The sequence below is a fragment of the Dreissena polymorpha genome, chromosome 2, assembly GCF_020536995.1.
Source record: "Dreissena polymorpha isolate Duluth1 chromosome 2, UMN_Dpol_1.0, whole genome shotgun sequence".
In the NCBI taxonomy this organism is placed as follows: domain Eukaryota; kingdom Metazoa; phylum Mollusca; class Bivalvia; order Myida; family Dreissenidae; genus Dreissena; species Dreissena polymorpha.
In genome coordinates this window covers 117,405,524-117,549,702 of record NC_068356.1, presented here as the reverse complement: position 1 = coordinate 117,549,702, position 144,179 = coordinate 117,405,524, and the positions used below count along the sequence as shown (strand labels likewise).

Below are 144,179 nucleotides of genomic sequence, written 5' to 3'. Positions count from 1 at the left end.
TTTTCTATTATTTGACATAGTGACCTAGTTTTTGACCCCAGGTGACCCAAATACAATCCCAACCCAGATTTCATCAAGATAAACATTCTGATCAAATTATATAAAGATTGGATGAAAACTGTTACCTCTATTGTCTACACAAGGTTTTTCTATTATTTGACCTTGTGACCTAGTTTTTGACCCCAGATGACCCAAATACAATCCCAACCCAGATTTCATCAAGATAAACATTCTGACCTAATTTCATAAAGATTGGATGAAAACTGAAACCTCTATTGTCTATACAATGTTTTTCTATTATTTGACCTAGTGACCTAGTTTTTGACCTAGTGACCTAGTTTTTGACCCCAGATGACCCAAATTCAATCCCAATCCAGATTTCATCAAGATAAACATTCTGACCTAATTTCATAAAGATTGGATGAAAACTGTGACCTCTACTGTCTACACAATCAAATTGTAAACGGTTTTTCTATTATTTGACCTAGTGACATAGTTTTTGATCTCAGATGACCCAAATACAATCCCAACCCAGATTTCATCAAGATAAACATAAAACTGCGACCTCTATTGTCTACACAAGGTTTTTCTATTATTTGACCTAGTTTTTGACTTAGTGACCTAGTTTTTGACCCCCAGATGACCCAAATACAATCCCAAATTTAGATTTTATCAAGATAAACATTCTGACCAAATTTCATAAAGATTGGATGAAAACTGTATCCTCTACAGTCTACACAATGTTTTTCTAATATTTGACCTAGTTTTTGACCTAGTGACCTAGTTTTTGACACCAGATGATCCAAATACAATCCCAACCCAGATTTCATCAAGATAAACATTCTGACCAAATTTCATAAAGATTGGATGAAAACTGTGACCTCTACTGTCTACACAAGGTTTTTCTATTATTTGACCTAGTTTTTGACCTAGTGACCTAGTTTTTGACCGCAGATTACCCAAATACAATCCCAACCCATATTTTATCAAGATAAACATTCTGACCAAACTTCATAACGATTGGATGAAAACTGCGACCTCTATTGTCAACACAAGGTTTTTCTATTATTTGACCTATTATGTGACTTAGGTTTTTGACCTAGTGACCTAGTTTTTGACCCCAGATGACCCAAATACAATCCCAACCCAGATTGTATCAAGATAAACATTCTGACCAAATTTCATAAAGATTGGATGAAAACTGTGACCTCTACTGTCCACACAAACAAATTGTTAACGGACACACGCACGCAAGCACACACGCAAATGCGGACGCCGGACATCACACGGTCACATAAGCTCAACATGTCACTTCGTGACAGGTGAGCTAAAAACACATTATTTCCATTAACTTCGCATTGTTTTTATTTTAACGTTTTGAAAACAAGTTATACAGGGTACAGGATTAACGCGGTTTACACACGGGCTGGACAGAATGTAAACACACCGTAAACACAGGCTTCTAAAATAAAGTAATTCTGACGCATTTCATATTGTCATAAGCAGCATAAAAAAAATATTTTATACACTCGTTGAAATGATTAAGAAAAAAATGTTTTAAAAAGAAATTTGAAGAAAAGCACCACATCCAGGTGTGTTTACATCCATTAAAGTTCAATTGTAAACCCCACAAAGTAACGTGATCCTGCACTCTGTATACAGATATCTAAATAACGATTTTTCTGAAAACAGATATATCAAACTCTAATGTGCATATAGCGTGAAGACCTTGACAGTTTTAAAGAGACTTGTTTACGGATTTTTTTTACAATTTAAACTACGTAATTAAATGCTTTGAATTGATAAAACTGAAAGTCGAAAATTTAAAGCTCCGGTAAAACACAAGAATCGCATTTATAAAATAATTTTAGAAATTTAACCACAGCTGATCTTGAACCACTGACCTTCGAATGAAAAAGCTGTGGCCTGAACAAATCGGCCATCTGAGATTGTGTATTGCTCTATTATATACCATTAACAAGGTCTATATAAAGTAAACACGTTTACAATCTAGTAGTTTTCGTGTACCGCAATCGTTAGGAACGGTATTTTGTAGTGCGCGATATGAACAAGAAAATTTAAATATTCATAGTTATTGCATATTTTGTATGCATTTTATCGCCTTCCGCTTTTACTAAGGTTTAATCTTTTTGAGGACATTAATGTGTAAGTTCAATTCATACTTTTAGATATGTTTAAAAAATAAATCCAGCGCAAATGGGTTATTTCATTACCGTTTCCGCAGATTTTCGTTAAGAATTGGATATGCAATTTCATAGACAATAAAACAACGTTGTTAAATTTCAACTGTACACATTTGCATGGTAATATATTTAAAAAAAAATTAAAATGTATATTGCAAAAAATAGTTTGTATTCATATGTACATGTTTTGTGACGAAAGCAAGGCCAAGTATAAAACACGTTAAGCCACTATTGCTTTACATTCACTGTTCCAAGGCGTTGAATCCAGGCTTTTTTATTTTCGTTTCGATGGCTTTGGTCTGTTTTTAGTAGCCTATGGACTGACCCCGATTGCGTCTGCATATGGTGGTAACGACTTGTTATTTCAGGACACTACGACTGTGCCATTACTTAATGGGTATAAAATACCCATCGACATTGACACGTATATAAGCAAATATATTCACTACCAACATTAAATATGGGAATTTAAATTCAATCCGTTATATTGGACGTTTACTCATATATATTCCCTTAGAACTACATTAATAAGCCATTACGACCCATGTTTTCAATAAGATACAAGCTATTTGTTCCGATAATATTTTAACGCGTAACAGTTAACTGGTGTAAAACACTCCCATTTTGTTTTGACAGCTGATCTATTTCCATTCCTTTAATCTCACCTGTTTTTTTTTGTTTTTGACGGATACGATTGGATTCAAACTCACGACATTATTCAAACATTTATAATCAAGTAACTTGTATCAGAATGCGAAATGTTGTTAATGATACATTGAGTTCGTTAGGTCCGAAAACTCTCCAGTCCCGAAACCAATTGCATTTCATTAATTTCTTTTCAAAAAGGCCTACCATTATAAACCAAGAATATGATCAATCATAAACAATAACAGTTATGTTTCCCCACAGCAAACAGGAAGTAAACAGGCAACTTTAAACACTCGTAATAATTGAAACAACGTTATGATTTTATAAAATCGGTAACATTAGGCGTACGCGTTAAGTAATCTTTGATAAAATCGCGATTATTTTTTTTACAATTGTCCATGGAAAGTGATTGTTATACTGAATTATATGATACTTATCAGAGAATCAGAAAGCAACTAGACGTGTACATTTTCAGTTCAACTGTGGATTTAAACGCTAAAAAGACACACTGCTACAAATGTCAGTTCGAAAACAAACATGAAATAAAAAAGGGGTGTCCCAAACATATATGTAACTGTTGAACTTTATAAACGGTTCATCGTTATCGTCAATGTATTTAATAACGTAATTTCAAGTACGGAGGTGAAATAAAATGCCCACAAAGCTTTGACATTTTTTAAGATTTTTTTTTATCAGATGTGTTATTAGTTGGGTCAATCGAAAAAGTCAATATCGGTCACACATCAAATATGTTTGCAGTTAATATTCTCGGAATAAAACAAAAATGGTATTAATAAAATAAACAATATTCATTGTAATTGTGTACGACTAGTCTAAACAGACCCACTTGTTTGAGTCATTTGATTGCATACTCGGCTGCACATAACAAGAGATAATCGTTCTCCTATCACATGACTTCAATATGACTCGACCGTTGCACTCAATCAGTGAATTCAATAGTGGTAGAATGCATGATATCTATCGTCATGTATTCGTAAAGGATTTTATGGTGCGCAGGTATGTATCCATATTTTTTTAAATAATACTTATTTGAAAAAAATATGTATTAACTTTTCACATACATTCAAAAGGAAATATTACATGTGGGTGCAATCATTTTCTCTTAAAATGTTAAGTTTATAATTATAACAATGTTCATTATTGTTTAAAATATTTTATTTATATACACCGTCCGATTGTTTAAGTTTTCTAAAACCTTCTTTAAAATATCAATCAAGGTTATTGTTTTTTCTAACGAGGCTTTGTTTTCTGGCAAAAAAACAAACAAACATTTTTTTCTATTGAATAGCTTGCATGGACACTCCTTGCGTGCTCAGCGTTCCGATATTTGCACAAACAAAAAGTCATTTTCAAATAGCATATATATTTATTATTTTGCGCTGTTAATTAAAGCTCTACATTCAACAGTTTCGCGCCATAACGAAACGTAAATATAAAAAAAAAGATCCAGGGTTTTGTATGCTGGATTTAATTCAGAATTAATTAACTGCCATACAAATTGTATGGGGTGTATTGATGAAATTTGGTAACGTCCTCGTAAACAGTTTACCTGCTACGAATTGCCGGTATTGCACGCCTCTGCATGTGTGCTCTGTTTACTATCCATACCTTGTAAAGGCCTGTAAATCAAGCATTACGGTACGTGCACAAACACAAAACATGTCTCGAAAACCGAAACTTTGTTTACATGCCATTGAATAATAAATTAGATTTTACCTTTCGATAAACACCCATTACGAATCCTCATCCTAACGTGCGGCCTTTCCCGGATCTCTCAGCTTTCTACAAATCATATGACACGATATAGATATATTGTTTTTTTCTTTTAACAATTTAGGGATATAATAGCTGTATTTAAATACGGATTTTGACTGTGGATGCATATAGACTAAACCATATGCGATTGCAATCATGTTTATATGTCTAATATGATATGTGTTTGTGCCATACTTAAAAATTGACCAATTGCTGAACATAATGTTGTGTTTTTATTGTAAATTAAGGCGGACTTGTTGCATCCTTTGACGTACTTACGATTTGCAAATAAAACTGGAAGAACAATGTGCCGTTGAAATATGATGAAATATTTGTGCGGTAAATACAACATATGTATTCAGATGTATTAGGCTGCTCGCTCTCCTTAATCCATTTATGCCTAGCGCCTAAAACAAAGACCTTGGCAAAGAGCGTAGACCCAGATGAGACGCCGCATGATGTGGCGTCTCATTAGGGTCTGCGCTGTTTGCTTAAAGGAATTTTTGTAAGAAATATTATAAATATAGAAATAAATATAATCGACATCCCTAATTTTGGAAATAAATTAATCCAATTTAGAAGGATGAGAGAGTCCACTATGCATAAATGGGTTAATCTGGCTTATAGTGTTGCCCCTACTTGAAACGTATTTTGGAAATGTTTTGAGGAACCAGGTTTTATTTTCTTCTAGTGATATAATTATTAATGTTCGTGATTAACAAATAAAATTAAAACTACATACAGACCTTTAATTATATTATACGAAGCGATGTTTATGCTTTCCAAACATGTACTTTGAATTATTAGCCGTTGCATTACAATGCAATATTTTGGCGATGTTTTCACACTGTTTATGTGTTTGCGGGCGTTAAATTAAATTAAATAATGTACTTGGATCAAGGATGTGTACTTCTTAACTATCTCATCGAGTAAAAAGTATAAAGTTTTAAATCGTAGCGCTAAACACGGCGAAGTTTTTCTGTTTACCACGCTTAATCGATATAAGATATATGTTTTAGAGTTAAAACGTTAAATGCAATTCACAATGCATAGCCATACAATGCTTGCGAATTAACTTTCATGTTTGGCAGTAAGCTGCTCCTTATTGGCAAGTGTCCAAATCTTACATGCTTCGGAACAGGTAAACAGAACCTATTCAGATACAGGTTACTCCCGTAGTCGTTAAACTGTAGAATTGTAATTCAATCACATTTTATAAATGGACAAAAACTCGCTGGCGTATTATTAATGACATGCCTTTTAATTTAGAAACGTACTTCTAGCCTTTGTTCACATTATCAGAAATGAGCTGGCGCATACAAGGGAAACATTATACTCAAGGAGAAAATAGTACTTGGCTTTAAAATTAAACGTAAACAAAATCCAAACTTTGATTATTAGAAGGTCATTTGTAAACGCAATTCAACCGCACCTATAATGCAAAATATATCTGTTTAAACAGCTTGCATTAGTTGACAATACATTAATAACACATTAGGAGAGAGCAAAACGTCCTATTCTACCTCGAAAGGTACACAAACATGTGTTTTTAATAAATATCAAAGTCGTCTGTGTTTAACGGTAATGTTAAAACAGGAGTATTACTGGGATGGTGCCTACATACATGTAGATTGTATGTGTGGGTTTAAGTAGAGTATTAATTGTAGTTCACAATGAAACAAAAATATTAACGGTTTCTCAGTGGCGCACAATTGTTTTGTTTTAAGCTTCATTTGTACTCGAGACAATGTGTAATTTCCTAATAATGGGTAGATTTGGGAAGATTTGGGTAGATTTGGGTAATTCGTGTCGCCCAGTGTTATCAAGTCTCTCATGGGCGAAGCCATTGTTGTATAAAGTGATCCATTCACATCGAATATATCCTTCGAATTCCATCCATTGTTGTCATTAGCGACGATTTAGTGAATAAAAATTCATATATCATAAATGACAGCTTCTAAATAGCGAAACAAGCCAATTTATGCAGTAAGAAAGTTTTGACTCGAGACTCTCATGGGGGCGGCCATTGTTGAATGTTGAAACACGAACGACAACTCTGCTAGGAGAATGTTATCAATGAAAATCAACGAGGTCGAGGTATTTCGATTAGAAAAATCGAGTTATCTCAATCGGACTGGCTCGGTCTTTTACATAGGTCGCCAATGTGAAGAATTTTTTGATGGTTATGATACCTTAGACGATGCTGTTACAGCATCGTCAAAAATAAAGCAAAAATTTAATATTAGTTCATATTGGAATGTAAAATTTAAGTTAACAACTGAAACTGGAGTTCCAGTGTTTGCTACATGTATATTCAATTACTACTTCAATTTTAATCGGTGACCAGAATGGAAGGCTCACAATGATAAAGAATAGTTTATGGTTGTCGGTTTGAGAAAACTGGTAATCGAAAACAAAATGCATTTTTATTTCATTCAATTATATCTCAGCACATATTATAATGTAAAATACAGTTGTCAATATAATCATTCATGCCAATGTGCATGAACATATAATGTATTTAATACATGGATGCACAATTTTCAAAGCAATAATCCACATCAACACTTGCTTATAACATGGAGCAGATTTTTCACAATATACGTAACAGACAAATTCTACTGTCTGATAAGAGCAACATCATAAGTCGTGCTTCTCTTCGTTTAAAACCCTTTACTTTAGACTTTGCACGTTTTGTAACCGAGTCTTTGAAAGAATATATTGCAACCTACATGGATTGTTTTGAATTCTGCATCTTAACGCATATGTCTGAGAATATTCATGTTGCGTTATTTTCAAAGCAAAGTCAATTGATATAAGTTTCAGTGAGTCTTGAAATGCTTTGTCCAGCCTGTTTTATTATCTGATACCTTCACTATTCTTATGTTTTATTCAAAAACGTTTTCTGTGATTTAAGCGAACTTCAATATCGATTGGCCCAGCTAGAATATGTACTAAGATATCAAGGTCACACGAGGTTGCAAATTGCGTTGCAAACCGGTTTCGTTTCCTGTTTAAATTTGTTACGCTTGTTATAAAACAAATTGAAATACATTGAAAACCAGTTCGGGTTTAAATGGCGGACGTTTTCTTCAAACATTACGAGATTTAAGCATTTCGCAATTCAGATGTATCACATGTTAAATATTCTTGCAAATGGTAAACAATATCTATGTATCCCTTAAAGTTCTTTACGTTTAGCATAATCTGACTGTTTTATGAATATTTCAATTGTATGTACACACGTACAATCGATATTCATGTATTTTGAGAGAAGAATTCACCATAACGCCTATATTCTTATTTTAAATACATTACAAATACAAATGTCGTTCAAGTCAAACCTTGCGTACCAGTATAGTTGGTTGTAACTGACTGTCAACTTGTATAGTTTGCTTTTATTATGCAACGAGACAAACGAACGGAGATTACTATGTTCAAATATTCGTGTATACATCAAAAATCTAAGTGGCGTAAATAAACATGATTTGGCAAAATGCCCCTCACGTACGGACCCTTAAACGCTGTAGAATACCACCCACACTTGTGAATCAGATACATTGGGGTTAAGGGTTTGGGTCCGCAAAATAAGGCTTTCTGAAGGGCGAATTTAAGCTCGAGCAATTCGATTTAATGACTAGATAACAAGGATGCTGTGACTTCAAATCATGGTTTAAATAAATATAGTTAACACTATCATTTATTGACAACCTAATCTGGATGATGTTACTTCAATCTGTAACGTAATGAATATAATAATTAACTTTCATAAAATTATTAACAGATCTATTATCGCGCGGCCATAATCATAAACAGAGAATAATCGAATTTTAGAAATTAGTAATACAATTTATATCATAACAGTAATAACTGTATTGGTATAATAATTAAATGTTTGAAAATTATCAATACATTTTTATAACGGCCACGATTATATAAATAGAGATATCAAAATTTAGAAAATTATTTATAAATCTTTTATCATAACGGCCATAACTATAAATAGATGAATCAAATTTAAGAAAATTATTTATAAATCTTTTATAATAACGGCAATAATTATATGAAGAAAATAATCGAATTTAGAAAATTGTAAATATAATTTTAATCATAACAGACACCATTGTTTAAATAAAACAATTTTAGAAAATCGTTAATATAGATCTTTTATCATAAGGACATAATTATATAAAGTGAATAATCAAACGAGAGAACGTACTTAGAGCATTTCCTTCCACGTGATTAAATCAGTAAATTAGCGAATCAGCTAATCAACAATCAGAACGTGCAAGAGGGAACAATATTGAGTTTGCATAGACCCACTCCTTTGTTTTAATGCATATTTCGGCTTACAGACCAAGTGATATGCTCTCTTCTATTACATGGCTTCAAGATACCTCGACATTCGAAAGCGCTCATTGAATGCAAAAGTGGGAGAAGGCAGGGTTAATGCCGTCGTGTATTCGTAAAGGAATCGATGATTCGCATGTATGTATCATTTTTTAAATCATAATCCTATGAAACAATGTGTTAAATTGTGTGAATACTTCTGTAGCATTTCGTGTTTACTGGAAGGCGTATACACTTTAATCTATAATCTGAGTAGTATTGCTATGAACAATAACAAATAAAGCAAACCTTTCATATTAGTAGATCTGATAATGTTTAAGAACTCAAACTGGAGTTTCAGTGATTGCTACATGCATATTCAATCACTTCTGTATTTGTATCGGTTGCCTTTAAGTTTATGCTTGTAGGTTTGAGAAAACTGGAAATCGAATAAAAATGTGCATATTTTATTTCGTTTAATTATATCATTAATTAAGTACATATTTTAGAAAATACAGTTGTAAATATAACATGGAGCACATTTTTCACAATATACGTAAAACAATATACGTAAACAAAGTCTGCTGTCTACTTAAAGCAACATCATAAAACTTGCTTCATTAAGTGTAAAATTAAGGTTTTACCTTTGCATGTTTTGTCAGCGAGTCATTTACAAAATATATCGCAACCTACAATGATTTTTTGTAATGCTTCACATTAACGCATATGCCAGAGTATATTCATGTTGCATCATTTTCAAAGCTAAGTCACTTGATATTAAGTGTCCATTAGTCTTGAAATGCTTTGTTCATCCTGTCTTATTAGATGATAAATTCACCATTATTATGTTTTATTCAACAACGTTATCTCTGATTGAAACGAACTGAATATCGATTGGCCCAGCTCAAATTTACCAATCGATAACATGGTCGCGCGATGTTGCATATTGTGTTGTAAACCGGTTTCGTTTCCTGTTTAAATTTATAACACTTGTTATAAAACAAATAGAAGAACACTGAAAGCCAGTTCGGGTTTATATGGCAGACGTTTTCTTCGTACATTATTTGATTTAAGCATTTTTCATATCAAATGTGCTTAGCCACATGTTAAATATTTTTGAAAAAGGCAAACACTATCCTCTAAATTTCTTTACGTTTGACATAATCATACTTTTCAATGAATATTTTAATTGTATGTACACACTAACAATCGGTATTCATGCATTCAGAGAGAAGAAATCGCGATATCGCCTATATTCTAATGCTGATAACTTTACGAATAAAAACGTCATTCAAGTCAAACCTTGCATACCAGTATACTTGGTTGTTACTGACTGTCAACTGGTATCACCCCCTGTACGTCGATAATCCAAACTGAGTTGGATAATTCAAACTGAAGAAAAAAAACCTTTACTTTAGACTTTGCACGTTTTGTAACCGAGTCTTTTAAAGAATATATTGCAACCTACATGGATTGTTTTGAATTCTGCATCTTAACGCATATGTCTGAGAATATTCATGTTGCGTTATTTTCAAAGCAAAGTCAATTGATATAAGTTTCAGTGAGTCTTGAAATGCTTTGTCCAGCCTGTTTTATTATCTGATACCTTCACTATTCTTATGTTTTATTCAAAAACGTTTTCTGTGATTTAAGCGAACTTCAATATCGATTGGCCCAGCTAGAATATGTACTAAGATATCAAGGTCACACGAGGTTGCAAATTGCGTTGCAAACCGGTTTCGTTTCCTGTTTAAATTTGTTACGCTTGTTATAAAACAAATTGAAATACATTGAAAACCAGTTCGGGTTTAAATGGCGGACGTTTTCTTCAAACATTACGAGATTTAAGCATTTCGCAATTCAGATGTATCACATGTTAAATATTCTTGCAAATGGTCTTATTAGATGATAAATTCACCATTCTTATGTTTTATTCAACAACGTTATCTCTGATTGAAACGAACTGAATATCGATTGGCCCAGCTCAAATTTACCAATCGATAACATGGTCGCGCGATGTTGCATATTGTGTTGTAAACCGGTTTCGTTTCCTGTTTAAATTTATAACACTTGTTATAAAACAAATAGAAGAACACTGAAAGCCAGTTCGGGTTTATATGGCAGACGTTTTCTTCGTACATTATGTGATTTAAGCATTTTTCATATCAAATGTGCTTAGCCACATGTTAAATATTTTTGAAAAAGGCAAACACTATCCTCTAAATTTCTTTACGTTTGACATAATCATACTTTTCAATGAATATTTTAATTGTATGTACACACTAACAATCGGTATTCATGCATTCAGAGAGAAGAAATCGCGATATCGCCTATATTCTAATGCTGATAACTTTACGAATAAAAACGTCATTCAAGTCAAACCTTGCATACCAGTATACTTGGTTGTTACTGACTGTCAACTGGTATCACCCCCTGTACGTCGATAATCCAAACGGAGTTGGATAATTCAAACTGAAGAAAAAAAATGTCGGCCGAAACTGAAACTGAAAGGTAGGTGAATATTTTATCATTTCTGCTAATTTAGTAACTATAAGGACGTAATTGTTCTACACATGTGACAATGAATGTCTGACACACACATGCGTTTTGAGTTTTGCAATGATTGAATAGTTTTCTAGTAAAAAACAATAAATTTGTCTTCGGAAAATGCTAATTTTCATGAAATGCGACCTATGTGTTGAATTACATTTGTATTTACACGTTAATTGACAAAAGAGCGAACGAAACTGTAACAGAGATATGCCAAATTATATCACGAATGTCCTTTAAAATTGTACTTTTAACGCTTAGTGTTTCTGTGTTAAAATCATGTGTTTGCAGGACGGGTATAAAAGTCTATGGATAAATCCAAACTGATATGAAAATTTCTGTGGATAATAACCAAACTCAAAATGGATAATGAACAAACTGCGATGTATTGAACATGTTTTCCAAAGACAACTTGGATATTATTCTTTGAAAACAACTATTTATCACCAAAAACTCACACGATGTGTATAATGGAATATAAAAAATACTTTCAACGAACATCAACATTCATTTATTTGTTATTAGTGAAATCAATTTCGTAGGAACTTGCATATATATATACAATTGAGATTCGATGCAAAATAAGCATGCGAAATTTGCATTTCCCGTTCACAGAGATGGCATAACACGTGTTCCATTTCATTTTGGATAGCATGAAAAGCATAGAAATTTAAAAATGTCCCTACTCATTATTTAATCACTTGATTTAAAGGGATTCGAGTCGAAGCTGCAGGTTAAAGTGGCACTTTCCCCGCTGATTCATGTATTTGTCACCACATAAGAGGTTTCGAATATTATTTGAGGCATAACTGACCTGATTCATTATACATTATATCAGAAAGATTGCATCGAATGGTACACAAATATTTAAGGGGCATATCGACGGCTGAAAAGAAAACAAAATCATTTTTTATGAAGATTGTTTAACAATGTGCTAAAATGCTTTTGTTGTCAGCAATTAAATAAATTTCGAATTATTTTACAAGAGTGTTCATTTTACATAGATCTTTACATAAAGACATCTTGCAGTTTGGTCATTATTCATCGACTTCCTAATGTTAGTTTGGAATTATCCATACACTAGTTAGGTCATTATCCAATTTGTATGTTCTTGTCTCAAACAAATACGAATATATTGCGTTTTCGGGTATTTACGCCAATCAAATTTTTGACATACATATATGAAAGGTTAATACATAAGTTCAAGCATTAAAACATTTAAAACATTCGATTATAATTGTTTTTGGGCTAAAACTTTCAACAATTTCATTTACTTTTTCCAGATTTTCAAACATATTTATTTTATTTTGACGTAATTGTTTTTATTTGTTATGGGTTTTTTAGCGCATTGTATCCGGCACTTAACATTTTATCAAAGAGAAACGTTTATTATGTCACAGAATTCCTTAAATAAACGTGTTCTTACAAATAAATGACTGAAGTCTTTATTTCTGTCGCAATTTTTTTTCTTCAGTTTGAATTATCCTACTCAGTTTGGATTATCGACGTACAGGGGGTGGGTATGGTTTGCTTTTATTATTCAACGAGACAAACGAACGGAGATAACTATGTTCAAATAATCGTTAGTAAACTCGAAATCAAAGTTGCGTAAATAAACATGAATTTTCAAAATGTACAACACTTATGAACTATTAAAATTATTTAGAATAACAATCTCACTAGTGAATCAGATACATTGGGGTTAGGGGTTTGGCTCTCCAAAATTCGGCTATATAGGGACGAATTTAAAGCTCGAGCAATTCCCCATAAGTTGAGAAGAAATAATGTTTTGTGTTATCTTGTATGGTTTTGGATCCAATCTTTCATTGAACGCCTGACTGACTGTTGTGACCATAACTCCATATTTAATTTGAGCCATAGTTTGCATCGAATAAAACTATAATTTAATACTCATACGCGTATTTACGTAATCTATCAAATAAAGACGTCATTCGCTTTGGATATGTTCTTCTGGTGTCACACATTTGATCACAATGTTGAAACTTACGAGTTTGAAGGTTTCGGGTCGAAAGTCCCGGAATGTGATCATATCATCATGTGTATTCTCTATCGAGTGGTTTTCTCTGCTGGTACTTTGGGAAAAGCCTCTCAGTCGTTTTTTTTATCTCTGTCGCATACTATTTTTTTCTTCGGGAAAAAAGCATCATTCTGTGAGTGAATATTATTCTATTCTTCAAGTATTCATTCTTGGTTCTCAAGTCGTTACATCACATTCATCATTGCAATTGACTCGTATGTATCAGCTGATATCTGATTCAATATGACTGTTCTGTTCCCGTCGGAAGTTAGTTCTCTTTCTAACTTCATTTCATACTTATCATCTTTGATTGTATTACGATGTTGTTTTTTTGTCATGCCGCTATCAAAGTATACACGAGTTAGAATCCTTATCTTGTCACTTTTGAGTGCTCTACATAATTTATGATTCTGTTTGCTATTCTCCGCTTCTAGCAGGAGAAACATATAATTAAATCGAAAAAACAATTATACTATTTTCTTTGCGATTCCCTGTTCTTCTTCACTTGTTTCATAACGAAATGAAATAATTGTTCCATTGTGTGTTCCGAATATATCGGTGTTACATATTCAAAAAACACATGTGGTTCTTCGAATGAAGCTTTGCTCAAAGGAACAGGTACCGTTTTTGAAAAGGGTGTAAGCATAATCATTCTAATCGCTAGCATTGTTTTTGGTAGCCATAATAGAATGTTGTAACGCATCTTGCTTTTCTTGCCGGTGAATCAGTTTTGTCTAATACCTTGCTGGTTTCAACTTAAATTTCACACGTATTACCTGTCTCGTTTTCCTATCGGGTATTTTCTGTATCAGCATTTTTTTGCGGGGGGGGGGGGGGGGCGCAGATAGTCGGTTGTAACAATATATCCCTCTCCTATTAGAAAAAATCAAACTCCTCTTCTGATTGAACAAATCCAAATCCTCTTCTGTTTGCCCTTGCTATTTTAAGTTCTTGATCTAACGGATTAAACCTTTTATCTTCTTAAGTATTAGAAGTCGACGTTTTTGTGGAATTTTGCAGACTATAGCGTGTGCAAACATTAGTCTTCCTATAACTTTATAGGTGTAACTTTAACATATCAAACAGGTCAAAAAGCCAAGCATTAATAAGTGAAAGTCATAACGTTTTAATAATGGCTGCAGTGGTTAGAGCAGTAAATAAACAACGTTCAAATTAAATAAAAATGTAAGGGTTATATCCCTTCCTATAATCAATTATTTTTCTTTGCTCTGTTACCTCATCATGACGTATTTATATCTAGAAAATGACGTAATCTGCCTCCGAAATCGTGTTATAAACAGTCATGGTGGGTAAAAGGAAAGAACTAAACCCTGTCACGAAAACGGCTGTTGTTTGATAGTTTCAATCAGGCCTTCGACAAACAGAAAATTCCCGAAGATTAGGCATACCACGGACTACAATAGCTTGGATTATTAATAGATTTCGCGCACGGAAAAGTGTTGAAAACTTACCGAGAAAAGGAGCCCCGGCAAAAATAAATGAACGTGAAAGTCGGGCATTATTACGGATCGTTAAGCAAAATAGGAAAAGAACTTTATCGGACATAACTGGACACTGGCGTGTTGTTGAAAAACGGATTCGTATTCGAGAAATCAACCGGAAGAATCGCGTCAACTGGTGCAGAACAAACAGAAGGAGAACTGTAGGCCATTACTGGAAAAGGGTGATCTTTATTGACGAGTGCATAGTTGATATCAGGACCGACAATAAGGTTTTCATTTGGAGAAAGGTAGACGAAGATTGGCTACTGTGTTGCCTCGGAACTCCCCCAACCCCTTAGTTCAGTGTGATGATATGGGGTTGCATTACATACGAAGGTGTCGGTACTGTAACTGTTCTAAACGGTAACATTAATGCTGAAAAGTATATTTCCATCCTAGAAGATGTCGGTACTGTAACTGTTCTAAACGGTAACATTAATGCTGAAAAGTATATTTCCATCCTAGAAGATAATCTCTTGCCCGTTGTAGCTCTCCATTTCCCGGATGGAAGGTACATATTCCAGGACGACAACGCCCCGATACATAGAGCCAGGGTTGTAAGCCAGTACAGTATGTTAGGTGATGTAAGTCCTTTCCCACGAAAAGTGTGTTTTTTATTTAAGATTGAAATTTCTTTTATTAGTAAGTGCTACAATCAGATATATAAAGTCGTTCATAATCTCCCTGGTTTTGTATAAATATACCCACATTCCTTTACGTTTGGTAGCTCCTTAATTACGGAATAAAAACATATTGATTTTCGGTATGTTTACTTTCTAAGCTCAGATGTAACAATAATCATCAATAAGATCAATATAAATTGAAGGTCTTCCGGCGTTTTACCTTTTACAACCATATCGTCAGCACACAGAAGAAGAATCAAACACATGTCTTGTATATTGATTCCCACATTATGTCTAGGTAATCAAACATTTCAAGACTACGAAAAGTGAAACAGTTTTGGCGATGTAACCTCCCACCGTCTCAGCCCGGCTGCTATATAAAAATTTCAGAGTATATGTTGCAATGTAAAACAACAATATTTGACTTATTGGTACATACTGCGTATAAAACACAGAGGCGTCAAATTTCAGGATTATTCCTGAAATCAGGATTTTGGCCCTTAAAGACCAATTTTGATTTTGATATAAATCAGATGATTTTTTTCTGGAATTTTAAGATTATTGTCACAAAATGTCATCTTAAACACAAATTACTTTACTTTGACATATTGTTTACAAAGTTATATACAATAGTAAACAAAGGTACATGAATTATTAACCCTTTTTTGCTCTGGCCCCAAAACGATAGGCCTATTTTCAGGATTTTAGATTTTGGCCAATTGACACCCCTGTAAACATTACATTTGCGTTCCAAATTGGACTTGTATTACTTAAATGATAATTCATTTATATATGCAGAATCAATGCAACGTTTAATATCTACAAAGAAATAATACAAAACCCTTTCATATTCCCATATTTTAAATAATTGAATGAAGAACGAAAACTGCATTTGTAGTTGACCTGTCTTTTCTAAACCTTAACTGCGCGTCGGAGATAATATCGTTGTATTCGCACCCTGCTGATATTCGTTATTTGCTGGTTTAGAAAACATGTGAACACTTTTGCTAAGGGACTAAATATGCTATGCCTCTATAATAACTAGTATCAGAATTATCACCCTTGTTTAACCCTCCCTTGGCCTGTATATACAATTATGATTAAAGCGTTATACTAAAACCAGCTTAAATAGCGCACGCTTCAATACACTACTAGTTTATCAGTTAATCTACGCCATGCAATCTACATTGCTTTAAAAGGGCGTTATATTTATTTACTTAATATTATAGTTTGTTCTGATATCAAGGATCCTTGATGCTTTATCTTAATGATCGAAGTCATGGTCAGAATTAAATTCGTCTGCATTTTATACTCTATTAATAGATTTGCAAAATTACAAATGATTGCCTTATATTCCAAAAACAAAAGGTTCACAAAACAGTTAAAATTACACTTTGTCAACCGAAGTGGATAACATTAAGGGGTGTTTCTGCAGTTTTGCTGATTTTTTTCCACCAAATAGATTTTGTTCCAAAATGTATATTCAAGTACTATATACAAATACTTTATGAAAAATGAAATAAAAATTAGGATCACCGGCCTTGTTTTGATTTTATTCACCATTTTATAACATGTACTTTTTCATTTAAACTGGAAAATCTCAAATTGCCTCAAACCAATGAATAGCCTATGAAATAGACAACATATAGATATTATATAAGCTGAGATCCATAAAATACCATTTAATTAAACAACACAATGCCAAAAAAATGGAGAACACAAGTTAAATTTAAAAAAATATATATTTATTTTTATTTTTATGTCACCCCAAAAAACATCAATTTTTTACTATTTTTAACACCAAAATGTAATTGAGTTGTGATAATAGCATGATCGGTGTTGCTATAAATATATTCTCGGTTAAATAAATTGCCGCAACACCCCTTAAAAAGCGTGTGCCGCAATTTCGATTGGTGCTTTTCAATACGCAGATCACTAAAAATAGCATGAACAGTCAGCTACTAAGGTATAAACTCTAAATGATAAGATTTTAGATTTGATCTTTGATAGCTTAGGAAAGAGGTTCTGATTCCGGTGACTGCAAATATTTGAAATACACGTTTTCTTTATAAAATGAATAAAAACAACAGTATTGTTTCAACAGATACATTAACTTTGTTAGCATATTTTAAAGGTGAACGTGTCCCTTAAGAGTCTAAATATAATTGTTATAACTTGTTTCTGCCTTTCAAGAGTGTTTCCGCCACGTTTTACTCTTAATCAATTGCATTTGGCGGAAGCGGGAAATTCTTCATCCTCGCTATGTTTTATTTGTAGACAATAACGTTTAAAGTGTTATGTGATAAATGCATCGTAAGTTTTATTAAAGAGCATTTTAACGGTGCTTTGAAAACATGAAGCACAAGACATATTCGTGTGCTAGCAGACCAAATATACTTTCTTATACATCACTAATTATTCCATGCCTAAGCGGAGGGATATTGTTTTGGCGTTGTCCGTCCGTCCATCCGTCTTTCCATCCGTCCGTCCGGAGTCATATCTTGGAAGTGCTTTGGCGGATTACATTGAAACTTGGTATAAGTATATATATATGGATAAGAGGATAATGAACGCCAAATGGCATTGTACACTATCTGTTAATAACAGAGTAATGGCCCTTTGTATCATGAAAAAAATGCTTTTTAATATAAGCTTAGAGCTTTATCTCAATTAACACATGAGTCAGAGCCATGAAACTTGCCATAGTTGTTCTCAATCATCTAGGGATGCTTCACATTCAACACCCATAATCCTAGGGGCTTAGGTCAAGGTTACACATTGAGGTCAACGGGCGTTGTCCATCCGTCCAGAAAACGTTTGTGTCCAGAAGCGTATTGGCGGAGTATATCAATCCAACGAATTTGCTTGTTTGAAAATTATTCCATCCAGGTAATCATTTTTCCCTTTTTTAAATGCCATAAGGAAAAATGACTGAACAGCTAATCATATTGCAGAATGGAAATACACCTAAGTGTCTCAAACAAAGAAATTCCGCCACTGGGGAGATCTACTTTGCAAAACGAGTCGACCGAATTCTATTTAATTTAATTACAGAGGCATCTGAACAATAAAACGAAAACAAATACATAATTAAACAAGAAGCCCGTAATGGCCCATAAGCGATCACCTTAGTTCAAGGGCTCGAATTGATCAAGAAATGACCTTGTGACATAGATTTGAACCTATCTGACCCATATTTAAACATGGTCTTCATTTTGTCAACATTTACCAAGTTTTAGCAAGACTGAGTCATATATGTTGTCTCCAGAGTGGTAACAAGTTGTTTGCATTTCATTGACCAGGTAACCTTGATTATTCAAGCACATAAACCAGATTCAATCTTTAATATCCAGATAAATGTTCTGACTAAGTTACACGAAGCGTGTGTCATAAATGTTGCCTATACAATGGTAAGAATTTAGAAAAAGACCTGGTGACCTTGCTCTTGACGCATGTGAACCAGATTTAAACTTGGCCTCGATATTGTCAATATAAACAGTGTGACCAAGTTTCATAAGGCGAGTCATAAGTATGAACCCTCGATTTGCAATATTATTATCTAATATTTAACCTGGTGACTTACCGTTAGGTCGTAAACGGCATGGATTCGAATTCCGCCTAGAAATTGTCCAGAAACATATTAAAAATTTTGTTTCATCAAGATTGAGTCATAAATGTGTTTTCGGGGGTTGTAACAAGGGTTTGGAAGACTGAACGCAACAGAGACATATTTAAACTCATACAAGACAATGTCAAGATAAACATTCTCAGCAAGTTTCACCAAACTTGAGACATATAATAGGCATCTAGAGAGTTACCAATATTTTTTATAAGATTTAACTGGCGACTTATTTTTTCGGCGGATGTTATCCAGATTCAAACACGGCCGAAATATTTTCATTCGTACTAAGATTTTATCCAGATAGGATTCAAATGTAGCCTCTAGAGTGATGAGAGATAGAGCCTGACGACGCTGTTTTCAATATTTGTGAAGACAGATTACGTGATATGTGCGTTGATACAGCCTGTATCGTCTGACGCAAATTTAATTACACAGACATCCATACGTTGTATTGCTCTGTAATCTGCTTTCGGCTGTATTGCTTGTCGAGCAGTGTTATGGAGCGCTCATAGGAAATTCATGTTTTCTGAACTGAGGATTTTCTGAACTGATTATTTGTATTATTTTCCTGATGCGAAACGCACCTTTGAGTTGAGCATATAATTGTTTGTTATTGTTCAAAGTGCATCTCGAACATTGGAATGGTTTTCGGTGAGTCACGTTTAAATCGCATTTCATTATTTAGATAAGGACTGTGTATTTTAGAGCAGAAATCGGTTGCTATTAAGTAAAGACAGCATCTATTTTGAAGCAATTGCATACACTTAAGGTTCGACATTATAAATATGTTTATGTTAAAATGTAAGATGTCTAGTACATGTTTGAAGTATTGACGTAAGATTAAGAATTTGTAACTTTATATTGCTTCTGGTTCATCTGGAAATTACATTGCAATAATGTACATCGAGATATCCAGTTATTCGGCATAAAGAAAAATGTCGAAGAACCATTCATCTTTTTATAAGATTCTGATTGACAACCGAATTAATTGAGAAAAAACAATTGTAAGTTTAACGTGCAATATTGGAAACATGTGTAATGTATATCTGAAGCAGTGTTCCTGATGAATGTTTGCATTTTGTGTTTGAAGTTGTAAAAATTATATCAATTATCAAAACATAGCGATATGAGTTGGTCTAGTAGTTAAACTCGAACTCTTGAAAATTCATTTAAAAGCAGGAACATTTTAAGTTAGAATTTTGAAAAATTGAAGGCACGCAGTGATCAATCCATAAGCTGTACATTAAGATTGAAACGTCTTATAACTTACTAAATAAATACGTTTTCTAGATTTTGATTTTTACTAGGGTTAATACAAAGTATTATTGTTCTTACAATTTGCACATGAAGACCTTATATATTTTAAATTCTATGTACTTGATACATTGCTGTAATTAAGTTTAATTATCTTCATTACAGTTTGACGGACGGAATTAGACATCTTTAATAACATATATACTATCGCTAGATATCACTATACAATTCCATTATGTTATATACATGTTTGTTTAGATGCAATGACACGTATAACTACAATATACTTTGTATAATCATAATTTGTATAATCATAAACTATTAACTTTGTTAACATTGTATGCCTGCTGTGTCCACTTGGGATTTTGACCATCTGTATGTATGGTTTAATTAAGCAAAATGTATTATATTGAACGTTGATCGCACTCTCTTATAACTATACTATCATCCGGAAGCGTGTGCGGTAATGAACACCCTTATTTTATGTTCACATTGTATTGCTCAAGTAATTATGCGTATTTATGCCTTTTGTATAAGACATTTGCTTTATGTAACATGTGTGCTCTTCCGTGGTTGTATATTTTGGTGTTTATCAATTTATTTCAAAATAATTAATCTATTAAATTAATACAATTTAATATGTATGTTCCTTTCGTGAATGTTCGCATCGAATTATACTTTAAAAAGACCTCGGAAGTTTTAGAAATACGCAACTTTGCCGCGAAGTCTATACATGTACTTATTTAGACTGAAAAAGACCTACAATACCATACATAATATCGAGGAATGTATAACAAGAAATATCTTTAAAAAAGATATACGGCGTTGATTGTGGTCGATGTTTATGAACGATCAAAAGTTATCTCTATGAGATAAAAAGTAGCGGATGCCTTTTTTCTGCGCAGTTCTTAGCTACAATATAAGCAAATCAATTACGGGGTGTTGCGCCAGATTTCGTGGCTTATTTTGCTTTATGTGATATTATTACTCAGATATCTATATTTACAGAATAGAAAAACACAAGAAACATGAAAATAAACGAGTGCATATAGGTCAGCCGGCAATACTCGAATCTTATTTAATTGCATAATTATAGTATAGTGAATTATTGTGCTCATGCTTAATAAACTGGTCTAAATGGATAAATATTTCTAATTAATTTTATCAAAATTGGTCCTTATCATGCAAATGTTGAAACCATATTAAAAATCGATGATTGACATACCACAATAATATCGCCGAATATATTTATTTAGTATCTTTCTGATCAAAACAGACTTCAAGTGCACAAAGTTTACGAGACGGCGTTTATATAAAGATTTCTGCAACTGACCGCAAACTGAACTTGATACCTTGCGGATTGGAATGCAATGCATTACAGTCACTACGTTATTGTCAGAGAGACCGGTGTAACACAATGATCGCAACCCCTTCTGCGAACTCCGGTGATGAACTGTATAGAACTCTGACTTTCACAAATGGCCGCGAATTGACCCGAAACCTCGCGGGTTGAAATGCAATTCAAGTAAGAACTAAATATGACAACATAGCCTTTGGTATAAACGCTTTTGCGCTGGTAATTCTCTGAAAATAAAAGGTGAACGCACAAACTGTATTTATGTCGAAAATTGATTGTAAAACTGTTCTATCTATTGAGCCTTTTCATTAGAGATAAAATTGTTTCATGCAGTAAAACAGTGTTACAAAGACGCGGATATGTTTCCAATGTTCTGGTGTTATACTCAAATCAGCCAATGGAATAAATGAAGTGTATTCATTCGTACCTAGCCGCGGGAAATTTTATTTGAGTATTATTGGACACTTACAAAGGTCAAGTCGGGGTGAAAAGCTGGCTTAATACAGCTTACGCCGAAAAAGAAACGAATAAATTAAAAAGCAGCTAAATAGCCGCGTGTCATTTGTTAATCTTTCAATGTAACTATTGATCGATACCATGGTGAGTGTTGATTAAATGGTTGCATAATTATTGATCACTAATAAGGCAATAGTGAGGTGTACGGAAGCGATTGTGTTCTTTAAAATACGTTGTTTTTTGTTAACATTGACATTTAGCTTTGTCACAACCCGTTGTACAATAAACTTGTTTTGCAATAAATTTATTGCAAAACGAGTTGCAGTGTCTAATTGCAATTTGATTTTTGTACAACAAGCCGTTTTGCAATAAACCACAATGACATAAAAAACGTTATGTGTGCATGAACTTGGTTTTATGTATTGTTCATAAAATGCGAGATTGAAAAAGTAAAAGTATAACCTTATAAAATCTCAGACTTCCATACTATCATCTAGTAGGACCATATTAAAACAATGGATTAAAATGATTATATTTCAAAATAAAATGACACAATTAAGAATTTATATATTTAAAAAAATATGTACATATAAAAAAGACCATACATTCATTTGAGAAATGATATTATTCAACTTTAATTTGTGTCAGATTACTTATTTGTTTTAAGAGAACAAGTTAATTTCATAGGATATTAACATTAAAAAATAAATCAAAGATTTTATAAATTAGGTTTATTATTTTATCTCTTAATGTTGTATGTTCATATATGAATAAAAAACATAGGGTCAAACTTAGAAGGAGAAGAAATAATTGTTGGAAGTGTAGATTGGAGTATTTTAGAGCCAGTCGGGGAGGGAAGAAATTACTTAGGTGATGGCGGATGTAATTAGAGAATGTATTTGTATCTGGTTTCGAGAGGTGAACGGTAGTCTACAATAGTGTAAAATTGACGTTTTCAGCCAGTAAATAATGGAAATTATACATATTATCCAATTATTAAGACAATGCAAGGATTCTGGCACCTGCAGAAGGTGTAGGAGTGCCAATATGTAACAATTAATCATTAAGTAATTTTAATATTATATTGGTTAAAAAATATATTTAATTTGGACTAGGATTGCCCAATTTAATATTTTTGTCCATGGTAGTATGTTAAGAATGTGTCAGGGGGTAGGTTCTTTTTATGTAAATTATTTGCACCATTTCAGCACCAAATTAAATATTAAGTATAATGAGGGTCTTTAAATTTTGCAGTGACTAGCATCCATCCTATCACACGAAACATTATAAGAATGAGTATACCATATTATGGTATCAGTCTGGATATATATATAAGCGCAAGTGAATTCGTAATGTATTTGGCCTTGTATTGTACACCCCAGTAATACGTGGTTCATGAGGATGAACGAGAGATGGATGTCAAAGGGGAAGGGTTGGTGTGTAAAGCAGTCAACTGTACCCTTGGCCATGGGGTTACTGTACTTCCATGTAATCAAAAATTTCAATAAGTTTATTTATGCAAGCACTGAGAAGTGCATATGGAGGTAAAACCTCATACTATTTAAAAATATCTTGCAATAATGGAACTCGGCCAATACTATTTAACATGTTGTATAAAATCCTTTTCATGCGCTCTACACGTGACATTTCCGATACTTTATTGTACTGAAAAATGATTAGATATTAACGACGCAAAAGACTGAACGGTTTATTGAAAAATAAATTAAACACTATTCTGAGAATAATTTTAAACAAAAATATCTGCATCGTCTTGTCATTCAGAAGCGCTTATTCTTTTACTATAACTCCATAACCAAGGGCAATTTAATTGGGACATAATAAACAGGGTCAATTACTATTATATCATAACAATAGACTAGCCGATTAGCATTAGCATGGCCCTCCTCCTGTGACTCTCCCTCAGCGCGATTTATTTCGGACGAATATTACAACACATCGTTACATGACAGACGCAAAAAAAAAATTCCAAATCAGAAATGCACGAATTTACATGTCGACGAAATTGTCATTTAAAAAATAATAATATAAATATATTTAACCGTGATAAGGTGCATACATGCATGCAAGTGGAAAGAGCAAATCTCAGTGTTAACAGAAAGTCGACAATTTATGCAATTTATTAAAGCAATGTATGACGGTACGTCAATTTCAGTTACTCTAATTGCTTGAAGTACATGAGAAAAATGTGAGAAGTACACTCCTCGGTTGCTATTATTACTTCCAATACTGTTTTCGTGAAATAAAAAAAATATAAGCAAATCGACATATTGTAGACAAAACGTATAAAGTAAACGTTATTCGAGGACGTAACTGTTCTTAAGTTACCCATACAGCCGTAAAGATGTTTTGATAAACTATTTTCGGAAGTACCGCATAATAATAAGTCCTTAAAAATATGTGAAAAGGTTGACAGAAGAAAAGTATATCATACGATAGAATAGGTCATTATTGAATGGTTTGTTGATACTAGTAATTAAATTTTCGATTGTTGTATATGCGCTTTGTGCTTTGGCCTCTTTGCCAACAAAATTCTTGTTAATATTCTACCATCATATTCGGCCATGAACATTTAACAAAGAACGTCGTACACACAACAAATGACATATACATAAGTGTTTACCCAGTTTAATACTGGCACGTGGTAATAAACACAGTAATAATCTGTGTTCACTTTTTTTGAAACTGGGTATTCTTAATGTTAGAATAATTCTATTTGTAATTTATCATTGAAATATGTAGAAACAAATTGAAACCCCATCTTCATTAGCGAATAAGAACGCAAATTAGCATCATACGAGTTTTAATCATAGACAACACATTAGTAAACAGTTTAAGAAATCGCAAAATTTACTGTATATTGCATTAAGAGTTTAAACCGATTCAGGGGCGGCCTTATCTTGATTATTCATATTTCATGTACATTTTAAGACGAATTCACTTGTAGCATCGAAATTAAATTATTCGACCGATATAAAATATTGAATCTACCAGTTATTTATAAATGGCCGAATGTAAAGCCTGATTTGCGCAATGGTAACTTCCTGATGTATGATGTTTTACACACATTGCTTTCAAATTCTTGCAGGTTAAATGTTCTCTATCATCCTAAATGTAATGTGCTCGTTGATATGGATTATTTATTATTCGCCATATTGATGTATACTTACAGTTTTTAATAAAACTTTGTTACAAAAAAGTGATCACCAATAGGCTCGTCTTCTGCATTGTAAGACATTCAATTGCAGTAAGATATAAACAATTTTGGTAGTTACAAATCGACAATAAGCATTAGATAAAATGATCCGTTTGGTATCTTTTTCAAATAGTAATAAAGTCTGAAAATTTGATGTAACGTTATAGTATACTAAGATTATTTTCTTTTGTTTCAGATCAAATGATTGGTCACTGTGTCCGATTCAAAACAAAGATGTGATTTTACACGGCAGTTTAAATTTTCTTGTGAAATGAATGGAAAGGACAAAATACATCATCAAAAGCCAAACTTTTAGTGTCAGTAATTATTTAAATTTACACTAGTAAACATCTGTCATCCACATGCCAATATGGACGGAAAACCAAGAGCTTCCATGACTTTTAAAGGTCGATTGACAGTCCGATTGATGTTGTTCAGTTTTATGACGCTGGTTGTCATAGTTTTGGTTAACTTGTTAGAATCATCCATTCGTATTACTACTTCTAAAGCCGTTTCATTAAAAATGAAGTCAGGCTTCAGCCATATGCTAGATTTGTACTTAACAAACTCAACGATATTTAAAACAAACATTCTTTTTGGATCATCAGATGTCGCCTACAGTAAGTCTAGTTTCGACGAGAAGCAAATAACTCGTTCAAACCCGGAAACAAGTATGGCCTCCAGCAATCTACAACACCTACCTCTGAGTGTTACCGCTTACAGAAAAGATACCTTTGCTGATCTGAATTTAACACGAACAGAAACAAGCACAAAGGAGATTATAACAATAGAATCTAGAATGAAAAATGTACACCGTGGAAGAAACGAGATGCCGCATAATAAAAATGAGCGCCAGAGAGAGTGCGATAATTGTTTTAAACATGATTTTGAATATTATATTCAGAACGACCACATCTGCGACACATCGTCAATGCACGAAAACATTGACCTTCTGATACTTGTTACTACTGTGCACAAGAATGGCTTCGTTCGGGAGGCATTACGGACCACGTGGTTGTCATGCACGAAAAACAATACTGCAAATGTGAGGCACGTTTTCCTTCTAGGAAAAACATTTGACAATAGGTTACAGGAATCTGTAATGAGAGAAAATGATATACATCACGATATCGTTCAGGAGATGTTTATCGACACTTACCAAAATCTTACCTACAAAACAATAATGGGTTTTAAGTGGGCCTCTACCAAATGTTCTAACGCACATTTTGTTATGAAAACAGACGATGACATGTGGGTAAATGTACCTGCGTTAGTGAAGTTGTTGTCGGGAACCGACCTCGAAAACTATTTACAAACTGGTCTGACCGGCAATTGTAGAGCAAAAGAATCACCCATCAGGAATAAAAATTTCAAATGGTACGCGTCTTTACTTTCGTATCCTGACGTGTCTTATCCACCTTTTTGTTCAGGGACTGGATACTTGACCAGCATTAAGGTTGCATCCGAAATTTACCATGTTTCTCCGAACGTGCCTTTCTTCCATCTAGAAGACATCTATGTTGCTTTGTGCGCGCGGCGACTCGGGTTATCGGTAAAAAAAACTGTAGGTTTCTACGCAGGACGCAGACTGAATGTATGTGATTACAAAAAGGACGACGTCTTAACAATACATCACGTAACGCCTTCGAAGTTAACTGAGATATGGAATACGCTTTGCAGTCTCAAATGAGCGAGGAAGTTACAACCATAATGATAAACAAATACTAAATAATTGGGTCATTTGATAACCATGTGCTTGCCTAACTTAATTTAGTCACTCTAGTTTATGTTTGTGTTATTAACAAAACTGTAGTCAGTGATAAGTTAGTTGGACAAAGGCTGAACCAATATCTATTCCTATTATGAGTTAGCTCTGTTAGTTGATTTAAACAGAAATTCGTCATTGTTTGTGATTGATATAGCAATATTTTAATATTTTTCATGTATATTAAATAAGTTTAGCTAAATATACTTTTTAGACTTTATATCACCTGTCTTAAACCATAACATGTAGGTGCTGAGTATTATAAATAATTGTTAATCATTTTGTTGCGAAATACGGTAATTGCATTAATTTAGTATCACCTTTATTGTAATATGTCACATTTTACTATGCGCTAATGTTTTTAGTTGTATTGAAGGTTAATTTTTGTATGATTTGTTAAAAGATGTTATAAAATATAAATTATTTTGAATGACATTTAATCAAAATTCAGACCATTTGCTTGGTGGATAGTGTTAACAATTTATAATTCACTAGATTGTTTTGATAACTAATTTTAAGTTTAAAAATACAACTAAGTATATACATAAATAAATTCTTTATTTTTCTCACGTTCTACATCACGTTAGGACGTTTATACCCTTTGTATTAGGTACAGAATTGCAAACAGCTATAGTTTAAACAGAGCGTGGTAAATATGTTATGGTAACGTGATTATTTTGTATATTTTCCATTCTTGTCAGGCGTGGTTTTTATTTAAACATGAACGCGAGTTTGCGATGAAAGGCTTTATGCATCCAACATAGTTTTGCATGTATTCCATTGGAATAGTCACCCAAACGCGTATTAATAATTCAAGTTTTCCAGTGAGCGTGTATGACAATGTTAGGTTGGCGATTTTATGTTGAAATCATGACTCACCAGCATTAACCATTATGCGTTAGTATTGTTTCAAATATCGTAACGATGAATTTATAAGTTTCCATATTGAACTCGGGTAAAACAGATTACAAAAAACCTCTGTCTTCATACGGTTACCGAGTCATTAAATTCAGGAAGCTAATTTACGAACACTACGGAGTAAGAATATTCAATACAATTCGAGTTTGTATTGATTATAATGGACGTTATCCGGATTCCCACAAGAAAAAAACAAATATGGAGGTACAAACAACGCTGTCCAACATAATCAACCAATCAAAGTTGCGTTCAATTAATAACGGACGATGCGGTGTGTGATTTTGATTTTTTTTTAATTATGTCCGCTTTGTTTGTACCCACATATGAGCGACTTCTTTTCCAAAGTCTAGTCCATTCCAGAGTAAGTGTATCTCTCACGAGTATCAAACCAATGTTGCTGAGCAATAAGATTGTGCTGCGGGGGAGTATATTGTGCTTTAATTGTATTTTAAAATATATTAATATACTTTATGCTATGACACTTTTTACTGTTTTGTTGCGCATATTTTTTACGCCGTACGAAGTATACGCAATGTTAAAAATTCATGACAAGCATTATATAACGATGAGGTATATGATAAACGGACATATATGATTACATATTAGTAACCAAGGTTAACAATATACGTTTTAAAAGCAGGAATGTGTTTTATTCGATGTAAATACTTACGTGGCCTGAGCTTATGACATAAGACCCTAATCATTCTGAGACTTATGTTTAGAATATAGAATATTCGTTAAATTGTATTTTTCAAGACTTGATATAATTTTGAGTCAAGCTTGGCATTAACCTTATCTATCTATATAATTCGTCATGTTGAGCATTTTCTAAATGACATAATTATCAGTGGTAGCCTGTATACATGTATATTCAAACGCTTGTTGTATTTGTCTTGGTTCTATCTGTATTATTTTTGTTAAGTCTTAGCATGGGTTAGTGAATACGGGCCGGGACTACTTTAAATATAAACAAATAAATATAGATATATATACTGTTTTTCTTCTTAGCCATCGATTTAACAAATGACTTTTGTTCAACGCACGATATTCCGTCGTTAAATTGAAATGCAACATGTTATGGATCTGAAAGGTACGGTCAAAGTAAACCATTATCTTAAAGATGAGAACATTTAGACATTAATCTCTCACTAGCCGATGTTTCACACGATCATCTCGATTACACATGCAATTATGTAGAGTTAATGCAGCTACTATGCCGTTATATATTCACGATGTGGTACAATGATATTCAGGTAAAAAGTCAGACCTTACTTTGAGTAATGATGACTCATTATGATAAGTAAATTGGAATTTCATTAACCTAAAATGTGTTATAAACGTCGTTTAAATGACATCCATATTCCGCGTATCATAAACTGGCTGGTAAACGTTTGATCGCCAGCATCCCCTTTTATGAGAACTATTTTCTGGTTCATATATAATAGTGTTGACCGAAAATCTTATTAAAGTGAGTTTGATGGTGTTTGTTCACAGGCACTTAACTTGTAGCATACAACAGTCGTTTTTTTTAAATAAATCTTCTGATTTCCTTGCACGATCTTTCACTCTTCGGGATGTTGTGAGCGAATTGTACAACTACACCATGTTGTTTGTAATATTAATTGAAAACTTTCTTACGTATAATAAATCTTTCAAAATACGGACAGGATGTGATGACGTTGATATCGACTGCAATGTGTATATAAACATGTGTTTATTTCGTTTCTATGCACATATCTGAAAGCGACAAAAGTACGTTGTTTTTTCGTATTTTATTGGTCACACGTTGCGAAAATGTAACACATGCATACTAAGTTAGGCTTAAAGTTGCTAAACCGTAAATGCTTTAATAATAAGACATTTGCGCATACACCAGAAACAAAACAAACACTGAATAAATATGATGTAATCGTGTTCATAAAATATACAAAATCAATGTTCAGTTCGTCAATAAATGTTGATTCATGGTTGTTTATTGGTCAATACGCAGCGATTTGGAGTTCTGATATTTCAAGTTATAATAATACTTATATTTTGTTAAAATGTAATTTTGCGTATAATTGAATTTTGTGTATGTTTTGGCTTTTATAATAGTAACGCTTGATGTAATTGCTTCGAAAGAATTAGACCTAACATCGAATAATTAAAAGTTGTTGTCAAAATTATGTAACCTGTTTAACAGAACACATAGCGTGTCTATATGGTTTTCTATTCGACCACATCCAAGACGATAATTAACACCACAGATGTTGCAGTGTTTCTACGCAGGTATTTAAATCATTCTGCACCGCGCAAATTCGATAATAACGTATTTGAATATTAAGAAAGAAGAAGTACATTCTGAATGTAAAATTTATGAACATACGATGAAAGCCACCTTTAACTGAATTATGTGAATACATAATGTCGTGATTTACGGAGCTATTAAATTGAACAATCAAGTGATAACATGTCAAAGTGTTGACCGTATTACTGTTGAAACAACTATTTTATTCATATTTAAGTTTATATAAAGCGGTCTCTTGTTTCTATTTCACATTGAGTTTGACACCTATTTTTTACTACACGCATATTCCAGATTGTATGCATATATTTACCAATTGACGATGATATACTAATGATATCGTCAAGCATAATGATATACACTGATAAACATATACACTGCATACATTTATATTATTGGATAGTGGGACTTTTACAACTGTACCGTTCTGCTATAACTACTTCGTATAATATTACTACTATTACATTTTTTCCAGCGCTCTCGAAGTGTCACCGAAACAAAATTGTGTTGATAAAAACATTTAACGAAGAGACCTTTTTGTAATTGAACCATTTAACAAATATTAAAATATCTATTCTTCAATGTAATAAATAATTTGAAGTCGATATGCCTTTATGATCTTTGGTACATTTGCAAGATTCCTAATAATGTTTACATCAGGTCTTTCTTCTTAATAGATAACATGAGGTACGCGATTGTTTTAGCGGTATTCCTTTGCCTTGCTATGTCCGGTATGTTAAACACTCAACTTGATGTATTCATAAAAGTGGGACTGATTCGTAAAGTCGTTTTACATTTCATAGCATATTTCAGTCTCATCTATTTACATCCCAATAAAAGTATCAATGTCAATAAATTGTATTACCACTCAAATTGAATTATATTGAGGTTTTGATTAAAGAGCGTTTTACTATTTTGCATAAATGCATTTTCAGAAAATATTAAAATAATACATTATTACTTTATTTTACCCTATACATATTTGTTAACTGAATTACATAGTGCATGTCATTCATATCATACTTATTAATATTGCAAATAAATGTCTTTAAAACTTAAAAATAAATAATTTTAGCCCCTTTCCGAAGGCCGAGGCCCCTTTCCGCTACAAGCCCATTCCGTGGTGCTCGCCCCTTTCCGTTACTCGTATCGTACGGCATTCAAAACTATTGTAAAATTAAATCATTTCTTTGTGGATTTGAATGAAATCTAAAATATAAACATAAAGTAAGGTTTCGTTTATGAAAATACCAATAAATGTCTAACCCTTTAAAACTTTAAAAATAAATAATTTAAGCCCCTTTCCGAAGGCTGAGGCCCCTTTCCGGTACGAGCCTTTTCCGTAGTGCTCTCCTGTCTGTTACTCGTATCGTACGGCATTGAAAACTATAGTAAAGTTAAATCATTTCTTGATGGATTTGAATGAAATTTAAAATATAAACACAATATAAGGTGCTGTTTATGAAAATACCAATAAATGTTTTAGAGTGCTTTAGAAAATACAAAAAGAAGGGGCGGTTCTATGATACGCGCACAGCTTAGTTACAGTAATAAGGCTTTGATAAACTTAATCTTCTCTCCAAGGAGTCACATGCGTAACAATCTTTACTATTTTCTCCTTTCCAACGAACGCGCCTCTTCCAATACGATCGTTCACAACGGCATTTGCCGCCGCAGTAGCACCGCTCGAATGTAGACAACTTCACTCAGACGAGAGGCAGTACAGTCTTAAACGCGTGTAAGTCAGTGGCTTATCTTTATTAATAAGTTTTCTGCAACGTTTTTTTTTATTGATTGCCAGAAATAAATAGCATTCGTCATCAACGGACAATTTTGCAGCAGTAAGACAACGTTGCAAAATAACTTTTGGACAGGCAACCGCTGTGCCTTTAGTATTAACTACATTATTGTATTCGGTATCTGTATTTGTCAGATTTTTTTTTCTTTTCTGATCTGTATGCGAATATGATCATCTAAATGTTCTATGGCATCGCATTTTGAAATTAATTTACTCTTCAAAACGTTACCACCAGCGTAATAGTGATCATACAGAAATCTCTAATAACATAAACATCTGAACTTCCTACGTATCTTTCACTCAACTTGATTAACGATAATGTTGCCAAGAGCTTGAACCGATTTGATACTGTACACGGTTGCGCTTATAACAGAATGAGAAGTGTGACTGTCCATTAAATCTGTATGATACAAAGCAACGTGAATCGGCGAAGCAGGAAACGCAGACCCACTACGAGAGGTGTTAAACTGACTCCACGTATTAAAATAGTTAAAATATTTAATGTTTGAGCTATCACTTTTTTACTGTACGATAAATTTCGACATCTTAGACGTCAGGTGTCCAAAGCTGTCTCCATCCAAACCACTTTCGCATATTTTGTCGTTGATTCCTGTCTCCAAATATTTACCTGAACACGCAAACATACCACTTAATAAACGAATCCCACTACAATAAAAACGAAAGATTTAGGTTTAGTAAGAATACCTGACATAAAAATAGCGTACGCCTAATGTATTTTGTTTGTGTTTCTTTTTATGCAAATAACAATCAAAATCAATTAATTTAAGGACATCAATGTCAAGTCAAATGCGTGTGCTAAATTTAAAAGACACGTCAAATAAAAACAATACAACATGCAAAAAACAACAACTTATGTTTAAGGTTTTCTACAACTAATAATAAAATTAAAAGACAACCGGTTCTTTATTTTGCTTTTCGTTATTCTGGTTGTGAGCAATACCTTATTAAGGTTTTAATGACATAAACGTCTGATTTTAACATCCAACCAATTTTAACATTTTTTTTACAGACAGCGGTATATGAAACTCAAATCATGTACACAATAACTCATTATTATAACATTACATTATATTAATTCACGTTATGATTGACCGATAACAACAACAGAATTACTAGTATTTTTTAGAATAAAAAATCAATTTCATGTTTGTATATGTTTCATGCGTTATACGAATTTACAGTCGTAACCATGCATCAATTTGCCAATCACACGCGTCGGATCATTTCTTAGGCGCTTGGAAACGCTCGTTATTCGGATTCAGCTGGTTACCATGGTTATCAAGGTCAGCTTTGGTCACTCTGTCCATGTACCCTGTCTGATGCCACCTGAAAATAATAAATTAAAGTGGATTTTCATTTAGTTGCAATATAATATCCACATTATCCCTATACATTTTATTACCTTTATGTCCAATCACGATACATGAATATACAAGCATGACACGCATGATGAGAAACAAGAATATTATTTTTTTTAAATTCGTTCAAACGCTAACAATATAAATAATACAGTAATTATAAAACGCCAAAATATTGAAATGATAGTAATACTTGCTACCGATACCTTGTGTTCTATGAATTAAAAATACCACAATCAACTAAAAAGCAACAGCAGCAGCAACAACGACAAGCCATTTATTTAACACGGTATTAACTTACTCGAAGCACGGATTGTTCTGGTTACACTAGGCGCTCTTATCTTCCATTTTCCTACGAGTCTCCATATCCGCCCTTTGTTTTCCCATAAGACACGCTTCATCTATAAAATATACTAACAAACATGTAAGATATTTAATTGAACTATAAAAGCTAACATGGTACACAATAACAGAAAAAGGAAAAAGATCATCATCAATACAAACATATATTATGTAAAATTTTACAGTCGTCCGTCAAATGATTTGTATAATCGATGTATATAATATAATATTGCATTTCTTTAAATTAAATACAAAACAGAATTACACAAAAAATAATACATTGTCAACAGTTTAATTTGTTCGAATTAGAGAAACATTCGCAATGCACGTAACTCAAAATGATATAAAAAAATTAATATATCCTTTTTATACGCGCACATAAACATAAACCTGTTTAATGGAATGATATCAGTTTAAGATTGCCTTCAAATATGAGTGAACCGTAAATGTAAAGCTTTCTTTATTGTATAACCTTGACTGGGCTAGATTTTCAGAAAATGATAGTCATGAGCATGTTTCGTTGCTTCGTCGCCATGTCTGTACTTCAATGTACAGGGTCGTCGTTTTCGGAAAAGAACACGCAATCAACTCCATATCTCGTACATACAAAACAAAAAATCATTTATATAATTTACGTACGCTGGTTATGTAAGGCTAAATGAGTACAGGCAAAAAAAAATCGCACACTGTTAATATGAATGTGGTTGTCCATTGAATGAACATGTTATGTTGTCTGTGTGTATATATTCGTATACAAATAAATGTATTTATGTGCAGAAATTCACATTTCATCAATATATATACGGAATATTACGCTATTCAATTGTTCCATGTGTTTGTATCAGTCGATAGGCTTATGTGATGACGTATCTCACGAGAGGCGGAGCTTCGAGTGTGATACGAAATAACGCAAGCCACGAGACTCATACAAACACTTGTAACAATTGACTTGCGTAATATTCCTTTATTATATACAACTTTGAATCATTTAAGTTAAAGAATGAGTTAAAGTGTTCATAATTAACCAAGACTGCTCTTATAATTTTCTGTATTCAAAGTGACGTCATTAAAAGGCGTCCGGCAATTATGGTGATACGGAAATGAAAAACTAACGAGTAGCATAATACGGAAATTATTTCTGTGCAGTTGTATTGGAACATAAAGCAGGTATATGATAAGGTAATTTATTAGTCGTCAATGAACCATACACAATACTTGCATCCACATACCTATTGATAGTCGAAAGTCGTTTAAAAGGACTCAATCAGGCTCGAACAAGTGTACTTCGGATTAAAATGCCTTTTTCAAAACACTCGGCCATCGGTACCAATATTTGCATTTATTCATATAATACTTAATAAAAATGATCCACGTTTTAAAAAAAACACCGAATCATTTCGACTTGAAATTGTATAACGTTCATATGACAAATGTTCATTAAAGGCCCGGTCACACAGCGAATTACGGCTTTATCACGTACATTTTTTTTTTGAAAATCTGGTGGACGTAGTCTTAAGTGGTAATTGCTTGTCAATGTTGGCTTGGCTGTGCTTTGAACATGGTGTGTATTTGGTTTGGCCGTCGGCGGCTGCTCAACTGCTTAAACAATGCCTAAGCACGGCTAACCACTACCAGCCGCGTTTCGCTTAGAAATAGGTTCGCGCGAGTTTAAACGCGGGCAAAAAAAGAAGCAAGTTACCACGGCTAGCCGCGGCCTTATCGCGGCTGGTGCACCGCTTATCACGTGTTGAGCACGGTCGTTAAACGGGTACTCCACTGCCATAGCACTGTCCAATCACGGCTCGGCCTCGTCGGAAGCGCAGATTGACACGTATAAAATCGGCCGCGCACGGCTGGTCCTCGCGAATGTCGATCTACTACAGTCCAAGTTCGTTCGCTGTTCTCAACTAAAAAATGCCCAGAAAGAAGGGTTCCCCTGCAAAGAAGAATTCAACTAAGTATACGAAGATCAAGGCCAATGCCCCACATGAGAATGATTCTCTTCAAGCCTTACAGGCAACGGTTCATGTTCAGGCCGAGGTCCATGCTTCTCTAGCTAAGGCTACCAGTGCAGACCCCTGCCCTTGGGCTGATACTTACCATGTTGATCCTGGAGAAGCGGAGACTTCTGTTGATGGTCAGTACATTTTTGCAATTTTGTTAATTTCAAATTTACATTTTGAATTTCTATTAAGAAATAACAATTAGAAGCCCGCGATGTCATTGTTCTGCAGACCCTCCTTGAACTCATTTTATAGTAGATGTGGGCATCAGAGTAGGATCCCGTGCCGCTTACGTCCATCCACAGGAACGTGAAGTCAGAAGACACGACTGCTCGGAGTATAACACTGGAGCAGCCTTTATAATTGAGGTAATCGGATCCAGTGTTGGCAAGAGCTTTACACGCAATATTGCTCCCATCTATAGCCCCGATTACATGCAGAAAATTCCACTGGTCCTCGGTGTCAAGCGGCGAGAGCATCTCATGAGCATACTCGTGGTCGATGGCCTCGCAGACTTTACGCACAACCAAACTGATGTTGTTGTGGGGGGAGACCCTCCAGGCATATAGAATCTCGTGGTACTTCGAGCAAATTGAATATGGTACACATTTGTCATATTTCAATATGTTTGAATTTAATATTATTGGAATAAAACACTCAAAATGGGAAGCAGATTATCGGAATATTATTTGTGTATGTTTTAACTCTTACATTTATGAATATGCTTTATGTATTATACATAATATGGCCGTAGCGGTAGTGTAACAATGAAATAACAGAAGAATCTGAAAATTTATTTTAGTTAACAGTTAATACAGAACCGACGGTTTCATCATTTATAAGCAGGCATGATTTCTTTAGTTAATGGACACTTGTATTTGTTTCTCTATAAACCAACCGGGTATTTCAAATAAATACAATAATTCGGAAATAAACATGTTGCATTTTTTTTACTTTGCACTGCTTGTAAAAACGATCACAAGTTTATCTTTCAACGTATTTAAATACTGAGCTATATTGCAAGGACAGGCAATGTGAAACGGGCTGCAGACCATAATGGGATCTCTTACCCATACGTCACGGAATTGACCGTAGATTACGCAATCTCTTGCACGACGGTTACATTACATTCACCTCTGTGTTGGGCTCAGAACGGACTATTGTTATGAAAGCGTCTCAGTCATGTCATGATCATACCAAGCGTTCATCATTGAGGTTACAGTATACTAAACAATCTCTTGCACGACGGTTACATTGCATTCACTGCATTAAAGAAAACCATCTCATACCATGATATCTTATATCAGTCTAAATTCATTATTATAAAATTGATATGGTATCCTGATGTTAAGAAACCAACATACATACACACGTCGAAGCAATTCCTAACGTCACTCTATAAACATTATGTTCAATTGTTGACATTTGTAAAGTGCGTGAAATGATTCCATCTGCGTAAATGGGCAATAAAATAGTTCCAAAGAGTTGCATTAAAACTCGCAAGTTTTTGCACGGTTTATCGTACATTTAATAGTCATATTTCTTAATTTAATGCATGCGATCGTAAATATCCATTCAATTATACATTGAATGCGTTTGTTCGGTTTTAGCTATTTTATAGACAAAATGGCGTGCTGAGCCTTTCGCAGAGTTGTATGTGAGAGCAAGGAACGACAACTCTGCGTGGAGATTGTAGATTACAGATTTCAGGCAGAAGCGGACTTGCGGTTTTCGATATAGGACCTATGCATTACACATCCTTCATAATACAAATTTGCTAGTTAATCTAGTTCTCGAGACTGTTAACCAAAAAGTACATGTGCATGAAAATGATTCTCGTCTACATTGTTTTCTGATGCTGTGGTGTTCTCCAACGAAAAGTTATGACTTGGAATAAAATCAGAAGAACACTGAATTTTCGATCTTTATGTAAAGAGATTTTCTGCAGCGTGTTGTCCTCTTGCAACCTAATCAGATACTATACAATACGAGCATGCTTTCTTTATGAATAAAATATAGTGTGTACTATTTTCTTATTCGTATGTATGTCATGTTGTGGAAGAAATACGATTGGAAAATTTGCGCTCAATATCCGCTTACATGCCTTGAATAAACTTAACGTATATCAGATCTTGCAGCTCCTACGGAACGCTGCGATATGTGTTTTGGGAAATCCACAATGATATGTGTGCGGGGCTCCCACGTGATGTGTTGTACAAGAGGCTGATTATTTTAGACAAAAGAAACTAAATCAAGGTAGCTAAGTAAGATTTTTTTTAATTTAAAAGTACATATTGACCATAATTATACAAGGCTAGGAGTATAGCGTGGGTAAATCTTGAATGTTATTGATATGAACGTGCCTACCTTGAACATTTTACTTTTATTTTGTGTAGTTAATGTACTGTATGATTTTGAGCATGCTAGGTCTGACTCTTTTATATGTGTTAATGTAGTTTTCTCGATTTATGATAAATTTAGAACATTTCAACAAAAAGGAGAATTCATTTTCTACTTAATTGCTCTCAAATAATTGGCATACTATACTGAATTATCAGGTTCGTTATTTCGTAATCTCTGTTCGTAAATTTCTTTACACAATCGTCTTTAAATATGATTAAAATGAAATGGTTGTTTTAATTGCTTTACATACCATTAGTACCCCATGATCATAAATATTTAGTGTGAACTATTAAAAGTATTTATCGATACTATTTTGTTTAAGCAAAGACAATAACCTAATCTCATTGATATGTGAGTTGAGTTATTAGACCAAACATTATCAATACGTATTTAAGGAAGTTCCCCACCTTTCCGAATTCGTTCAATAATTTGTTTGCATTTTTATCAAGAAAATAATCTTCCAACATAGACCGTAATATAATCTATTCAATTTTATTTATTTTAAAGCATATATGTTTACATTAAACGGATGTCTACCAAGTTTGCCTTAAACGCATTCACTTGAAGTTGATTTTGGGACACGATGAACAGCTTTGCAGATTTTTAGGTGCATTTTCCCAACTCGCTGCACTTCAAGAAACCCCATTCATTAGACGAGTATGTAAAAGGTGAAAAAACAAAAGCATCAACTAAATGCAAAGGTACGTTTGGTTTACAACTATAACTGTTAAGGTTGGACAACAATATGTTAAGTGATGTAAGGCCATTACCACGCAAAATGTTTGTATTAAGATCGAAATTCCCTTTATTATAAAGTGTTATGCCCAGATATATAAAGTCGTTCACTCTGTCCTTTGTTGTCATTTCAGTACACCCACACCCCATTACGTGTGGTTTCTCCTTGTTAACGGAATATAATGATTTTGGTATTCAGTTTGTTAATTTGCAAACCCCCTTGTATTACAATTTTCATTTAAAAGATTAATAGCAATGTGCAGGTCTTTTTGGTGTTTTATATGTTAAAACCATATTGTCTGCTCACATTAGTATATTAAAATTTTAAAAAATGATTGCAACGTTCAATATCAAGAAGCAGCAATACAATGCTTTATTATTATGGTGTTATTTCTTAAAATTGACCAAGCATGTGTAGAAATATAACAAGATATATACATTTCCAGAACGGCAATTCATTTCTGCGTTGAATAAGACCGGGTTCATGACAATCGCTGCAAAATTGATGAAGAAATTGCTGTTCTAAACGATGCACCCTGTTTTCGGGTTATTTCGAGTTGGATACCTTGTTATATATATGTATTTGATATTGAATTTTTTTTTCAGAAAAGTTATTTTTTCGTTAAAATATGATAATTAATCATTCAAAATTATGTTTTCACTAATAAATATCATAGCCACACGCTAACCACCTGTGAGTAATACTGAACATGTACCATGCTCTAAAATATCCATTATATGCATCTTTTGACGATTTAAAAACATACAAATTATAAATCGTTGCAACGCGAAACGATTGAATACTTTGGAGAGTTTTGTTTATGTCGTTAAATTTTGTGATACTACGAGGATTGCTTATATGAAGTCTAAATACACCACTCATTGTATGAGCACTGATGGCCGAGTGGTCTAAGCGATAAACTTACTCCAGGGGTTAGTGGTTCGAGCCCATTTGAGAGTTACATTTTTTTCTTTTTTAAATTTTATTCTGGTTTTTAATACTGGAGCTTTTAAGATCAAATTTTTGCATTCATCAATATAAAGCATTTCATTACAAGCTTCAATACATGCCAAAATCTGTGAAAAAGTCCCTTTAACTACAGATTTTACCAGAGCATGACTTTGTGTATGGAATACTAACGCGATTCAATGCATATCAATTATCGTATTAGTATGCATGGTAAATATTCGTATTAGAGTATCTGCTTTATGATATTCAATTATGTTTCAAAAATGTAGTGCGACAGCAAAGAATATGTTCTATTTGTATCTACTTTATGGCATTTTATAATAAATGCCCTTTTTAATTAACAATTTTGTGGTTGTTCTTTCCTTCACAACATACGAGTCTGTCTGGTCTATGACATTTTCATCACCATTTAGGACAATACATAAATGCCATTTATTGTTTATGCCTTGTAAGTGTATTTCCGCCATGTTTTGTTCTCAGTCAAATGCATTTGTCAGATGAAAAAAGTGTATTCTGTGCTATCTTGCATGTGTTAACACTAAAGTGGAAAGTGCTATATTGTAAATGCATAGCAAGTTTTGATAAAATAACACTTTATGTAGCGAAGCTTTCAAAACATGACAAACGACACTTCTCTAGTTATCTAGTGTGAATATTATCCTTTCCCTGTCATCATTTTGAACTCATAATACACCCTAAGGAAAAATATCTAAAAAACCTGATATTTTTCGAAATGAAATACACCAATGTCTTAAGTTTCTCAAATAAAAAATTTCCGCCTATGGGAATATGTAATTTGTAATACGAGTCTAAACAATCAAAACGCAAACAAAAACATAATTAAACAAGAGGGCCGTACTTGCCCTTAAGCGCTTGCCTGAGTACAAGGACACCAATTGTTCAAGACTCGACTTTTCGATCTAGTTTTGAACCTACTTGACCCATATTTAAACATGGCCCTCATATTATCAATATTGACATTTGTACCAAGTTTTATCAAGTCTGATTCATAAATGTTGCCTCGAGACCGGTAACGCGTTTTTTTTAAGATTGACCAGATGACCTAGATTTTTGTAACACATTAACCAGATTCACGATTGGCTTTACTATCCAGATAAACATTGACTAAGTTTCATCAAGCTTCATGTTTATATGTCGCCCCTACATGACTAAGATTTTAGGAAAAAAATTGCGGCCTTGTTTCGTGACGCATGTGACCGAGATTCGAACTTGGCTTATATATTTTAAATATAAACATTGTTGTCGAGTCTCATATGTATTGAGACATAAATGTGACATCTAAAGCGGTAACATTGTTTTTCTACGATTTAACCAATGGACCAACCTTTTAGACATAAATGACCTTAATTCAAATTTGGCCTAGTTTTTGTAAAGATAAATATAAATAAAAAAGTCCCATCATGATTAAGTCATTAATGTGAATTCAGTAGGATTGACAGGGGTTTTCTAAGATTCGACCCGGTGACCTACTTTTTAACGCACCAGAGACAGATTAAAACTCATATTAGAAAATGTCCAGACTAACATGATAACCACGTTTCATCAAGTTTGAGACATAAAAATGGCCTCTAGAGTATTTACAAGTTTTTTTAATAAAATTTAACTTATCGACTTACATGTTTCGACGCAGATGATTCAGACTCAAACTCAGCCAAAATATTTGCAAGATTAACATTTTTACTAAGTTTGAATCCAGAGGATTTTAGTTGTTCGCGCTTGCGGACAGCTAATGTAAAGAGAGTTTTGTAAGTCAGTCTGCTCTTCACTACACTAGGAACGATAACCACCGCATCCACTGGTACACAGCAGACAGCGAGTGTGTGTATGTTATCAATAGTGTTTAACAGCTTGTGCGACAACATTGGCCAGTCTAGTGTTTAACAGCATGTGCGACGACATTGGCCAGTTTATTATTGAAATCTGTTCATATTGGCTGATTTCAGGGAAAACGGGGTTTAATTCATGTCAAATAAGATTAGCCTGTGCACACCGATTAGCCTGTGCAATGCGCACAAGCTAATCAAGGACGACACTTTCTGATTTTATGGTGTTTTTCGTTTAAAGAGAGTCTCTGGTACTGGGATGACAATTAATGCATATGTATTAAGCCCTGTTTCCCAAAATGAAGCTTAAATTATCTTTTTTTATTTTTGATTGGAAAAAACAGATAAAAGTGATAATAACTTCAAAGTAACCTCGCTGACAATGCAAATAAACATAATCACTTTACTTTTAAATCAAGTTAACAACCAATGAGTTCTAAATTTGTACCTTGTGGTATTTTTAGCAAACATCTAAAAGGGACCATTTCACAGTTTGTCATTAAAGCTCCATTAAAAGAAAAGAATTAAATTAAAGAAACAAAAAAGTTACCCTCAACTGGGCTCGAACCACTGACCCCTGGAATAAAAGTCTATCGTTTAGACCACTCGGTCATCCTTGCTCATACAATGAGAGACGTATTTTCTACTTTATATATATAAGCAATCATCGTAGTATTGAAAGAATATAACGACAACAACAGAACTCTCCAAATTATGAAATCGTTTAATTTTGTCAATTTACCAAAACGTGAAAAGGTCCCTTTAATATGGAACGCCGTAAGTGTCTTACGTTGTTACATTTCTTTCTGTCTTCTTTAGAAGGTGTCTTATTATGTCAAACCGTCGTGATATTTTGTCAATGTGTGGTGTTGACTTGTCAAAATACAGTCTTATTATTCAAACAGTCGTGTTATCATGTTCAAATGTGGTGTTGACTTGTCAAAATACAGTCCTATTATGTCAATCCGTCGTGTTATCTTATCCAAATGTGGTGTTGACTTGTCAAACCGTCATGTTATCTTGTCCAAATGTGGTGTTGAATTGTCAAAACACAGTTTTATTATGTCAAACAGTCGTGTTATACTGTACAAATCTGGTGGACCAGATAACACGACGGTTTGATATAATAGGACTGTATTTTGACAAGTCATCATCCGATTTTGACAATATAATACGATTGTTTGACATAATAGGACTGTATTTTGACAAGTCAGCACCAGTTCTGGACAAGATAACAGGTATGTTTGACATAATAGGACTGTGTTTTGACAGGTCAACATCACATTTGGACAAGATAACACGACGGTTTGACATAATAAGACTGTATTTTGACAAGTCAGCACCTGATTTGGACAAGATAACACGACGGGTTGACATAGAAGAACTGTTTTTTTGACAAGTCAGCACCAAATTTGGACAGGATAACACGACTTTTTGACATAATAAGACTGTATTTTGACAAGTCAACATCACATTTGGACAAAATAACACGACGGTGTGACATAACAGGACTCTATTTTGACAAGTCAGCGCCAGAATTGGACAAGATAACACGACGGTTTGACATAATAGGACTGTATTTTGACAAGTCAGCATCACATTTGGACAAGATAGCACGACGGTGTGACATAATAAGACTGTATTTTGACAAGTCAGCACCAGAATTGGACAAGATAATACGACGGTTTGACATACTAGAACTGTGTTTTGACAAGTCAACATCACATTTGTACAAGATTACTGTTTGACATAATAAGACTGTGTTTTGACAAGTCAACATCACATTTGGAAAATATAACAGGACGGTTTGACATAATAAGACTGTGTTTTGACAAGTCAACATCACATTTGGACAATATAACACGACGGTTTGACATAATAGGACTATATTTAGACAAGTCAGCATCACATTCAGACAATATAACAAGACTGTTTGACATAATACGACTGTGTTTTGACAAGACAACAACACATATGGACAAGATATCACGACGGTTTGACATAATAAGACACCTTCTAAAGAAGACAGAAGAAATGGTACAACGTAAGACAGCTATGGCGTTCCATACTTTAATATCTTCTGACTTGCAAAGTGAACGAGTTTAATACACTGACAGATCTTACATCATGAATAACTTACAGGTTTAGTGGTTGCCTGTTAGCCTGGGGCCAGTAGATTTAAGCACAGGAAACTCAATTTCAAAAGTTGGTTACAGTTGGGCTAAAAAGTAGGGCAACTAGCTTTTTCAAAGCTTGAACAACCCAATCCAATTAAATATAGAATACAAATTGGCGACTGTGAATCAATTAGGCCTACGAAATTATTCAATACCGACTCACAACAAAAAATGATGCATTAAAATAAAATAGATAAAGTATTAGATACACATAACACAACATGTACATGATTCTAGGCTTTTTATTCTTTAGCAAGGCAACCAAAATTCTAAAGATGGTTGCCAGTGCAGCAACCAATTGCGAAAAAAAGAAGAGACATATTGTTGTTATTTTATCAATTCTATCTCTATAAAATAAATATGAGGATAAACAGTGCACACACATCTCGACCTATTCTTTAAGACACACTCTTTATAAATTTGAATGGGTTGTGTTCATTTCAAACTTGCGATATAAAAAGCTATAACATAATTTTGAAAACTGAGTTGCGTCTAAGATTATGTAATAGCGAACAACTTCAGTGCTTTCATTAATGTAGGACCTAGAGTGATACGAGCTCAAGTTTGACAACGCTGTATGCAACATATGTACAGAAAGATACGTAAAATGTGCGTTTATACAGCATGCATCGTCTAGCGCATAAATAAATTAACCAGACATGCGGTTGTTTTCTGGCTCTGAAGATCTGCTATCAGCTCTGTTGCTTGTCGAGCAGTGTTATGGAGCGCACATAGGACATTAATGTTTTCTGACCAGAAGATTTTAGTTATTTTCCTTCTGCATAACGCGCTCATGAGTTTTTTGTTTGTATCGTTCTTAGTGCATACACTAATGTTTTCTGAACTGAGGATTTTAATTATTTTCCTTCTGCATAACGCACTCATGAGTTTTTTGTTTGTATCGTTCTTAGTGCATACACTAACATTGGCATTGTTTTCGGTGAGTTAAGCTGAAATCATAATTGTGTATTTAAAATCAAGATTTGGTTGCTTTATTTGTAAAGAAAGCATCTATTTAGAACTACTTGTATACATTTCTTTGGAAATTTCAGATGTACTTATATTTGAAATGTAAACGTAAGTTTAAGAGTTTTGAACTTTAAATATTGAAATTTATATTGCTTCTGCTTCGTCCGGAAAAGACGTTGTTATAATATATATCCGGATATGAGTTTTTCTGCTTCATCTGGAAAATACTTTTTGAAATTATAGATATATCCAGATATGTGTTTTTGTAAAAATACAACATTAACCTTTGACTCAGAAAGTTCTTATTCAGATTGTGATTAACAACCGAAATAACGGAAAAACAACGGCACACTAAACGTTAAATATTGGAAACATGTGTGATGCAGTGTTCCCAATAAATATTTGCATTTGGCATCTGAAGTTGTGTAAAGTAACAATTATCAATACATAACGATATGAACTAAATGTCGAGTAGTTTAATTTGAACTCTTTAGAATTCAGTCATTGGAAAACTGGAAAATTAAATGTTAGGGTTCTCATTAATGAAAGCATGACTATATAAAGAGATCATCGATTATATAAACAGTGCATTAAGGAAATTACTTTGTTATATTAATATTGTACGTTAATCACTAACGACTATGCAATTATCCGAAAACGTGTGAGTCCCATATTTTATTTCCTCTGTATTTTCAAAATATTTATGCAGATTTATTTGATTCTGGTATTAGGCAGTTGCTTCATGTCATAAATGTGCTATTAAGTGGATGTATAATGAGGTTTTGATAAATTATTTGAATCTATTTTGACTAAGATTTTTATATTAATTTCCTTAGCATTTCTCCTATTAAATATTGTTATTTTGAATTCGGGAATTTTCGTTTCCAATATTACATCCGATGAAACATAAGTAAAAAGGTCTCGGAGCTTTTAAAATAATGTTACACTTCGTTGCCCAAAAGTATAACATACTTTTTCTAATTAAGACAGATAAAGACAGACGCATACATAATACCGAGGATAGTATTTACAAACATGGACATTTCTATGCGTATGTGTGTCAATGTTTCGAAGTAATTATTGATCGACACTATGGAAATATGCCTGCTGAGTTTTAATTTAATGTTGGCATTATTATTGATCACTGATACACGTACAAGTACACGCAAACGATAATCTAATTTGCTGTTTTATTTAATAATATTAACAATGAGATATGTTTTATACTGTGAATTTTGTATTATGATGGGTATTTTTACTGCAAAAACTTGTGTAGATAATAACATCAAGAAAATGATGATCATCAAATAATGCAAATGTTTCAAATAAGTTGTTGTGAGTTGCCACTAAGACCGTTGGTTTTATTGCCCATTCAAGTATACATAGATGTAGTCAAGAAAGTACTTTCGAGTGGCGTTTCCTGTAAGAAATCCTTAATTTCCAGCATACTTACATAGCATGGTCATAAAATGCAGACGTAGTTAAGTGGTTGTTTAATAGATTATATTGAACTATTTATTACAGGAAACTGTTATGTAGTTGATTTGATGGATGTTTTGATTTGCGATTCTCTAGTCGTTATGTGTGTACTGGTTGATGTACGTTACCTTCAGAAATGTTCGCAAACGTGGTTTTAATGTATACTAACAATTCGGACTAAAACGGAAGCTCTATCATGCGCACCACTTCATAGTACTTTGAGCTCTATTTCTAACTAAATGTTATTCTCTTTATCTTCTTGTTTTCCCTATTTTTGTTCTCAGCAAAAACAATTTTTATATAATTATTGGATGGTTGTATAGTTTAACAACTTGATGTCTTCGAGGCATAGTCATGTTCTACTTCATATGGAATCAAATGGAACCATTTATGGAAATAATAACATTTGAAATCACTATATTTTTGTCATACATGATATATGCAATACCACACTCTATAACTTGCTATAACAATGCCTACTCAACTAATACTTCGACACACCTCAATCACATAATAAGAAGTCTTTACAATATATCCGTCAAGCAATTAAGTCCTTAGGTACGAATGGCTAAACTATCGTTTACCAAATCACGCCGATGAATACTGCATAATTATTCTTATCGTGTGACAGAAATTTTCGTTTAGTTCGTAACCAAATCGATACAAGAATTTAATACCCCAATTAAGTATTTTGTCCTGAGTTTACATGTTAAAAGACTGATTTACCATATGCACGATGAATATGAATGCGGGCTTAAACGATGTGGGTAAAAGATGGTTTATACCCTCCCATGTGTCAGAAAATATTTTCGTTTGAATATGACTATTTGAGATATACTGTGTGTATATTGAATTAATTAATTGTATGCACTACACAATTTAAGCAAAATAATGAATATGTGGTTCATATTATTTAAATGTTCTGCAGTACAAACTATTGTTCATCAATTCTGTAAGACAGAAAAATCTTTGCACAACTAGCGACATATTCCAAATGACAGCATTATATGTGCCAATCCATACAGTAAATTCACAGTTTCCATATTCAAAACAAGTACAATTTATACAAGTATATTCAAAATCGATTAATTATCAACCTAACGCCACACGTAAAAATAAATTTTGAATGACCAGTTGTGATCACACGCCGAAAATATATGATACATGTTATCTTCTGTATATTTATTAATGACAACATAATTGTATTCAAATATTTTTTTATCATGGTATGCTATTAATAACACTATTTGACAGCAAGCCGGGTAGGGAAGAAATTACATCGGTGATGGGGGATGTAATTATAGATTGTATGGGTTTTGTATTTGGGTTGTATCTCCTGAACTAGAGGTGAGACGGAAGTTCAAGATATAAAATTGACGTTTTCAGCCAGGAAAATGGAAAGTATGTATACTATTCATTTATAAGGCCATTCAATATGTATGGTAATAAGTTTCTTTGGGTAGGTTCTATGTAAATATTAGCAACGTTTCAACCGAATTAAAAAGTATGTTTAGTGGGAGTATATTATATATATATACATATATATTAGCTATATATATCAGCGCAAATGAATTCGCAACATATTAGACCTCGCATCTTGCAAATCCGACGTGGTTCATGAGGATAAATGAGATATCAGAGGGGAAGAGAGGTGTGCAATGCAGTCAACTGTTCCCGTAGCAATGGACTAACTGTCCTCTCTTTTTATTTAAAACTGCATTTTTTTCATGAAAACACGGAGATTTGCAAAGGGAGGACTAACGTCATTTTAACTAACTAACTAGGCCAATATTCTGTTTAATATCCAGTAGGGATAAAGATATACATTTTCATAGTAAAAACACTCTTTTATTCTGATATTTCGCCCAAATGGGCTTTATCAAATTTTACAAATATGAATTTACTACATAGTTATTACTGTCTTGTACATCAATAAAGTAAATGTTTTTTCAACGTAAAAAATGACAGGAAATGACGTCATGACGTCATAACTTACCATGTGATAAACAATTGCGCCAAAATAAATAAATAACATACTGACGATTTTTTGACGAAGTTTCAAGAAGTTAACAAGAACTTCCGCGTACATTATTGTACAAAGTCAGAGTTTACAAACGTGAAAAAACATTTTTTTTAATAGTTTACGAATGATAGAAAGTGGCTGATATACACAAATATTAAAATTACAGAAAACAACATTCATGACCAGTGTTCACAATAGAATATGAAATCACACAACTGCTATGACGAATAGCCTGCACCTCCTTCCGAAATAAATAGTTTGAAAAAGCAATATGTATATATTTGTTTGCAGAATTTAAATCTACAGTAGTCATTACGACACTTCTGGAGTATTTGACTTTTGAATAGAAAAACAAAAAAATAAAAATAATAATGTTACGACGCGTAAGACTCATTTGGCGCCTCAATATGGACATATTTATTACGCCTATGTTTGAAAAGGGTGAGAGTGAGAGATTGTCGAATTTTTACCAGTATGTGGTTTCATATTTCCATCCCAAAGTAACTAAACGATTTTTTAAAAAGGTTTGAGTGAGGTGTTTTATGCCTCAAATCATTGTTTGATATCGATCTTAAATTGTAATTATTTTTTTCACAAGTTTTATCAGGTCGTCGATATGTATGGGCGTTAAAATATGAAGAGATTTGTAAATAAGTATACTTGTGAAATATTTACATCTGTTTTCAAAAGAAAGCCATTGCATTTTTTTTGTGATAAACCACAATCATTTATATTTAAATCATTACAAAATATTACTCTTAAAAACCTTTGGTGTAGTTTTGATATTCTGTTTATGTCTCTAGTATTTGCATTTTGCCATGTGGCACATCCATAATCAGTAATTGGTGTTACGTATGCATTATAGAACATAAATTTCATCTCTGATGTTAGAAAATATTGTAAACGCCTGAACAGTGATAATTTCGAAACAAGTTTAGAACAAGTTTTATCAACATGGGCCTTCCAATTTAAATGTTTATCAATATAGATACCTAGAAGTTTTTGGGTTGCTACATGTTTTATTTTTGAGTTATTTACAAACAAATTTAGATCTTCCGAATGTTTTAGTTTTTGGCGTAATCCTATAGCAATGCAAGTAGTTTTATCTGGGTTGCTTGCCATATTATTTATCATACACCAATTTTGTGACCTTAGTGAGTCATCTTGAAGTGTGCAATTCATCATTGTTATATTATTCCCTTTGTAGTGGATTTTTACATCGTCGGCATACATGTCAGATTCTGATGTTAGTTTTAAGGGTAGATCATTCACTTAAAGTAAAAATAACAAAGGCCTAAAATGGAGCCTTGCGGTACACCGGAACTTATCATGCAGGGGTTTGATGTTACTCCATCTGCCCGAATTAGTTGCGAACGGTTCTGTAGATATGATTTAAAAAACTTCAAAGACGAATCCGAAAAATGATATAGTTTCAACTTGTGCAGAAGAATGGTGTGGTCTACAAAGTCAAATGCTTGTTTGAAGTCCACAAAAACAGTTCCTATCAAATAACCATCGTCCATACAATTTAACCATGAATCAACGAGTCTGATTAAAGCAGTTTGGCATGAGTGGTTTTGTGTAAAACCCGATGGGTGTTCATTTAGTATACAGGCTTCTTTTTAATATTTATTTAATTGAATGGCTACATGTCTTTCAATTATTTTAGACATTGAAGGTAATAAAGAGATATGTCTAAAATTATTAGGATCATGTTTATCTCCTCCTTTATGGAGAGGTACGACACTTCCTAATTTAAGTAAATCTGGAAATATTCCAGTTGAAATTGAAGTATTTATTAATGTCGTTAGAGGTTGTACAATATAATCTTTGCAAAGTTTTAGGATATTAGGTCCTATTCAGTCTAAGCCACTACCTTTATTAGTATTGAGTTTATCAATTAGTGTAAGAACGTCCAGAGGCGATATATATTATAATTTGAACTCTCGATTACCCAATTTGTCATCTAAGAAATATTTTAAATATTCAAAATGTTCAGGTTGGAAAACTGTTTGCTTAATTATATGAGATATGTTAACAAAGTGTTTGTTAAGTTCATTAGCCACAATCTGTTTCCCACTAACATTAACATTGTTTATGTTTAAAGTATTAGGTAAAATTGCACTTTGACTCGGATCATTGGTAGTTTCTAGTATATTCATATCATATTGACCTAGATCTTGTAGAAACAGTGTTTCATCAAAATGTTTAAACGATCTATAAGTTATTAGTCCATGTTCGGAAATAGACTTACTTTTAAGTTTACAAAGGAGTGTACACGTGATTAGGTAGTGGCCAGTGAGGCCTATTACTGGAACGTTAACTTCTGATACGCAAGATACTGATGTTGTGTATACATGACCAATTATTTTTGATGACGTTTTTGTTACTCTGGTTGGATATTGAACCAGTTGAGTGAGTCCGAAGTCATGTACAGTGTTTGCCCATTTTGTATTAATAAATTTAGTTGGTGAAGAAAATTCAATGTTAAAATCGCCAATAGCTGACCAATTCATATTAGATGATTCTGCATATATTCTTTTTTAGATATATGATGAGTCCCCCACCAACCCTTTTTTTATCTGTCTTTACGTTCAAATACGAAGTCGTAAATAAATAGATATGTATCATCAATGGAACCTGCTAAAAACGTTCCATTCAAACCAAATATATCAATAGACCCTGGTTCTCCAATAATAAGTTTGAGTTCATCTAATTTCGCAAGAATGTGATGAATATTCAAACTTGCTACATGGATACCTTGTTTGTTGAAAGTAAACACGTTTTTATGAATCAACAATTTATCATTGAAATAATTATTCGTTTTGAGAGAAGGCATTTTCGACAAATCTACGTTTTTGTTAACATTTAGATACTTAAATGAATCATTATTGCAATTACAATACAACGCATGTACACAGAATATCAATTTAGAAATGAAATAATCAAGAATGTGAAACCCGCCCACCTTCACTTGTTTTATGTCTGTGTACTGCCTTTTGACTATTGGCGTTTATCTTGTTTAGCGCTCGTGCTCTGTCTTATTTGTATGTGGGAGTAAACGAGAGTGTGCTTTTGTATTTTGTATTTTCATTTTTCTGCTTTTTGGGTTGATAGTATTTTTTCATGTGGCAACTCCCGCTTCATTATGTGTGGAAGACCAAAGTTTTTTTAACCATTTGATAACAAATCAAGTTATAATGACTCGTTTTCCATGTGCTTTTTCTTGGTTTGGCATCCCCATAACTTTAAAAAATTATGAAAATTAAGCTAATTGATGCCATAACTTCAAAAGAGAAACAAGCGATGTGTTTGTGAAACACTATGTCCCCATATATATGAATTTTGACATTGAAGGATGACCTTGACCTTTCACCACTCAAAATGTGCAGCTTCATGAGATACACATGCATGCCAAATATCAAGTTGCTATCTTCAATATTGCAAAAATTATGGCAAATGTTGAAGTTGGGGCAAACAAAAAAACTAACGAACAGGGCAAAAACAATATGTCCCCCACTATAGTGGTGGGGGCATAAAAAATACCAAAAACTGTCAGTACCAGACTGTTATCAACCATTTTCATATGCTACTGGCATGCATCTTCCAAGATATATAGGTGTAGTTTTGCCCCCCTTACTGGTACACCCCACCTCAATTTTGGGTACTTGGCTGAAGGACTATGTATTTTTAGAAACAAAATTAGTGTTAGGTTGAATATTACAGTCATAAATAATCTTGTTAAATTCATAACTGTGATGTTTAGTTTTTGAAATGGTTTTTCATTAGGGATGGCAAAATTATTCGAATAATCGAATATTCGATTGCATGGTCAGCATTCGAATAATAAATATGATATTCGCATTTTTTTCCAAACGTAATTTCACCAATATTTAATGACCTGCGAACCGCTTACTAAAAAGCAACCGAAATCACTTGGGAGTAACATGTTTGACGTGACGTTCTTCGTGTCAAACTGATAACGCGGCCCGTATCAGTGTTGATTGCGCAATACAATATACACGCTCTAAGAAAGGCCCCGACTGTTGTTTGCCAATGGGGTGCCAATTAACGGTTTCAATTGACTGGCGAATAATAATTAAGTTTTGTGATCACAGTATGTACAACCATTAAAATGTGTGAATTACTCAAATCACGCAATGCAATATACTTACTATAAGAAAGGGCCCGAACTGTTGTTTGTCAATAGGTACCAATTAAGGGCTTCAATTTACTTGCGAATAATAATTTAGTTTTTGTGATCACAGTTTGAACAGACATTTAAATATGTGAATTACTCAAAAGTAACAGATGATAAAAATTAAACAATCATCAAGGAATCATAATTCAAATCTGAAAATGCCACTAGCCTCTTCTGCAGTATGGAATACTTTACACGGTCTGTGGATAAGAAGACCGCAACGTGTAATGTGTGTAAACTTAGTTTTGCATATGCGCGGTCTGCTACAAATCTGTGGAATCATTAAAACATAAAATTCTATGACACGATGTTTTTCATTCTATTTGTGCCCGATCACAATATCGGTCATAGTATTAGTCGACAGCGATACAATTATTCGATAGCAACGTTAATAAACAACCTCGTATTTAGCAAACGGATATAACTTACAGACCAATGGAAATTAACACATAACAAGGTAAAATCAATCCAGCCGTTTTATGCGAATATTCGAATATTCGATTGAATGAATTTGCGAACATTCGAATACCGATATTGGTATTCGAAGCCATCCCTAGTTTTCATGAGTAAATAAGTCAGAGGTGATATGTCCGTCAGTTGTTTCCTACCATAATCTGTGATTTCGGCAATCGAGTGGTTCGTTAAACCGCAATGTCTGCACGGTGGCCATCGTCCACGCAGCTGAAAGTTTATATTATCAAACTGGCGACCGTTGTTCTGGAAACGGCCCCTTATTCCATAAGTCGCTCCTGTCCAAATTGAATAAAAGAGTGCTTTTACTAGGCCAAAATGATTGGACATTTCGTCTAAACCCTGTTTCAGGCACCGTACAAGTGACGTTTCTAATTATAAAATGATAAGATATTTCGACGCAAAGCGCTTAAATCTATATTGAAAGTTATGGTTAATTTGTACGTTATAAACAGGGCTAAGTCAAGTTAATTTTACGTTTTATTTGATATCGATGATAATTTAATAGCGTCATATCGATTTATACGTATAGTTATAAATGAAAACCTATATTTTGTTTTTAAAAATATATCACAAATACGCATTGTAAGACAAACACAATTGCGGCCAGATAAAAATAACGTTTGCCATTACAAATTTACAAAAATCATTTGATAAAATGATCCGTTTTGTATTTTTTTCAAATACTTGAAATAGTCATTAAGTCTGACATTTAATGTAGCGTGATAGATACCAGTTAATATAAAGCGTTTTCTAATTGTTGTGGGGTTTTTTTCAGATCAAATAGTATCCGGTTTGAAACAAACATGGGGTGATCTATGAAAAGGAATCAACAGACAAATAAATTAGTAGCAAAAAAGTCAAACTTTGAGTTTCAGTAACAATTTAAATTTATATAAGGGAACATCTGTCATCCACATGTCAATATGCAAGGAATAACAACAGCTTCCGGGACGTGTAAAGGTCGATTGACAGTCCGATTCATATCGTTCAGTTTTATGACGCTAGTTGTCATAGTTTTTGTATACTCATTTGAATCATACATTCGCATTTCTACTGGTAAATCCTACTCAAATACAATGAAGTCAGACTTCAACCATTTGCTCAAATTGTACTTTACAGACTCAATCGTATTTAAAACAAACGGAATATTTGAATCATCAACTATCGCGTACGGTAACTCTAGTTTCGATCAGAAGCACAATATTCGTTTGGACAAAACCATTGCTTTCAACAAGCTTCAACATCTACCTCTGAATGCTACCGCTTACAGAACATTTGCCTTTGTTGGTATGAATTTAACACGAACCGAAACAAGCACAGAGGAGATGATAACCAGTGCATCACGTATGAAAAACGAGCATCTGGGAGAAGACGATGTACCACGTAATACAAATGTGCGCAAGAGTGAGTGTGATAATTGTTTTAAACATGATTTTGAATATGACATTCAGAACGACCACATCTGCGACACATCGGAAATGCACGAACAAATTGATCTTCTTATACTTGTAACTTCTGTGCACAAAAATGGCTTCGTTCGGGAGACATTACGGAGCACGTGGTTGTCATATAGTAAAAACAATACTGAAAGTGTGAGGCACGTTTTCCTTCTAGGACAAAAAGCTGACGATAGGTTATAGGAATCGGTAATGATTGAAAATGAAATATATCATGATATAGTTCAAGTGATGTTTATCGACAGTTATCAAAATCTCACTTACAAAACAATAATGGGTTTAAAATGGGCCTCTACCAAATGCTCTAATGCACATTTTGTTATGAAAACAGACGATGACATGTGGGTAAATGTACCCTCGTTAGTGAAGTTGTTGTCGGGAACCGACCTCGCAAACGTTTTACAAACTGGTCTGACCGGTTATTGTAGAGCAAATGAATCACCCATCAGGAATGAAAATTCCAAACGGTACGCGTCTTTTATTTCGTTTCCGGACAGGGCTTATCCACATTTTTGTTCAGGAACTGGATACATGACCAGCGTTAACGTCGCATCTGATATTTACAATCTTTCTCCGCACGTGCCTTTCTTCCATCTGGAAGACATCTATGTTGCTTTGTGCGCGCGGCGACTCGGATTATCGTTAAGGACAACTTTAGGCTTCTTTTCAGGGCAAAAACTTATAAAAAGGATGACGTCTTAACAGTATGGAATCAAGTTTCGCCTTCGAAGTTGACTGATATATGGAAGACGCTTTGCAGTCCTATCGGAGCAAGGCGTATGTTACCATAATGATTCACATAATAAATAACACTGCCATTTGCTAACCATGTGCTTGCCTAACTAAATTTAGTCACTCCAGTTAACGTATGTGATATTTAGACAACTGTGATATTTAAACTGAAGTCAGCCAGTAGTTAGTGAAGTCGTGTTTGTTTTATTTTTTATTATATATTTATATTGATCTTTTATTTTTCTTTGGATAGTATACTTTGTTAATAAATAACTTGAACAAAGACTGAAATCAAGTAATATTCATATTATAAGTTAGCTATGCTAGTTAATTTAAATAGACATTAATTCGCAATATGTTGCGATTGACACAGCACTATTTATAATATTTTCCTGTCTATTAAATTATTAGGCCAAATTAGCTGAATACACTTTTATAACCGGATTTTAAGTTACATAATTGCAAACACCTATAGTTCTATCAGAGCGTATGCAAATATGTTAAGGTCAAGTGTTTATTTTGTGTATTTACAAGCTTTGTCACCTGCGATTACTACTTAAATATATACCGCTAATGAATTTGTGATGATAGACTATATGCATAAAACATGCGTATTTCTGTATTTCATTACAATCGCCTCTATGTCAATGTGGACTTCACGAAACTACGTCACACTACTTCCTTGAATGCAATCAGTATATACACATTCGTGATGAACTCATTAACACAATATCAATGTATTCTGCCCCATGCATCGAAACTATTTTATATGGAGACGCATCTTAACCAATACTAAAATAGCTGATGCAGTTCACAAATTTATTATTAATAGTAAGCGATTTGATATGTAACTATGCTACAGAACGATTCACATATTTTTTTTTTCTTTCTCGCTCGAAGTCAACAAGTCTTCACAAACATCTTCTTTCTTCCCTTTCATAACCTTTCTCTTTATTTCGTACATTTCTCAAATATGTCAACATATTAATTTTATTAAGCAAGTATAATTCTATAAATAGAGCTTCTTTGTATCAACATATTGTTCACTTTGCCTTACATAGCCAATTATGTCCGTAAACATGTAACGTTTCATATAGCAAGGGAGAAGAACCATATAAGACTGTGTCTTTCGTTCTAATCCTTTTCGAACATGAAAGTATGAGTATTGTGTATGATATTCTATGTATGATATTCTATGTATAAATAATGTCAACCTGTTTGAAATAAATATGTTTAAACTAATGTTGTCTAGCAATACAAACTTGCGTTGGGGTTGAGTGCAATGTGCTTTAGTTGAAATGTAAAATGAATTAATGTGGCTTATGATATGACACGTTTTTACTGTTTTGTTGTACATATTTTATGCACCGTACGTAGTATATGAAACGTTGGAAATTCACGGCAATAATTATATAAGGACGAGGTATATAAACGGATATAAAATTATAATAAAAATATTATATTAGTATCATATAATACAATTAAACCTTATCAAGTTTGAAGGAAGAATATTGAACTGAATTCAAATCAATATAGCATTCTTGGTTTAATTCATAATTCGCTTGCGTTAATGTTCTGTTCTCAGCTCTAACTAACATTCCAGTTTTATTGTTCTTCACAGTAGAAAATATATTAATTCAGTCATTTACAGATTTGTATTTATTGATTTGAACAGTACTCGTTTAACTTTTAGTAATGAAAAATTTATGATTTGAGCCAATAAACCATGCAGCCGAGTTTAACAAACGTAAAAGTTAGTTATTGAAAATAAGCATTGGCAATCGATTTCCAGTATAACCGTTTGTCGTTCGCTAAAGTATTGAATTATTCATGCAATTGTCATGTGAGAGTGTTTTGATTGCCTACGTTATGTAAAAAATAGTAATTTTAAACCGCTGATTTTAATCGAAATTAGTTGCGCTGCGCTTCAACTTAAACATTTTTTTGCAATGTTTTAAACATGGATATTGGATTCAAAGAACTTTGTATTCTCGGAAGTGTTGTACTAGTTTTTCCTAGTATTGTTTTAAGGATTCTTCGTATTGCAATACTTGTGTTGAAAAGTATTGTTTTAGGGATCAGTAGACTTTGCAACTATGAAAACAAGAAAAAATTCACGCAGAACAACGATGCTAAAACATATAATGGAGGAACACAATTTTCTAAAGGACACATTCATTATGAGGAAGGTACGGTTAGATTTATAGTTACTTTTATGGTTAAGAAAAAAGAGTTTGTCCTTAATTGTATTATTATGGATATCCGGAATCTTTATATGTGAAGACAACAGTACTGAGTTCAATTACAAGCCATACTCAAATATCTTGTGATTATGTGAGGCACAAAATGTTACTCGTTCGATTGTTTATAATCCATGCTTTTAATTTCTTTAAAAGTGATCTATTGGTTCTATACTAATGGTTGACAGAAGGATTTCTAAACCATATACATATGAAAAATAAAAGGTACTTTTTACCTGCAGTTGTTGCGAGAAGGGTGTTTATGGAGACGAGATTGTCGGAGAAATTTATTATATATAAGACAATGAAAGCTGCAAGTAAATTTTCTACGACTGTTGCAAGTTGCGCACACAAGTATTCAACTTATAGCGACAAAATTCAAACAGCAGAGAAAACAAACAAAGTTGAACATAAGTTGGTGAAAAAAAAGGTATGTGTGCAGCTTTTAATATAAAAAGAACACTAAAATATACTACACATACTTTGTAAAGTGTTTTTATAATGAAGAAGTTAAAAGATATCACTGGTTGTAATGGTAAGTGACTGGTTTTGTTGTTAGACGTGATGTGTATTGAACTCATTTAAATAGCCACAATTGAATGATAATTTCTTTACTGTTGATGACAAGAACTGCCTAAAACTTGTATAGAAGTCTTGTAAGGGCTATCTTTACGGACTTTTGCGTTTTCGATAAATATGTCTAAAGCAAAGTATTGAAACTTAAGATAAATGAAATATATAACTAAGGTTGAGTATATGTGTATTGTTATTTATATGTAATGCTAGACAAGAGAAACCAAAACAATGTGTAATTGAATGTTGTTTGTATTCAGAAAAACAGTGAAAAAGTGGTTTTCGACATCGGTGATGGTGTTGATGTTGAGTATGACAACCCAATAACTAAAGAGGTACATTAATTCTCACTTTAATGAAATGGAATCAATATATTGTTCTTTTTTAACAAACATGCTTAAAAAGTGTGTGATGCGCACATAATAAACTTCTCAAATCAGTACCGAATACCTAACATGGTGTAAAAAAGGTCAAATTCTAGATTTCATTAATATATTTGTGTTCCGTAACTTTTGTTTTAAAAATTCATAGGGAGTGATCAACAAGAACGGGTACCGCCAGGAAGCAAACGAGCACGCAAAACGTAGAAACCACTATTTCGAGTTAGCAAAATCGGCCTTTGCTTCAGGTGATAAACAGGGAGCAAGCACTTACTCGAAACTTGTAAGTTTAAATGGTTGGCAGTTATAGTATTTGTATTAATCGTTATTCAGATCTTGGTGATAACAAATTAATGTAATATTTATTCAATAAATTAAGACATATAATGTTGTAGATGTAGATGTTGATGTTCGACATCCTTTTGTATATATGAGCTTGCTTCTTCTGGTAAAATATTAAATGTTGCTCATGTTACCTAATCTTTTTATCTTGAAGGGCCATTCTGAAGACGGACAAATGCGTCAGGCCAACAAACAAGCAGCCGATTTAATTCTAAAAACATTGTGCGTAAACGTAAGATGTATTAATATTAACAAAACGTATAATTTCGTTATAACAAATCGCCAACTTAAGTGTTTTAAGTTACTTTTTAAAGGATAATATCTTACGGATTAAAAAGCATTCTTATGACTTAAAAAGTTTGCGTTCCTGATTTCGCAAAATTATGAATGACTATTGAAATATTGGATTTACAATGCTAAGTTTAAAATAGCTACTTATAAGGTGACACGTGTTGTGTTAAACACATATGTCTTAATCCGATGTAAAAACGATCAACTGAATGTATATACAATCGTTATAGCATTATATGGAAATTCCTTATTGTTCACATTTTTATAGGAACAAAAGCTTTCCGAAATGCCAAACTTTGGATTTGCATGGTCTATACGTTAGCGAGGCGTTGAACTTCCTAGATGAGTTTATTGAGGCTCACCTAACAGGTAATGACTCTTTACACGTGATATGATATAATAGTTAATATAAAATTCTAACACAGTTTACCTACTACAGGAGTTTTGTTAAGTCTCATAAATTGATTTTGGTAACAAACGATTTATATTATATTTCGAAAAGAGTCTAAAATAATGATATTTTTTCGTAAAAACGCTGTATTGATCGCGGGTTTTCAAGCCTTTGTCAACTTGCAGCAGATTGTAATTCGCTACAACAAGACCGAATTTAAAATGGTCATTTTGCCTTTCTGTTAACAGGTCCCTATACCAAACAACGTTTGAATTGCGTCTGTAATTGATTAACTTTGGACTTTATATGCACATAATTAAAGTAAAAGGATCTGATGGAAATACTTGTATATTATATATTTCGCAATTACTCATATGTCTTTTAAAGAAGGAGTTGACGAAGTACACATCATCACTGGAAAAGGTAACAATAGCGACAACGGGCGTCCAAGGTTAAGGCCGACAATTATGGAACATTTAAAAAAGAAAGGATTTATGTATGTATTTAATATTACTAAGTAATTAGTATGCAAAATTTATTTTAAACTATCACACATAAAAATATATTATTTATTAGCGCTAATTATAAAGCTTTCATTATAACCACCGTCATAGATGGCATGACTTATATTAATTGTGTTCACGTATTTACAAGTACAGATTTTAAATGTGATTTTAGATTCAACACTGCATATGATACACACTGTTAATGTCTTTATCACATTCTTGTTTGTTAACTTCACTAGCAGGTATCGTTGTTCTTGTGTATTCATAGCATGTGTACAAATGTTTTATAACATTTTTGTTCAGATACACTGAAGACAAAGTTAACACAGGTGAGTTTACTGTTCACCTTATGAGACGTTCTACCGTGCTGTTATAACATGAAGCTTCGTGAATATTTTATGAACGATTGCATCCTATCTTCATACCCAAATTAGGTGTACAATTGTCTCCACTGACCCGACCAACCAAACTATTTTGTTCCGACCCAAACGTTTTATCAATTGTTGTTAGTTATTTTCAGATTGAGTTTTTGATTATTTCTGCTACATTTGACCACAAATCTTTTATATAGAAATACAGATATATTACACACAAAAAATTGGAAGATATCTGCCTTTGAACTTCTTTGTTAAAAAAAGAGATTAACTTACTTCCTTTGAACGTCTTTTTTTAAAGTTGATATTAACTTGAGTATAGTAAGAAAAAACGTTTTACGAATAAATATAGATTTGCCGACCGACCTTCCTTTATTAATGTATGTGGAAACCAAATTGTATTGCTTTAACGAAATGTATGTAATGCCTTTTTCGATAAACCAAAGTTCAACCTTGTTGATAACAGCAAACAAGCGCATTTAAGTGACGTTATTATTGTTCGTAAGATAATATTTTTTTGTGTACTTGCCCAATAAAGACACACAAGTGCAACACTATAGTATGAAGAGAATAACAGATAAGTATTACATACACATACGTTAATTTGTATGCCACGAAAACCTGAACCAATCGCAAACCCACAGGTTGTATACGTCTCCTTAAATATACTTATCTTATTTACATAGTAAATGTTATTCTTTTTATTCCATTTTTCTACTCTAACCACCAAGCAAGTGATTCGTATTGGTCTCTAATGGGCTTTACAAACGGGTAGCATATGGACGCCGTTTAAGCAAACAATATTGATCCAATATGGGCTGCATCAGGGCCCCTTGTACGCTGCATCTCGGCCTTTATTGGCTGCATGTGGTCCCATATGGGCTACCAATATACATTCCTTGTGAGCTATCTGCCACATAAAAACTACAGTTTTCAATACTTCAAACTAACATGAAGTTCGCGGTTGTTGAGGTTTTGAGATACATGTTAGTTGAGGTTGGGATTTTTACTCCATTTTGCCATGTCATTTGAAATGTCTGTCTTTCATATTAACTTAATTAATTTCAGCCTCTTCTTGCCCAGATATTCTTACAAAGTTTCACATGCTGATACAATTAAGAACATTGATAACGCACACAAATATTAGAAATATAACACATAACTATCTTTCAAATTAAACATTTTGTAAACGGTTCTTTACACATTACATCGATATTGTGACAAGTCAACATAATGAATTAAACATATGGTATATAAATATAATATTGTTAAAACTTTCGTATTATTTTAATCTTCGACTAATAATTTAGATACGCGCAACAGCTCTGGAGTATAGTACGGGAAAAAGAGGACCCACGTTGGCACAATATGAGCCGTAAATTAAACGCCTTAAATGTTAGATAAACGTTAAAAGATACAATATTTTCTAAAACAAGCGCAAAAACAGTAAGTTTCCAATAGGGATTGCTATAATGGCTTTTCCAGATAGGTGTCATGCTGGTATTGTCTGATAATCGCCAATGTAGGGTTCATACGGACTCAATAAGACGTGGCAACCAAACAAAAACTGTCACAAGGTTATCACCGCGTGATGTCTTAACAAGTACAGGGTCGGAAAACCATACCACGCGCTTAAATCTCTTCGATGTAGTTATGACATTAGCCATGTGACTAACGTATTAGATAGAGTATAGTTAGTGCATCCACGGTTCGATAAAGGTGAAAGAACGACGTTTGTAATACCTTATTAACGATATAATGCTGCAAAAGCACTGATTGGCAAAGTGAGGTTCTTTTTATTTAAGAGTTTGGATTATTTGGTGTTTAAAGGTCATATGCCATCGACAATGGCCTCAAGATGGTTGATCATACAAATGTGATGATTAAAATTCTATACCTTCAAATTAACAATGTTAAAGAATTGATTTTTTAGTATAATGACATATAAATATGATAACATTACATCAATAACAAGAAGCGTTCAACTTGTTTTTGTTCATACTTTAAGTGTCACACTGGCTACGATAGTTGTCTCAAGAACTTGAAGATTACGATGCTGAAAATGGTGTCGGTCATGATTATTATAATGTGGGTGATTATTCCTGTTATTGTGATGATGAAGGGGATAAGAAAAACACGATATATAGGTGAAAGATTTAGGATGTAACACTGCAAACCACTTCCTTGTTGTTATGGCTGCATCACAATCTGGTAGATACCAACATTGCTGTCTTTATGACTACCTTATTAATGAGATCAGTCTTGATCGCGGATTTTTACGTCTTTATATTATTGTCCAGTATAGAATGTGTATGTGATACTAATATACACATGCTTTTAAACGTGCATTTCTATCATGTAATTTCATTCAAACAATCACTGGATTCCGATATCCCGGCAACATCTAAAATAAATATGATTGATAATAATTGTATATTATGACGACTAGTTCAAATGTTACGATTTCCAGCATTATTGCTATAACTAACTTCAAATCGTTCCAAAACTAAGCTTTTGGTGATGGTGCCGGAAAGTTATCTTTACAAGCATATAACGCAATGGGAAATATGTTATGATAATTAAACATGCGATTTAAATAACAATGATTTCATTTGAAAAAGAAAAGTAGCTGGATCCAAGGATAAGTGGCCTTCAGCGCTTTGATTGCTAACACATAAATGCTCTTGCTCAAACCACTGATCGATAACAAGCTCAGGTATCTATATAACCGACAACGATATCTAAAGCACACAATGTTTTGGTTGAATATTTATCACATCATGTTACTGCGTTTCGTAAATTGAGTAAACAATGTGTGTTGGAGGTACATTTGCAATAAAATGTATACCAAAATAGTAGTTGCGACTGTTGCGGCCGTTGCATATTTTCTTTGGAAACTTAGATCTAAAACAGAAGAAGATGATGTCGTGGAAAAAAGTAAGTGGTAAAAAAACTGTGTTCAACACTAGGAACGTTATTCGTGATATGATCATTTAAATCATTTCGGTTTGATTGTGTAAATATTGTGTCTTCCGATTTAGATCGTGCAGATCATCGTAGCAGTATCAACACAGCCCGATCTACTGTTTCGCAGCTGGGACATTGCGATTGGAGGGAAAGTCTAAATGTTATTACGGTTTGATTAAATATTACTGTTACATGTTAATATACCTTTGGTAATGTTGTTCATGTCGGCACTTCATAGAGGTGACCAATCTGCATTTATCAAAGCGCCTGTTAATATCTGAATAAAATTAATATAAAATATACATTATTTTTTGGCTAAATGTCACTATTCATTTTTAGACCAACACCGTATCGGCTGAAAAGGAATCGGAGTCTACATGTCTTAGAAGTTCACAAAGTAACGGTATGTGAATCACACAAAAAATGCACTTGCTTGGTGTGCTTAACCAGGCGAATTCACATTTATTAACGTCTTATACATGTTTGTACTGTGCTCGTTTCAAACATAATTCAAATACATAATCAAAAGTAAAATTCGTGCACTACGTGTATATTGTCACCGAAGTATAGTTATAGTTCAAAATACTAATAGAACATGCCCATTGCTAACGTCATCAAGCATCTGTGTACATCTCTGTATATTTATTGATAGTACTTCAAAATCAAATAGCATCAAAAACTAAAAAAGAAACGAAAATTAACCGCATAAGAATATTGCGCTGGTAAACATATATATAATATCAAATCTCTAATCGCAAAATGCATGTTGGCTTACTCGATGTAGACATCTTTTAATTCTAATGCATTATTTGCCCATATCTTCTAAACAATTCTGTTTGCTGGACTACAGCTATGATACTGATTATTTGCTTTGATTGAGAATCATGTATGTCTTTCATTGGTATCTATTTTAAGCATGAGATGAATTTCTGTATCGGGAGTTTATGATTATCCCTTAAGTATTTGTTTTTGAAATCTACTTATTTCTAATTAACTAAATTATCTATATAAAAAATAATAACTTAATTTCCATGATGTTTTATTAGTAAGCAGAAGAGAGCTTGAAGAATACCCACACATACTTAAAAGGTCAACGAGATCCAGTGAACAAGTAAGTGCAGTTGTTTGGTATTAATGAAGGTCATATCAAGATGTGGCATTGCATAAATTGCAAATATGTTCATATGTATAAGAATGAAATGTTGGTATATGTTAATCAATATATATCATTCCATAGGTCGGCAATCTGAATGATGCTTCATGTTCATCCACTGCAGCTACAAAATCTGATATGACTGGTCTTAAGTCAACTTCGAATCTTAAATCAGGTATTTGTATTAGTTCAAAACATTTTTCGCAACTTAAAGTTCTCATCATGGAATTTCATAACATAACCGTATTCAGTTAAACAGTTCATAATATAATGCTCACTCTGACTATTAATAACTTATCGCTTTGTGTTTTACATAACAATATGTATATTTAATTAAATGCATTAACATGTGTAATGTTTATAAAAAAACATCAGTACAAGATACACAACTTACGTGAAAAAAAAACACTTCATTTTCTTAAGATTTGTTTAATTCGCAAATTGAGCGTACAGTACAGGTATTCGCAATTTATGACTGGATTCGCTTTACTTGAAATTAATGGACACGGGAGGATTTTATGTGCTGCATGAAACTCCCAGAAGAATAAGAAGTACAGCAAATACAAAAATAATTCGATTAGTTCTACACATAAAAACAATCAGACATTATTTTTCATTGGTGAGTGATGAAATACTGAAAAATCAGCGAGATCATTTTCATTCCGAGTGGCCTACTTCTCAAAATCATACTTATCATAACTTTTGAACAACATTTTTGAAGCATGTATGCAAGATAGTTCAGTTCTTCAACTTAATTTATACACGAATTTACACATTATGTGAATACCATGTTAAATAGAATAATATTTATTTAATGCATGTCATAGTAAATCATCAAAATTACGTTAAACCTTCCGTTCGCAATAATAGCTTTGTAGTCTAAAAAAATGTCTTCCCGTGACCTTATGTCCTTAGTAGTAATAAGAAAACAGTAATAACTGTGAAATAATCGATAAGATCAGTTTGCAAATTGTGTAACATGTTAACATTCTTATAAGATAATTACATTTATAGCAAATTATGTCTTATTTTACTTATATAAACGAGTTTTTAACTGTCTAATATTTCATGAAATTCTACATAATAGCTATTTAACAAGTACTTGTTCTGGTTGCTTGGGAATTCCCATAACAAATTAGAACTTGTGGTTAAGCGAACCTTGTAATTATGTTTATAATAAAAACATCATTAAACTGATGATTTTTGTTATTTGTTTGATAAAATATTTAAGTAGATCGGACATTCAAACGTTATTTAGTTGCTTGTTAATTGAACTGTGTAACCCTTCTTATGATTTTTATGAAATGGTGTACAGACATTAATGAAATTGCGTAATAATTATTAATTTTTCAGAAATCAACAGCAAACATGACTTTCGAAACAGTTCAAACGGTCATGTGGACACCGTAAGCATAACCCACAATACAAACGCGAGAGGTATGACTATATTTAAACCAAACAATAACAAGAAATGGCGCGGCAGGGGCCGACGCGTATCCCCAAGCCGCATGCTTGACCCAGGGACGCCCCAGGGTTGGTAATGGGGTCATGCATAGTTGAGATTCACCGCATTGTCATAAGAGATGATCAGTATCAATTTGAAGTAAATCGGTTCAGAAATGAAGAAGTTAATGTGAAAAAACCTAAAAGAATGAGTGAAAATATCTTACCCGGCCACACCCAACCCCCATAACTTTTGACCCAGGGATCAGATCAAAATTCCAAATAGTGCACTGTCGCACATATGCTCATGGCTACCATGTGTGTACGTTTTAAGGTTCTAATGCTAAAACTGGAGAAGGAGATAGTTTCTAGGACGGACGGACTGACAAACGGCGGAGAAAACCACATAATAGATTTCAAAATCTTAACGCGGACTCTAAGTTCAAGGTCAATGTCACAGGGATTAAAAGTTTTAGGCGCATGGAAAGGTCTTGTCCAGATACACATGCATACCAAATATGAAAGCAATATCTGAAGGGACACTGTAGTTATGAGCCTTTTCGAATCGCGGTCGCATATTTCGAAACCTGAACGCTGACCTCAAGTTCAAAGTCAAGGTCACAGGCGTATACAATTGTATGCGCATGGAAAGGTGTTGCCCAGATACACATGCATACCAAAAATGAAAGCAACATATGAAGGGACACAGTAGTTATGAGATTTTTTCGAATCGCGGTCGCAGATTTTAAAACCTTAACACGGACCCCAAGTTCAAAAATTTCATGCGCATTAAAAAGGTGTGGTCCAGATACACATGCGTACCAAATATGAAAGCAATATCTGAAGGGACACAGCAGGTATGAGCCTTTTTCGATTCGGAGTCGCAGATTTCCAAACCTGAACGCTGAGCTCATGTTCAAGGTCAAGGTCACAGGGGTCAAAAATTATATGCACATGGAAAGGTGTTGTCCAGATACACATGCATACCAAATATGAACGCAATATCTGAATAGACACAGTAGTTATGAGCCTTTTTCGAATCGCGGTCGCAGATTTAAAACCTGAACGCTGACCTCAAGGTCAAGGTCACAGGTGTAAAAAATTGTATGCGCATGGAAAGGTGTTGTCTAGATACACATGCATACCACATATGAAAGCAATATCTGAAGGGACACATAAGTTATGAGCCTTTTTAGAGTCGCGGTCGCAGGAAAATCTCTAACCCGGCCCCACCCACACCCCATAACTTTTGACCCAGGTGTCAGATCAAAATTCCATCGCCGTCACCGTAGAACATATGCTCATAGCTACCATGTGTGTATGTTTCAAGGTTCTAGTGCTAAAAGTGTAAGAGGAGATAGTGGCCAGGACGGATGAACGGACAGACGGCGGAGATAACCACATAATCCCCACTTTTTCTCCGAAAAGCGTGGGGATAATGACGATTTCAAGTCAAGTTTATGTACTATTAATGACGTTAATAAATTTTAGTCGATGGATCGCGTACACTGTTGTTAAACTAGCTGCAATTACATCATTTACTATCCAGAAAAAATATGTATGTTCGTTAACTTTATTACAATATCATGACAAGTCAATCAACGCATTATTTGTATCATATTTGATCATTTTACATATATTAGAGGCATTAAATATAGTTCATATTAACGCTACGTGTAATTTATGCGTAATTCAATAACAGTGAACTGTTAAAAAAACTTGTACTTGTATATTTTACATTTAATGGATTAAAAATGTATTGTATACTTGGAGAGACGCATTCTTTGAAAATAATTCGTGACATAAATACAATGTTGTTCGCCTACATAATTCGCAGGAAGATACTTTTCTGATGTTGTGAAAGAACCGAACCAGGAAAATGGAAATCGGGTAATACGTCAAACATTTGTGTATTAATATTGTTATAACCGATGCATTTAATTATCTATTAAAAATATATCTCCTTATCACTTTGAAATACATTTATATACGGTACATGTATGAAAAAATTATAAAGTCTTAATATACAATAAAATTCTAGTCAGGCATATTAAAAAAATGTTCACTTACATCTAAAACAACTATTGCTCGTGTTAACTTAATTATCTTTCGCAATTGTAATTTGTATAAAGTGGAATTATTGGAAAATCTATATGTTCTTTTTTAAAGCAAATTATAAGCCCTTCCACAGAAAATGCGGTGAAAGACAATACCGCTAAACCGTGTAAAGGCAAGTTCCTTTAATTTTGTGCATACATGCACATTATGCCTCAAGTAACACGAAAAAAAAACATAGCAATGTTTATTTAACAATTAAATCAATTTATTAAATAAAATACAATATAGTATTATAATACTACTGGTCTTCTGTACTTTTGTCATGTGTATAATTGTATGGACCATGTCTTAATGAAATGACATTTAAAAGAGTATAAGACTAATTTCTACTTTTGCAACCTAAGAATCCCAAGTCTTTTATTTTTATAATTAGTAATTGTACATAAATGATGAACTACAAAGCAAATGGCACATGAACATACGCTTAAAGTGATTAAGACAAGGTATGCAGCTATTTATTTTTAAACAGCGTGTGTAATTAACCTTATGACAAAATTTAAGTTAAAATGTTTAAATGTTAAGAAAGCTGAGCATAAACTTTTACACAGACTAGCCAATAAACAACCAGTCCAATCGCAAATGGTTTTCATGGATCTTCTAGTCAATAGTCTTCGTTAATAATACCATATTATGTCGAAACATTTGCTGTTGCATGCCGATGATTACAGAATGCTCTCCTTTTTAGAAAAAAGCACAAAGTGTTCATTCTTTTCTATTGCGTTTATTTTGTTTAGACGTTGGATTCGTCCTCTACACGTGTATTACAGAATGTAAACAACTATAAAGTTCCATGCTAACATTCATGCCATGCGAAATCATTTTAATATAAACGGCACTGATTCAGATAAAATATAAATTATTGACAAACTCTTGTATATTATTCCTATTTAGTATCGGAGAATTACGGTATGCCAAGCACTGCAGTTGCAGTTAGAAGTAAGCAAGCCAGCCATTCAGCGGTAAGATATAATGATATTTAAAAACATACATAAGTGATGAAGTGTAAAACTTAACATAAAAAAGCAAATATGACTTAAGTATATCAACGAAATTAAAATGTTATGATATCATATCGTTATTATTTAACATTTTTAAGGTGTATACCACAAAGCCCAAGACAAAACTTACAGAGAAAATGCCTAATGCAAATGACACAGAGGTAATTATATTATTAATATGTATAATATATCATGAACGTGATAAATACATAAGAATGCATTATATAAGACACGTTTGAATAAATGCTGTAATTCAAACATTATTAAGTAAATTTTTAATATCATGTTAAAATTCCAAAGAACAGACCATATGTCCTTATATCGAAGATGATAAACGATACAAACTCATTCCGAGTGGAAGCGGGCGAGCATTTCAAGAATATGAGAGAATACAAACGCATGGCGAAATCATCAGAAAAGAAGTATTCAGACGAATTCATCAAGCTGGTTAAGTATATCGCTATGCATGAACTCGAAAACTGAGTTATACTTATTTTAAATACTTGCACAACTTTCATCCTTGATTTGTTCGTGCATATGGTAAAAACAGGGTTGACTACAATGCGCAATGCAATAAATCAATCATATATTCATAATATTAAGATGGAACAGTAAAATACGCTCACGAAATATTGCACTTATACATTAAATAAGTGTTTTACCTTTATCTGCAACATTAGGCAAATGTGGAAAAAAACTGGCGGAAGAGGCTGATAGAAAAGCAGTAAAACTCATCCTAGAAAAAGGGTATGTATCCCATTCAATGTATGTGTGAACAATAATCATACAATAAATTGTCTACTATCAACGAGCTGAATGCTATTCCGTTGTTCACTCGGTATTACCGCACTTTCTTATAAATCCAACTTTTGTGATTAACAAAAGTGCGCTAGTTTTTTGGTCAACACCACTGTGCGTTGAAGTAGTATTTAGTAAAACGAAATGTACTTTGTCTTTTCCAAGCACATTCTCATTACGCAAGATCCATTCTCTGTATCATTCATAGACATGGCCATCATCAGCATCGTGATTTTCAAAATGAGACATTATTATCATAATCAAAATTACAATTATTATTGATATCATCTAACTTAGCATAGTCATACCATATCGTCCAAGACATCGTTATCACCGTCATACTCAGCAGCATCGTTTTCATTACCAGGCTTTAAATAATGCAATCATCGATCAATGCAATGTCGCTTTGATATGGAAATATATGAACCACTCGTGTCTGAGTACTGAATTATTGCTTTGCAGCATACGAATAACATTTTCATTATGATGATAATATATCCTAACGACGAAAACACGATATTGATATGATGACGATTATCTTCATTAGGACGACACAATCTTGAAGACGATCGAGATAATGGCGGTTATTTACATATGGTGGTGATGTTTTTATGATGATTATTTGTTTGTCGTTTTTTATGTTGTAATTGATAATGCTAATGTTCTGTGGCCACTAGATAAATCTATTGCAGACTTACAGAGCATGGATCGCAACACACCACATTTTTTAGCGTGTAGTTATATTTTGGAAGAAGTTATGTTGTGTTGTTTTATTCAAATTAGCTAGAAATGAAAAGATATATGTTTTACAACGTGTTTTTGCGCGTTACATTTGTTGATAAAACATGCGATTTTCACTGGGTTAATATTCGGTTAACTTTAGCGGAGGTCATTCCTGAGAGTAGTTTTACCTGACTTTTTAAGTAGCCTTCTTAATGGCTACCAGTGCTATCTAAATGACAATTTTCTTCGTTCATTATCGTGATGATATGAACAGGTTTATGACTTAAAATGGTTGCAAAAATTAATTGACTTCAACGAAAATAGCGAGATATAATCATAAGAGAGTGTAAAACTCTACTACGCTCTTGTCAATAACTTAATCATTCAATGAATGGGCGATATTTACAAAGTATAGTACTTTCTTCAGCGGTTGCTACTCAATAGTTGATTATGCACGGAAAACAAAAAATCAATAATCTTTTCATTTTAAAATGTGTTTTCATTTTTTGCGTATTAAACGGTGCAATTGCATATTTACATATTTACCAAGCGGCAATCACGTATCGTATCACGTTATGTTGCCTAAATAAATGTCTACGCGACATAACACTGCTAATGATTATCTATTGATTTAGTGTTTTGTAAGCTTGGGGCATAAGACTTGTAAAAAAGATCGTGTAAAATGTTATCTTGGAAACTCTACTCACCGCAAAAGGAACTTCTCAGCTGTAATGCGCGTTTGGTGTAAAATTACTGTATCATGAATACATTGCAACAGATACGCTAGTTGGAACTCGTCCTTAGATTTTTAATTTGGTGAATCGTAGTTCTAAAATGATGAAGGTACAATAAATTATTCGCGACAATTTAAACAGAAATATATCAAATCAACATAATAATAAAACATCGCGGCATGTTTACACTGTGTTTGTGACATAAGACCATCGTTAAATATGATTGTCGTACAACATTGTGATTCCGCTAATTTGAAATGCAATACTTAAATTAAGCGTAATTTCGTTTGCAAACAAACAAACAAATCTCCCATGTATCATTATGTAACGCTTTTTTTCTGCATATGAGTCTTAAAGTCACTGATTAATCTACACGTGTCTGCATTTAACCCTGAGACAACGGTTCAATTAATAATACGTTATGTTTTGAAGCGTGCTTAATAATTCTCAATCAATGTTCTTTGTTTTCTTATTAATCTTTTCATGTGATTCCACAAATATGTTTGCGTAATGTTCTATATAACTGTTTTATGTTTTGTGCTTAGGAGTCCGAACTTTCCGCACTGTATGACACTCGATCTTCACAATCTCTATATCAAGGAGGCTCTTCCGCTGGTGGACAGATTCCTGCAGACAAACATGAAACGTAGGACTTAAAACAAAATTATAACTTTCAAATGACCTAATTCAGCGAAGTCGATAATAAAAGTCGTGTTTACATATACCTTTATATTGATTTTATATTAATGTGTTCGTGTCAATGACGCTTTCGTCGATGAAATGTCCTACTTATTTAGGCGCGAATTATTACAAACTCCGTACGATATTAAGAAGACAAAAATTCAACCTTTGCAAGAGTAAATGTATCCTAAGACATCGTTATAAAGACTAAGTGTATATATTTAACTCGAAGGCAGATGCTATTCTGACCTTTCCTTTATTTGAAAAGCGCACTATAACAATAGCTGTGAATCAACGGCTTAAGGTTATTAATTTGCAAGCCTTTGAACCGATCTAACGTTTGTTTGAAATAATTCAATATTTTGCAACGAATGTGATCATTTCATCGCTGTCTTCGCACATTGACCAGAGGCATACACCATACATCGGTGCGACTAGAGAGTGTAAGCTTAAAAATGCATTAAGCTGTATGTCATTTTCTGCCAGTTCATTAAGTATATTTTAATGCAATAAACTATCGACTTTCAAGCTAAATTACATTTATTATACATCATGTCATTCATGAAAACAACATGTAGAAAGCTCATAATAGTGACAACGTACGACAAAGAGCCAATTTCTCAGATGATCTGTTTGCCAACAATCGGTAATTTTTTTGTATTGGTTCTTCATGGTTATTCATATTATAAATGTTTGAAAAGTTATTAGATAGTATAAATACAGAATAACACCCTTCTATTTTTTTTTAGTTCGAGATAAAGTGTTCATCTCAACGGGAAAAGGAAACCATAGCAAGGGGACTCGTTCGCCTTTAAGGGATGCGACAATGAGACATCTTACTGCGATGCAACATCGGTAAGTCGTCTGTATCCCAAATCGATGTTTGGTTGAAGAAATATTGATTTAATACAGTGGCATTCGATTTTTTGTAATTCATTTTTTTATATACTGAAAGCATGTTTTCTATCTCAGATTTACAGAAGACGCTAAGAACAAAGGTGAATTTACTGTGTATTGTGTTGAAAGAAAAGGTTAACCAACGTCTGACACATGATTCCCTAAGTGTGCGGTAACTTGAGACAGAAATGACAATATATTCTACCAACATACTGACTGTGTTGTATGTTGTTTGAGAGATGACCTTTTCGAAGATGTGCCATTGTTTTTTTCCTGAAAATGATTTGTGTATATGCTTCTATGCCCATGTAATATATTAAAACATTATTAACGATGCAGTTTCGCTAATTAGTTTCTAAAAACGATAAAATCAATGCTGCTGATTAAATATAATGTTTTCCGATTTTTGTGTGTCAAGGATCGTGGGACTAGCCTTTCCCGAGTTGGTTCATATAATGTTTAGTAAACCCTTTTATAGGACGTCGACCATCTGGCTAACTGTATTATAAATGACCCAGAAGTATTTCCACATCATAACACACAAAGTCCATTTACAAAAAAACTTGTTCATAATGATATGAAAAAAACAGACATAAGCTTATGTGGATATACCTAAGACATCAAAGTCTATGCATACGGTGCATTGATCAACATATATGCTCAATATATAAAACACGGTGGATATTTATACACTAAGTATGTAATAAATCAAACCATATGACTAATTGATCGCACATGCAGGCTTCGAAACTAATTACATTCTGAAAACAAAATGTAAATGTTGGATCCTATGTGTACATTAGAACGCAAGACACACTGATATTCATATAATAAAATATTATTTCTTGGTACATATACTACACAATAAGGCCAGTATTCCAATTTATGTTTTGAATCGTATGTAATTGAAATGTACAAGCGGGTTTAAACACACTATAAAGATATATCCGTTAAACATAAATGCATCGTATCAAATTATGATTGAAGAGCTTGAAACTTAAATGTTCTTTATTCTTTTAAGAATTAAGATTATCTGAGTAATATGATAATGTCATTACGTCAGAAAAAAACGAGCTGAACAAAAGCATTAAGATCAGTTATGAACTACAAATATTTCTATTGTATTTCAATAAAATTAAAAATGGTTTAAACCTTAAAAAAAGTTTCATGAAATACTACTGATCATTCGATCGTTCATGCAACGCATATATGTAAGTGTATGGTTATCTTTAAAGTTTATCATATGCGTTATATAATGTTATTAATATGTAAGCTTATCATCAGAAATCACGCAATCGATTGCACACATGGATGCGCGTGTGTTAAAGCTGTAAGGCTTTGTAAAAAAATACGTCGTCTTGAATCCACACCGGTTATTTTGAATATAACTTATTTTCTGGGATTCCACACTTAGCTATCCAAAATTCCACAATGTATTTTATACCAGAATGCGTATCGTCGTATTTATAAGCATCCGATTACTAGTGATGTGTGATGGATGTATTTTTATCGGTATAACATAATGTCATGTTAATTATTTGATAACATCATAATCAAACAATAAATATGTTCTGTGTATGGCTTTTAACGTTGCTATCCACGGTATTTGGGTTTCCCCCAAAGTCCACCTGTGTTTAGGAAGTTCCAGTACCCGTGTTACGTGGATGTGTGCACGTTTCCGAGCCAGTATTGCAACCAAGGGGAGCGTCGCTGCAGCCAATGCACAAGATACGTGTGCCAACAGAACACGTTGCCACTTGCTTGTAAATACTCGTGCTTAAAATATTACTTGGGTGAGGACCGTAATATTGATTTATTATAGTTAGGAGTGTCATGCACCATAAATATGTGATAACATGAATTGGCTTATGAGAATGTGAACTTCATACATCACTGTGGTTTCTGTTTTTAAATGCCAGAAGTAGGCATCTTTAAATTAAAGTCATTAAATACATTTATATTGGCCGTTGATACACTTATATACCGTGCGACATAATAACTAACGTCTTTACCACGTCAGTAAATTGTCGCGTGCATTTTATCAATAACTTAATGGGGATTGGGAAAAAACATATCACAAGATCATGTAGACTGTGTGCACATATAATCCATGTAAGAGGTGTCGTGTTTGCTTTATGTTTATACTTATTGCGTTTTTTTATATTTATGAACATTTAGACATTTAGTGGTAATCAAAACGATTTGAGTTACGTAACAAATATACAGTTCAAAAATCTATAAGGACATTGAACTTTGCATGTATATTGGCTATTGAAGATTGGGATTCCTATTACTCTTTATAAATAGTAATGACAAATAACCCAAAACACCATGAATACAATTTCACAAATTCCATGCATTTTGGATGAAATGGCAGCAAAAAGGAACATCATCTTTCATGCTCTTTTTGTATAGAATAGTTGTCATAATGTATATATATGTTCATGCATATTGACTTGAATCCATCATATTTAAGTCGAAACTGCAAAGTTTACAACTAAACCGTAAGTCTACCTTTAGATGATGACAACTCCCGCCTTATAACCAGTCTTGAAAATTCTTACAATCTTAGCGGCAATCTTGAAACACAAAACTCAACAGAGGTCGATGATAAAAGTACTTTTTACCCTACCAGTGGCAGTCAACGTAACTTTTTAACATTTTTTTTGTGGTGGGGGGGGGGTCAAAAGTTACAACTCACGATATTCCCGATAGTTAGTTTATAGCGAGCTTCAAGATAAGAATTAAGTTATTATGTAAAGCGATAGCTATTTAAATAAATATATCACATGTCTGGTGAAAGATTTTGCTTGAGCGTGTTTTACTGAAAAGACATCTGGATGATTGTGTGTTTATCACAAGAGAGGTAACTCGTTTTAGTTGTTTTTTTTACGTTATATCATTTATTATAAAGATAATGTATGCATTGTGTTAAAAAAAAAGAAATTATATCTTGAGTACGTAAATGTTTGAAGATTGTGTTCCATAATGGCTTATTATACTTCGAAATCAGTAAAATAATTTAAATTCTGTTACGCGTTTTCCGTTAATTTTGAAAATACGCCGCGTATTAGATCTTTTGCCGTTGCGTTTCATAGCTCAAATTTAACCCATTTATGCCTAGCGTCTAGAAATAAAGGCCTTGGCAAACAGCGTAGACCCAGATGAGACGCCGCATGATGCGGCGTCTCATCAGGGTCTGCGCTGTTTGCTTAACGGAATTTCTGCAAAAAATATTATAAAAATAGAAATAAAAATACTATTCATCCCTAATTTTAGAAATAAATTGATCCAATTTAGAAGGAATCTAGGCATACATGGGTTAAATGTTGCGTGGAACAGCGGAAGCGCGTTAGCTTTTGCTTCAAGAATCCGTTGGGTGGCTTTTTTCAATTTTGTTCTTGCTATTTAATTGGTTAAGACTTTGAAAAAGCATTATAGATTAGTTTGTGAACTTATTTAATGACATTTTTCCAAAGTTAGAAAATATGCGAACACATTGCTTATATATTATGAAAGTTTGATTTACTAACAATTAACTTTTAGTGAACACAAAGTTTTATGTTTTAGAGAACCAAGTTTGTACACTGTACGCATATTTTAATATAAATAAAATTTAAAGGGGCATTTTCACGTTTGGGTAAATTGACAAAATTGAAAAAAAGTTGTTTCAGATTCGCAAATTTTCGTTCTAGTTATGATATTTGTTAGGAAATAGTAATACTGAACATTTACCATTCTCTAAAATATCCATTATATGCATCTTTTGATCATTTGAAAGCCTGAAAGTTATAAAGCGTTGCAACGCGAAGTGATTGAATAATTTGGAAAATTCTGTTGTTGTCGTTATATTTTGTGAAACTACGAGGAATGCTTATATAAAGTAAAAGATACAACCTATCATAACATCAGCACGGACAGCCCAGTGGTCTTAGTGGGAAACTTTTTACTCCTGGACTCTAGGGGTTAGTGGTTCGAGCCCAGTTGAGGGTTACTTTTTTCTTTTTGTTTAATTGTATTCTTGTTTTGTACTGGATATTTTTAGGTCCAATGTTTAAATTTATCAATATAAAGCATTTAATGACAAACTTCAATACATGCCAAAATCTGTGAAAAGGCCCCTTTAAATATTTGGAGTCTGCAATACCGTTTGATGGACATACCACGATTGTGATTAATTGCAATTATTGCATAATGAAATAATTATATTTATAAATGCTAATTTTGTATATTGTCGCTATTCTTTGAAAACCTCGTTAGTCATATTTGGTCATTTTAGAACACTCAAAACATGTTTTAAAGGATAAATTTCAGTTTTTTTTCGAGATCTTTCACCGTTGATCGTTATATAGGATTTTTATAAAATAAGTATTAATGTGTGTATGTCATTAAATACTTTCCCATAAGCATGTCATAAAATAAAGTTTTTACTGATGTGTCACAGTGATATATTCGTTATAAATTTAGGTCACAATATGCTTACATATTTCCTGAACAAAGTCAATGTAAAAGCAATAACTTAAATAAAAAAGAGGACCTGAAAGACCCAAAGTCGCTCACCTGAGTTTCAAAGGAACTGACCTGTTCTGTGCAGCCCAAGATGTCATAAGAACAAAATGTTCTTACCAAGTTTTATGACTAGTGAACACCCTGTTGCCACGTTTTTCTACAGACCAAAACCATGTTCATACACATCCAAGATATCATTTAAACAAATATTCTGACAAAGTTTCATGAAGATACACAAAGCCATATAAGGAAAAATGCCCAGCCCCCTGTTGGCCATATTTTTCAAGCAACTGGAACCATTTTCCAATTTGTCCAAGATATCATTGGGACAAATCTTCTGACAATGTTTCATGATGGTCGGACAATAATTATGGCTTCTAGAGCTTTAACAACGCTTTACTGTCGCTTTAAAAGGAAAAATGCCACGCCCCCTTGGCGGCCATGTTTTTCCACCAACCGGAACCATTTTCGAACTCATCTATGATATCATTGTGACAAATCGTCTGACCAAGTTTCATGATGATCGGACAATGAAGTGGCATCTAGAGTGTTAATAAGGTTTTACTCAAACAATATATAGCCATATTAGGAAAAATGCCCCGCCCCCTGGTGGCCATCTTTTTAAAACAACCGAAACCATTTTCAAACTCGTCCAAGCTATCATTGTGACAAATCTTCTAACAAAGTTTCATGAAGATCGGAAAATAAATGTGGCCTCTAGAGTGTTAACAATGTTTTACTATAGCCATATTAGGAAACATGCCCCGCCCACTGGCGGCCATTTGTTTCAACCAACCGGCATCATTTTTGAACTCGTCCAAGATATTATAGGGATAAATCTTCTGACCAAGTTTCATGAAGATAGGACAATAAATGTGGTCTCTAGAGTGTTAACACGATTTTACTATAGACATATAAGGAAAAATGCCCCGCCCCTTGGTGGCCATGTTTTTCAAGCAAACGTAACCATTTTCAAACTAATCCAAGATATCATTGAGACCAATCTTCTGACCAAATTTCATGACGAATGGACAATAAATGTGGCCTCTAGAGTGTTAACAATGTTTTACTAAAGCCATATATAGCCATATAAGGAAAAATGTCCCGCCCCCTGGTGGCCATCTTTTTAAAGCAACCAAAACCATTTTGGAACTCAGCCAAGATATCATTGGGACAACTCTTCTGACCAAGTTTTATGAAGATCGGAAAATAGATGTGGCCTCTAGAATGTTAACAAGGTTTTACTAAAGCCATATAAGGAAAAATGTCCCGCCCCCTGGCCAACCTGCATCATTTTTGAACTCGTCCAAGATATTATTGGGATAAATCTTCCGACCAAGTTTAATGAAGATCGGACAATAAATGTGGCCCCTATAGTGTTAACACGATTTAACTACAGCCATATATAGCCATTTAAGGAAAAATGCCCCGCCCCTTGGCAGCCATGTTTTTCAAGTAACCATTTTCGAACTAATCCAAGATATAATAAGACCAAACAAATTCATGAAGATTGGAAATAAATGTTGCCTCTAGAGTGTTAACAAGGCAAATGTTGACGACGCACGACGGACAAAAGGCGATCACAAAAGCTCACCATGAGTAAATTGTGCTCAGGTGAGCTAAAAATAAAATCAAACTTTTGCGCGTAGAGACCCTCATAAACACACCTTTTCCTAAAAAGCATTCCAAGCCTAATTGAATTAAACAATAAAAAGATAGGTCGTGTGGCAGGTATGTAAGAAAGAACTCCACGCGAAGCAACGGTCACTGTATTACAGCCATCTTTTTACCGGCTTCTCTCCAGTTCATGAGGGTTTCCCGCCAACTGTCAAAGTTTTATGTAGTCTCCAACCTAAAAGCAAAACAGTGAATTTGTAGAATACAACAAATTTGTCCGTACCACATGCACACAGAAATATTAAAAAATAAAGTCATGGCAAGTGCCCATACAGAGAATGGTGTCTTCAGATAAAGGTCAATTTTGTTTTAAGACGGTATATTTAGTATACTGTAACCTAAAATGCACAATGTATCCACGAGGTTCCAGTCTTAAAGGGGCCTTTTCACAGATTTTGGCATGTTTTGAAGTTTTTCATGAAATGCTTTATTTATAAATGTAAATATTGGATACAAAAAGCTCCAGTAAAAAATCAAGAATAAAATTTTAAAAAAAGGAAAAAGGTAAGGCTCGAACCATTGAACCCTGGAGTCCTGGAGTTAAAAGTCTACCACTTAGACCACTCGGCCATTCTTCCGAATACAATATCTGATGTATTTTATACTAAATATAAGCAATCCTCGTAGTATCACAAAATATAACGAAAACAACAGAACTCTCCAAATTATTAATTTGTTTCACATTGCAGCGCTTTATAATTTTCGGGGATTTAAATCGTCAAAAGATGCATATAATGGCTATTTTAGCGCAGTTCAGTTTTCCTGTTTTCTTACAAATATAATAACTAAAACGAAAATTTGCAAATCTGAAACAACTTTTTTTCAATTTTGTCAATTTACCTAAACGCGAAAAGGCCCCTTTAAACAACAGATTACATTGTTCGGCATTCAATACGCAGTTTTTTAAATTACACTTTTTTACCAATGTTTGTCAAGGAATTTCTCACGGGCCATAATACTGCCTTCTTATTGGATACAATAACCGGTATTTCCGTCATGAAGCCAATAAAATAAAATAACAAAAGCCTAGTGAGAAGCTTGATACTTTTGCTTTCGACAATTTAAGCCTCTACACACGGGCTGTCGTGGTATTGATTAGATATTGCTTACTTACAAATACATTTACTAGTATACCCTAGTCGCGAAAGATATTAAAGTAAAACTGTTTACTACTATAATAGTGTATTAAATAAAAAAAATCATCTTTAACATTTTTCGTTGGAAAACTGGCATTTTTACGTACAAATAAAATTAAGCAAATGTATTATATATAAACGTCTTGCAATTGCTAATGATAATTTATTGTTGAACTGCTGGGTGTTTTTGTACGGACATAGGTGTGTTAATCTTGTTGTATAGAAATCTTTTCATGCATATTACTAAAACTACTGTGTGTCTTTACTGTACATGCATATGATTGTGAATCTTTTTGCATAATCGTTTTTTGTGTGTATATTACCAAACTGCTGTTTGTTTTTGTACATACATATGCTTGTTAATCTTTTTGTAAAGCTGTCGTTCGTGTATATTACAAAATGAGATTACTGACTGCCTGCCAAAGTCCATTATATCTAGATAACGAAATGAGATTCCAATACGTAGGATTAAATTCATTAGTTGAACTACTTTCCTTCTTCAAATGTAAATAGCGAGCCCGTGGACTGTAACTGCAAACAAGGTACGTGGTTGTACCCACTACCATACTTACTATATACGAACACATGTATTTTGTATAACTGCGCAAGGTTTTATGGTACAAATGTGCTTTAATAGTTTGTTTTGTTTTTGTTCATAATATGTTATTTTGTACCACAGCCTCGCTATTTGCGATAAAATACTTATTCGTCATTTGCCAGGATAAATACCATATTAAATACCTTTCAAGGCAACGGGAAATCTCTATAGTGGAAAGCTAAATTAAGATGTATGTTGCAAAAGTATGTATGTTACAAAATTGTATTTACATGTTAGATAGTTCTACAAAGCGCACAACTTAGTTACGATGTATTTTGTAAAATTGTTTATGCTGTAAAATTGAATCCATCTGTAAGACGTACAATATTATTTTGATGCGATCTGGCCAACACACATGCACACACGCCGCACACACGCCGCACACACGCCGCATAAACACGCACACACACGCACACGCATTAACACACCCGCTTACATGCACAAAACGCAAAAGATATTGAAAATTAAAAGGTAATAAACGTTAAACATGCATCATATAGCAGAACACAAGTATTTCCAACTCCAAATAATAAAAAATAAGAAAACTTCATAATAAAACTTCACATGCCACAAACATACAATACAATATAACGTTACATATTTTAAAGCAGTCAACAATATAAGAAGACATATTCTAAGCAGAACTCAGTGCTATGCGATAATTCAAATATATTATACTTAATATACAAATTGTTACATTTAATGTTAAGGGTTTAGGGACTAAGAATAAGCGTTATGAAGTATTAAGCTGGCTAAATCAAAAGGCATGTTCTGTTGTTTTATTACAAGAAATTCACTATAATGCTCAGAATGATAATACAAATTGGGGAGCTTCTTGGACAGGGCAATATTTTTTAAGTGGTGGTAGCTCCAATAGCAATGGCGTAGGAATTCTTATTAATAAATCATGTAATTGTGACATAATTGAATATAAAGAAATCATAGTTGGAAGAATGCAACTTATAAAACTACATATATCAGATAGCAACGTAATTTTGATTAATCTATATGCACCAAATAATGATGACGTCAATTTCTATAACACATTTGAGAATACTATTTAAGACTACGAAGACGAAACATTAATAATTGGAGGTGACTTTAATGCCGTTTTAGACTATAGCTTCGACAAATTAAATGGAAGGGACAATTCTAACCATAAAACATCAAATAAAATAAATAATATCATTGTAAATTATGATCTCAGTGATATATTCAGAACAAAAAATCCAACTGCAAAGGTTTATACATGGCATTCCAACACTCACCCACCAATTTTTTGCAGACTAGATTATTTCTTAATCTCAAACAACATCTTAAATGCCGTGTCGGACTGCCAAATTCACCCAGGTTATCGCTCCGATCATTCTATTGTTAAAATGATATTAAATACCAAAAACAAGAAAGAGGTCCCGGGTATTTTAAATTAAACAATTCGTTATTACTAGACACTGAATATCAGTCAAAAATTAAAAATAAAATAAATATAGTTGTTGAGTTTAATCAAGAAGCTAACCCGAACACCTTATGGGAATTAATTAAAGGAAGAATAAGGGATGTAACCATCCAATATTCAAGCCATAAAAATAAAAATAAAAATAAACAAGAAAATGAGCTACTTCAACATATTATAAACATTGAAAATAAGTTAATACCAAATTGAAACGATAATTTACTTTTAGAACAATTAAATAATGCAAAACAATTATATCATGAATTTAATAATACTAAAATAAAAGGTTAAATGTTAAGAAGTAAAGCTGAATGGATTGAGGGAGCCGAAAAAATACAAAATATTTTGCTAATTTGGAAAATATTATTCTGAAAAGAAAACAATAAAACAAATAAAAATGATGAAAACAAAATAGAAGAAAATCCTGAGAAAATCATACACCATAAAAAAGATTTTTATCAAAAATTGTATAAAAAAGATAATAATATCGAGGAGAGCAGCCATTCGAAATTATTTAACAACAATGTAAATAGGATAAATAATCCGGATAATATAGAGCATCTAACAGAATACGAATGTGCAGAAGCCTTAAAAGATACGAAAAAAAACCAAAAGTCCGGGTTCCGATGGTATAACTGCAGATTTCTATAAACTATTTTGGAGAGATCTAAAGTAATACCTAGTAAATTCACTGAATTATTCTTATGATAATGGCAACTTAACAGAAATTCAAAAACAAAGTATCATAACTTTACTTCCAAAAGGAGACAAAGATCTATTAACTTTAAATAATTGGAGACCAATATCACTACTTAACTGTGATTACAAAATAGCATCAAAAACAATTGCAAATAGAATTAAAAAACACCTACCAACCATTATAGGCACAGAGCAAACTGGCTTTGTGAAAGGAAGGTATATAGGAGAAAATGTAAGATGCCTGTCAGAAGCTATTGAAAAAGTGAATATTTACAATGAAAATGGGCTTATTTTTTTTCTCAGATTTTAATAAGGCATCCGACAGTCTGGATCATGCTTTCATGAGGAATAGTTAAGCTAAATTTGGTTTTAACTCAGCAATTATTAATTGGATTAATTTGTTTTACAAAGACGCTAAGTCATGCATAACAAACAATGGTCCCTTTTCTGAATATTTTAGCATACAAAAAGGTGTTAGACAAGGCTGCCCGCTGTCTCCCTACATATTTATAATTTGTATAGAATTATTGGCAAATGAAATAAATACAAATGAAAATATTTCCGGTATAAGAGTGAAAAATACAGAAATTAAACAAACGCTCTTCGCAGATGACGCATGCTTCCTTTTGGATGGATCCAGATTATCATTTGAGACCCTTATTGCAACCCTTGACAATTTTTCAAAAATATCAGGCCTAAGATTAAATAAAAATAAATGCACTGTTCTGCGCATAGGACGTATGAAATTTTCAAACATTATTTTCTGTAAAAAACACCATTTTTCTTGGACATCGGAAAGTGCAAAAACGTTAGGTATAACATTTGTGAATAACACGGACGAAATGATCGAGTATAACATCAAACCAAAGATTAAAGAGTTTAAAGATTGTCTCGCAAAATGGCAAAAATGGAAACTAAGTGTAATGGGGAAAATTACAGTTTTAAAAACATTCGCCTTTCCGAAACTAATATATATCCTTTAACAGTTTTAAATAATCCAGACAATGAAATCATAAAAGACATAAAGAACTCAATGTTTTCATTTTTGTGGGATTATAAACCAGATAAAATCGCGAGAAACAAAATTGTTCAAAACTACAAAAATGGAGGACTCAAAATGATTGATCTCGAAAATTTTATAGACGCTCTAAATCAAGCTGGGTGAAAAGGATGTTATATCAACCAACAACAAAATGGGCAAAAATTTACAGTGACATGCTTGAAAATAATGGCAATCTCTTTATCTTTAAATGCAACCTAAAATCATCAAATATAGACTCTTTGGAATTGAAATCTAAATTTCTAACTGAATGCTTAAAAGGATGGTGCCGCGCGAGAAAAACAGACAATCATAATGAAAGAAATACTCTGGAACAATTCAAATATATTCCTATTGAATAAACATTTGTTTTACAAAGCATGGTTCGATCGAGGTATTACACAAATAGAACATATCTTTAACTATAGGAACACACATTTTCATACCTTCACAGAACTTCAAGAATTATATGATTTGCCCCGTTCTGATTTTTTAAAATACCACACGTTAGTTGGTTGTATACCAAATACCTACTTAATAGAATCACCCCGACAACAAAAATATGCGAATTTATAAACGAACTGTTAATAGAGAATTACATTGGGAATCAATATGTACAAATTATATTCAAATCACAATAGATTCCTCCTTAAGAACGTTCCAGTATAAATATCTGATGAACATTGTTCACAACAACGAAAATCTGTTTAAATATGGCATTGAAGAATCTAGTCTCTGTGATTTATGTTCAATGTCTGTTGAAACTTATATGCATTGGTTTTGGAATTGTTCTAATGTTCATATTTTTTGGAACAACATTGAGACATATATAAAATCCCAACTTAGCATTTGTACTGATTTCAAATTGTCTTATGAATGTATTTCACTTTGTAATACTTTTATCAACAATAGGAACTGCTCAAACTGTGTCAATTGTATTGTATTACTAGGAAAATATTTTATATTTAAATGCAAATATCAACGATGTCCACCAATTTTGATAGATTTTTGGAATATTTTAAATACAAAAAAAATATCGAAGAGATTATTGCAAGCTGGAAGGGTAAAACTGAAAAACATACTCAGAAATGGAATAATTTTGTGATTTAATTATGTTTTCTTCAATTTCAGGGAAAAAAAGAAGATAAATATGTTAATATATCTACTTCACATGCTTTCTACTTGTATACTTTTGTGCCCTTCATTATTCAAAACATACCACCTTTTTCATTTTCATGTATTCCATATGTATATATATATACGAACTTTTTCCTGTGTAAAATGATGGAATGTGCATATATTATGTAGTGAATAAAGTAATAAAAACAGAGAAAAAAAAATCGCGCAAAAATTAACTGATGTGGTTTAGAAAGAACACCGACGATGTATTGATTTAATTTGAACAATTAAATGTCACGAAAAAAGCTTTTATAATACATAACCAAGTTAGTTAATATATACTTGGTCAAACTTTTGACAAAAATAACAAAAAATGCCCTATTTAAAACGTATATGAACATGACACACATTAATACGTTTTAAAAACTAACTTTAATACTCAAAACATTTTCAGTGCCTTCTTCCATCCAGAAATCTGGTGTCAGATCAGCTTTGACAAAAGGCAAGTGTCTTTCACGATAACTCTTTATGGCACAAATACCTTGTAGCGATGATAAAACCGTGAGTTATAAAGTGAGTTATAAAGTAAAAGACGTACTGATTCTTGTCCCTTTATCTTACAAGTGATATTAGATGGACTTTGGTTATGTCAAACTATATTTTACGAAATAATAATAAATATGGTGTAATTGAAACAGTCATTGAATAACACTACATAACTTGATGTTATAAATTGCATGCTTAAACAACAAATGTGTAGTATAACCAGTAAACCAACCCATAAAACGAACAGTTCATCCTTCATCCTTGTACATATCTTCTGACAATCTTGGCGGCAATCTTGAAAAAAAATTCACAGAGGTCCGATGTTAAAACGTACATGCAGATAATCGTGCAGAAAAAAGGATTAACGTTTTAATCTGAATAGACGCATTTCAGTGCACGCATTAATATTAGACACCAGCTTAGTTGCATATGCTCAGTTCTTTGATCGCTATTCTATATTAATAAAGGCATTTATGAAACATAAGTAAGTACTTGTACATTTTTTTGCATTTGCCTGGTATTTTAATTGCTTTTATTATATAACTGCAAATTTATTTGCGACTTATTATATTCGTTTAAAATACGTGTTGACTTAACCGTGTTTACCTAAAAATACCGGTCGTTAAAACATATCACGACTTTTTTCTTTAAAATACAAAATCAAACATTCTTCATGGTTCTTGTATATTATTTAAATGTACAATTGGTGGTTTAATAGCTTCAACAGATGGACGATATTTCTTTGTATACGTTTAACGTTGAGACATATCCAGTAATAGTTTCAATAGAAATCCGATTCTTAAGACACTAATACACTTAATTTTGTGTGAAGTATTCTATTCACGCGTCACACTTTGTCACTGTTTTTTTCATGTATATGTGTATGTTATCAGTTGATTTAGATTTTCTTAAAGCGCTTTTATTTTATTTTTGTTTATTCTGAGGTAAGTGTGAGGTTCGGCTAGCCCTCCAACCAGTTTAACCCCTCAATGCTTTAAATCGACTGTTCAAATGCGTTTATCAAAGTTTTGATATTTTTATGTTTTTTGTCATTAAACAAACCTTTCTTTACTAATTAAGTTCCATAAGTTTCATTCTCTGCTTTAATTTATGTATCAATAAATTACTTGTGAAAATACCGTTACCACTACAACGTTTCTAACATTTGTTGATTAAGTGACCGGGTAATAATTGACCCCTGTACATCAGATCTTTCCTTGCCAATTCAATTTTAATTTGTAGTTGTATTAATCCTTATGTTGATTGTTTCGCCAATATTGCATAATATGGGTCATTTCTTTGTTTAAACGCATGATATTGAGTTTAGTACGAGTTTCTGTTGTTGTTGGATTCCGTGCATGTGGCTTTTTTATTATTTTCAATTGATCTTGTAGAAATGGAAGGTACGCCTGTCCACTGGCTGATGATTTACAGCGCCATTGCCATGACCGTGTTAGTATCCATACTATCAGTTATTCTAATAGTGTACTGCCAAAAGAATAGAAACAGAATGTCATTCAAACCGCCAAATAATGTGGACGTTGTTGAACGTGCAAATCGAACAATACACTTTATTGAAGACCAGCAGCGCATTCGGATAAGTGAGCCTAGAGATAGGGATGCCCCCGAAATCAAAGAATCGGCTATTGGGGGTCATACATCAGGTATGCACACTTATTGGACTTTACCCGTGGAGGGTTCCATTTTAGATTATATAAAGCATTATTCGTACATTAGTGAACCATAACGTCATTTTGTATTTGTTTAACATTTTAAATATCATCCATAGCTAACTTTTAAACATGGGAGTCACTGATTTGACCCTATGCACGTGTATGATCTTTGACAACATTCCAACATAAAATATATGTATACCGGTAGTTCAGATTTTTTTACCGTATCTACAGTTAATGCAACTTGGAAGTAGAAATTATGTAGTCAAAAAGTTATCAATATTAAGTTATTATAAATTGACATTGCTATATTGATAACTTAAAGATAATCTAAAAACATAACATTCTGATCGCATTTTGGTTTCATTTAAAACTATGTTTACCAGCAAAATATTGTGTGGTATTGTTGCTTTTTTCAGAATATTCAACTAACATAACATAACCCAAAAGAATGATACATTCTACGACCAACGGCTATCCAGTATCAGCTCCAAATGATTGTGTCTCAAATCGAGTAACAACCAAACATTGTTAAAGAAAATCGTTAACACTAGTACATCACCGAAACTCGAGACAAATCTGTCAAATTCTGAGGCTGTTGAATCATCTGTGACTCATATATTAGAAATGGAACCTGTCATTCATGGCAAACAGTCATTGCCTGGTACTTGTAACAGACGGAGATTTACAAGTGAGGAAGATGACACATCTGTCGATGTTATTAAAGCTAGACTATACGTAGAAGTTCACAAAGACGATAATCGTGCAGAAGACTCAAGTCTTTAGATGTGTGCATTTTAGAGCATTGGTTACATAAATATTTGTTAACGGAGTTAGATAATTTTGTGTCCCAAAAGAAATCGATATTTTAGGTAAAAGAATAGTGACTTTAGCAGTTTTTTTGTTGTAGTTTGTTGTGTTTTTTTAGTGTGTGCGGGGGGGGGATTGTACAGCCGTTTTTTTGCATGTTCAGTTTTTCATTTGATAAAGGTACACATTAAACCTAATATATGATCTTTTCTTCATGGTTTAGAAACTTTATTGTCTAACAATTCTTATGGTTTAAAAAAAGCATAAAAGATGAAAGTAAACGGACTCTTCAAATGATATTGTGTCATATTCAAAATACCCTCAATCTTTTTATATTGACATATTTCAAGACATATTTCAAGTAGTTGTTAGATATATATTTTTTCGATAAAAATCTTATTATTTGTGTAGTTATATCCTTTTTACCAAGGTCAATATTAATTTATTTTAGGATTCAGTTAAGTCACAATTTGCAATTTTCCAATACTTGTAATTACGTATATTATATATGCATGTCTTCTTTTTCTTTGTATTTAATAAGGCTTTCTTCAATCCGGTACATACCAAAGGGTGCGTTTTTCACGGGAATTATATTTACAACATCTATCAAATATAGCGACAATGCATTTTCAAAATGACGTTATTTTAGAGTATTGTTCAAATGTTAAGTTCACAAACTTACGTTTAACACAATAGACCAGTTTCACAATACGAACACTGTTGCTATTTTTAGATATCACGTGACGAGTCGAATCTCAGAACGAGGCGGAACGTGACAACTTTCTTTTCCTATGTTATGCGAATGGTGGAGAATATCGAGCAGTTGACTTTATGTTTTACATTCGGGACGGTTATAACATTATTACAGTATGTGTTAAGTCAATAAATTGATAAATACTTCTTAAATAAACAATATAACAACCATAATGATAATTCAACTACAAACTATCTAGTACAATTAGAAAATATTTTTAAATTTTATCTCATCTTTATACAAATACGTATAACCCATTAACACATCAGAGTAAAGGTGGTCTAAAGACCTAAAATCGATAATTGCTCAAAACAAAGATATATATATATATATATATATATATATATATATATATATATATATATATATATATATATATATATATATATATATATATATAAGCCGCATAATAAAAAGTATTATATGATTATAATTCTCAAACGTATGGGTGTGTTGGTGTGCGCTAATTTTTATGAACTGTCGCACTTGTAAGCGGTGAATCAACCATAAAACAAAGCACTATAAACGTGAAGTACTTGACACTATTTAAATTGTATGTTAATTTTCTTTTACATTAAATAAAATTTATTTAAATGGACGTGGTGGAAATTGAACTGTCCAAACATGTATAATGTCAGATAACAGAGTGAGACTAGCGGCTGCTCGATTGATGTTGTAATATTGATCTCGTTTTCGTTGCGCTAATGCTAATTCAGTATTGGCCAAACTGTAAACGATGAAAATAGACAATATGGTATACCACTTAATTTCAGTAATGGTGATATCAATCTCATGAAACATGTGCACGAACACAACCGTGTGTGAACAAAGGAAACAATGGCAATTGGTAATGTATGCTTTCAGAATATGATCAGGTTCGTGTTGTTTCATAAATATCCTTTGGAAATGCAGCGCGGCAAATTTTTATTTATAAGTGCATACATTATTAGATAAACACATGTCCGTTTATGAATTGTTTGATGTATGTTTATCATGATATGTTTTTAGCTAATTATTTGTTTACCAACACAATACACAGATGGTATATACCATTATGTTTTTTCGCAAAGTGTTTCATATTCGAGGCGTACAATATCAGATCGGTTTCAGACGAATATATTATATATTCGTAGCATTCAATAAAAACATCACCTGTTTCAAGTAATTGTTTCCAATGATGAACAGACACGCATGTGCCACAATGCTCGTATGTTACATAGGACATTTTTAGATTTCTATATGATATATCATATAACTGTTATGCAACATATGTGTATAGATTATTGTGATGTCGCATTATATAAAATATCACCAACAAATTGTCTATATATAATTGAATGTTTGCATTGTATTGTATGTAATTGAGACTAAAATAAAGAATAAATCTTCATGTCTTACTCTTCACTACGATGGTTATTCACAAAAAGCCTCTTCGATTCCTTTTTGAGGCATACCATCATAATTATAAGTTTAATAAAGAACAACATATCAACTTCTTATGCGGTCCCAATTGTTTTATTCTGTTCAGCTTTGTATCACTTATTCTAGTAAATGTACATAAGGAACGAATGAAATGGTAATTTTTACAAAATCTTATACATCTAATTATAGCAATAGTTGAGTATTTGACTTTTAATATCTCTAAGAAATGACAATGCAATACCACTACCACGAGAAGACACGGGGGTATCATAAATTATGTGGAAATGACCAGACATCCGCAACATGTGGTTTATTACCCCTTGTTGTTATTTATTATGTGTCTGCACAGTATCTGATCATAATGAGATAATGGGTTTGTGCTGAACGCAATGACAATTAAACAACAGATGTACCAATAAACAAGATTATTGATAGATCTTTGATTAAACACCGCGATAAAAAGGCTCAAACTAACAGTGTCAAAATTTGTGCAAACATGTGAATAAAAACAAGTACTTTAATCAATAAAATGTATACAATGTATTGACACCTAAAATGGGATGTTGATATTTACTGACGATGTCATCTTGTGTTGACAATATCGTAACGTCAAAAGCGTGATGGGTTGAAATTAGATGCGGCATTGCGTGGTATTATAAACGGCATCACGTTCCGACTCGTTCTGGAATTCTGCGAGTCACGTGACTTCGCGCTCTTATCGATTTTGGCTTATTGGGAAAAGGGTTTATTGTTAATTGTTCATAAATTGAATTTGTAGTGCGTTCTGATTTCTTGACTTTTTACAGGACATGAATAGTTATCATGTCTTGTTGTTATGTAGATTATAACACACTGTACAAATGTAATAACGCACCACGTACTAAACAGCGTTGAAATTCTGTTTAAAAATTTCGCATTGTGAGACGAAAATATATATCACCTTTACAACCATGTAGTTTTCATGATATATTACTGACCAATACTTTAGGAATAAATGTTTATGAGAGATAACTCTAAAATTCAAAATTTGAAACAATCGTTAAGATCTACAACTGGATTATTTCATTGGTGCATGTTTTCCTTAAACTGATCATGTTACAAGTTACAAATATAACATGGAATGGAATAATACGAAATATAGAACATAGAAATAAATATAAAAAAGTCTTGCATTCGAGTATGTATCACTTCGGCATTATTTGGTACGATACCTTAAATACAGCTTAAACATGTTATGGTGAGTGGTTGTGAATGTTTGAGATTTTCGTTTAACTGAACAAAATTCACATCAAATATTATTTTCAAATTTAAAATATGAGTCAGTGGTTTGGAATAACCTTTGTTGTGTGTACATTTGAGGGAGAAAAAATAATAAGTACCGGTATGATTTACACGCGTTGCAGCTAGTTATTACCGGGTAAGAAGCTAGAAGTAAGAGGACAAGTCGTTGACAATCGAGTTAAAACATATATGTGTGTGTTATTTTATGGGATTTAGAAGCAGCGCACAAATCTGTTCAAAAAGACAATATAAAGACAATATAAACGATTTCAATTTCTCTAGAAAATCGAGCTAGACTTTCATGACTCCACTGGTAAGCAGAATATTTGGAGAGAATTGATTGTGGATAAAACAAAGCATAAATAGAGCATAAACCATTAAAACGAATAGTTGAATGCAGAAGTTGATTAAACACATAACATAAAGGCATATCAGGCCTATTTACGATATAATTATAAACCAAACTCATTAAAACGTGAGTTTTCAGGTAAAAGTAACAAAAACCGCGCTACCTAACGAGATAAACGACATTGAAATAAATGTTTTGGAAAAATTAAATTCCAAAAAGTATTTGAAATTGACTTAAAAAAACAAAGATGAACAATTACGTATTTCTAAATGATGTTAATGGCAAAATTTAGTCAGCTCAGACTGTTTATTTAACCTTATCTGCTTTTAATGATGCATTAACAAATAATTTGAAATCCATTTATATGGACATTTAAGTTACATCTTCCAAATCTAACCTTGAACAATTCAAACTGACTTGAGCGACGCTATACAAATTGTAAAACAAGCGATCAATATTTTAGGTGTTATTGGAAAACAATAACAACAAGACTATTGCCAAGCAATATAAGTCCCCTACCAACGCAGGATCCACCATTTTCGGCAATATTTGTAGTTTATTTGTAGCCATAGCAACCATAATTATTGATGTAGTAGCAAAATGAAATGACGTGCGTTATCTCCATTTTTCCATCTAACCATGTTTCAATATTCATGAAAAAATATGAAGAACTTTTAAAGTTATCGCAGGATCGATTATTTTCAGCAATATTTCTAGTATATTTGTTGCCATAGCAACCAGAATTCATGACGTAGAAACAAAATGAAATCGTGCATAATCTCCACATTGTCATCTGTCCATGTTTCAAGTTTCACGAAAACATACGAAGAACTTTTAAAGATATCGCAGGATCCAGAAAAGTGTGAAAGACTGACAGACAAACAGAGCGCAAACCATAAGTCCCTCTCCGGTTTCACCGGTAGGGGACGAATAAACAATATACATATTGAAAGCGCTAGGACATATATATAAAATATGTAATTAGTACTGTTTGAACAGCATATTTCTCCAACTATAATTACTGTTTTCTGTTCTTGCATCCATTTTTTAATCCAGTGCTTTAGAAAGATTCATTCGTTGGTGTTTAATATTTTTTCTGAAGCCTCATAATGAGAAAACTCATCAGAAATGACGTCGCTAAACTTGCGCTTAATTTTATATATACATATATATTATAGTATATAACACAATCTATTCAGACATTAAGTTTTCCAATTAAAATGCCCGTTTTTGCTTCATCGACTTGTGATGGATTTCTTATTTATGCGTTGTATCTGAAGCAAATGCAAGATAATTCTGGTCCGAAATATAAACTAAAAAAGTTTATAAAAACAATATTATTTGCATTATTTGAAAATTACATAGTATATATTTACTGTAACATAAATTATCAATTAACGACAATAGAATACTTCAGAATATTAGATACTCATATGTAGGTATATTAAAAAAATATTTAATTTGAATTTGTTAATTTGGTTACGGTATACATAATTATTTAATAGCTGTGTTTAATAATAAAGTCATTCAACCACTGTCATTCATATGTGACTGAAATTGTATGATCAATAAATCATTGTATATGTGTAAAAACGAACAGACGTTTATAAAAATCTCATTATAGACTATATTCAGATATTAATTTGTGTATGTAAATATTATATGACTCTACGTTTTATTATAAGAATGTATATTTTCATTATACTGTATGTATGTTAAATCACTGAGACGTGGAAATAAAGATGATATAGCCATGGCCCATGTGGACATAAAATACAAATTACGCAAAATGAAACAAAGCAATAGTTATTAAAATGTTCAATTATTCGCATAAAACAAACATTCAACTGAATATCAATTCTTACTATACACATAACATAACACAAGTAAAATTGTTACTATCGACAGAAAGGCTTAATAGTGGAGTGTATCCTTTAGTTACTCAATTTTTACTGCAGGAAATAAGAATGGTGTTTTGGGGCGTGCCAAATATTTTCCGACTTGTTGGAGATATGAGCCATGCATTGGCCATTATTATCCTGTTAATGAAAATGTGGAAATCAAGATCAGTCGCAGGTAAGCACATAATTATACATAGTGTAAGTGCCTTTCGATAAAACCAGCTAACTTCGTTACACCGGAGATTTCATACCCTACTGCGCCAACCCACTGCCTATGCAAATAGTAAATTTAAGTATAAATAAGAAACATATTTTATATATGCCAATCTCAAGGTAGAAATCCGTCTTTTTGCGCTTTAAAACTTAAAAATAATCGCGTTTGTCGAAATGGACGTATGCGTATAGAAATCCTACTTTCGGTTTTAAAATTAAAAGAAATAATTAATTACTTGCTTACTAGGCTATATATTTAATTGTATTATGCCAATTAGAATATATCTGGTGGTAACAAGGTAGAAATCCGTCTTTTTGCGCTTTAAAACTTAAAAATAATCATTTAAAAAATATAATAAATTACTTGCTAAAAAATATAATAAATCACTTGCTTACTAGGCTATATATTTAATGACAATTTTGCACACTTTCAATTTGCATCTATATGTATTGATTAATATGTATTATATTTCAAGGTGTGTGGCTTTAATTCGATGCAAGTTTTTCACATTTGCAGATAAATGCATTATTTGATTAATGCTACACTTTAAGTCGGAAACAAATGTCAGCTTTTAATCATGACACCACATAACATAATTTATCATCCTAACTACGGTTATACATTTTGTAAAATAACGTCTTAATCAATACTAGTAGTCTACATTTTATTTTTTCAAGCAGTGGGTGAATGCACTCATGCATTGTAGACATATATTTTAACAAACTTCAAATACGTACGAAGAGGATTGTCTAATAACATAATAGAGCCGGCTTAAAGTTTGTTTTAAATCATGCAGTGTTCACCTTATTCAAATCTTAAACCAGGTTTCCATTTCCCAAATCAGCTCTTTAAGCAATATTCTACTTTAAATTAAGCTCCATCTGCTCACCCTGAAATTAAAATTTGATATCTGATATCTATATTGTTTAATGATAAGTATTTAAAATAGGTCCATGTTAAATTGCAGGTTTTTCTGGCAAAAGTCAAATACTTTTTGCCATTGTTTTTACAACAAGATATCTGGATTTATTCACATCGTTTGTTCCTGTCTACAACACGGCATTGACAATCTTTTTTATTGGAACATCGTACGTGACTGTGTACTTAATTTACCACCATTTCAAGCGAACCTACGAATCAACCCATAACAGAGTGGAGTTTCTGATAATGCCAGTTTGGGGCATGGCCGTCCTTGTCAACCATGAGTTTACAACACTTGAGGTAAAGATATTAAGAGACTGTATCATCCCGTAAACTTGTTGTCATATGCTGAGGTAAAAAAAATATTAGTTTTTACTCAAGTAGAGCTTGTCTATTTTAATGTGTCACTCATCGGACGGCCCCGACGTGTCCAGTCTTCCCGATGCGTGGAGATCGGACGCATCGGCCGACGACCGGATTATTTGTGACGGATGTATAAAGGCGGAAAATTGTTGCACAGGAAAATCAATATTTGCTATGAAGAGGGCACGCTTTGAACGAGCGCAAGCTCTCGTAAGCAGTAACATCAAAGTGGATTTCATACTTGAATCGGGTCAGATCGTCGACGAGTAGGTCACGTGAGTTGTATCGTGTTATGACTAAAAATTTCACTCAGCATTTGCCAAAATATTACAAGATCATTATATTTCCAGAAAAAGAAATTCATTTTTGCGTTTAAATAGACCCAGTTCATGGAAATTGCTGCACAATTGATGAAGGAATTGCTGTTCAATCGATGCACTCTATTGTCGGGTCATTTTGAGTTAAATACTTTGGTAGTTAAAAAAAGTCTGAGAAATAGATTTTTCGTTATAATTTGATTATTTTTCATCCAAATGATGTTTTTACTAATTAATATCATAGCCATACGCTAACCACCTGTGATTGCATCGTTAGTGTTTTATCTGTTTAAAAAATGCTGTGATATTGCCTTAGAAGCGTTTTGAAGACAGAAAACAGTAGCATTCAGGATGAGGAAATAACTGCTGACTTCAAACATTTTACCTCGATCTCAATCTGCTCTTAATCTGCTCGCCTCGAGCGAATAGTCAACCTCTAATTTCTACCGGTTGAATATATCGCAACAATGTTTCAGATTATGTGGACATTCTCCATTTACGTGGAGTGGGTTGCCAAATTTCTTCAGCTGTTTATGGTGATCAAAATTGGAGAGACAAAAAGCATCGTCAGCCTTTACCTGTTTGTCCTGTGTTCGTACCGAGCACTATATGTCCTAAACTGGATTTACAGATACTACTTTGAGGGATTCTTAGACATGATCGCTTTTGTTGCTGGATGTGTCCAAACAATACTCTTTGGAGCAGGTGTATTTTTTATTTATTTCCACTTACATCGTATTCGCGGATTGTACGGCAACGCCTGACCACTGGCTGATGATGTACAACGCCATTGCCTTGACCGTGTTAGTATCCATACTTTTAGCTGTTCTAATAGTGCACTGCCAGAAGAGTAGAAACAGAATGTCATTCAAACCGCAAAACAATAGTGTGCAAAAAAATAGGAAGAACATAGGTATCGAGCATTTTCTATTTGATGTCAAATTTCATGAATACAAATTTCTCGGACTTTACCAGAGGAGGGTTCCATGTCAGCTTTATATAAAGCATAATCTGTACCATCGAGAAAGCATATAGTTTTTGGTTGAAGTTGACATATACCAAATGCACAAGATACCAAAGAGTTTCGACCTTATAAATAGTTGCAACTTGGAAGAACAAAATTGTCAAATGATTATTTCTGGCACGTTGCATATCATAGCCCCCTAACTCTATTAATAACTATATGAGATTTTAAAAACCTTACTTAACAAAAGCATTTTAGATTGATTAAAGACCATAGATAACATCTATATCTTGTGTATTTTGTGATTGTTTTTGTCGTTTCTTTGTTTTTCAGAAAATGCCACAAACATATCATTTACAAAAAGAAGAAGAATGCATTTCCAACTGCTATCCAGTATCAGCTCCAAATGATAGTGTTTCAGATGCGAGTGACGACCAAACAGTGTTAATGAAACGCATTAACACGAGTTCGTGTATATCACAAACACTTGAGACAAATGTGTCCAATTCTGCGGCTTTTGAACCGCATATGACTCATATGTTCGAAATGGAATCTGTCATTCATGACACACAGTCATTGTCATTTAGTACTAGTTACAGACCGAGATTTACAAGCGAGGAAGATAACACCGCTGTCGATTTAATGCAACCTAGATTATTAGCAAAAGTTCGCAAAGATGACAGTCGTGTAGAAGACTAAAGTCTTTAGATTCGTGTATCTTTGTGCAGAGTTCGACAAATATTTGTAAGCGGAGAGCTCGCATAGAAATGTGCGTGTCACACAAACAACTCCAATCGCATAAGTAAAAGAATACTGACGTATGTAGGGTATTTTGAAAACTGTGGAACCGTTTCTGAAAGTTCAGTGTTGTAAAAGATACACTTTAAAACTAATATCTGGCATTTTTTCGGGTTAAGGAACTCTTTATGCTAACATGTGTTGTGGTTGTAAATTTAACATAGAATAAATAAGCAAAGCGAGTCCTAAAATAACATACTCTGAACGACTATATTCACAAAGTTGTGTATTGATAAATCACCTAACTGTATTTTAAACAATATTATTAATGTAAAGAAGCATTTGATATTCCTTATAACACGTCATGGGCATCAAAAGTTCGGAAACTTTTGCAAGAATCAGGTTGTAATGACGTGTTTTTATAATCAAATCTATTTGAGTTAACAGTTTTATGGTTATTTTTTCGCAATTTATTACAGGATTTGTTTATTTAAAAATTGCGACCTGGTATTAATTACACTTCATCAATATTTCTCTGCAAGGAATTGAACCCCATTTTTTAAAGATCTATTAACTAAAACAACTTTTAAAAATTTTAAATTAGAAACATTATAGCGTAATTGAGATTTTTCTTCTCTTGTTCTATTTTTAGAAACTGGTAGGAACTTACACATTCCAAGATATGAAAGGATGTAAAAATGTCGACGAATTTATTATGCCCCGCTTCGAAGAAGAGGGGGTATATTGTTTTGCACATGTCGGTCGGTCCGTCGGTCCGTCCGTCTGTCGGTCCGTCCACCAGATGGTTTCCGGATGATAACTCAAGAACGCTTAGGCCTAGGATCATGAAACTTCATAGGTACATTGATCATGACTGGCAGATGACCCTTATTGATTTTGAGGTCACTAGGTCAAAGGTCAAGGTCACAGTAACTGGAAATAGTAAAATGGTTTCCGGATGATAACTCAAGAACTCTTAGGCCTAGGATCATGAAACTTAATAGATACATTGATCATGACTGGCAGATGACCCCAACTGATTTTCAGGTCACTAGGTCAAAGGTCAATGTCACAGTGACTCGAAATAGTAATATGGTTTACGGATGATAACTCAAGAATGCTTACGCCTAGGATCATGAAACTTCATAGGTACATTGATCATGACTGGCAAATGACCCCTATTGATTTTCAGGTCACTAGGGCAAAGGTCAAGGTCACAGTGACTCGACACAGTAAAATGGTTTCTGGATGATAACTCAAGAATGATTAGGCCTAGGATCATGAAACTTCATAGGTACATTGGTCATGACTGGCAGATGACCCCTATTGTTTTTCAGGTCAAAGGTCAAGGTCACAGTGATAAAATGATCCGGTTTGTATTTTTTCCAAATAGTCATAAAGTCTGACATTTAATGTAACGTCATAGATAACAGTAAATATTAAGCGTTTTCTAATTGTTGTCATCCACATGTCAATATGCAAGGAATAAAAACAGCTTCCGGGACGTGTAAAGGTCGATTGACAGTCCGATTCATATCGTTCAGTTTTATGACGCTAGTTGTCATAGTTTTGGAATATTTGGATCTTCAACTATCGCGTACGGTAACTCTAGTTTCGATGAGAAGCACAATATTCGTTTGGACAAAACCATTGCTTTCAACAAGCTTCAACATCTACCTCTGAATGCTACCGCTAACAGAAAAGTTGCCTTTGTTGATATGAATTTAACACGAACCGAAACAAGCACAGAGGAGATGATAACCAGTGAATCACGTAGCAAAACGAGCATCTGGAAGAGGACGGGGTACCACGTAATACAAATGTGCGCCAGAGTGAGTGTGATAATTGTTTTAAACATGATTTTGAATATGATATTCAGAACGACCACATCTGTGAAACGTCAGAAATGCACGAACAAATTTATCTTCTGATACTTGTAACTACTGTGCACAAGAATGTTTTCGTTCGGGAGACATTACGGAGAACGTGGTTGTCATACAGTAAAAAAAATACTGCAAATGTGAGGCACGGTTTCCTTCTAGGACAAACAGCTGACGAAAGGTTACAAGAATCGGTAATGATGGAAAATGAAATACATCACGATATAGTTTAAGAGATGTTTATCGACAAGTATCAAAATCTAACTTACAAAACAATAATGGGCTTTAAATGGGCTTCTACAAAATGTTATAACGCACATTTTGTTTTAAAAACAGACGATGACATGTGGGTAAATGTACCTTCGTTAGTGAAGTTGTTGTCGGGAACCGATTTGGCAAAATATTTACAAACAGGTCTGACCGGCGATTGAAAAGCAAAAGAATCACCCATCAGGAGTGAAAATTCCAAATGGTATGCGTCTTTTATTTCGTATCCGGACAAGGGCTATCCACATTTTTGTTCAGGGACTGGATACATGGCCAGCATTAAGGTCGCATTGGATATTTACAATCTGTCTCCGCACGTGCCTTTCTTCCATCTGGAAGACATCTTTGTTGCTTTGTGCGCGCGGCGATTTGGATTATCGTTAAGGACAACTTTAGGATTCTTCGCAGGGCAAAAACTTGATTTATGTGGTTATAAAAAGAATGACGTCTTAACAGTACATCAAGTAACGCCTTCGAAGTTGACTGAGATATGGAAGACGCTTTGCAGTCCTGTTGGAGCAAGGCATATATAACCATAATGATTCACATAATGAATAATACTGCCATTTGCTTACGATGTGCTTGCCTAACTAAATTTAGTATCTCTGGTTTACGTTTGTGATATTTAAACAACTGTAGTCAACCAATAGTTAGTGAAGTCATGCTTGTTTTATTTTTTACGTTTTCTTTGGACAGTATGGTTTGTTAATAAATAACTTGAACAAAGACTGAAACCAAGTATTAGTCATATTATAAGTTAGTTCTGCTAGTTAATTTAAAAAGACATGAAATCGCTATTTGTTGCGATTGACACAGCAATTTTTTTTTCCTGTTTATTAAATTATTAGGCCAAATCAGCTGAATATACTTTTCTGACATTTATAACCGGATTTTAAGTTACATAACAACTATAGCTTTATCAGAGCGTATGCAAATATATTAAGGTTACGTGTTTATTGTGTGTATTTTCCAGCTTTGTCACCTGCGATAACTACTTAAATATAAACCGCGTGTAAATTTGTGATGATAGACTATATGCATAAAACATGCGTATTTCTGTATTACATTACAATAGTCACCAAAACGCATAACGATATTTCAATTTCAACAGTGACTGTGTACAAAGATGTTAGGTCAAAGATTTTATGTTTGGCCTATTCCTAAACGACAGTAACCTTTTGTGCGTGAACATTTTTAGAATACCGTTACAGTGAATCTACTCGTTTCCGTATAAAACTCGGATAAAATATATAAAAAAAGAAAACCTCGGTTTCCGAGTCATTAAATTTGTGACACACGCCCACGAACACAACCATGTAAGAATATTCAATACACTTGGATCAGGTTTTTATTCTTATAGACGTAATGCGGACTTCCACACTTTTGAAAAAACAACACTCTTATATGCAGGTATAAGCAACGCTGTCCAATTTTAGTTGCTTCAAAATGTGGCGTGTGATTTTTAAAGAACTTGTATTTGAACCGCTTTTTTGAACACACATATTCGTGAACTTTGTTTTTCAAATTCTAGCCCATTCAAGAGTCAGTGTATTGCGCTCATGAATATTAGACGAATGTTGTCGAGCAATACAACTTTGCGTTGCAGTTGAGTGTAATGTGCTTTAGTTCAAATGTAAAATGAATTTATATGGCTTATGATATGACACGTTTATACTGTTTTGTTGTACATATTTTATGCACCGTTCGTAGAATATGAAACGTTGAAAATTTACGGAAACAATCATATAAGGACGAGGTATATGATAAACAGATATGGATCAATACATATAAAATTAACCATGTTAAATTCATTCGTTGCAAAGTGTTAATTTATTTTATTCGATGGTCAAACTTCTGTGGTATGAGATTAGGAAATAATACCCCTTTTAACCAAAACAATACTAAGTTTAAGTTTAAACACATAAGTTTAAGAATAAAGAATATTCGTTCAATCGTATGTTTCATGACTTGCTATAATTTTGAATAGAAATTTATATTAACCTTCACTATCTACATAATTCATCATGTAGAACATTTTCTTAATGACATACTTACCAGTGGTAGCCTGTATATATTCAAACGATGGATGTATTATTCATAGGTCTAAGTCTATTGTTTATTCAATTTCTTAATTCTAAGAATGGGTTGGTTAAAACAGGCCGGACATGTTTTGGATATATATAATCTTCTTGTTCATTGACATTTAGAATATTGTTTGATTTTACTGAAAAAAAGATATTAAGATCATAATTATTGTTATAAAGTATCATTATCAAATCTGAAAAGAACATCTCAATAGAGTTGTTTAAGTGTTGTCGGGATTATTGCGAACCAACTTTACCAAGTTTTTCCACGAGGCTCTATGGGTCGATTCTTATCTGCTCCACTGGTTATAACGGTCCTTTTCCTGATTAACTGGTTTACTGGGATCATTAGATTTCTTTTTGTTAACATAAAAATGTATTTAAAACCATTTCTATATAGGTTTTTTTCGTTACAATTCCTTTACCTTTATAATGAAAATATTATATTAGTATCATATAATAAAATTCAACCTTATCGAGTTTGAAGGAAGAATATTTAACTAAATTCAAATCAATATAGCATTCTTAGTTTAATTCATAATTAGCTTGCGTTAATGTTCTGCTCTCAGCTCTAACTAACATTTCAGTTATATTGTTCTTCACAGCAGAAAATATATTAATTCAGTCATTTACAGATTTGTAATTATTGATTTGAATTGTACTCGTTTAACTTTGAGTAATGAAAAATTTATGATTTGAGCCAATAGACCATGCAGTCGAGTTTAACAAATGTGAAAATTAGTTATTGAAAATAAGCATTGGCAATCGATTTCCAGTTTAAACTTTGTCGCTCGCTAAAGTATTGAATTATTCATACGATTGTCATGTGTGCGTATTTTGATTGCGTATATAAGTAAAAACGGTAACATTAAACCAATGATTTTAATCGAAATTTGTTGCGCTGCGCTTCAATATAAACATGTGTTTGCAATGCTTTAAACATGGATATTGGATTCAAAGAACTTTGTATTCTCGGTAGTGTTGTACTTATTTTTACTAGTATTGTTTTAAGGATTCTTCGTATTGCAGAACTTGTGTCGAAAAGTATTATTTTAGGGATCAGTAGAATTTGCAACAATGAAAGCAAGAACAAATCCACGCAGAACAACGATGCTAAAACATATAATGGAGGAACACAATGTCCTACAGAACACATTCATTATGAGGAAGGTATGGTTAGATTTAGAGTTACTTTTAAACGTTTAAGATTAAGCAAAACAGAGTTGGTCCTTAACTGTATTATTATGGATATCCGGAATCTTTATATTTGAATACAAAAGTAATGTGTTCAGTTACAAGCCATACTCAAAAATCTTGTGAATATATCAGGCACAAAATGTTACTCGTTCGATTGTTTATAATCCATACTTTTTATTTTCTTAAAAGTGATTTATTGGTTCAATAGTTATGGTTGACAGAAGGAGTTCTAAACCATAAACATCTGAAAAATAAAAGGTACTTTTTACCTACAGTTGTTGCGAGAAGGATGTTTATGGAGACGAGATTATCGGAAAAAAATATTATATATAAGACCATGAAAGCTGCAAGTAATTTTTCTACGACTGTTGCAAACTGCGCACACAAGTGTTCAACTTATAGCGACAAAATTCAAACAGCAGAGAAAACAAACCAAGATGAACATAAAGTGAAGAAAAAGGTATTTGTGCATCTTTTAATAATAAAAAAATTCTAAAATATACTACGCATACTTTGGTAAGTGTTTTTATTATGAAGAAGTTTAAAGATATCACTGGTTATAATGGTAAGTGACTGGTTTTGTTGTTGAACGTGATGTGTATTGAAATTGAATAGCCCCAATTAAATGATATTTTCTTTACTGATGATGACAGGAACTGCCTAAAACATGGATAGCAAGTCTTGTAAGGGCAATCTTAACGGACTTTTGCGTTTTCGATAAATATGTCTAAAGCAATGTATTGAACCTTAAGATAAAAAATGTAATATGTAACTTAATTAGGTTGAGTATATGTGTATTATTATGTTTATGTTATGCTTGACAAGAGCAACCAAAAAAAATGTGTAATTGAATGTTGTTTGTATTTAGAAAAACAGTGAAAAAGTGGTTTTCGACATCGGTGATGGTGTTGATGTTGAGTATGACAACCCAATAACTAAAGAGGTACATTAATTCTCACTTTAATGAAATGGAATCAATATGTTGTTCTTTTTTAAGAACATGCTTAAAAGGGTGTGATGCGTACATAATAAACTTCTCAAATCAGTACCGAATACCTAACATGGTGTAAAAAATGTCAAGTTCTAGATATCGATCATATGTTTGTGTTTCATAAATGTTGTTTTAACACTTTATAGGGTGTGATTAACAAGAACAGGTACCGCCAGGAAGCAAGCGAGCACGCAAAACGTAGAAACCACTATTTCGAGTTAGCAAAATCGGCCTTTACTTCAGGTGATAAACAGGGAGCAAGCACTTACTCGAAACTGGTAAGATTGAATGGTTGGTAGTTATAGTATTTGTATTGATCGTTATTCAGTTCTCGGTGATTATAATGTATGTAATATTTATTCAATAAATTAAGACCTATTATGTTGTAGATGTAGATGTTGATGTTCGACATACTTTTGTATGTATGAGCTTGCTTCTTCTGGTAAAATATTAAATTTTGATCATGTTACCTTATCTTTTTATCTTGAAGGGCCATTCTGAAAACGGAAAAATGCGTCAAGCCAACAAAAAAGCAGCCGATTTAATTCTTAAAACATTGTGCGTAAACGTAAGATGTACTTATTTTAACAATACTTATAATTTCCTTATAACAAATCGCAAACTTAAGTGTTTTAAGTTACTTTTTAAAGGATAATATCTTACGGATTAAAAAGCATTCTTATGACTGAAAATGTGTGCGTTCTTGAATATGAAAAATTATGAATAACTGTTGAAATATCGGATTTACAATGCTCAGTTTAAAATGGCTACTTATAAGGCGACACATGTTATGTCTTAATCCGATGTATAAACGATCAACTGAATGTATATAATATTGTTATATCATTATATGCAAATTCCTTGTTGTTCACATTATTTATAGGAACAAAAGCTTTCCGAAATGCCTTACTTTGGATTTGCATGGTCTATACGTTAGCGAGGCGTTGAACTTCCTAAATGAGTTTATTGAGGCTCACCTAAATGGTAATAACTGGTTACACGTGATATGAAAAATAGTAAATCTAAAATTCTAACACAATTTACTAAATACTGGAGTTTTGTTAAGTCTTATAAAATGATTTTGGTAACAAACATTTATATTATATTTCGAAAAGAGTCTAAAATAATGATAATTTTTGTAAACACGCTGTATTGATCGCGGGTTTTCAAGCCGTTGTCAACTTGGAGCAGATTGTAATTTGCTACAAGACCGAATTTAAAATTGTCATTTTACCTTTCTGTGAACAGGTTCCTATACCAAACAACGTATGTATTGCGTCTGTAATTGATAAACTTTGAACTGAATATACAAATAATTCAAGTGAATAGATTTGATGGAACTACTTTTATATTATTTATTTCACAATTACTCATGTGTCTTTTAAAGAAGGAGTTGACGAAGTACAAATCATCACTGGAAAAGGTAACCATAGCGACAACGGGCGTCCAAGGTTAAGGCCGACCATTATGGAACATTTAAAAAAGAAAGGCTTTATGTATGTATTAAATATTACTACGTAATTAGTATGTATAATTTATTTTAAATTATCATTTATAAACATATATGATTTATTAGCGGTTATTGTAAGGCTTTCATTATAATCACCGTCATAGATAGCATGACTTATATGCATTTTTTTGTGTTTACATGTACAGATTTTAAATTGGATTTTAGATTAAACATTGCATATGAAATACATACTGTTAATCCCTATATCACATTCTTGTTTGTTATCTTCACTAGCAGGTGTAGTTGTTCTTGTGTATGCATAGCATGTGTAAAATTGTTTATAACAATTGTATTCAGGTACACTGAAGACAAAGTTAACACAGGCGAGTTCACCGTTCACCTTATGAGACGTTCTGCCTTGGTGTTATAATATTAAACTTCGTGAATATTTTATGAAGGATTGAATCCAATCTTCATACCCAAATAATATCTACGTTTGTCTCCACTGACCCGACCAAACAAAATATTTGGTTCCGACCGAAACATTGTTAAAACTTACAATTATTGTTGTTTTCAGATTGAGTTTTTGATTATTTTTGCTACATTTAACCACAATAAAGTGTTATCTTTTATATAGAAATAAAGATATATTGCAAAATGATTCGGAAGATTTCTGCCTTTGAACTTCTTTATTACGTCCTTATTAAAGTTGAGATTTACTTGAGTATAGTAAAACAAACGAATAAATATTAGATTGGCCGACCTACCTTTCATTTTTATGTAAGTTGAAACAAACTTGTGTTGTCAAAACGAAATATATCTAATGCCTTTTGGATAAACCAAGGTTCAACCTTGTTGATAACAGCCAACAAGCGCAGTTAAGTGAAGTAATTGATTTTCGTATTTTTCGTATTGCTAAGAAAATTTTATTTTGTTTAATTCACCAATAAAGACACACAAGTGCAACATTCAAGTATAAAAAGAACAGATAAGCAACTAATACAAATACGTTTATTAGTATGGCACGAAAAGCTGAACCAATCACGAACCCTGTTGTATACGTCTTGCTAATTATACTTATTTGAATTAGATAGTGAAATGTTATCCGATTTATTCCATGTTTCTACACTTACTACGCAGCAAGTAATTCGTATTGGTCTCGAGTGGGCTTTACAAAATGTGCTGCATCAGGGCCCATTATACGCTGCACCTCGGCCTTCATTTGCTGCATGTGGGTCCCATATGGGCTACCAATATACATTCTCTTTGAGCTATCCGCCACATAAAAACTACAGTTTCCAAAAATTGGTTGTTGAGGTTTTGACGTACATATTTGAGGTTGGGATTATTAGTCCATTTCGTCATGACTTGAATTGTGTACCTTTAATGCTAACTTACATTTCAGCCTCTTCCTGGCAAGATATTCAAATATAGTTTCACATACTGATACAATTAAGAACATTGATAACGCGCAAAAACATTACAAATATAACACAGAATTATCTATCAAATTAAACATGATGTCAACTGTTAAATACACATAACATCGATATTGGGACGTGACAATGTAATGAATAAAACATATGGTATATAAATATAATATTGTTAAAACTTACTAATAGTTTTTATCTTATACTAATAATTTAATAACGCGAACCAGGTCTGGAGTATTGTACGCGAAAAAGTGGACCCACGTTGGCACCATATGAGCCGTAAATTATACGCCATAAATGTTAGATAAGCGTTAAAAGATAAAATATTTTCTTAAAAAAGCGCAAAAACAATACGTTTCCAATAGGCATTTCTATAATGGCTTTTCCAGATAGGTGCCATATTGGTATTGTCTGATAATTGCATTATAACCTCGCCCATGAAGGTTTCATATGAACTAAATAAGACTGGGAAACCAAACAAATGCTGGCACCGATCTATCGCCGTGTGATGTCTTAAAAGGGTCGGCAAAACTATAACAAGCGCTTTAGCCTCTTCTCTGAAATTGCGACATTGCCATGTGACTAACGTAATAGATAGAGTATAATCCGTGTAGCCACGGTTCGATAACGGGGAAAGAACGACTTTTTTCAAATACCTCATCAACATTATAATGCTTCCGAGGCACTGACTGGCAAATTGAGGTTCTATGTATTCAAGAGTTTAGATGATAAGGTGTTTAAAGGGCATATGTCATCGACAAGGGCCTCAAGATGGTTGATTGTGCAAATATGATCATTAAAATTCTATACCTACAAATTAACATGGTTAAACAATTGTGTTTTTAGAATAATGACATATAAATATGATAACAATGCATCAATAACAATATGCGTTCCACTTGTTTTGTTCATTATTTAAGTGTCGCACTGGCTACGATAATTGCCTCAAGACAGTGAAGATTACTATGCTGAAAATGGTGTTAATCATGATTATTATTATATGGGTGATTATTCCTGTTATTGTGATGATAAAGGGGATAAGGAGAACACGATATATAGGTGAAAGATTAAGGATGTAATACTGCAAACCACTTCCTGGTTGTAATCGCTAATTCTGCATCACAATCTGGTAGATACCAAGATTGATGTCTTGATGACTACCTTATTCTTGAGATCAGTCTTGCTCGCAGATATTTTACGTCTTTATATTGTCATGCCCTAGATTGTTTATGAAAACATGTGTTTATGTACATGTACATTGTTCATTTTTACCGTTTATGTTTTGCATCTAAATGACTATGTCACTGTTATTTAATGCTTTTATTGGATGCTGTGTGGAAGTTAGAGCTGATAACAGCCGATGCCTACCTTTTGCGCTTCTTTATTATTTGTAATATCCTTTTTAAAAGTCTCATTTTATTAGCGTCTGTTAATGTGGCAGCCATTTTTGCATAAACAGGAAGTTGATTTCCTGATGCTGACATAAGTGCCTTCTGGGTAGTTTACACTGACTACAGTATTTTGACAGTTTCGTCATACAATATCTTTTGTTAAATACTCATATTCCTTCTTAAAAATTGTTTAAAAAGGTAATAGTCATCTTTATAAATGATTTATTGATTTAATTGATATGTATTTGACTACTGCTTCATTGTAATATCGTCAGAAATATCATTTTAATATGAGTGACATTTACCGTGTCAAGAACGCTCAAATTTTATTGTGCGCTCTTGCGCGCTTTACTGCTCGTTGTTTGTGCGCTTTTTGTGCACAATTCATATGTGCGCTTTTACGTTATTATTGCACAACGTTATGTGTGCGCTTTTGGAGAGTATAAAAGGCACTGAAAATTCTCATTCGAGAACTCTGAACTTTGTTTTCCTAGGTATGAGACCTATTTTATTTTTCTTATATAAGCATTTAAAATACAGTTTTCAATAAGACTTAGCTATTAAAATTAAGAATGAATTTTATAAATACTTAAAAATTGCATTTGTCATTTTTTTAGAACATTATAAAATAGAAAGTGCAAATACTAAACATGACACATGTACGTGTATATTGCTGTATTATAATGTAAATGTCTGAAAATTAATCTGTCTGTTAAGAAATATATATATTGAAAGTTGTTATTTATTTATTCGTTATGAATGAATAAAATTTAGAAAGGTTATAAATCTTGAGTTTGTATATTTTTTTGACAATTTTAAAACAACTGAATAGGCAAAATGTTATTCTTAGTTTACTGTTTATCAGAGTCCATTTTAGTTCCATGTTAAACTTGAACAAAAGCTTCAAGTTTGGAAAAGTTAAAGAAATTGAAGTAAAATCACAGCTACCGCTCGGCTCGTGACATAATTTATGGTGGCAGCGAAGTGGAATCTTTGATTTCTACATAGATTCAGCGATTGAATCCAGTCTTCGAAAGCAAAATGTCAGACTCCGAATCAGAACAAGAGAATGAAGTATTCTTCAGAACAGCAGCTAACCCGCATTCTGAAGAACCATATCAAGAAAATAAAACAGCACCAACATCATCTAAGTCCAGTACCCCTAGATTAAACAAAAGTGTTTCCAACGTAGAAATGTCAAATGGCAATACAACCAACTGGATGAAAGATGCAGTCACAAATATGGTGTCAATGCAAAATCAGATGTCAAATGCTTTACAGAATGTTACAACACTTCTAGCAAATTTATGTGATAAAAACAACACACAAGTACAAATTTTCCCCCAGGAACAGGAAGCAAACAATAACCATTTCCGTAATGACAGAGGTCAGGGTGAACAAATGTGGGACATTGGCTACCAGCACCCAAGGGAGAACAGGTCTTATGACAGGCAAACAAGAAGTGTAAACCCTCATAAATGCAGTTCAAGCATGAAAATCCCTTCTTTTACTGGCAAAGATGAGTGGAAAGTATGGATTAACAGGTTTGAAATTATTGCTGAAAGACTTCATTGGAATGAAGAAGAAAAACTTGACAATTTATTACCAAAATTGCAAGGCAGTGCTGGTGAATTTGTGTTCCCTCAACTGAATCATGAAGTTTTAACCAACTATAGAGAACTTGTTAGTGAAATTAACAACAGATTTAGGGTCATAGAAACTCCAAGAACTTTTGCTGTAAAATTTAGCAAACGAGATCAGAATGTAGGTGAAACAGCTGAGGAGTATGCTGCAGAACTTAAAAGTCTATATGACAAAGCCCATACAAGGAGAGACTACAGAACACGGCAAGAAGATTTAGTGAGAAGATTCCTGGACGGTCTACGAGATGAAGAAGTGCGGTCAGAAGTTGAGTTTATTAAGGAACCCGAGGACATTGATGAAGCAGTGTACCATGTTGTAAATTACATACAAACCAGAACTAGGCATCAACTTCACGATGACAGAAAGAGAAAATGTGTGCGTAGAACTTCGGGATCAGAAAATGAAATAGATTATGAAGTGATTGAAACAGATAATGACGACACTAGCCAACATGCCTATAGAGTCCCAAACAAGAGCCAGCAAAAGCAATTTAATTCAGAAAATACCAAAACATGTGACATGAAGACTGATATTTCAGGAGAGGCTGCAAAAAGCAAAGAAACTGATGTATTGCAACAAGTTCTTGAAAAACTAAATCAGTTAACCCAAGCCCAACAACAACAACAAACTACTGAACATGGTTTTAAGCAAAAACCCAAGACAATTCAGTGTTATTCTTGTAACCAAGAAAATCATTTTGCTAGGGATTGTCCATTGAAGAATGCCAGGTATCAGAATGGGCAAGTTGCGAGAAAAGACTTTTATCAAAATCAGCCTTTAAACATGAAAGGACCAAGCCGATTGGCCGAGGGGAGGTCCTGGCAAGCATAGATGGCCATGATGACTCAGCAAGTGTAGCCGAAGAAATTGTGCGGCGCAAAAGAGCATTTAGTAGTGGTGTCTATATCAAAGGTAATATTGAAAATGTGCCAGTTATTTTAGCAACAAGAACAATCATTTCAGACAGAGTTTACAATAAATTGGACCCTAAAATTAGACCTCAGCTTAACAAATCAGCTTGTTTGACAGGTGCAAGTGGAATTCCTTTAAAAGAATGTGGAAAAGCATTTTTAATATTGAATTAGGGCCAGTTTCAATGTACAAAGAATTGATTGTTGCTGAAATTGAGGATGATGTTTTGTTAGGAATAGACATTCTGCAAAATGATGATGGAGGTCCCGCAGATATACTTTTGTCAAAGGGAGTCATAGTTTTGAAAGGCAAAAATATACCATGTATTCAAATTGGAATGAAAAACGATGTTCGAAAAGTAACAGCAGCTGACCATTTCATTATTCCACCTCTCAGCGAAGCGGTCATTGATGTGTTTATTGAGCGTAAAGAATTAGATGATGTGTCTCAAAAAACAGATTTTATTGTAGAACCTACACAACACTTTTGTGAAACATATCCATTGAAGATGGCCTCAGTATTAGTTGATATAAATAGAAACCCGACAAGCAAAATACGTCTTTTAAATCCATTCCCATATAGTGTGGATATTAATCAAGACTCAGTATTAGGCCAAGCCGAACAAATTGACAGTATAAAAAGTACACTTAAAGGTCAAGAACACACAGAGGAAGAGGACAATAATTTCTCAGTACGCCGAGTTACTTTCAGTCACAAATCGGAGCAAATTATCAATAAGGTGCAAGAAGAAATATCCTTAGAAAATAAAGAAATTCCAGAACACTTACAAAAATTGTACGATACGTCTGTTAAAAATTGCAACGAAGAAGAAAAACAAGTCATAGCAAAGCTGCTCATTAGATTTCAAGATAGTTTTTCTAAAAATGACCTTGACATAGGTTTGACAAACTTAACAGAGCACCCTATCAAAACAGGTGATGCACAACCAGTGAAACAAGCTCCAAGAAAAGTGCCAATGGCTTATGCGGAAGCAGAAAAAAAGGCAATAGAAGAGTTACTGGACAAGGGAGTAATAAGAAAAAGTACGTCACCATGGGCAAGCCCTATTTTGTTTGTTATGAAGAAAAATGGACAGGTCCGACCATGTATAGATTATAGAAGAGTAAATGCCCTTGTCAAACCAGATGGATTTCCCCTGCCGCGAGTGCAAGATTGCCTAGATGCTGTAGCTGGTGCTAAATATTTTAGCACATTTGACCTTACTAGTGGTTATTTCCAGATCCCACTCAAAGAAGAAGATATACCAAAAAGTGCATTTGTCTGTAAATATGGACATTATGAAATGTTGAGAATGCCGTTTGGACTCAACAATGCTTGTTCAACCTTTCAGAGGACAATGGAGCTTGCTCTTCAAGGTTTACAATGGGAAACATGTCTTATTTATATTGATGATGTGATTGTCTTTGGCAACGATTTTAGCCAGCATATGAGCAGAGTGTATGAAGTTTTAGAGAGAATAGAAGCTGCTGGATTGAAGCTGAAGCCCGAAAAGTGTGAAATCTTACAGGAAGAAGTCTTGTTTCTTGGGCATGTGGTATCGAAACAAGGAATAAAGCCTAACCCAATCAATGTTGCAAAGATAGTTCAGTGGCCGGTACCCACAAATGTCAAAGAGGTCAGACAGTTTGTTGCTATGGGATCATATTACCGTAGATTTGTTAAAGATTTTGCCAAACTTGTTAGACCAATGGTAGAGCTCACGAAGAAAGATGTGACATTTAAGTGGCATGATAACTGCCAACGGTCTTTTGAAGATCTCAAGAAGATTCTGATCAGTCCAAATATAATGGGATATCCACTTCAGGTTGGAGAATTCTGCTTGGACGTTGACGCCAGTGACGTTGGCATTGGAGCTGTACTTCACCAAAACCAAGATGGCCGTGAACGTGTTATCGCATATGCAAGCAGAGCACTTAACAAGAATGAGAAAAACTATTGCGTAACTGAAAAGGAACTTCTTGCAATCCGTTACTTTGTTGAATATTTTCGACAATACTTGTTAGGCCGAAGATTTGTTGTGAGAAGTGACCATCAAGCATTAAAATGGCTTTTCAAGCTTAAGGAACCAAGAGGAAAAATTGCAAGATGGATTGAAATCTTGTCACATTATGACTTTTCTGTTGAATACAGACCAGGACACAAGCAAGGTCACTGCGATGCCTTATCAAGGTGTAGAAACCCAAGAGACTGCGACTGCAATTTAGAAGACATGAATGAGCCTCTAAAGTGTGGTCCGTGTAAGAAGTGCACAAAAAAAGCACAAGACATGGTTCATGAAGACTTTTTAAATGATTGTTTGACGGGAGTAAATGCAGCCTGCAAAGGGCAAACGTGCGATACCCAACCAATAAGGTCAACAAAACAAATGGAAGACAAGCCTGAAAGTTCAGGACTTCAAACTCAGCTTCCAAACTTTGTACCATGGGCATGCAATAAATCATTAGAAGACCTTCAGAAGTTACAATCTTTTGACCCAGATATAAGCTGTATTTTGGAGGCGAAAAAAACAAACAAAAAGCCCAGCTGTAATGACATCTTAGCACTCAGCCCAGCTTCGAGACACAATTGGGTTCTCTGGGATGTTTTATTTGTTCGAGATGGATTATTATTTAAGAAATTCATAAGACAGAACCAAACTGATGAGCACTTGCAATTTATTGTTCCATTTGTTATGAAAACTGATGTTCTTTTTGAACATCACAACTCTGTAATTTCAGGTCATTTGGGTGTTAAGAAGACCTTAGAGAAAATTCGGCAACGGTATTTTTGGTATGCAATGAAGACTGATGTCCTTTTGCATGTTAAGAGGTGTGACACATGTGCTGCGAACAAAAAGCCAATGAAGACACCTCGAGCGCCTATGGGTTCAATTACAACAGGTGCACCATTTGATGTGCTTGCAACAGACTATCTTGGTCCACTGCCGCTCACAGACCGGGGTAACAGATATATTCTGGTGCTAACTGATCTTTTTAGTAAATATGTTGAAGTAATAGCTGTACCTGATCAGAGCGCAGAGACGTGCGCATCTTGCATTCTCAATGAATACATTTCAAGGTGGGGTTGTCCGCTAAACATCCTTAGCGATCAAGGTCGAAACTACGAGAGTAAGGTCTTCAAGGAGTTGTGTAGAATGCTGGAGATTAGAAAGATAAGGACCAGTCCACGAAACCCACAGTGCTAACGGTCAAACAGAGCGTTTTAACAAGACCTTGGTGCGTATGATAAAGGCATACCTTTGTGGAGAACAAGACCAATGGGATAAGAATCTAGGATGCCTCGCAGGAGCTTATAGAGCCACACCTAGTGAGTCCACCACATTGACCCCAAACCTTCTTACCATTGGCAGAGAAGTCCGTTTACCATCAGAGTTGGTGTTCGGTAGCACAACAACATGCGACAACAATACTATTACATCGTATGGAGATTATGTCGACTGGCTGCGGTCAAGATTTCAAAAGGCACATCAGGTAGCAAGGGATCGCCTTGGGACTTCTGCCAAGCGCAACAAAGCAATTTATGATGCAAGAGTGTCAATAAACATTTACAACACTGGTGATGTTGTTTGGTATCTCAATGAAGCAAGAAAGCCTGGAATAGCACCGAAGTTAGAACGAACATACGATGGTCCTTTTCTGGTGAGCAAGAAAATTTCAGAAGTGAATTTCAAGTTACAACTAGACAAGCAAGGAAATGAAAAAATTGTTCATCATAATAAACTCAAGCCATACGAAGGAGATCAAGTGCCAAAATGGATTCTGAAAGAACAACGGATGTTAAAATTTTAAACCATGATGTTTCATATTGTGTTTTAATATATTTTGTGTGCAGTTATAAAATTTGTTTTAGTGATGTACATGAGTGTAAACCAAGATTGTATGAACTTCATTGCATTAGATGATGCAGAGAAAAAGATTATATTGTTTATTTATTTGTGTCTTAAAAATGTGTATTTTAAAACTGTAAAAGTATTTGTACTTCAAAAATCACAATGGATACATAGTTATGGAAAAAAATCAGCTCTTGCGATTGTTGTTATAAGTAATGTCAACAAAAGAAAACAGTATTTGTGATGGAATAGTGCTAATGTGATTCTGTTATAGAAGAGATGTATAGTTAACTTGTGGCATGATTAAGTAGTGAAGTTAAAATGTCAGAGAGTTGTTTAATGTCTTAAGAACGGGTATTCACAGTATTGAATAGGAAAAGATTGACCTTAAGTATGGTCGGGAATGAATCACCATGTGTGATGGGCAATGAGCCGGGAATCGATTGATAAAATGCAATGATTAAGAATAAGAACGGGTTTTGAGTCTGACAAAATAATCGTTATCAAGTTAACAGTGTAACAGAAAGCACAGCAGTGAATTTGAGCGTTGTTGATATTTTGCATTTTAATTTTCATGCAGTGAAATGATTCAGTGTAATTTTGTGTTAAAGCATTGAAGTGTGAAAAGTGTTTAGTTAATGTATGTTTTTAACTTTTCATTTTGAGGGGAAGCATACAGATTTATACATCGTTAAAAATACAATGTGGACAAAGATCCATTTTGTCTGTGATGTAATTGGACAAGAAATCAAAATTATGGATGAAAAAAAACAACATGTTTGTTATTTATTTCAGTCGCAATCTCACTATCATCCTTCATGTCTGTATCATCCTTCAACGGTCAACGGCGTCGCGCCTACCAATGTTTGAAATGTTACCACCGGATGGATAAGGTCTACATAGAGGCAAAGTACCGTGTCTACATCATTTCCTCAAGGAACACATGAGCCTGGATCAAGCCCCGTTCTACTGTCGCCTTTGCCTATTCAGACGCTTCAAACGAGAAGAACTTGACAAACATGTCAGCAGTTTCCGTAGACATCAACTCGTGCTCCAAGAAAAGAACATACCGGACAGCCCTGATTTCCTTGTCTCCAATCCGACTCCATACTCCATTACCGACCGAGATGTTGCTATCCTTTCTGCTGAAGACAGCCAGCGTCACTGGATCTCAATCTCCAAGAAACAAGACATCCTTTCTCAAGCAATGCAGTCCGCCCTACCAGACCTTAGTCCTATCAGTAACTTTCCCCTCTCCCCTTTTCTGCAGACTATGTCACCATCTCAACCTACCAGACCGACTCCCCTTCAAACTGAGCTACCCACTCAACTTCGTCAACAGCAGCCCATCACTTACATCAACCTGTCTGATTGCGTTGGCCCTCTTCAACAACTTATGAACGTCCTGGGAACATCAACCAACCCAACATTAGCCCCAAATCAAGCCACTTTGACAAACCCTCCACCTCCTAACGTCCAATCGTCTCCTGCAATACAACAGGAATCACTCAACCAAGAAGATCCTCTGAACTCTCTTCCAACTATTGATGAATGTCGCGCCCTCGCCCCGGAAGCCACATCTGACACCAGCAGCTCTTCGTCATCATCCTCTTCGTTGTCATCAGCCTCATCCACCTCTTCTGCTGAACGACACAAAGAACTTATGTCTGTACTGTCCCAAATAAACACCAACTTACAGAATCTTCACTCGGAAATACATAAACAGTATCAATTCAACTACAATTTTGCAAGAAGTATGACAGATCTTACTGACATTCTCCGGCATCAACATCAATCCACCCAATCTGCTGCTGACCGTCATCCCCCAACATCGCTTCGTGTTGAGTCCGCCCACAACAACCATCAACACCATCCAGACCACTCTACCTCCCAAACCTCCACCATCCGTCATCACCACCGCGACAGATCACCTTTGAGATCCAGGAATAATGAAGCAAGACACGAGAAGGAAAACCATCGAGAGCGACGATTTGTTCATCATAGAATGTATTAGAAAAGTTCTGTTTTGATTGAAACATTGTTACATAGTCATTTAACATGAGTAACAATCTTTTAAAATCTATGCTTTTTTAGGTCAGTCGTTAATTTAAGAAAAAGTGCCTTTAATTATCTAGTCATTTTGTTAAGAAGGTTTAATAATTATTTAAGTATAAATGTTTGCAAGTGAATACATGTTGACCAATTAACTTTGGTATTCAAGATGAAATTTGGTATTCAGGATTTTCTTGAGAGTAATTTTTTTGTTGTTGTTGTACGTAAAAATATTGCTGAACAAGTCAGTTAAAATATTTACATTGTGTTTACTTGTACAAATTGAAAGTCTAGTCATCACATTATTTATATTGACTTTCTCTGATCTCAAACAATTTATTATTGTACATAGGATTGAAATTTGTTGTGATTGTTTATACAGCATTTTGTTGTATGGTAGTTCTTGTGCTTTAAGCAGTGAAACATAACAATGTACAAAGTGTTGTACCTTTAAAAAATGCTCTAAATCACACTGTACAAAGTGTTTAAAAAAATTATATATTACAGTTTTACTGATATTATAACTGTTAGAGAGTTAAAGTACAAATTTTTAATTACTTAATTATTTAAAGGAGGACCTTTAAAATTGAAGGAGGGGTAATGTCATGCCCTAGATTGTTTATGAAAAGATGTGTTTATGTACATGTACATTGTTCATTTTTATCGTTTATGTTTTGCATCTAAATGACTATGTCACTGTTATTTAATGCTTTTATTGGATGCTGTGTGGAAGTTAGAGCTGATAACAGCCGATGCCTACCTTTTGCGCTTCTTTATTATTTGTAATATCCTTTTTAAAAGTCTCATTTTATTAGCGTCTGTTAATGTGGCAGCCATTTTTGCATAAACAGGAAGTTGATTTCCTGATGCTGACATAAGTGCCTTCTGGGTAGTTTACACTGACTACAGTATTTTGACAGTTTCGTCATACAATATCTTTTGTTAAATACTCATATTCCTTCTTAAAAATTGTTTAAAAAGGTAATAGTCATCTTTATTAATGATTTATTGATTTAATTGATATGTATTTGACTACTGCTTCATTGTAATATCGTCAGAAATATCATTTTAATATGAGTGACATTTACCGTGTCAAGAACGCTCAAATTTTATTGTGCGCTCTTGCGCGCTTTACTGCTCGTTGTTTGTGCGCTTTTTGTGCACAATTCATATGTGCGCTTTTACGTTATTATTGCACAACGTTATGTGTGCGCTTTTGGAGAGTATAAAAGGCACTGAAAATTCTCATTCGAGAACTCTGAACTTTGTTTTCCTAGGTGTGAGACCTATTTTATTTTTCTTATATAAGCATTTAAAATACAGTTTTCAATAAGACTTAGCTATTAAAATTAAGACTGAATTTTATAAATACTTAAAAATTGCATTTGTCATTTTTTTAGAACATTATAAAATAGAAAGTGCAAATACTTAACATGACACATGTACGTGTATATTGCTGTATTATAATGTAAATGTCTGAAAATTAATCTGTCTGTTAAGAAATATATATATTGAAAGTTGTTATTTATTTATTCGTTATGAATGAATAAAATTTAGAAAGGTTATAAATCTTGAGTTTGTATATTTTTTTGACAATTTTAAAACAACTTAATAGGCAAAATGTTATTCTTAGTTTACTGTTTATCAGAGTCCATTTTAGTTCCATATTAAACTTGAACAAAAGCTTCAAGTTTGGAAAAGTTAAAGAAATTGAAGTAAAATCACAGCTACCGCTCGGCTCGTGACAATATTATTGTAGAATGGGTGTGTGATACTAATATACAAAAGTTTTTAAACGTGCATTTCTATAATATAATTTCATTCAGACAATCACCAGATTCCAATATCTCCGCAACATAAAAAATATGATTGATAATAATTGTATATCATGATGACTAGTTCAAATGTTACGATTTCCAGCATAATTGCTATACCTTCTTCAAATCGTCCCAAAACTAAGCTTTTGGTGATGATTCTGGAAATTTATCTCTACAAGCATATAACGCGATGGTATACATGTGATGATATTTTAACATGCGATTAAAATATCAATGATTTCAATTCAAAAAGAAAAAGAGCTGGATCCAAGGTTAAGTGGCCTTCAGCGCTTTGATTGTTAACACATTAATGCTCTTGCTTAAACCACTGATCCAATCTCTTGCACGACGGTTACATTACATTCACCTCTGTGTTGGGCTCAATCTCCACGCAGAGTTATCGTTCCTTGCTCTCACATACAACTCTGCATAAGGCTCAGCACGCCATTTTGTCTACCAAATAGCTAAAACCGAACAAACGCATACAATGTATATTTGAGTGGATATTTAAGATCGCATGCATTTAATTAAGAAATATGACTTTTAAATGAACGATAAATCGTGCAAAAAACTTGTGAGTTTTAATGCAACTCTTTGGAACTATTTTTTTGCCCATTTACACAGATGTAATAATTCCACGCACTTTACGTTGAATGCGTTTGTTCGGTTTTATCTATTTTATAGACAAAATGGAGGGCTGAGCCTTTCGCAGAGTTGTATGTGAGAGCGCAGAGTTGTATGTGAGAGCAAGGAACGACAACTCTGCGTGGAGATTGCCACTGATCGATAAAGAGTTTTAAAAAAATTAAACCGACAACGATATCTTAAGCATAGAATTGTTATGGGTGAATAGTTATCGCCTCATGTTACTGCGTTTCGTAAATTGAGTAAATAATGTGTGGTGGAGGTACATTTTCAATAAAATGTCTACCAAAATAATAGTTGCGACTGTTGTGGCCGTTGCATATTTTCTTTGGAAACTTAGATCTAAAACAGATGAAGATGATACCGTGGCCAAAAGTAAGGGGAGAAAAAAACACTGTTGAAACACTAGGAACGTTATTCGTGATATGATTTAAATTATTTCGGTTTGACCTTGTTCATATTGTGTCTTTCGCATCAGATCATGGTAGTAGTATCAACGCTGCCCGATCTACTGTTTCGCAGCTGAGACATTGCGATCGGAGGGAAAGTCTAAATGCTATTACGGCTTGTTTAAATATTACTATTAGGACATGTTAATATAACCTTTGTAATGTTTTTCATGTCGGCACTTCATAGAGGTGACCACTCTGCACTTTTCAAAGCGCTTGTTAATACATGAATAAAAAAACACAAAATAAACCTTCTGGTTTTGGCTAAATGCCATTCTTTATTTTAAGACGAACACCGCATCGGCTGAAGAGGAATCGAAGTCTACAGGCCTGAGAAGGTCACAAAGTAACGGTATGTTATGAATCATAAATCATAAAAAATGCACTTGCTTTGTGTGATAAACCAGGCGAATTGACGTTTGTCGATAGTATAATACATGTTTTAACTGTGACCGTTGTACAAATCCTTCAAAAACATTATCAAACGTACTATAGGTCCATAACGTTTTTTTATGTCATATCATTCTCACACTGTCCGTCTCAGCGGCCGCATGTCATAGGTTTCCGCTCTCTAACTCAACTCAACTAGTTATCAGATCGACACAATACCTTCTGGAAATGTTTATAAACATAAAAAGACGGCAAAGTTTAATAAGCAGCCAAATCATGTGGTAGTTATGAACCTAGCATATCTAAAAAAAACTATGGCTCTTTGAAGATTTCCGTACTCTAAAACTGCCAATCTTCATCTGAATGATTTCTGATAATATTTAAAAAGCATGAAATGGAGACCAAATTAAACAAGACTATTGCCAAGCAATATATGTCCCCTACCGGCTCCACCATTGTCAGAAAAAAAAATGGGTTGCCATAGCAACCCGAATTTAAAACGTAGGAACAAAATGAAATGACGTGCATGATGTCCATATTGCCATCTATCTATGTTTCAAGTTTCATGAAAAAATATTAAGAACTTTTAAAGTTATCACAGGATCCAGAAAAGTGTGACAGACAGACAGACTCACAGACGCACAGAGCGCAAACCATAAGTCCCCTCCGGTGAAACCGGTAGGGGACAACCGGAGGGGACAATAACCAGCATAATTCAACCATTTTCTTCCCCATGAAATTCTCAAAATATTGCGTAAAAACGACTTCCGATCTCTTACTTATCCAGTTTTCACCGGATCGTCACCAAACGTTCATAAAATGTGGAGTTACTGCTATTGACTGGTCAACAAAACTTTCTGAAAATATCAACAGGTACTTTGAAGTCATGGCCCTCCAATTTAAAAAAAATATCCCTTGTTGATGAGTTATGGCCCTAAAGATATTCAATATACAGAGTTGTGTGATTTATGCTTTCAAAATCAAACAGTTGAATTATCCTGTATCAATAAAGTAACTGCTTTGATTGTGTAAATGAAACAAGTTATCTGTTCTGTTCTGCTCTGTTTCCTTATTTTCTGTCCCTAGTAGAACATGTTTAATGCTAACGTCTACAAGCGTCTATGTGGGTCCCTGTCTATTAATTTATAGAACTGCAAAATCAAAATAGAAAAATGAAGAAAACTAAACCGTATAAGAATATTGCGCTGGTAAACATATATACACTTTCAAATCTCTAAACGCAAATTTATTTTACCCATATCTTCTGTTATGTATTTTTCAAAACAATTGTGTTTGCTTGACTACAGCAATGAAACTTATTATTTGCTTTGATTGAAAAACGTGTGTATGTCATTCATTCGTATCCTTGTTCAGCATACGATGAGTTACTGTATCGTGTGTGTGTGATTGTCATATAAGTATATTTTTGTAATTCTGCTTATTTCTTATAACGTAAATTAGTTAACTATGTATAATGTAGTTTTTAATCTTCGTTATGTATAATAGAAAGCAGGAGAGAGCGTGAAGAATACCCACAATTAATAAAAAGGTCAACGAGTTACAGTGAACAGGTTAGTGCAGTTTTTAGTATTAAAGGTAAAACCAAGATGTGACAGTGTATTGCTTGCAAATATTTCCATATGTATACAAGTGAAATGTTGGTATATGTAAATCAATATATACCATTTCATAGGGAGGAAATGTGAATGATATTCATGGTCTTAGGTCCATTCCGATTCTTACATAAGGTATTTGTATTTGTTAAAACCACATTTTTCGCAACTTAAAGTTCTCATCATCGTATTATAACATAACCGTTTTCAGTTTAACAGTTAAATTCATTATGTAGTACTCACTCTGAGTATTTATAATTTATCGCATTGTGTTTAACATAAAAAATATGTATATTTAAACAAATGCATTTACATGTGTAATGTAAAAAAGGGTCAATACAAGATACACCACTTAAGTGAAAAAACACTCCATTTTCTTGGTCACTAGTTTTGTACGCAGAAAGAGTCGGTTACGACTTATTGTATATTTGGAGAGACGTATTCTTTGAAAGTAATTCGTGACATGAATGCAATGTCACAATGTCTTCCTACATAATGCGCAGGAAGATCCTTTGCTGATGTTGTGAAAGAACCGAACCAGGAAAATGGAAATCGGGTAATACGTCAAATGTGTGTGTATTAATATTGTACATCCCGATGCATTTTATTTTCTTTTAAAAATATATTTCCTTGTAAATATGAAATGCATTTAGATGTGTTATGACAGAATTATAAAGACTTAATACACAATAAAATGACAGGTTAGGCGTACTTTAAAAAAAATGTTCACTACATCTAAAACATATACTGCTTGTGTTAACTTCATTTTCTTTCGCAATTGTAATTCGTATAAAGTGGAATTATTGGAAAATCTATATGCTCATTTTTAAAGCAAATTGTAAGCCCGTCCACAGAAAATGCAGTGAAAGACAATACCATCAAACCGTGCAACTGTAAGTTCCTTAAATTGTGTGCATACATGCACATTATGTCTCAAGTAACACAATTTCATGAAAAAACATACCAAATTTTATTTAATAATTAAATCAATTTATTTAATTAAATAAAAGATTGCTTTTTAATACGGTTGGACTTATGTGTTTTGTCTGTGTATAGTTGTGCGGACATTGTCTTAATGAAATGACATATAAAAGATGAAAAGACAGATTTCTATTTTTGCAACTTGAGTGTCATAACGCTTATATATTTATAATTATAAATTGTACATAAATGATGTACTACAAAGCAAATGACACGTGAACATACGCTTAAAGGGATTAAGAAGATGTATTCAGCTATTTATTTTTAAATAGCGTGTGTAATTTACATTATGACAAAATTTAAGTTAAAATGTTTAATTGTTAAGAAAGCTGAGTATAACCTTTTACACAGACTAGCTTATAAACAACCAGTCCAATCGCAAATGGTCTTCGTGTCAATAGCCTTTGCTAGTTATTCCATATTATGTCGAAACATATACTATTGCATGCCGATGATTACAGAATGCTCTCCTGTTTACAAAAACTAAAGTTTTCATTCTTTTCTATTACGTTTATTTTGTTTAGACATTGGATTTGTCCTCTACGCGTGTACAGAAGTGGATACTTTAGCCCTACTATGAAAAACAAAGTCAATTTATAGCGTTATACAAGTTCAAAAGATATAATTAAAGTAAACAACTATAAAGTTCCATGCTAACATTTATGCCATACGAAATAATTTTACTAAAAATGGCACTGATTCAGATAGAAAATAAATTATTGAAAAAAATAAAATATTATTCCTATTTAGTATTGGTAAATTACGGTTTGCCAAGCGCTGTAGTTGCAGTAAGAAGTAAACAAGCCAGCCATTCGACGGTAAGATATAATGATAAATTAAAAAAAAACATACATATGTGTAAACATAATATAAAATAGCAACTATGACTTAAGTATATCAAGTTATACATAATGGTATTATATCGTTAGTTTTCAAAATTTTTAAGGTGTATATCACAAAGTCTAAGACAAAACTTGCAGCGAAAATACTTAATTCAAATGACATAGAGGTAATTATGTTATTAATATGTATAATATCATTAACTTGATATATACATAAGAATGCATTATATAAGGCAACTTTAAATAAATGCAGTAATTCAAACATTATTAAGTAAATTGTTAAAAGCATGTTAACATTCCAAAGAACAAACCATATGACCTTATATCGAAGATGATAAACGATACAAACACATTCCGACTGGAAGCGGAAGAGCATTGCAAGAAGATGAAAGAATACAAACGCATGGCAAAAACATCAGAGAAGACGTATGCAAACAAATTCATCAAGCTGGTTAAGTATATTGCTATTTATGAACTCGAAAACTGAGTTATGATACTTGTAATAATAATTTTAAATACGTGTACAACTTTCATCCTTGTTTTGTTCGTGCATATGGTAAAACAGGATTGACTCAAATGCCCAACGCAATAAATCAATCACATATCCATAATATTAAGGTGGAACAGTAAAATACTCTCACAAAATATTGCACTAATACATTGAATAAGAGTTTACGTTCATCTGCAACATAAGGCAAAAGTGGAAAAAAAACTGGCGGAAGAGGCCGATAGAAAAGCAGTAAAACTCATCCTAGAAAACGGGTATGTATCCCATTAAATGTAGGTGTAAACAATAATCTTACAATAAATTGTCTAATATCAACGAGCTGAAGGCACTTCCGCTGTTCACTACGGTATTACCGCACTTTCTTATAAACCCAACTTCTATCATTATAACAAAAGTGCGCTAGATTTTTTGGTCAATACCACTGTGCGTTGAAGTAGTATATAGTGAAACGAAATGTACTTTGTTTTGTCCAAGCACATTCTCATTACGCAAGATCCATTCTCTGTATCATAGACATGGCCATCATCAGCATCGTGATTGTCAAAATGCGACATTATTATCACAATCAAAGTTACAATTATTATTTATATCATCTAACTTGGCATAGTCATGCCATATCGTCCAAGACATCGTTATTACCGACATACTCAGCAGCATCGTTTTAATTACCAGACTTTAAATAATGCAATCATCGATCAATACAATGCCGCTTTTTTATGAACATTTGAACCACTCGTGTCTAAGTACTGAATTATTGCTTTGCAATATAGGAATAACATTATCATAATTAGGATAATAAATGCTTACGACGAAAACACGATATTGATATAATGACATTTAACTTCATTAGAACGACACACTCTTGAACAATCGGTTATTTACATATGGTGGTGATGTTTTTTATGATGATTATTTACACGCAGGTAGTGCGTGGTGGTTTTTTTGTTGATGTTGTAATTGATGATGCTAATGTTCTGTGGCCACTAGATAGATCTATTGCAGACTTACAGAACATGGATCGCAACACACCACATTTTTAAACGTGTAGTTATATTTTGGAATTAGTTTTGTTGTGTTGTTTTATTCAAATTAGCTAGAAAAGAAAATATGCTGTATGTTTTACAAAGTATTTTCGCGCGTTACGTTCGTTGATAAAAACATGCGATTTTCACTTGATTAAAATTCGGTTAACATTCGCGGAGGTCATTCCTGAGAGTAGTTTTACTTGACTTTTTTAGCCTTCTTAATGCCTACCAGTGTTGCCTAAATGACAATTTTCTTCGCTCATTATCGTTCATGATGACATGAACAAATTTGAGACTTAAAATGGTTGCACAAATTAATAATGAAAATAGCGATAAAATCATAAGATAGTGTTAAACTCTACTACGCTCTTAAGCCTTTAATAAATGGGCGATAGTTACAAAGTATAGTACTTTCTTCCGCGATTGCTACTCAAAGTTGATTATGCACGGAAAACAAAAAAGAAATGATCTTTTCATTAAAAATGTGTTAACTATCATTTATGCGTATAAAATGGCGCGATTGCATAATACTTTCACATATCTACCAAGCGACAATGACGTATCGATTCACAGTATGTTGCTTAAATCAATGTCATAACGCATCTAATGATTATGTTTTGGTTTAGTGTTTTGTAACCTTGCGGTATAAGACTTGTAAAAAGATCGCGTAAAATGTTATCGTTTACGTTTCGTTTATTGGCAAAACGGCAAACGCATTGCCTTGGGCCTTTTACAAAAAAATATAAAGATTATGGCCAAGACACACATACACATATCATATATATATGTACACACAGTCATACATACATAAGTGCATAAACCCACATATTATATGACTATTTTAAACATCAACATATATACATCAAATAGGTATATTCAGAGTCACACAGCAAGCAATGCACCACGTAAAATCGAAGCCTTATAACAATATTTAGCAACGCTTCTGATTTTTCGTTTAGATCTAGATGACATGAAATTAATAAACATATTCATAGACGGCCAAGAAGTATTTACTAGGTATTTTTTCCTAATGTTAGTAAAAGCTGTACAACATAGCAAGAAATGGTATTCGGATTCAATAGTGTTTAATGAACATAATCTACATACTCTATTATTGCGATCTACATTTCTGTATCTTCCCGTTTCGATTTCAAGATTATGAGAGCTCAGACGAAATCTTGTAAGTGATATTCTTGATTTTTCATGTGATACATAGTCTAAATAGTCCTCATATTCAAAAGTACTTTTTTTAAATTTACAGTAGTAAGATAACTTAGGCATATTTGAAATGGATTCTAACCATGTTTGTTGGAACTGGTCAAGGATTCGTTGTTTCACTGAGGCGAAATTAATGCTGATATTAGAATTTTCAAAAAGATCACCATTCCCCAGACAATCAAAGTAAGATTTGCATGCTTTAAACCAGCAAAAGGTATTAATATTTCTTTGATTTGCGAACACTCTATACATAATGGAGTCTGTCTTATTCATTATTTTTATATAAAATTTAAGAGCTCTTTCTTTACACAACACTGCTAATGGATATTTGCCGGTTTCACCTAATACAGCCATATTTGGTGTTGATTGTTTTACACCAAGAATTATTTTCAAAAATTTTAAATGTAAGGCATCAATTTCCTTAAAGTTATATATTCCCCATACTTCTGAGCAGTACAGCAGAATAGGTAGAATCATACAATCAAATAGATATAATTTGGTCTTAACATCCATTTTAACATTATTAAATTAGCACAAAAGACTATGATAAGCTTTCAGGGCTTGATCAGAGAGAGCTTTGACAGCATATCGCATATAACCTGTATAATACAATTTTACACCTAAGTAGCAAAAACTGTCAACAATTTCAATGATTTGTTCATTTATAGTCCACTGATAATTATGATGACTTTTTCGCGTTTCAAAGATACATACTTTAGTTTGTTAACATTCATTTTTAATCCACATGATGTGGAGTATTGCGATATACTATCAAGTTGTGCTTGAAGACTTATCGGATTAGTGGTAAAAACAGTGCGATGTCGTCAGCAAATAACAGAAGATACAATGATAACTGTTCAATATCTTTGTCTGATAGATTAACAATATCAATATAGTCAGTGTTATCTAAGATTACAATGTAAAATGTTGAGAAACTCCACTCACCGCAAAAGGAACTTCTCAGCTCTAGTGTGGGTTTGGTGTGAAATTACTGCATCTCATGAAGAAAATTGCAACAGATACACTAGTTGGCACTCGTCCCTAGATTTTTAATTTGGTGAATCGTAGTTCTAAAATGATGTATGTACAATAAATTATTCGCGACAATTTAAATAAAAAAAATATCAAATCAACATAGAATAAAAAATCGCGGCATGTTTACACCGTGTTTGTGACATAAGACCATCGTTAAATATGAGTGTCGTACAACATTGTCATTCCGCTAATTTGAAATGTAATACTTATTAAGCGTAATTTCGCTTGCAAACAAACAAACAAATCTCCCATGTATCAGTATGTAACGCTTTTTTTCTGCATACGCGTCTTAAAGTCACTGATTTATCTACATGTACACGTGTTTGCATTTAACCCATTGACAACGGTTCAATTAATAATAAATTATGTTTTGAAGCATGTTTAATAATTCTCAATCAATGTTCTTTGTTTTTTTATTAATCTTTTCGTGTGATTCGACAAATATGTTTGCGCTATGTCCTATATTTTTGTTATATGTTTTGTGCTTAGGAGTCCGAACGTTCCACACTGTATGACACTCGATCTTCACAGGATCTATATCAATGAGGCTCGTCCGCTGGTGGACAGATTCCTGCAGACAAACATGTAACGTAGGACTTTTAAAAATCCTTATACAACTTTCAAATGACCTAATTCAGTGAAGTCGATTAATGCAATACAAGGAGCATTTTTAATACGTATATTAGATAATAAAACTATTTTATAATAAATTTTAAATGATTTATATATACCTTTATATTGTTTATATTAATGTGTTCGTGTCAATGACGCTTTCCTCGATGAAATTTCCAACTTATTTAGACGCGAATTATTACAAAATCCGTACGATAGCAAGAGGACTAAAATTCAACCTTTGAAAGAGTAAATTTATGCTAAGACATCGATATAAAGACTACGTGTATATATTTAAACTCTAAGACAGTTGCTGGTGTGACTTTTCTTTTATTTTAAAAGCACACTATAACAATATCTGTAAATCAACGGCTTAATGTTATTCATGTGCAAGCCTACTGCGCTTACGTTTGTTTGATATAATTCAATATTTTGCAACTAATGTAATAATAGCATCACTGTCTTCGCAAGATGCTATCACATTAACTAGAGGCATACACCGTACATCAGTAAACTAGAAAGTGTAAGATTAAAAATGCATAAAGCTGCATGGCATTTTCTGCAAATGCATTTAGTATTATTTAATGCAATAAACTATCGACTTTAAAGCCTAAGTTACATTTATTATATATTAATTCATTCATGAAACAACCTGTAGAAAGCGAATAATAGTGACAACGTACGACAAATAGCCAATTTCTAACATGTTCTGTTTGCCAACAAACGATTATTTTTCTGTATTGGGAGTATTCAAGGAACTGCATATTATAAGTGTTCAAAATGTTATTAGATAGTATAAAAACAGAATAACACCCTTTTATTTTTTGAAGTGCGAGGTAAAGTGTTCATCTCAACGGGAAAAGGAAACCATAGCTAGTGGTCTCGTTCGACGTTAAGGGATGCGACAATGAGACATCTTACTGAGAAGCAACATCGGTAAGTCGTCTGTATATAGATCGATGTCTAGTTAAATAAATATTAATTTGACTGATAAATAACATGCGAATTTTTGTAAATCATTATCTTATATACTGAAAATATGTTTTCTATCTCAGATTTACAGAAGACTCCAAGAACAAATGTGAATTTACTGTGTATTGTGTTGAAAGGAAAGGTTAACCAACGTCTGACACGTCTGACTCCCTAATTGTGCGGTAACTTGAGACAGAAATGACATATCTACCAACATACTAGCTGTGTTGTTTTTTGTTTTTAAGACGATCTTGTCAACGATGTACCATTGTGCACAATTTTACTTTTTCTGCGAATGATTTGTGTAACCCTTCCAGAGTTGTTTTATAAAATGTTTGAAAACCCTTTTATAGGAAGTCGACAATTAGTCTGTCAACACACTGATTTGTTTTTCTTTTCTAATTTCACAATTACTTCTTGAGATGTATTGCAATACAATATCAAAGCTCCTTTTCTCTTCTGGGGCCGTATTCCAGTAGCTTCTTAAGTTAAAAAATAACTTAAGTTGAAATATGGCGCAATATTTTTTCTTATCTCCGCCATTTTTTCTTTAAACATAAGATTTCACTTAAGTTAAATTCTGGTAGCTTCATAAACTTAATAAATTTCTTTACTCTGTGTATTTTTTCTCATATATTTAAAATTAAGTTAACTTCCTTTAGCTCTTAAAGGAATTTCTTAAAGAGAAATATTAACGTCTCATATTTTGTTTTTGACATTTCAAATTTAACTTAAGAAATTTATTTAAGAAATTTCTTAACTTAAGTGAAAACTTAAGAAGCTACTGGAATACGGCCCCTGGATGAATTATCATTTTAAGCAGATAAGAAAACGTAACTCTGTATAGTATAATTACAGTACAAGAAGTAGGAGAGAGTTATCTCTATAAAAATGATAATGCAGGGCTGTAAACAGTCTAGTCGACAATCTGAGGAATTAAATTATAAATGACCCGGAAATATTTCCACATTATAACAGGAGTAATGCGTAAGGTGCATCAATCAACAGATTTGATCAATATATAAAACGCGCGGTATATTTTTGTAATATATCAAACAGAATGACTCCTTGAACAGGTTTCGAAACTAAATATTTTTAACACAAAATGTAAATCGTGGATTCCGATTTGTACATCAGATCGCAAGGCCAAATGATCGTCCGATAATGCAATATTTCTATAACGTAGTTCATATCTAAAATCTGGAAAATGCACCATTAAATAGTTTTAACCTGTATGTATTCGAAATGATATTAATAATTATCATATGAACAGAAGGTTATAAATACAAAAAAAAATATCCGTTAAAAATAAATTGCATTGAACAAACAAAATAAAACTTAACAAAAATTTGATTCTAAAACGTGAAACTAAAATGAGGAATATTCAAAGGTTCGTTACGTCACAAACAAAGAGCTGAAATCAAGCATTCAGATTAGTAATGTATTAATTCATTACAAATTTTTCGAAAAGTTGTTGCATGTGTAACAATAAAATGAAAAATAAAGAAATAATTCATATAAAGTATTATGAAAAACTACTGATAGCTCGAACTTGTATGCAACGCAACTGTGAATGGTGACCTAAGGTATGCGTTATAAACAATGACGAATATTTACACTTATCAAAAGTAAAGTCACACTATTGATAATACAAATTGCCGTAGATGCAAGTTTTTCAACGTTAAATCTGTGTAATAAATGCGTCGTCGTGAATCCGCCATGGCTATTTTACAATCCAAGTGAATATGACTAAGTTTCTGGGATTCCACAATTAGCTATCCCACATTCCATAATGTATTTTACACCAGAATAAGTCTCGTTATGTATATCTTAGCATTAAAATATTAGAAATATATGGCGGATGGATTACATCGGTATAATGAAATAACATGATTAAAGTTAATAATAAAACATCTAAAAATGATGTTCTGTGTATGGTTTTTAACGTTGCTACCGACGGTGTTTGGGTTTCCCCCAAAATCCACCTGTGTGCGGGAAGTTCCGGAGTTTCAGTATCCGTGTTACGTGGATGTGTGCACGTTTCCGAGCCAGTATTGCAACCAAGGGGAGCGTCGCTGCAGCCAATGCACAAGATACGTGTGCCAACAGGACAGGCTGCCACTTGCCTGTAAATACACGTGCTTGAAATATGACTTGGGTAAGGACCACAATAATGATATAGTAAAGTTAGGAGCATGTACTATATATATGTGATACCATTATTTGGATAATGAAAATTCGAACTTTATAAATCACTGTAGTGTCTGTTATTTAATGCGATTAGTAGGCATCTTCAAATGAAAGTCATAAACAACATGTATATTGACAGTAATTACACTTAATTTAATTTAATTGTGCATTGAAAACACATCAAAATTTTGAATAGCCTGCATGCAAATATTATCCATATAAGAAATGACGTGCCTCTATCATGTTTATACTTTGTTTTCTCTATTAACATCTATACATTTGGTGGTAATCAAACCGCTTTGAGTAACGTACCTTTAATGAAGTTACAAATGTACGGTTCAAAAATCGCTGAGGACATTGAACTTTTCATGTATATTGGCTTCTGAAGATTGGGATCCCTATAACTCGTATAAATAGCAATGACAAACAACCCGAACGACCATGAATTAAATTCCAAAATTTAATTGTTGAGAGTATCGTCTTATGTGGGAAAAAAAACCTGCATTTAATTGCAGCGAAAAGGCTCATTATATATATATTTCCCTTTTTGTATGAAATCTGTAGATTATATGCACATATAATTTCAAGCATATTGACTTGATTCCGTCATATTTAAGTTGAAACTACGAAGTTTTCAACTCAACCGTAAATCTACAATCAGATTATGACATCTCCCGATTTATAACCAGTCTTGAAAATTCTGTCCATCTCGGCGGCCATCTAACCTACCAAGAGCAGTTAAAATATATTTTGCAGACTTTTTTTTGGGGGGGGGGGGGCAAAATTTACATCACTCTTACCATATGCCCGAGAGTAAATCGATCTACATCTAGCTTCAAGATAAAAATTTAGTTAAAATGTACAATTATAATTATTGAAATCAATAAACCATTAGTATGGTCAAAGATTTTACTTGAGCGTGTTTTACTTAAAAAAACAACATCTGGATGAATGTGTGTTTATCACAAAAAATAACTTGTTTGTTGTTGTTTTTAAGGCAATGCCATATATTCAAAAGAAATGTATGCATAATGTTTAAACAAGAGCAATTATGCTGTTGACTAAGAAAATGTTAAAAGATTTGGTTCAATAATGGATATTCATAATTCGAAATCGGTAACATAATAAATCTTTTTGTTTTATATTCAACATACATCTCAGTTACAGTATGATTGTACATATTTACAAATTTAAAATATATCGCCAGCTACATATATATTTTAGTATTATATGCATTCACTATTAACGCACAAACAAGTTATTTAGGTTTATACTAGCATGTCTATCCGTAGGATCGACCCACTTAATGAATACATACGAATTTTGGATGAGAAACAAATACAAAAACACGCATAAGTTATATGTCAATCTATAGTAACCAGTGTATTCTTTGACATAACAACGAAAACTGCATTTAAATCGGCAATGCATTGACAAAATACTGGCTAGACTTAGAAGTAATCTGTTTCATGTACAATTGTCTTATAGTATCGGCCTTCTGTTTGGTTGCTAAGATTTGTTACTAGGCGAATGTGCTTGTTCTAAAAAAAGTAACTAAATGAAAAAACGACACTCTTGCTTATGTTGTTCTTAAAATATTGTTTACAGTTTATTCAAAAATAAGCGGCATATACAACATTTGCTTATACTACTATTAATCCATATACAACTAACATAATTGTGTGTTACGTAATTTATAACAAATAGCATCACCCTGGAATTAACATGACTTACTTTCCAACGAACGCCGGAAATCATGAGAATGATCGTCGTAATGGATAACCATCAAATAAATTACAACGTCTAAAAATTGGAAAAAAAAAATTATCTTTTCAGCACTTCTTGAAGGTTTTTCGTTAAAGGCACGATACTATGAGGAGGACCGATACTATGAGAGTTAGGGATAACAATAATAATAACGCTATTTGATTTAATATCGATATATTTATCCTTCATATCGTTACCAGAAAATAAATCTTTGAGACGATGCTATAAACATTTAGCAAAAAATTAGTAAGGGGAGGAGATAAGTGAAAATAATTAAGGAGAGGGAAAAAATATATTTTTTAACTTCAAAAGACACTCTATGTTTATTACTTTAGAGAAAAAATCACAGACTGTGTGTGAGCGTTAACTACACACTTGTTTCTGGTAGTTATATTTTGACTTAAAAGGAGAAACGGGCAGGGAGAGATGAATAAACAAACTAAAATAGAAGTATCATAAGAAAAAAAAGGATATAGGCAACATTTGTTAAGGAGTTATTGCTAAATTGTTCTATTTTTATTGTGTTGATCAAGTTTATCTTTTGCAAAAGCATTTTGGTTTTCTAATATAATTTTCGTTCTTAGAGCATTTCTTTAAACCCGTAGTTTGGCTTTTCCGTTCATGAGTTAGCACTGAATATGTAAGACTTTATCAACATAATCATATAGGTAATTATTTGATTATTAGTGCCTCCTTTTGAAGTCGCAAATTAAATATACTTTACATTTAGATCAATGTGTAACTGTTTGCTGTTTTAAAACAATTTTAGCTCCCGCCATATGGATTGTACAAAATCACATTCATATAAAACGTGTATAATTGTTTCCTTAAAACTTGCGCAAAAAGTGCAGAGACTTGAAGCTATTAAGTAAAATTTATAAAAAATATGTATTAGTGGGTAATACGCACTGAAGAACATTTTACTGGAAATTGCGTACATTATTATCTATATTGACTTTAAATGGTGTCTAATAAGAATAATAATGTTCATATGAGGACATTAATTTTTCTCATTTACTGTCTTGTTTGGTTTTTGTTGTAGATTATACAAGTATTACACACTTTTAGCTTTTTGAACATTTTTAAGACATGTATTATTATTAAATTTGCAGAATACCATATCAGATAGTTGTGGTTTGGAAGCTATCGGGATACTTTGGATTAGTGTGTAATAATTAAGAATTTTTTTTAATGGCAATTCATAATTTTAGAACAAGACGTTTTAATATTATAACAATTTGATTTACAGATGCCCAAACAATATACTTTAAGTGACTTAAAAGTTTAATGATTTAGAAAATCAAGTTTATACATTTGACACATATTTCAATGTAAATTAAATTAAAAATATTTTGAGTCTGCAATACAACGTTTATGATTAAATAAAATAACTGCATAGTGAAATAATGATATTTATAAGTGCGGTTTTGAATATCGTCGCTGTTCTTAAACATCAGTATCTATTGTTCGGCATACAATACTCTATTTTTTTAAGTTACACTTTTTCACGAACGTTTTTCACGGAATTTGTCACAGACAATAATTATGCCTTCTTATTGGATATTCAAAACATTTTCAGTGCCTTCTTCCATGCAGAACGCTGGAGTCACATCAGCTTCGACAAAAGGCAAGTTGTTTTTTTCACGATCAGTTTTTGTGGAACACAGACCTTGTAGCGATAATTAGACCATGAAGTTACAAAATGAAAGGCATACAGATTTGTGTCCCTCTATCTCGACATTGATATAAGTTTGACATTGGTTATGTCATACTATAATTAACCAATTAAAAATCTCTATGGTTTTATTAAAACAGTAATTATATAACATTGCATTATATGATTTTACAAGTTGCATGCTGTATTTAACCAATTTGAAATCTGTATGGTTGTATTAAAACAGTAATTATATAACATTACATTATATGATTTTACAAGTTGCATGCTTTAAACAATAAGGGTATGGGAGAAACAGTAAACCAACCCATAAAACAAGCAGTTCATCATTGTGCATGTCTTCTTACAAGAAAGGATTAACGTTTTCATCTGAATAGACGCACTTAAGTAGTCGCATTAATAATATACACCTGCTTGGTTGCATATGCTCAGTTATTTGATCGTTATTCTATATTAATAAACAGTAAACATATATGAAAGATGAGTAAGTACCGGTACATATTTTTGCATCCGCCCGATATTTGCATTTTCATTGTTAAAACTTCAAACTTATTTGCGACTTATTATATTCATTTAAAATACGTGTTGAATTTACCGTGTTTACGTCAAAATACCGTTCGTTCAAACATAAAAATAATAAAATGACATTTTTCTTTAAAATACAACGCAAAGATTCGTGTTGGTTATTGTATATGTTGTGGATGTATGATTGATGGTTTGATATCTTTAACAGATTTACCATGATTTTTTTTAAGCTCACCTGAGCACAACGTGCTCATGGTGAGCTTTTGTGATCGCTTTTTGTCCGTCGTGCGTCGTGCGTCGTGCGCCGTCAACATTTGCCTTGTGAACACTCTACAGGCCACTTTTTTGTCTGATCTTCATGAAATTTAGTCAGAACATTTGTTCTATTAATACCTCGACTGAGTTCGAACCTGGGTCATGCTGGGTCAAAAACTAGGTCACGAGGTCAAAAAAATGAAAAACCTTGTAAACACTGTAGAAGTCACATTTGATGCCCAATCTTCATGTAACTTTGTCATAATGTTTGTCTAAATGATATGTTGGTTGAGTTCAAAAATAGTTCCGGTCCGTTGAAAAACATGGCCGCCAGGGGGCGGGGCAGTATTCCTTATATGGCTATAGAAAAAACCTTGGGAACACTCTAGAAGTCACAATTTTTGCCCAATCATCATGAAACTTGTTCAAAACATTGGTTTCATTGATATCTCGGACGAGTTCGAAAATGGTCCAGATCGGTGAAAAAACATGGCCGCCAGGGGGCGGGGCACTTTTCTCGATATGTATATAGTGAAAAACATGTGAACACTCTAGAAGTCACAATTTTGGTCCAATCTTCATGAAATTTGGTCAGAACATGTATTTTCTGGATTTGACGGTTGAGTTCGAAAATGGTCCAGATCGGTGGAAAAACATTGTCGCCAGGGGGTGGGGCAGTTTTCTCTATATGTATATAGTGAAAGCATTTGAACAGTCTAGTTGTGATAAGCCATAATGTTAAAGAAAGATAACCTGTACATACTTTCTAATAGTTAACTAATAGTTAACTCCCTTGTATAAACCTGGGACTTTTTTCATAAAATGTGGTGTACATAAAGACAGTAGTTTGCATTCAATTTAATAAACCTATGTCATAAAATTACTGTACATGTACTAATTATCTGTAGAGCCTTATCTTTGATCTTTACTGATAAGCCAAGTTAACCTACTGTGTTTTGGTGTATTTAGCAGACTACTGTGCTATGAAACTGTTTCCATGGCAACCTTGTTATTTGGAATTTTCTAAATTAGAAAGACTCTTTTGATTGAAATAACTTTTGCAAATTCTTCTTATTTTGTACATTTGAGTCACTGGAGTTTTCCACTCTCCATAAATTGTGTTCTTTAGATTAAGTTAGACTAATTTAATAAACAAAATTTTTGAAGCAACTTCTAGACTAACAGTAGCTAATATTTATATCAGTTTTTTTTACAGATTGTGAACTTCTTTTTACATTCATTAAGGTATTTGCTGTATTTGTTCATTTTTAACGTTGCATAGATTCTTTAGACTAAAGTTAGTTATATTCATTAAAGCTGCTTTGGTTTTCACTTATAGATTAATTCTTTGAGTGTATTCAGGCGTATCTGACTGGACGCCTTAAGTTAATTGAATTACAACCAGTAAGTGTGTTAGAAATAAGCGTTCTTTAATTAGACTCGATAAATATTTCCGTATTACATAAGTGCCCACACAGTTACATAACTCGTAACCGTCCCGTGACCGGTTCACTTGCGTAAGCGAACGAAACCGCACTACCACAGTTGTTAATAGTAAAACATTGTGAATACTTTTAGTCACATTTTTAGTTCAATCTGAATGACACTTGCTGATCTTCACACATGGTGACAATCTTTATGAGCATAATATTTTTTACTCATGGTGAACTTTTGTGATCACCTGTTGTCAATTGTCTGTCTTTCGTTGTGCGTCATGAATATTTGCCTTGTTAACACTGTAGAGGCCACATTTATTGTTGGATCTTCATGAAACATTTTCAGAAGATTTGTCCCAATAATATCTTGAACGAGTTCAAAAATGGTTCCAGTCTGATGAAAAACATTTCCCCATGGGGCCATTTGTTGCTCATTCTTCATGAAACTTGGTTAGAACATTTGTTCTATTGATATCTTGGGCTGCAAAAAACAGGTCATTTCTTTTTATCTCAGGTGAGCGACTTTGGGTCTTTCAGGCCCTCTTGTTTATCGTTAACACATTTCAACTAATGGTTTCAATATAAATCCGATACTAACGACACTAATACATTACATTTTGTGTGTAGTATTCTATTCACGCGTCACTTTTGGCTGACTTTTTCATTCTCTGTGTGCATGTGTTGAGTTGATTTAGATTTTTAGACGCGCTTTTTTTATTTATTCTGGGGTAAGTGTGAGGTTCGGCTAGCCCTCAACCCGGGTAAAACCCTCAATGCTTTACATCGACCGTTTCAAGGCGCTGTTATTAGTTTTGATGATTTTCATGTTTTTTTATTAAAAAAGCATTTCTCTCCTGATGGAGTTTCATTCGTTTTATTCTCTGCTTTAATTTATTTATCAATAAGTCACTTGTGAAAATACCGTTACCACTACAACGTTTCTAACATTTGTTGATTAGGTGACCAGGTAGTAATTGACCCCTGTGATAAGATCTTTCATTGCCCATTCCATTTTAATTTGAAGTTGTATAAATTATTATGTTGCTTTTTTAGTTTTATTGTTTTCCCCCAATATTGCATAATATGGGTCATTTCTTTGAATCATTTCATATGATATTGAGTTTAGTACGAGTTTCTGTTGTTGTTGGTCTCCGTGCATGTGGAGTTTTTTTATTTTCAATTGATCTTGTAGAAATGGAAGGTACGCCTGTCCACTGGCTGATGATTTACAGCGCCATTGCCTTGACCGTGTTAGTTTCCATACTATTAGTTATTCTAATAGTGTACTGCCAGAAGAATAGAAACAGAATGTCATTCAAACCGCCAAGTAATGTGGACGTTGTTGAACGTGCAAATCGAACAATAAACTTTATTGAAGACCAGCAGCGAATGCGGTTACTTGGGCCTAGAAATAGGGATACCCCAGATATCGAAGAATTGGCTATTGGAGGTCATATATCAGGTATGCATAATTATTAGAATTTACACTTGGAGGGTTCCATTTTAGTTTTATATAAAGCCTTATTCGTACATAAGTAAAACCATAACGTAATTTGTATTTGTTTAACATGATAAATAACATCCATCACTGACTTGTAAACATGTGTGTCACTGATTTGACACTACGCAATCATGCATGCACGTGTATGATCTTTGACAACTTTCAAAAAAAAAAAATATATATATATATATATATACCGGTAGTTCAGTTATTTCGACCGTATCTACAGTTTATGCAACTTGGAAGTAGAAATTAGATAGTCAAAAAGTTATCATTATCAAGTTATGTTAAATAACTATTGCTCTATTGATAACTTTAAGATAATCTAAAACCATAACTATCTCAAAGCATTTTAATTTTACATAAAACTATGCATATCATCAAAATATTGTGTGTTGTTGTTGCCTATTTCAGAACATGCAACAAACATAACATTACCCAAAAGAAGGATACATTCTACGACCAACGGCTATCCAGTTACAGCTCCAAATGAAAGTGTTTCAAATGCGAGTAACGATCAAACAATCTTAAAGAAACGCGTTAACACTAGTACGTGTACAGCACAAACACTTGAAACAAATCTATTTAATTCTGCGGCTGTTGAACCGTCTGTGACTCATATGTTTGAAACGGAACCTGGCATTCATGGCACACATTCATTGCTTGGTACTAGTAGCAGACAAAGATTTACAAGTGAGGAAGATGACACCGGTATCGATGTTATGGAAGCTAGATTATTAGTAGAAGTTCACAAAGACGGTAACCGTGCAGAAGACTAAAGACTTCAGATGTTTGCATTTAAGAGCATCAGTTAAAAAAATATTTGTTAACGGAGTTTTAGAAATGTTGGTGACATTAAAAAATCGGTATTTGAAGTAAAATAATTTAATTTTTTATTTATTTATTTTTTTTTTGGGGGGGGGAGGTTGTACAGCCCTTTTCTGCATGTTCCGTTTTTTTTTTCATTTGTAAAAAGTACACATTGCACCTAATGTATGATATTTTCTTCATGATTTAAAACAGTATTGCCTTTCAAGTTTATGGTTAAAAATGTAGCATACAATATGAAAATTAACTGACTCTTCAAATGCCAGTGTGTCATATTCTAAATACCCTTCATCTATCGAAAATGACATATACTAAGACAAATTTCAAATAATTGTTGGATATATTTTTTTTAACTAATTATTTATGTAATTTTACCCTTTTACAAAGGTCAACAGTAATTTATTTTAGAGCTCATTTAAGTCACAATTTGCAATTTTACATGCTTGTAACTACGTATATTGTGTGTACATGTATTCTTGTTATTTGTATTAAATAAGGCTTTCTTAAATCCGATACATAACAAAGCGTTATTTTTTTACGGGAATTAAATTGACAACATCTATCAAATAAAGCGTTAAGTCGTTTCCAAAATGACGTTATTTAAGAGTTTTGTTCTACTGTGAAGTTCACAAACTTACGTTTAATACAATTGTTAATTGTTCATAAATTGAATGTGTTGTGCGTTCTAATATCTTGACATTGTTAAGAACATGAATAATTATCATTTCTTGTTGTTATGTGGATTGTAACACACTGGGCATATGTAATAACGCACCACGTCCTAAACAGTCTTGCAATTCTGATTAGTTATTTCGCATTGTGAGAGAAAAAATATCACCTTTACACCCAATAAGTTTTCATGATATATTTTGGAATATAACTTTAGGAATAAATGTTTATGAGAGATAATCCACAAATTCTAAATTCGAAACAATCGCTTAGATTTCCTTAAAGTTTTCCTTAAACTTTAACATGTAACAAGTAACAAATATAACATGTAATGGAATAATACGCAATATAGAACATAGAAATAAATATTTAAAAAGTCTTGCATTCTAGTATGTTTCTCTTCGGCATTATCTGGTACGATACCTTAAATACAGCTTAAACATGTTCTGGTGAGTGGTTGTGAATGTTTGAGATTTTCGATTAACTAAACAAATTCCCATCAAATATTATTTTCAAGTTTAAAAAATGAGTCACTGGTTTGGAATAACCTTTGTTGTGTGTACATTTGAGGGAGAAAAATAATCAGTACCGGTATGGTTCACACGCGTTGCAGCTAGTAATTACCGGGTAAGAAGCTAGCAGTACGAGGACAAGTCGTTGACAATTGAGATAAAATATATATATGTGTGTTATTTTATGGGATGTGTGGCAAGAAACAGCGCACAGATCTGTTCAAACAAACAATATAAAGACAATATAAACGATTTCAATTTCTCTAAAAAATCGAGCTAGACTTTCGTGAATCCACTGGTAAGCAGAATATTTGTTGAGAATTCATTGTGGATAAAACAGAGCATAAATAGAGCATAAACCATCAAAAGGAATAGTTGAGTGCATAAGTTGATTAAACACATAGCATAAAGGCATATCAGGCCTATTTACGATATTATTATAAATCAAACTCATTAAAATGTGAGTTTTCAGGTAAAAGTAACAAAAACCGCGCTACCTAACGAAATTCAAATTTTTTCAATTGTTTCAAAATTTATGAAAAAATATGAAGAACTTTTAAAGTTATCGCAGGATCGATTATTTTCAGCAATATTTCTAGTATATTTGTTGCCATAGCAACCAGAATTCATGACGTAGAAAGAAAATGAAATGACGCGCATAATCTCCACATTGCCATCTGTCCATGTTTCAAATTTCACGAAAAAATATGAAGAACTTGTAAAAATATCGCAGGATCAGGAAAAGTGTGAAAGACTGACAGACACACAGAGCGCAAACCATAAGTCCCTCTCCGGTTTCACCGGTAGGGGACTAATAAACAATATATATATCGAAAGCGCTAGGGCATTTATATAAAATATGTAATAAGTACTGTTTGAACAGCATATTTCTTCAACTATAATTACTGCTTTCTGTTCTTTCATCCATTTTTGGATTCAGTGCTTAAGAAAGATTCATTCGTTGGTGGTTAACATTTTTTCTCGAGCCTCATAATGAGAAAATTCATCCGAAATGACGTCGCTAAACTTGCGCTTAATTTTGTATATACATATATATTATAGTATATATCACAATCTATTCAGACATTAAGTTTTCCAATTAAAATGCCCGTTTTTGCTTCATCGACTTTTGATGGATTTCTTATTTATGAGTTGTATCTGAAGCAAATGCAAGATAATTCTGGTCCGAAATATAAACTAAAAAAGTTATAAAAATAGTATTATTTGTATTATTTGAAAATTGCATAGTATATCTTTACTGTAACATAAATGATCAATTAACGACAATAGAATAAATTATCAATTAACGACAATAGAATACTGCAGAATATTAGATATTGATATGTAGGTATATTTAAAAAAATATTGAATTTGATTTTGTAAATTTGGTTACGGTATACATTAATATGTAATAGCTGTGTTAAATAATAAAGTCATTCAACCACTGTCATTCATATGTGATTGAAATTATATAATCAATAAATCATTGTATATGTGTAAAAACAAACAGACGTTTAAAAAAATCTCATTACAGATAATATTCAGATAATAATTTGTGTATGTTAATATTATATGACTCTATGTTTAATTATTAGAATGTATATTTTCATTATACTGTATGTATGTTAAATCACTGAGACGTGGAAATAAAGAGTATACAGCCATGGCCCACGTGGACATAAAATACAAATTACGCAAAATGAAACAAAGCAATAGTTATTAAAATGTTCAACTATTCGCATAAAACAAACATTTAATTGAATATCAATACTAACTATACACATAACATAACAAAAGTAAAATTGTAACTATCGACAGAAAGGCTTAATTATAGTGGAGTGTATCCTTTAGTTACTCAACTTTTACTTCAGGAAATAAGAATGGTGTTTTGGGGCGTGCCAAATATTTTCCGACTTGTTGGAGATATGAGTCATGCATTGGCCATTATTATCCTGTTCATGAAAATGTGGAAATCAAGATCAGTCGCAGGTAATATCTTTATTGTACATAGTATAAGTGCCTTTCGATAAAACCAGCTAACTTCGTTACACCGGAGATTTCATGCCCTACTGCCCCAACCCACTGCCTATGCAAATAGTAAATTTAAGTATAAATAAGAAACATATTTTATCTATGCCAATTAGAATATATCTGGTGGTTACAAGGTAGAAATCCGTCTTTGTGCGCTTTAAAACTTAAAAACAATCGCGTTTGTCGAAATGGACGTATGCATAGAAATCCTACTTTCGGTTTTAAAATTAAAAGAAATAATTAATTACTTGCTTACTAGGCTAAAGATTTAAATTTATGTATGCCAATTAGAATATATCTGGTGGTTACAAGTTAGAAATCCGTCTTTTTGCGCTTTAAAACTTAAAAATAATCATTTAAAAATATAATAAATTACTTGCTAACTAGGCTATAGATTTAATGACAATTGTGCACACTTTCAAATTGCATCTATATGTATTGATTAACATGTATTTTATTTCAAGGTGTGTGGCTTTAATTCGATGCAAGTTTTTCACATTTGCAGATAAATGCATTATTTGATTAATGCTACACTTTAAGTCGGAAACAAATGTCAGTATTTAATCATGACACCACATAACATAATTTATCATCCTAACTACGGTTATACATTTTGTAAAATAACGTCTTAATCAATACTACATGTAGTCGTCTACATTTTATTTTTTCAAGCAGTGGGTGAATGCACTCATGCATTGTAGACATACATTCTAACAAACTTCAAGTACTTACGAAGAGGATTGTCTAATAACATAATAGAGACTGCTTAAAGTTTGTTTTAAATCATGCAGTGTTCACCTTATTTAAATCTTAAACCAGGTATCCATTTCCCAAATCAGCTCTTTAAGTAATATTCTACTTTAAATTAAGCTCCATCTGCTCACCCTGAAATTAAAATTTGATATTTGATATCTATATTGTTTAATGATAAGTATTTAAAATATGTCCATGTTAAATTGCAGGTATTTCTGGCAAAAGTCAAATACTGTTTGCCATTGTTTGTACATCAAGATATCTGGACTTATTCACAGCGTTTGTTCCTATCTACAACACGGCATTGAAAATCTTTTTTATTGGAACATCGTACGTGACTGTGTACCTAATTTACCAACATTTCAAGCGAACCTACGACTCAACACATGACACATTTAGAGTGGAGTTTCTGATTGTGCCAGTGTGTGGCATGGCCGTCCTTGTCAACCATGAGTTTACAACACTTGAGGTAAAGATTTTAAGACACTGATCCCGTAAAATTGTTGTTAAGTGTTTAATATAAAATTACTGATATATCTTTAAATTAATATGCAGTGATCATCAAAGAATTTTGAATGCACGAAATCTTTGCCATATGCTGAGGTAAAAAAAAAAGTTTTTACACAAGTAGAGCTTGTCCATTTTAATGTGTCACTCATCGGACGGCGGACGGCCCCGGCGTGTCCAGTCTTCCCGATGCGTGGAGATCGGACGCATCGGCCGGCGACCGGCGTCAGATCTTCGACGTGTAGGTCACGCGAGTTGTGTATCGTGTTATTTCTGAAAATTTGACCCAGCATTTGTAAAATTATTACAAGACAATTACATTTCCAGAAAAGAAATTCATTTATGCGTTTAATTAGACCGAGTTCATGGAAATCGCTGCACAATTGATGAAGTAATTGCTGTTCAAACGATTCATTCTATTGTCGGGTCATTTTGAGTTAAATACTTTGGTAGTGAAAAAAATGTCAGAGAAGTAGATTTTTCGTTATAATTTGATTATTTTTCATTTAAAATAATGTTTTTTACTAATTAATATCATAGCCAAACGCTAAACACCTGTGATATCATCGTTGGTGTTTTATCTGTTTTAAAATGCTGTGATTTCGCCTTAGAAACATTTTGAAGACAGAAAACAGTAGCATTCAGGGAGAGAAA

The 144,179-nt window shown here is 33.1% G+C and overlaps 5 protein-coding genes and 1 long non-coding RNA gene across 7 annotated transcripts in view; 5 read left to right on the top strand and 1 right to left on the bottom strand.

Annotated features, from left to right (window-relative positions):
- The first annotated feature begins 3,759 nt into the window (after window positions 1–3,759).
- Window positions 3,760–29,779, top strand: LOC127868673 (beta-1,3-galactosyltransferase 1-like). 2 transcript variants are annotated; one of them, XM_052410614.1, is made up of 3 exons: window positions 3,760–3,869; window positions 9,022–9,116; window positions 25,770–29,779. In XM_052410614.1, the coding sequence occupies exon 3, from the start codon at window positions 25,944–25,946 to the stop codon at window positions 27,261–27,263; it is 1,320 nt and encodes a 439-aa protein (XP_052266574.1). In that variant the 5' UTR covers window positions 3,760–3,869; window positions 9,022–9,116; window positions 25,770–25,943; the 3' UTR covers window positions 27,264–29,779. The 2 variants fall into 2 exon arrangements, with proteins under 2 accessions (XP_052266574.1, XP_052266575.1); XM_052410615.1 differs by lacking the exons at window positions 3,760–3,869; window positions 9,022–9,116 and adding an exon at window positions 14,811–15,631.
- Window positions 29,780–33,069: 3,290 nt separating this feature from the next.
- Window positions 33,070–34,326, bottom strand: LOC127870414 (uncharacterized). Its single transcript, XR_008044806.1, has 2 exons — window positions 34,019–34,326; window positions 33,070–33,685 (listed from the first exon to the last, which is right to left on the bottom strand). It is a non-coding gene; the product is annotated as an uncharacterized LOC127870414 (long non-coding RNA).
- A 26,236-nt stretch (window positions 34,327–60,562) lies between these two features.
- Window positions 60,563–127,881, top strand: LOC127870017 (uncharacterized). The gene is made up of 13 exons (XM_052412680.1): window positions 60,563–60,578; window positions 63,665–63,759; window positions 63,930–63,993; window positions 64,637–64,701; window positions 64,828–64,918; window positions 66,097–66,180; window positions 68,024–68,076; window positions 68,356–68,416; window positions 69,196–69,263; window positions 69,401–69,463; window positions 69,603–69,749; window positions 124,201–124,268; window positions 127,782–127,881. The coding sequence occupies exons 5-13, from the start codon at window positions 64,882–64,884 to the stop codon at window positions 127,879–127,881; spliced, it is 681 nt and encodes a 226-aa protein (XP_052268640.1). The 5' UTR covers window positions 60,563–60,578; window positions 63,665–63,759; window positions 63,930–63,993; window positions 64,637–64,701; window positions 64,828–64,881.
- LOC127868668 (NEDD4-binding protein 2-like) lies at window positions 102,501–106,023 on the top strand. Its single transcript, XM_052410607.1, has 8 exons — window positions 102,501–103,019; window positions 103,322–103,506; window positions 103,915–103,989; window positions 104,184–104,315; window positions 104,528–104,595; window positions 104,921–105,021; window positions 105,425–105,533; window positions 105,845–106,023. The coding sequence occupies exons 1-8, from the start codon at window positions 102,791–102,793 to the stop codon at window positions 105,915–105,917; spliced, it is 972 nt and encodes a 323-aa protein (XP_052266567.1). The 5' UTR covers window positions 102,501–102,790; the 3' UTR covers window positions 105,918–106,023.
- Window positions 127,882–130,661: 2,780 nt separating the features above from the next.
- On the top strand, window positions 130,662–139,959 carry LOC127868669 (uncharacterized). The gene is made up of 4 exons (XM_052410608.1): window positions 130,662–131,034; window positions 134,413–134,460; window positions 137,917–138,186; window positions 138,640–139,959. Exons 1-4 carry the CDS (start codon window positions 130,797–130,799, stop codon window positions 139,002–139,004), a joined length of 921 nt encoding a protein of 306 aa, XP_052266568.1. The 5' UTR covers window positions 130,662–130,796; the 3' UTR covers window positions 139,005–139,959.
- Window positions 139,960–142,099: 2,140 nt separating this feature from the next.
- Window positions 142,100–144,179, top strand: part of LOC127868671 (ER lumen protein-retaining receptor 2-like) — a 4,964-nt gene continuing 2,884 nt past the window's right edge. The window contains exons 1-2 of the mRNA XM_052410609.1: window positions 142,100–142,223; window positions 143,228–143,487. Of these exons, the coding sequence (XP_052266569.1) occupies window positions 142,115–142,223; window positions 143,228–143,487 (369 nt within the window). The 5' untranslated portion in view covers window positions 142,100–142,114. The remainder of the gene's footprint in view (window positions 142,224–143,227; window positions 143,488–144,179) is intronic.

Coding starts and splice junctions, on each gene's coding strand:
- LOC127868673 (XM_052410614.1), top strand. CDS start 25,944: ATGGACGGAAAACCAAGAGCTTCCATGACTTTTAAAGGTCGATTGACA.
- LOC127870017 (XM_052412680.1), top strand. CDS start 64,882: ATGACTGGTCTTAAGTCAACTTCGAATCTTAAATCAG. Junction 64,919..66,096: donor AACTTCGAATCTTAAATCAG/GTATTTGTATTA, acceptor TTAATTTTTCAG/AAATCAACAGCAAACATGAC. Junction 69,264..69,400: donor AGCAAGCCAGCCATTCAGCG/GTAAGATATAAT, acceptor AACATTTTTAAG/GTGTATACCACAAAGCCCAA.
- LOC127868668 (XM_052410607.1), top strand. CDS start 102,791: ATGGATATTGGATTCAAAGAACTTTGTATTCTCGGTAGTGTTGTACTT. Junction 103,507..103,914: donor AACATAAAGTGAAGAAAAAG/GTATTTGTGCAT, acceptor GTTTGTATTTAG/AAAAACAGTGAAAAAGTGGT. Junction 104,316..104,527: donor CAAGCACTTACTCGAAACTG/GTAAGATTGAAT, acceptor TTTATCTTGAAG/GGCCATTCTGAAAACGGAAA.
- LOC127868669 (XM_052410608.1), top strand. CDS start 130,797: ATGATGTTCTGTGTATGGTTTTTAACGTTGCTACCGACGGTGTTTGGG. Junction 134,461..137,916: donor CACATCAGCTTCGACAAAAG/GCAAGTTGTTTT, acceptor TTGATCTTGTAG/AAATGGAAGGTACGCCTGTC. Junction 138,187..138,639: donor TATTGGAGGTCATATATCAG/GTATGCATAATT, acceptor TGCCTATTTCAG/AACATGCAACAAACATAACA.